This window comes from Adiantum capillus-veneris, chromosome 8 (assembly GCF_014529385.1).
Source record: "Adiantum capillus-veneris isolate H3 chromosome 8, ASM1452938v2, whole genome shotgun sequence".
NCBI classification, from domain to species: domain Eukaryota; kingdom Viridiplantae; phylum Streptophyta; class Polypodiopsida; order Polypodiales; family Pteridaceae; genus Adiantum; species Adiantum capillus-veneris.
Window position 1 is genome coordinate 21692070 of NC_140938.1, and position 144179 is coordinate 21836248.

At 42.9% G+C, this 144179-nt stretch overlaps 3 protein-coding genes across 10 annotated transcripts in view; 1 reads left to right on the forward strand and 2 right to left on the reverse strand.

Moving 5' to 3' along the window:
* The first annotated feature begins 39393 nt into the window (after nucleotides 1–39393).
* On the forward strand, nucleotides 39394–112643 carry LOC147451786 (ribosome biogenesis protein WDR12 homolog). Of its 7 annotated transcripts, none has more exons than XR_015188825.1 (9): nucleotides 39397–39672; nucleotides 41261–41489; nucleotides 97706–97895; nucleotides 110371–110456; nucleotides 110777–110882; nucleotides 111018–111256; nucleotides 111336–111378; nucleotides 111526–111736; nucleotides 111824–111963. XR_015188825.1 is itself a non-coding variant. In XM_086517653.1 (9 exons), the coding sequence occupies exons 2-9, from the start codon at nucleotides 41296–41298 to the stop codon at nucleotides 112209–112211; spliced, it is 1491 nt and encodes a 496-aa protein (XP_086373779.1). In that variant the 5' UTR covers nucleotides 39428–39672; nucleotides 41174–41295; the 3' UTR covers nucleotides 112212–112643. The 7 variants fall into 7 exon arrangements, 6 of the variants coding, with proteins under 6 accessions (XP_086373784.1, XP_086373779.1, XP_086373778.1 ...); XM_086517653.1 differs by having other exon boundaries at nucleotides 39428–39672; nucleotides 41174–41489; nucleotides 111492–111736; nucleotides 111824–112643; XM_086517652.1 differs by having other exon boundaries at nucleotides 39430–39672; nucleotides 111492–111736; nucleotides 111824–112643.
* Nucleotides 112644–123057: 10414 nt separating this feature from the next.
* LOC147451787 (uncharacterized) lies at nucleotides 123058–123548 on the reverse strand. The gene is made up of 2 exons (XM_086519172.1): nucleotides 123109–123548; nucleotides 123058–123061 (listed from the first exon to the last, which is right to left on the reverse strand). Exons 1-2 carry the CDS (start codon nucleotides 123546–123548, stop codon nucleotides 123058–123060), a joined length of 444 nt encoding a protein of 147 aa, XP_086375298.1.
* A 20496-nt stretch (nucleotides 123549–144044) lies between these two features.
* LOC147451788 (uncharacterized) overlaps nucleotides 144045–144179 on the reverse strand; it is a 5859-nt gene continuing 5724 nt past the window's right edge. For both annotated transcript variants that reach the window (XM_086517659.1, XM_086517660.1), the window contains exon 2: nucleotides 144045–144179. This exon is cut by the window's right edge and continues 4420 nt beyond it. The gene's annotated coding sequence lies outside the window, so the exon portion shown is untranslated.

The window sequence follows — 144179 nt, forward strand, 5'->3', positions numbered from 1 at the left end:
CTACCTACCACATACATTGTTCCCTTAGAATCCATGCAAGATTCTCCCTATTTATTGGTTATGACCTCTTGTTCAGATTGGTCATTTATCCTCACACAAGGTTTGTCTTCTGCATCCAAGTAGATATATGCTCCATGATCATTTACCTTCAAAATATTCAAGATGTAGCTATACCTTCATGGTGGCTTTGAACCCCCAACCCCCAAAGATATTCCCGTAGACATCAAAGAAATTTTTGAGCTGGCATTAGAGTACATGTCTTGCACTTCTTCAAAGATAGTAGGCAATATGTCTCCCTAGTTCATGCTCTCTTCCATTGTGGCTCTACTATAGTTTTCACCAAATGTGCCCATATTTCCTAACACTCTACCAAATCTTAGATGTCTACCAATTGTTCCGATTCCTACAAATTAGCACTCCAAGCAATATATGATCCCACAATAGTCTAACTTGCCAAATTTCTCTCTTTTGTACTAGTCTAAAATAGGCGTGCCTAGCAAGGGTCAATTTGGAGGAATTTCCCCCAATTTCTGAATTTGGGTTTCCTTGGACTTGGTTCTTTAGATTGGATCCTATCTCAAATTTTGCAGATTTTAAAGATGTTAAATTGTTTTGGCAGTTTCTCACTATCTATAGCTCAAAATTCTTCCAAACTTGGTCAACACCTTTCATACACATGTATAAGACCTAGGTAACCAAAAACTTGCAAAAATGCACGTCTCTAGGGAATTTGCAAAATAGACGTTCTTATTTTGGATCTCACCAAATTTGGAATTTTTTGCCCTTGTGGAAGGGAATTGTAATTTTGGCAGAAAGAAGAGTGAGCCGTTCATGGTTGTGTTAGTCCGTTAATTGCTTCAAATGAGAGAGAGAGAGAGAGAGAGAGAGAGAGAGAGAGAGAGAGAGAGAGAGAGAGAGAGAGAGAGAGAGAGAGAGAGAGAGAGAGAGAGAGATGGACACTAATTAAAGTGGCAAGCAACTCATAAATAGATTGATATATGAAAATAAGTACAAGGTGGGCTAGAGTAATGGGGTAGTAATAGGATGTAAAGTCGGATATGAATTGGATACAAAGTGTGCAGCAAAGGCTTCCTTAATAGAAGTGGAAAAGAGTTTTCTAATTATCTAAGCAGTGATGCTAAAGTGTAAACTTCCAATTTAGAGAGAGTTCTCACTCGTGGTGGTGCGATTGTGTCAAACACCCCGACAAGCCTTCGTGTAAGTGTCATAGTAGCATACAAAATGTGTCCTTCCCTAGAAATTATCGCCCAGGGTGTAGGAGTCAAAACATCTATCCTAGAGAATTTTATAGTAGGATTAGACCAATGTACCTCCCCTTGAGAGAATGTATGCCAGTCAAGGTGGTCGACCAAATACAATCGGTGTTTTGTATGCCCCCAATGTCAGACGGGCAAAAATGCAACCTACCTCAAATATTTTAATTGCGTTGTTTGTGTTGCCGATTTTAACTACTAAGTGTCATCGTGGTTGATGCTCTTCCCCTCCAAATGTGTCATCAAAACAATCAAAGTGTATGCCAATGGTGGCAAGGCAAGTGTACTAAATTTTGTGCAGATATGTGCAAGTCAGGATGGTCTCACTATTGGACAGTGTATGATCCTTGTTCAAATGTTGCTTTTATGAAGCCAAATAATTGTGCTTTGTATATATGCAAAGGTGGATACAAAGAATTTGTTCAAACGCATGGTTTTAGTGTTAGCAAGGTTATCATACACAAATATTACATACATTTCCTATTTTATGAGCATTAGTGATGCCTCATTGTACTTGAAGGTTTCACTCATTGAATTTCCTAGTATTGAACTTAAACATCATGTGTTCGACGAGGTTCATGTGTCATGAAAGGCATGACACATGAAAGGCATGACATGCATTTCATGTAAAATTCCATCTTCTATACAATCTGCACAAATCCTCCCTAGGTAAAGTGCATGTCCAAGAAAACCCACAAAAATTGTGCTTTTAGGAGCTTGAAGGACTAGCATGTGGGAATTAAAGCTTAGTTTGAAACTTTTGAGCTCGAGATTTTTTGGTGTGGGAACAGGCTCAAATTGAAAAATGAAAAAGAACAGTAAAAATTTTACAAATGTTGTTAAGGTGGAAAACTAGGTAGGACTCAAAAGTATTGATGCAGGTTGTGGATGGGCGAGCACCACAAAGCAAGGTGTTGTATGCTATGATCCAGGCACCAATGATCCGGATTATGGATGAAGGTCAAGCTGATTACAAAGGAGGGACCAATGTGACAACCGAAAAATTTGTGTAATTGACTCTGAGTTGATTGATTTTGCGGGGCCATTTTGAAGCTTTGGAGCTAATTGGAGGTGCCATTGATGGTGCTCAATGAACAGAACCAATTTGGTGCAACACAACAGAGAAAGCTTTTGAATAGAGTAGTCTCGGATGGCATTACTGTTATGGTGTCAAATGGGGTAGGTTTGCACAGTGATGGCAAGATTGGAGACGCACAAAGTATGTGAAAACAATAGGCTGTGGAAAAGTGTTGGGCCCGGTGTCGAGATCCCTGTGTAGAGAGTGGATGATAGTAGCGGAGTATCAATTGTGAGGGGCAATCAGCTGAGGGCTTGAGCAGCTTTATAATGGAGAGCCTTGCCTTGAATAGCTAAATTAATGGTCAAGACTTTGGTGGCAGACTTGTGGATCTGAGGGAGATAGTTCATCCCCAATTGGGAATCACAAGAACTTCTCCATGCAGATGTGGGGAATGCCCATGTTGAGAAGTGCTTGTAGGGTAAAGGGGCCATATTAAGCACCTTTACCATGGGGCTGGGCGGATTTCATCTACGCTACTCCATTTTGAGCAACGAGGGGCACAATTGACAATGGCAAGAAAGGTCTATCTGCAATATAAGCGTCGACACAATCGGCACTTCAGAGAGGAAGATCTATTCCAAACACTTTCGTCGCACGTAACAAAAAGAAGGGCGAGATGCAAAACCAGCCAGGCTCAATTTTACCACTTCGTTGCCAGCGTGAATCGAGCGCGTATATAACGATCATAAACTCTTCCTAGCTGAGCTAACCGTCTAGCATCACGCGTTCACTTGTCTTAGAAGTGGTGCTTATGTGTTTTTAAATTGAGGGTACACAGGTCCATTCACTGGGACCCGTCCTATTATTCTCCAGTGTAACCTAATTCCCAATTGGGAATTATAGACACTTCTCCATGCAGGTGTGGGGAATGCCCATGTTGCGGGTAGCCACTTTTTAGAAGTTTGACCTTTTGAGCTACAAGAACTTGTCCATGCAGGTGTGGGGAATGCCCATGTTGGGGTAGTCACTTTTTAGAAGTTTGACCTTTTGAACTCAAAAGTTATTTTGGCCCAAGTGGGATGCCCACGCCTCTTTGGCATATGTGACAACTTTAAGTAGTTAAAACCTTCCTCCACCAAAAATGCTTTTGAGCAGTAAATGCTCCACACACACACACACACACACACACACACAAAGTGCTTGTAAAGCTACTATTATGCTGAGATCACACAAACTAATGATGCACTAATCAAGAAATTAATTGAACAATTAATTGCACTAATGGAGGTTGTAGTACTTGGAGACTTATGACCCAAGGAAATCCTGAAGTTGTCAAGTTTGATGCATTATGCATGCAAGAGTCACTTTCCACAAAAAAAAAAAGGACTAGACAACGTGCAATTGAACAAGCTTTTATTGCTGCTCAAAGAAAAGGTGGTAACAGTAATGTAACCACTTCTCATGGTTCTTCTACAAGTGGTAAATCACTTGTTTCTAATGCTTCTGCTGGTAGAAATTTGTCTGCGAATTTTGGTGATAAGGGCAAAAAGAAGACGCGTTGCCACTATTGTAAAGCTAATGATCACTTGATCAAGCAGTGTCCTAAGTTCAAGGCCTAAGAGGCTAAGAAGAAAGAGGTTGGTTCCACTACTAATGCTAGTTCCGCTACAAATGCAGCTATTGTTGAGTCTTCTGTGAAAGGAGACTGTGATGTTGATGTCGATGATGAATGGGCTTTTAGTGTAGAGTGTACCTATAATCCTGTTGTCCATGATGGATGCATGTTAGTTGTTGCGATTCCCATGTGTGGTATTTTGACAGTGGTGCGACAAAGCACATTACCTCTTATCATAATTTGTTCACCTCGCTTGAGTCTGTGCCTCATGGGAATTTAGTTACTTGTGCCAACAATTCCACTTATCTAGTTCAAGGAGTCGGAAAGATTGTGCTTACTACTGCAAATGACAGCTCTTTCACACTTGTTGATGCATTGTATGTACTTGGGATCAAGAAGAACCTTTTGTCTATATATGCACTTGCTAGACTTGGTCTTGTTTGTGAATTTGTGGATGACAGATGTACAGCTCATGATCTTAGTTTTGGTGATGAGATTGTTGCATCAGGAATTTTATGTTGTGGTTTGTATAAGTTCAATTTGTATGACAAATGTGGGTAGAATTTTGCAAATGCATTTGTGGATTCTGAGGCTATTTCAGAAGCAAAACTTTGGCATGCACATTTTGGGCATCTGTATTTTGCCAGTTTGCTGCATTTGCAAAAATCTGATTTGGTTGCTTTTTTGCCACCTCTTGAAGCACATGTCAAACATGTTTGTGAAGGCTGTATTTTGGGTAAGATGCAGATTCAAAGTTTCCAAAGGATGGTTCTGTTAGGTCCACGTGCAGATTGCAACTTGTGCATAGTGATGTCTGTGGGCCCATGCAACCTCCGTCCTTGGGCAATTACATGTACTTCGTGACTTTCATTGATGATACTCCAAGCATGCATAGGTATAACCGCTTAAAGCTAAGTCCGAAGTGTTTATGTGCTTCAAACAATTTTTGGCTATGGCTGAAAATGTCTCAAAATGAACTATGGGCACCCTCAGTCTCATGAATTTAATGCATTTCTGGCTAGCCGTGGGATAAAACACCAATGTACAGTGCCTTATACGCCTCAAAAAAATGGTGTTGCTAAGAGGAAAAGCAGGTCACTTACAAAAATGGCACGATGTATGGTCAAAAGTCAAGCTTTGCCACATTCGTTTTGGCTTGAGGCCATCATGTGTGCCACTTATGTACTAAACAGGTGTCCTAAAAAGCTTTGCAGTCTATGACTCCATATGAAGCATGTCATGATAGAAAGCCTTCTATTGATCACATGCGTGTTTTTGGTTGTTTGGAAGATGCTTTGTGCCACAAATGCAGTGCAGGGAATTGGATGATAAGGCTATCAAATGTATTTTTGTTGGTGATAGTGCTAAAAGCAAAGGTTACAGATTGTATCATCCACAAACAAAGTGTTTCTTGGTCTCACGGGATGTTGTTTTTGTGGAAGATTCTGTTCAGCCCTTGTTGTCATGTACTAGAGACAGTAATGTAAGCTCACAAGACATTTATGACACTTTGTTGCCTCTTTTTGGTGGTGGAAGTTCGAATGTAAATTCCAATGAGGCAAATGTAAAGTCTATGGGGGTTTCTAAAAATGTTACGGATCATTTTATTATTGATGCAGATGTATATGGTGTAATTGATGAGGAAAGGACCAAGAATGAGCATGCTCGAGGTATGCCTAAATGGCTGGTGCATACTTTGCATGACAGTAAATTGGATGCACCTTTGTCTAGTCGTGCTCGTTCAGGTTCTCGCCATGCATCTTATGCATCAGATTGTTATGCTTTGGTTGTGTCTAACTTACATGATGTTGAGGAACCTCTGTCTTTTGATGAAGCACATAATTCAAAAAATTGGATGGCTACCATGCAATCAGAATATGATGCACTTCTAGAAAATGACATGGAATTTATGTGATTTTCTCCTAGGAAAAAGGCCATTGGTACAAAGTGGGTTTACAAGTTGAAATGCAAGACGGATGGTGAGATTGATCGTTATAAGGCTTGACTTGTTGTTGCAAAGAGTTATGCACAGCAGAAAGACATAGATTATGAAGAGACTTTTGCTCGCACTTATCGTATGACTATTGCACATTTTCTATGTGAATTGCCTGGTCATTTTGTTGGGATGTACATCAATCAGACATTGTTACTTCTTTCTTGAATGGTGTCATATTTGAGGAAGTTTATGTAACGCAATCTTGCAATTTTGTCAAGAAGGAAAAGAGGATAAGGCGTGCACATGTAAGAAAAGCTTTGTATGGGTTGAAGCAATCTCCTCATGCTTCGTATGAGAAATTTGACAGTCATTTGGTCAAACGAGGCTTTCGTAACAATCCAATAGAAAGCACATTGTATGTAAAGCGTGAGGGTGATGTACTTCTTATTATAGTTCTCTATGTTGATGATTTTCTGATCATTGGACCGAGAGACATATTGCTGAATTTAAGGCTGATTTGAATGCTACTTTTAAGATAAAGGAGCTGTTGCATCATACTTGGGTATACAGTTTAAGTAGTGTGACGGTGGTATTGCCTTGTGTCAGAAAAGTTGCATAGAGACATTGCTATGTAAGTTTGGACTTGAGGATTGCAAACCTATTGCCACTCCCATGGAAACACATTTGAAATTGATTCTTCATGATGCTGGTGAACCTGCCTATGTCACTCTTTACCAAATTGTTGTTGGTTGCCTCATTTATATATGCAACACAAGGCTATATATTCAATTTGAAGCCTCACAGGTTAGTAGATTCATGCATAGTCCAGGGTCTAAGAATTGGAAGGCTTTCAAGAGGGAATTTTGCTACTTGAGTGACACTTTACATCTTGGCTACATACTTTTTCGGACTCGGATTGGACTGGTTCTTTTGACACACGTCCACAAGTGGTTTTTGTTTCATGCTTGGTAGCTCATGCATATCATGGTTGAGCAAGAAGCAACCTACTATGGCCACTTCCAATTGTGAGGCTGAGTACAGGGCAGTCTTCACAACTGCGGTTGAGTGTGTATGGCTCAGATGCCTTATGGCTGATTTGGGTGTTGAACAGGACACTGCCAACACTATCTACACTAACAGTCAAAGTGCATTGGCAATTGCGAGGAGCCCAATTTTTCATGCTTGCACAAAGCACATTGAGGTGCATTACCACTATGTCAGGAAGAAGCTCTCAACAGGAGATATCAACCTGGCTTATGTGCCAACACAGGACAACCTTGCAAATCTTTTCACAAAGGAATTGTCTCGTGAGAAGTTTGAAGCTTTCCACAAAGCTTTGGGCTTACTCCCCTTTGTGGATTGATCATGTCCTCACGGCATGGCACTTCCCTATACTCTATGTGCTAGCTCTCGTTCACCACATCACTCCCAGAGGGGATTTGTTACCATATACATTTTTTCCCTCTCTAGGAGGTTTCCCACCCCATGCATTGTATATACACCCATCACTCTAGGGCTATCTCATATTTCCATTGCACTAAGTAATACACTCTCTGTTGTGTGCCTTGAGCTTCCTTCATCTTCTCCAAGCTATGTGTGTGCTTTCCTGCAACCCTAATTCCAACAGACACCGTATGAAGTTGAAATGAAGACATTCAAGAAGTATTAACTCGAACAAGAAGCTCTGTACCACCTAATTTAGAAGGAGAATGTTGGTCCTAGTCCAAGCGCCCCACAACCATTCAAAACTCTGCACAAACCTCCAAAGAAGAAAGCACCAGACAAGAAAAGGGTCAGATGGATTGATAAAGGATAAAGGTTTAATATTTTTTAAAATTTTGGTCTATACCAAAACTCAAGAAAGAGGGAAGGATGTAGATGGCGGGAATGACCCTTAGTAGGTGGTTGGATAGGCGACTACCACCTAACTTAGAAGGAGAATGTTGGTCCTAGTCCAAGCGCCCCACAACCATTCAAAACTCTACACAAACCTCCAAAGAAGAAAGCACCAGACAATAAAAGGGTCAGATGGATTGATAAAGGATAAAGGTTTAATATTTTTTAAAATTTTGGTCTATACCAAAACTCAAGAAAGGGGGAAGGATGTAGATGGCGGGAATGACCCTTAGTAGGTGGTTGGATAGGCGACTAGACTGGAAGTGTCCAGAGACAGTAATCACGAGCAGTTACCACAGTAAACTGAGACTGTGTGTTGGTAGTTAGAGCCTAGTTAGAAGCCTATAAATAGGGGGCCATTCATCATCTAGTTGACTTTTAGTTTTGGATTGAATTCATTCCTTTGTATCTAACTTCTTGGAGCCACATGCTTTTGTAGTTCAAACACCTTGAGCTTACGTCTCAACATTGTACCTGTTCTCATCTGAATACATAATCCCAATTTTAGTTTCAAGTCTTGGTGTCTATTTCCATTTCCAATTTCAATATCAATTCCAGTTTCAATCTTGTTTGAACTAAAGTCTTGACTTGAGAAGATTATCTATCTCCTCCTTGACTTTCTTCACATAATTGGGGTTCATCATGTACCTCTGTAAATTGACCGGTTTGGCATCTGGCTTGAGTGGTATCCTATCTTGATACACTTATGGATCCACTCCTTCTCAGATTCGTATGTTCCCAGGAAAATACAGCTTTGTACTTCTGGAATAGTGCTTTCACTTTGTCTTTGATCTCTGGCTTTAGATGCTTATTAATTTTAATCATTCACGGGTTTTCTTCTGAGTTGAGGTTGAACTCCTCAACTTCTTGATCATCTGGGAGTAACCAGTTTGGGCCTTCTCCCTTTCGTTTAGCCATGGATTCAGCCTCTTTTTCAATTTGGATACTAGATGCATAGTCATTGAAGGGATTATCCAATCCCAGTGAACTATTCTGAACCTTTGCTTCTTTGATTGTTGGTTCCCCTTCCTCAAAATGTGCTTGACTATCATCCCCTACTAGTTTGAAATTCGTTTTGTCACGTGCTGACTATTCTGGTGATTGACCATCCAAATAAATTGGCCTCTCCCTAGAGTTCAACACCATGAGCTCATCTGGGTATTGTTTCCTTTATCTCTCCGCCTGTTCCTTGTCCATTAGCACAACACTTAGGTCTATCTTTGTGAGTAAGAAGATGTTCATTGAGGCAAGCATCTTTTCTATCTTCTTTGTTCCATACTTCTTGCATAATTCTTCAAGTCTCAAAGCCTTCTTCCAACTTCTAGTGTTGTTAGTTTTTATATGAATCCTCCTGCTGGCTCCTTGAATTGTCAGTGTTTGATTGGCGTAGTTGTGTATTGCACCAACAATCCTAAGCCATGGTCGACCTAAGAGCATCCTATATGCTCCCTGAACATCCAATACCAAGAAGCTAGTTTTGAACTTTTTCTTACCCACCCCGATTTGCATGTTTTCAAATATCCTAGTAGCCTGAACCACCTTGTGGTTAGCCATCTTGATCTTGAATGGTGCTAGTTTTAAGTCAGTGATTCCCAGTTTTTGTCTTAGATGTTCTACCAAAATATTCACGCCAGCTCCTCCATCCAGTGTGACCCCTGACAATATTGGTTCCCATTGCTATCTCAGCTTATAGTCCACCTAAATTATATGAACCTCATCATCTCGAATAACTTCCAGGTCCACTACTTCAGCTTTTCTCTTCACTCTGATGAACTTCACATCCCCTGGTAGCATACGTTTGATGTGATCTAACTCTATCATCAATTTTTGGATGCGTTCAGAGACCTTGTCATATATCTCATCTTGCTCATTCCCAGTACTACAGTCTAAACTGGAAGATTTCTCTTCATGACTATCTTCATAGTTCCATCCAACTAGTTTCTCTTGTCTAGTTGCTAGCTGGATCTGATATGGATCCCTTGATTGGTCTATCATCAGACCAATAATTCCAGCCTCGGTCAAGTCTGATCAAACTTGCCGTACCTAATTTATTAGATCTTCTACTACAATGATTATGGACTCAATTGGTCGAGATGCTATCTTCTCACTCTGGTGTTGTTGCCCTTCTGAAGACCGGGGCAGTAGCTTCTGAATCAAGCGAGCTTCAAAACACTCTAGCTATTCTGGCAGTTTCTTAGCTAGATTTTCAATGATCCTTGCTGCCAACTCACGTTGTTCCTGCCATTCCACCTACTATCTTTTCCTCGCTCTTTGTCTTCCAAATCGCTTTTTGTTTCTCTTGCTTCTTGGTTTCAGCAGTCTGCTTTCCCTCATTATCATATGGCATCTCCTCAATGACGAACCCCTTGCTTCTGGTCACTACCCTAACTGACACTAATTATGGTGCCTTTTGTTCGGGTGCTTTTGGTTTTGGAGCGTTTGGGCACTGGGCTGCAAAGTATCCATACTTTCCACACGTATAGCAATTCAGGCTTTGCTTTGCAAAATCTCCTCTACCTCTGCCTTTCTAGTACTAGTACTTCCAGTACTTATGGTGTCTTCGTTATCCTTGGACCTGTGAGTGCACGAATGCGGTGCGTGTGTGCGGAGAGAGAGAGAGAGAGAGAGAGAGAGAGAGAGAGAGAGAGAGAGAGAGAGAGAGAGAGAGAGAGAACACAGGATGTGGGTGGAGCAGCCTCTGACATGAGCATATCAAAGAACTCCATATTTTCAGCTCTTCCTGTGCCTCTAGGGAGCAGACCTACTCTACCTCTACCTGCACAAACTCTGACAACACCTGATGTGTCTCATTAGAGCATTGTCGCTCTATCTTTGTCTCTATAGAGTCCACTGGCATGTCCTGCACAACAAAATGCTCTATCTCATGAGCATGGTGGAGCTCACCTGCAAAAGAGACACGTCTCATCTCTCACTCAAAGCATGCAAGCAACAAAACCGAGACTACGCCGTCTCGCACCTCACGCATGTGCATAGGATATATCAGGCCGTTGGGGGCTCCTCTGGAAATCACTAGTGAACCACAATGCATCTGGAAAGACTGCGCTCTAACAATATTTGACAACCAAAAGATGTCAATTGTCTCACTAAGATCAAGCTTTGTCTCAGCTGAGGAACGTAGCACAAGTGTTGTAGCGTGTATGACACACCACTGGGCAAAGACAAACAAACATCTCTCGCACCCTCTATGTCAAACGCCAAACCATCGGCCAAGTGCACACAACCAAGTCTCCCACTAGAAAATGTGATAAACCACTCACCACATGGTGTGACAGGGAAAACTGCATCCTATCTAGTAGCCACTGTGGAGAAAGTGTGTTATCCATAGACAAATCTGCAAGAGGTACGCTCGAGGCAAGCGTGACATCATCGTCACTGGCATAGACTGCACTACAACTGCCTCTCTAGTCTGTGTCAAAGCCGTGTCTGCACTACGCATACATCTTCGTTGATGTCTCATACGTCTGAAACAACGACGTCTGATGTGCCCTATGTGACAGCAATGCCAACAATGTAAGTATCAGCAAGAACGAGACCGCCATCTCTCAAAAGTTACCGTAGTGGACTCTACACTGTCACACATATCTGCAACCATAAGTGAATGGCTAAGAACCAAAGTATGGCAAGAAATCTGGGAAAAATTTGGCAGAATCTCCCCTGTAAATTGAGCAACACCTCAAGTACAATTTCAACTATACGCAAGTAGAGAGCAAACTAGCTCAAAACACATCCCACAAACTGCCTGCAAAAATTTGCAAAACCTGTGAAACCTATGGCTACCTGAATGTAGCCACACAAGCATCCGCAAACCCTCACTCCTACGAGAGTGGGTACAAGAACACCAACCTGTGTCCAAGCTGACAAAACCTGTCAAAATGAGAGTAAACACTCGATCACTATCAAAGTGGGAATATATCGTCCAATGTACAAGATGGCATAACACTGCAAAATTAAACTCGACCACTAAACCATCAGAGAGTAAACTATGAATTCGCATAAACCATGGCAAGAATCTAGGAAAAATTTGGTAGTGTTTCCCCTGAAAACTTAACAAAAACTCAAGTACAATCTCTACCATAAACCATAACACTACTCAATGCCAATGAGTAGAAATGTCAAAATGTCTCCACATTTTCACATACAATGGCAATCCGCACAACGTACATCAACGAAGTGACCGCGCATAAGAAAGCGCCAAAAGAGTTGCAATCCAGAAACTTGATCAATGCAAAAACAATGCTCTCAAGAGAGCTCACCGGCAGTTGAAAGTGCTCCCCAAAATGCATGGGCATCAACCATGTGCCATCACCATATGCAAACCATCCGCAAAGACCATGAATCCAAGCACAAAATTACCGCCAAAGTGTCCTATGAAAACCTGTGAAAGAAGCTCCACTTGTGTGCTCCAAAAAAACGCGTCTCTCAAAAGACCACTTCGATGGTGTGTAAATGCCTCCGTGACTCTTCAGCTCAGAATTTATGCACCTAACTTCTAGCACCTGTCATGCTTCCAAAAGTGCATCAAACTCGCACACTATGCAAAATTAGAAAACTTGCAATTTCTGAATACATTCAGTCTGAGCTGAATATGAGCAAAACGATGAGAAATTTGCAAAAAGTTTCTTCTGCAAAGATGTAGAGCACGTCAAAATGGATGGGCGTGTGTAGGCAGAATTCTCAAATCTACATTCTATAAGGAGAAAAGAAAATCTGCAAACAGTGATGTTGCACACACAATTTTAGGACAGCACCTTCACTTACACACAATCTTCCACACTCCTTTCCAAGCTTCCACAAGAGCATACATCACTCTCAACTGTGCTCACAAGCTCCCATTGCATTTTCACAAAGCTTCCAAGATTTCTTGATCTCTCCACCATCAAGAGCAAGCGAGCTATTGCCTTGAAGCTCTCGAAGCCGTTGTGCTCTCCGCAATCACCATGCGCTCTCATACCAATTGTGAGGTGCTTGAGGACAAGTGATTGCAGGTTGCAAGATTCACACCACTGAGAATCCTGCTGGTCTTCTAACAAAGGGCTTACCTTCAGAGTAGTTGCACATTGTCGAGCACTGATGGTCATTGAGTATATGATTATGGTCATTGTCTACCCGTATTGTATGTATAAATACATTGTCACCCCAGCTTAAAGGCACATTGTCCTTTAAGTGGGAGGTTGTTGGGGTGGTAAATCCGAATGTGCCGTGCCTAAGTGTTGGGCGGCCGGAGACTAACTCGTAACTAACAGTAACCATTCATTCTACATAAAACAATAAGGACTCGTAACCCTAACACCGTTGTGTTTGGAGTCCACCCAAACTGTGTCTCCTCTCTTCTTCTCTCTTCTCCATTGTTGCACACACACACATGCTCTTGCACGTGCACTGCAGGACTGACTCGCCCTATCTACCTTGATTGCTTCAAGATTTGTGAGTGCAATTATTGACATATCCTTCCCCTTCTTAAAATGGTGGATTTTGATGCCGTAGTTGTTCCATACATGACCATAGGCTTTATAGTAAGTACATTGTGAACACTCATCTGACATATGATCTCTTGACCTGTACTTTGAGCACCAAATCTCCATCTTCTTTATCGATGGTCTCATCTTGGCAATCTCAGCAATTTGTTTTGTCATCTCCTCCAGTATCCTAGTCGATGATCCTTTTTTATTCCCTTTGCCCTTGTCACCACTGATTCATTTTTAGATGTATTGAAACTAATATTGGAGTCTCATTCTTCACCAGAAAATTCACTTTCATTGGAATGTTTCTTCTTATGTCCTTCCTCGTTCTTGGCATGTTGCTCAAGTTTCAATTCCCTCTACACCAAATCATTAAACTTTTGGGTGGGTGTTGGAACCTCATGTTCCCTTAGCTTTTTAGTTATGAACCCATTCAGGAACTAGACTCTCATTATTTCCTCTGAGAGAGGATCTTGCAATTGTCTAGTTAGTTCTTTGATCTTCTCTATGTAACTCCTAACTGACAACTTGCCCTGTTTAATCTGATCTAGCTTACAAAGGATATCTTCATCGCCTATGTTATCTGAATATTTCAATCTGAACGCCTAGATGAGCTTTTTGTATGGCATGAGCTGGCAGGCTGGGTAATGATTGTACCCTTTCCTTACTACCTCCTTGAGTATCTAAGGAAAGTACTCTCTACCCCCTTGAGTATCTAAGGAAAGTACTCTCCCCATTCATCTTCATCGATATCCTTAAGCTCAGCATGTTGCTCAAATGCTTGGATGTGAACATCAAGATCATCCTTTTTGCCTCCTTTGAATACTGGAAAAGAGAGTTTCAGATTATTGAAATGCTCGTGCCTAGTGGCTAGTGGCTCTGGTTTTGGAGACTAATTTCTTGTCCTTAGATTTTTGCTTGCTGTAATGATCGATATCTGCTTCCTAGTCATTGCCTGTTTCGGTTTTGGTCACTGTATCTTCAACTTTCTTCTTCGCTGGCTTGTGTATTACTAAATGATGTTTTCTCTTGCTGCCATCACTTTCTTCAGCACGTTTCTGGCTACACTGAGATCCATGATTAGTTGTGTTATTCTTCTCTCTCTCTCTCTCTCTCTCTCTCTCTCTCTCTCTCTCTCTCTCTCTCTCTCTCTCTCTCTCTCTCTCTCTAATGGAAATGGCCCATGAAATTTGAGAATAGCATAATTAAGAGAATTAGAGTGGGCATTTTTATGAGACTCCTTTGAGAACATAGATGGTAAACTTAATTAGCGATAGCAATATAACCATTATACTTAATTAACTTGGCATGAACAATAAATTTTGCAAGAGAGAGAGTTTACAGAACTTGACAACAGTTGAGGACCGGATTTATGTGGAGCCGGTCCCCCCTCCAATAGGCTTTTGTATTATAGATTCTCCCATCAAGAGAGACTTGGTATAATACAATCTTAGTGTTCCTTGTGACCTTGGTGTGATGCTATGAAGATGGAAAACTTCATGCATCACGAGCATAACATAGACTTTGTAAAAGGCATTAACCATCCCCGGCCTCAGTCCCAAGGCCTCAAACACCTTCAAAGGTGGAGAGAGCTAGCAGAAAATGAGAGTAGGGAAGAGGAAGAAGAATCATTCATAGGAAAAAGAAATAGTTCCTCGCTTATGATCACTCTTCTTGCTAGCATACATAATAGCATAGTAAGATAGAGAAGATGGCAAGCTTAAGCATTGAAGCATGGCTCTGGGTTGGATTTGCATTCCATAGCCAAGAGTGTTGGTGTAGGCTCTCAACTTCTCAACAATCTTGGAGAAGAAGATGGAGTTCTTGCACTTTCACCAAGTGAGAATGTATGAAAAATGAGTGTGTGAGAGTGTATACCCCCAAGCACACCCCTTGCTTGCTTTGGTCGATCCCTCCTTATAGCTCAATCTTGAAGCTCATTGGACCCCTCTAGACCCAGCCAATCACATGCATAATGCATTTCAAGAAACATGGGTAGCACTAGGACAAGTGTCCTCCTTACCTCTTTGAGAGAGAGAACTTGAAAATATCTAGATATTTGTTGAATTGAACTAGAAGCTCATTGGACCCCTCTTTAGCCAAGCCAATAGGATTCAAGCACACCATGTGGCTAAGCATAGGGAGAGCTTGACATGTGCTCACGTGCCCCTTGAGAAAGGGGGTGCCCTTTGGGTGAGTAGAAGGTTAAGTCAAAAATTCCCCTAACTTTAGGGCTTTCCCCCTCTTTTGTAGGGTCTCTTTTTTACTCAAGCACCTTACCCCCCATGCATGGGAAGCTTCTCAAGCACCTTCCTCATCAAGCATGACAAGCACCTTAGTCAGCAAGCACCTCAAGCACCTTAGTCACCAAGCATGACAAGCACCTCAAGCTTGGGTCGGGTTCCCACCTCAAGCACAGTCCTAGCTTGCCTAGGGTCTAAGGACTTTTAACATTAAACTTTGGAGGTCTTTAATGAAGCTAACCCTAAGGTCTTTTAAGCTCCATTAGATGCATGTTTCTCTTTGATAGACTACCTCCTTTTGAACCCCTATTGAGATGTAACCATCTCTCCTCTTGGTCCCTTGCTGAGATAAGTGTAGAAGCACTTATTGCACATCGCTCTTTGGTAGACCGTCTCCTTTTGGACCCCTATTGAGATGCAACCATTTCTCCTTTTGGTCCCCTGTTGAGATAGGTCTAGAAGCACATATCTATATCATAACTCTTGTTCCCCTTTTATCTTCCCATATTGAATGATCAGTTTAATATGAGAAAATCATTTGGTAAAGTTAGATATAATATTTTATGACACTCTCATGTCTTCGCTTGGAATGAGATGATGAGAATCCCTTTCATTAGTTGTCCCCAGTTGGAGGAACGTCGGTCTCATTCACAGTTCTCTCTTCGTATTAAAGCCCCACTATGACTCTTTTGGTAACTGGTTAACGTTGTCCAGATTCTTCGTGAACCTCATAACTGGTCTTCTGCCTCATGTTGTTCTTTTGGGTGCGTGTGATGGCTCTAACACCAATTGAAGGATAGTTTGACTGTTCAGAGCAAATTAGCTCAAGCCACCATGATCGCCAAAATTGAATGAGCTAGACATTTTCAATTAGCTATTTCAGGTTGGTGGTTAGAGTTAGTTCAGACCTATCAAGACTTCAATTCATACAAGAAACACTGGAAGACAAGAGTGAAACTGGAATTGATACTTAAACTGGAAATGAAAATAGACACTGAGACTGGGAACTGAAACTAGGATTATGTATTCAAATGAGAACAAGTACAATGTTGAGATGTAATCTCAGTGTGTTTGAATTACAAGAGCATGTAGCTCCAAGAAGTAAGATACATAGGAATGAACTCAATTCAAGCTTGAAAGTCCACTAGAAGCCTTAGAAGTCCCGAAGTCCCCAAAATGATGTAATGGCCCCCTATATATAGGCTTTCGATTGGGCTCTGACTGCCTGCACACAGTCTCAGTTATTATGGTAACTACCTGTAATTATTGTCTATAAAAACTTTCAGTCTAGCTGCGTGCTAAGAGTCGTTCCCGTCATCTACAAGGTCATTAAAGACCTCGTGGCTTTTAGTGTTGTGGGGCACTTCATGGAGTTTCCGTGAGGGAATATCCCTAATTCTCTTCTACTTTTGATTTTTCTAAAATGGTGGTCACATACTTACTTCCTATCATAAAATCTAATAACTAACCAACCCAAATGATTTTTCATATTAAACTGATCATTTAATGTGGGAGAATAAACGGGAACAAGGGTTAGGATATAGACATGTGCTTATGGATCTATCTCAACACGGGGCCAAGGTAAAAGGTTCCAAATGAGAGATGGTCTGTCAAAGAGCAATGCTACCTAATGGAGCTTAAATACCTTAGGGTTAGATTCATTAAAGACCTCCAAAGGTTAGTGCTAAAAATTCCTTTGACCTTAGGCAAGCTAGGGCTATGCTTGAGGTGGGAACCCAGCCCAAGCTTGAGGTGCTTGTCGTGGCTAACTAAGGTGCTTGAGGTGCTTGTCAATCTTGTTGACTACGGTGCTTCAGGTGCTTGATGATTAAGGTGCTTGAGGTGCTTGTCGTGCTTGAGATGCTAGGGCTGAGCTTGATGTGGGAATCTTCTTCAGGCTTGAGTTGAGCATGTAGTGAGAACCTTCCCCAAGCTTGACTGGTTCAAGGTGTTCCCCAAAGTCAACATGATCCCTACTCAAGGGGGGAGTGAGCCCTTATTTAGGATCTAGAGAGAGAACACACACACCCTCACACAACTCAAGCATGGTCTAAAGAAGTAGTTAGGGCACTTGTCAAGTTCCTCTTCATGTTGCCCTCATGGTGTGCCTAAAGCCGATTGGTTGGCCTCTCAAGGGGTCCAATGAATTTAGCTAATTTATTTAATTGATTATGCATTTATCAAGTCCTCAAAGGAGAAAAGGGGGACACTTGTCCCAAGGCTAGTATGGTTGCTTGATATGCACCCTGCATGTGATTGGCTAGGCTTGTAGAGGTCCAATCATCTTCTAGCATGAGCTACAAGGGGGGGTTGACCAAGGAAGCTGGGGGCTTGCTTGCAGGGTATACTCTCCCACACACACACACACTCATTATGTGAAGTGTAAAGTGCAAGAGCTCCATCTCCTTCTCCAAGCTTGTTGAGAAGTTGAGAGCCTACACCAACACTCTTGGCTATGGAATGCAAATCCAACCAAGAGCCATGCTTCAATGCTTAATCTTGCCATCTTATCCATCTTCATTACTATGCTATTATGTATGCTAAGCAAGAAGAGTGATGATAAGGGATGAACTATTTCTTTCTCCTATGAATGTTTCTTCTTCCTCTTTCCTACCCTCATTCCCCGCTAGCTCTCTCCACCTTTGAAGGTGTTTGAGGCCTTTGGACTGAGGCCAGGGATGGTTAATGCTTTTACAAAGATTATGTTATGCTAGTGATGCATGAAGCTTTCCGTCTTCATTGCATCACCTAGGTCATAAGGAACACAGAGATTGTAGTGTACCAAGCCTCTCTTGATTCTTGATGAGATAATCTATAATACAAAAGCCTATTGAAGGGGGGACTAGCTCCACATAACATAATGCTTTTACAAAGATTATGTTATGCTAGTGATGCATGAAGCTTTACATCAAAATGCATCACCTAGGTCATAAGGAACGCAAAGATTGTATTTTACCAAGCCTCTCTTGATTCTTGATGGAAGAATCTATAATACAAAAGCCTATTGGGGCTCCACATAAATCCGGTTCTCGATTGTTGTCAAGTACTCTAAACTCTCTCTCTTGCAAAAGTATTATTCATGCCAAGTTAATTATGTATTATGGTTATGTTGCTACCGTCAAAGTTCACCCTCTATGTGTCAAAGTAGTTTCACAAAAATGCTCACTCTAATTCTCTTAATTCTGCTATTCTCAAAGTTCATAGGCTATTTCCATTACATTGGTATGAGAGCTATTTGTCTCTCTTTTCTTGCTTACGAAGAGAGGTCCTTAAGTTCTCCATGAATGGTTGGGCATGTCCATTGCAATAGGGTAAGTGGGAAAGGGATCTATTATGGTTGAGAAGGATTTAGTTTGAGGTACACCATTGGGAACTATAGTCTTAATAATGGAGCCTCTCGGGGCTTGCCTTTGGCTTAACCGTTATTGAGCTATGAGCAAGATCAACACGAACCATAATCAACCAAGAAATGTTAGACACTCTTTGCAATCAACAGTGTCTAAACCATGGGTGTGGCTGCTTGAGAACTAATTTTCAAAGGTAAAGAAGAGTTGTGACTAAGGTTTTTGAGGGTATCAAAGCACAAAGTAATTCTATACATAAGTTTTATTAGCATGGCTGACAATAACCAAGAGAGTAGAATGAACATTGATAACTTTGATTTTTCACATGAAGGTGCTAAGGATGATGCCCCCATGTTTGTTACTTACCTTGTTACTAGGTTGCAGCAAGCTATGGGCAACCCTGCTTTGCAAGACGAAGTTATTCAACAACTTCGTGCTTATGGGATTTCCCTTCCTCTTCAAGAGGAGAGAGAGCTTATGAGGCCTCTTGATGAGACTCCTAAAAGAAGGCTATCTCCCATAAGGGATATGGAATCCAAAGAAGGAGAAAGAATCCCTTAGTTCCTGTGAAGACGTGTCTCCACGTAGACGGCGGTCTAGATGGTCACCAACTCCTCCCAAGAGGAAACGGTCAACCCATAGTCCCTCTCCTCATCACTCTGAAAGGGAAGAGAGGAAACAAAGGAAGACAAGGGCAAGAAAGAGGTTACCCTCTTCTCCTTCTTCTTCACCTCCTCCTCTTTCGATGAAAGCAATAGCTATTCTCCTAGAGAATATAAGAGGAGAGAAGATCACAAATCTTACCCTGCATGCGAAGCCCAAAAGCTCAAGAAGTTCAAAGAGGAGGAAAGAGTATCTCTTTTGTCACCTATGATGGCACCTTTGGTGCCATCAACAAAGTATTGGCCTTCATCTAGCTGTTTGATGCGGCCTTTGGAGACAAGGGCTTCATAGAGCTTCCAAGCCACACCATGTAGCTATGCACTTTCAGAAATCTGCTCGTCAATGGTGGGCTAGCCTTCGTGGCAATGACAAAGCCCCAAAGACATGGAAAAGTCTACGAGTTTTCATCATGAAGCAATTACTTACAAGCGATGCAAAGGACAAAGTGCTTATCGAATGGCGGTGTTTGAAGCTTATCTTCCATGAGTCTATCCGCAAATATGTGGACAAGTTTTGGGATTTACATCTCAAGGAAAGATGGACTTTGTCGAGCAAAAGAAACAATTCTGTGCGGAGTTACCTGAAGAGATGGCCGAGTATGTTAACTCCCAACGACCTGGTTCTATGACCAAAGTAATCCACCACACTATGGTTGCTTTGTGCATCAATTTCCAACAAGGGGCTAAAAAGAATGCGAAGCCCATGGAAAGCAAACACAAAAGTGATGCAAAGGGAAAAAACAATGCCCAAAATTCTTCCCAAGGCAATTCCAACAACAACAACAACAATCTGTCCAAGGAGAAGGGAGTTACAAAGGTAAAATAAACTCTCCTGAAGAGCTTGAAGCTTTTGTAAGGACCACAAATGTTTTAAGTGTGGGGAGCAAGGACATGGCTATCGTTCTTGCTCCAAGAGAATGCCCGCAATGAGACTCCTAGAGCTTCCACGATCGAAGCTCCAAAAGAGGATGCTCATTGCAAAGGATCACCTCTCTCCTATGCTTGGGAAAAGGTAAGGGAGCATGATGCCTTCATCTTGTTTGACCCTGGCTCCACTCACAACTTCATATCGACGAAGTTGGCCACTAAGTTGGGCATTCAAGCTTTCAAGATGAGAGATACTATAACTGCCGATGGAGCTTTTAAGGGATAGCAAGCCTTCATGTCCAAAGCTACATCAACAAAGAAGAATTTTTCATCTCTCCTCTCCAACATGAGGATGCTATCCTAGGGGCACCATGGTTCAATCGCATGGCTGCCAACATGAAGTTTGATGAAAGGAGAATCTACTTCACCTACAGGGAAAAGAGCATGTATATAGATGCTAGTGAGTCCAGTCGTACTATACCACTCGTAAATTCTCCTACTTTTGATAAATCAATGAAAAGCTAAGTATTTGCGTACATGTTTTTTGTCAAAGAGTCCCTAAAAGGTCCTAATGTTTCATCAAATGTAAATGGTAGGAATCAAGAAGAATTAGACTTGTCTAACTTTCTACATGGATTCCATGATGTGTTCATCGATGATATCCCTATGGACTTACCTCCAAAACAAGGGGATGATGACCATCGAATTGAGCTCCTACAGGAAGCTCACCACCTAACAAGCCTCCTTATCGAGTTTCTTAAGCTCAACAAGAGGAGATCATGAGGCAAGTACAAGAATTGATAGACGAAGGGATGGTGAGGCCTAGCTCCTCTCCCTTTCGTTCTCCAATCCTTTTAGTGCAAAAGAAAGATGACACATACCGCATGTGTGTGGACTATTGAGCACTAAACCATATCACTATCAAAAGAAGATCTGTTTGATAAGCTACAAGGCTCTACCTATCTCAATAGGATTGACCTTAAAAGTGGCTATCATCAAATAAGAATAGTGAATGAAGATATCCTAAAGACCGCGTTTTGTACAACGCTTGGTCTTTATGAATATCTAGTCATGCCTTTTGGCTTGACTAATGCACCAACCACATTCAATCGTTTAATGGAAAAAATCTTTAGACCCTATCAAAAATTCACTGGTTCTTTGATGATATCATCATCTACTCCAAGTCCTTGGAGGAACACAAGCAACATCTCCAGGTGATTTTTCAAGCTTTGAGGGAGAACAACCTTTTTATCAATCAAAAGAAGAGCAAATTTTTCCTTCAAGAGATTCAATACTTACGTCATATTATCTCTCAAGATGGTATCCGTATGGATCCATCAAAGTTGGAGGTAATAAAAGCATGGCCTAATCCAAGGAATCTGCATGAGCTAAGAAGCTTTATTGGTATGTGTGCATACTATAGATGCTTCATAGCCAAATTCTCTCAAATAGCGGGACCATTACATGACTTAACAAAGAACAACGTTAAGTACTCATGGACTACTAAGGAGGAAAATGCTTTTGACAAGCTTAAAGAGAAGCTTACCTCCCAACCAGTCCTTATGCTTTCGGATCTCTCAAAGCCATTTGAGGTCCAATGTGATGCTTGTGGTAATTGCCTTGGAGCAGTTTTGCTTCAAGAAGGGCATGCCATAGCATATGAGAGTCTAAGGCTCAATGTCGACGAACGAGTCTTGGACATATATGAAAAAGAACTTTTAGCTGTTCTACATGTCCTAGACACATGGAAGCATTATCTATTGGGGACTCTATTTATTTTGTGAACAGACCACTAAAGTCTCAAGTACTTCATGACACAAACCAAGCTTTTCGGTTGACAAACAAATGAGGTTGGCAAATTTTCTTTTTTCATATTGCTCACATTTTTTGTAAGCATAATCAAGTAGCCGATGCACTTTCACAACGACCAAAAGTCAATGCGGTGTCTATAGCAACTCACAATTATCTATCTGCTATGATACATGAGTATGCTATTGACCCTGACTTTAACGACATAATGTCAGCCCTTGCTTTGGGGAAGAAAGGGGAACCATTCACCTTGCAAGATGGTTGTCTTCTCCATGGCAATAGGCTATGTGTTACCCACTCCCTTCATGAGAAAGTTATGTATGAATCCCATGCTGCTCCCTATGTGGGGCATAGAGGCATTCAACCTACTCTTTGAGGAGTAGAGCCGTACTTCTATTGGCCTACCATGAAAGTAGACATAAAAGAGTATGTTTCAAAATGTGTAGTATGCCAAAAGACCAAGTATGATAGAGGGAAGCAACTTGGATTACTCCAACCATTGCCAATCCCTAATTCACCATGGGAGAGTATATCCATAGATTTTATCTTTGGATTACCTATGTCTATCCTTGGGAATACGGGAATAAGGACAATAGTCGATAGACTTAGCAAGCAAGCACACTTTATTCCTATCAAAAAGACTATTAAGGCACAACAAATGGCAACTCTCTTCATATCTCATTTTCAAACACTGTGGATTGCCAACATCCATCGTGTCAAATAAAGATCCTAGAATGACCAGTAATTTTTGGAAAGGACTCTTTGAAAATCTAGGTACAAGATTGAATTTCTCTTCGGCCTATCACTCACAAATGGATGGCCAAAGTGAGATAGCCAATCTTACTATACTCGATCTACTAAAGACTTATGTTACAAAAGTAGATCAATGCTCACGATGGGAAAAGTACTTACCCCTTGTAGACTATGCGTACAATAATGCTGTCCATACTACTACAAAAAAGGCACCTTTTGAGATCATAGAGGAAAGACCTAAAAGTCCCTTGCTACTTAAAGTACATGGGAAGATCTTCGTTGTTGATGAGTATAACCGTGACCTACAAGAATCTTTCCAAAAGATTAAGGAGTCTATATCCATCTCTCAACAAGGCAAAAAGATGTTGCTGATAAGCACATAAGGGTCTTAACGTTCAAAGAAAATGATTGGGTCTTACTCAAGTTTCCCAAGGCTCGATTAAGGCAAATGACGGCAAAAAATCCTACCGGCCATCAAAAGTATTATGCTAAACTAGAAAAAGATACTATGGTCCTTTTTAATTCTTGAAGACAATCAATGAGATGGCTTATCAACTCAAGTTGTCCAACCATTGGATGAGCCTACTTAAGCCCTACAAAGGAGAGCCGCCAAATGAACCAATTATTGAAGACCCCCCAAAAATCAAAGACCAAGAAGAGGTGCTACAACCTGAAGCTACCCTTCGACATGAAGACAAGGTACTACAACATGGTAAGATTATTTGATGGTATCTTATTAAGTTCAAAAATTATTCTTTTGAAGATGCTAGATGGATGCAAGGCATACAACTTAAGGGTAGTATGAACCTCCAATGCTTATAATGCTACATTAGAGTAAGAAAATGTACATGTTTCTTTTAAATGACCAATGATTTTGTCTTATAAGACTAATTCTCTTTTTATTGTGCACAAATTTAAATAGTATGCATGCTTAGAATCATGTTTGTAATGCCAACGTCTCTCAAACACCGAGTAGAATTTGTCACACTACTTTGGGATAATGAAATGGACTAAAGAACAGACATGCGTGCGGCAGCTACGTCTCCCAAGCACCAAATGGATTAGTCATCCATCTTGGAATGATCTCGTAGGGTAAAAGGGGATCCTCTACCCGCTAAGAAACATAGACTAATGACTAAGACTTTATCTCTTCTACCTCATAGTCGAGGACAACAATGATTTCAAGAGAGAGGTAATGTCATAAAATCTAATATCTAACCAACCCAAATGATTGTAAGGTGTAGCAAAAGTGAATGTTGAACTTTGCTCAAGATGAGTGCTCTGAATTGTGCTCAAGGGTTCCTTTTGCTTATGGAAGGGAGAGCCTTCTGTTCCTTTGGTGACAGAGTGAAAATGATCACAAACAAAGTGAATGACACTGTGAATGAAGGTACTGAGTCTAAGAGATAGAGAGAAGAGAATATGACACCATAATGTTTTCAAACCCTCCTCCAAGGGCCCCACTCTCTCCGACGAGAGAGGTCTATGCTATTGATTTCACGAATCTAGTACAACGATCTAGTTGCAATGGACTTTCCAACGATGTCGACGAGAATGATGGCGACGATGAGATGGGCTAAAATCTGAAAACACTAGGGGCTGAAATTTGCAAATCTGCTATCTGCTGAATTCTGACACTGTGTCGGCAAGGACGGCAATGGCGATGACGTGACGACGATGCACTGAAAATGCAAATGCTGAAATCTATGAATAACGGGCTGAAACTGAAAACACTGGCTGATCTGACCGCACGGCAAGGATCTATTGTGGGAAGGTGAGATCAACAAGGTTTGGGGCTGCTACTGCGGAGTCTAAATGCTAAAAATTGAAAACACTAATGCTAGGGCTGATTTTGTCGTCGGGAATCTGCAAAACACAAGGCTGATCTGCAAATCGCAAAAACTCTAGGCCTTCTGCTACAAGAACGCCAAGGCTGATCTGCAAGAGAAAACGTTGACTGGTGTTGATGGCTGAAAAATGTTAGGTTGTCCTGCCGCGCCGGTCTTGCTGAGAAGGTGCACTTTAAGTGTGGTACTTCTTCTACTTCTTTTGCCAGAAAGTGCTAGCACTAGCTTTCTTTTAAAGAGATTAGCAAATTTGTCCTACTCACTTTCCCAACAAAGTCACTTATAAATAATAAGTGAAAATTGGCGAAAATAGGGAAAATGGGTTCTTTGCATTGTAAAATACTCATGATGGCTACTTACCGCTGATGATCATGCTATGTGCAACCAGAGGATATGCAACTACTCTAAGTGCCTAGACATGCACGGCCTGTGCACAGGCCGTGCACAGGCCTACAAAGGTTCCAGAACACTTCCTAAGCTGACCAGAACCCTTGACATAGGGTTAGATGTGCATGTGAAATCCCCTCCTTTTTAAAGTGAGGTATTGGTACCAATCTGCATGGATAGGCTGCCAACAATTCGGGATAATCTTTGAAAAACTCTTCATCGACCCACATTGCCTCGTGGGTCCCTCGATCCTTGAACTTCAAAAAGTATTGTCTGACTTGCTTCTTTGAGCCATGGAAAAACCGATGCAACAACACTTGCTCCGACTCCATGACTTCTGCTTCATCGCTGATCTCCGGCCCTTCTTCTTCGAAAATGTCCTGCGGAGGTGTTCCCTGAAACACTTTGAACCAAGAAACATGAAAAACGTTGTGCATTGACCATGAGTTAGGCAATTGCAATTTCATTGAAACCTCATTTATCATTTTAATGACAAAAAATGGACCATACATTCTGAAAGACAACTTAGGACATTTCACTCCAACTTGCTTAAGACGTTCCTTCACAATTCTTAAATAAATCCAATCCCATTCCTTGATCGAAACATCTTGACGATGCTTGTTAGCCTGTCGTGAGCAAGACTCCTGAGCCTTGCTTAGCCGAAGCTTCACACTCTCAAAAATCTCATCCAACGACTGACTTTCAGCATTGGAATCAGACATTTGACTAACCGAGCGAGTCAAAAGTGACTGGAATGGACGAGCAAAAGCTGCCTCATGCGGAGTTCGACCAATGGCAAAGGAAAAGAGTCATCCAAAATAGCCTAAACCAATGGGAGATAGAGCTCCCAATGAGACTATTGATCATGCACATATGACTTTAAAACAACTGATTTGTAAATCTCTGTCTGACCATCTGACTATGGATGAAAAGCTGATGAAAAATTCAACTTAATGCCAAAATTTTCAAAGAGTGCATGCCAAAACTTGGACGTGAACTTAACATCCCTATCTGAAACAATCGATTTGGCAAACCCCATAGATGGGGTACCAATGTTTATTGTTTAACCGTGCTACATCTTGTGCGGTGACTGTGGCCCTACAAGGAATCAACGTGCAAAACTTGTTGAAACGATCAACAATTGTCAAACATTGAGTGTTCCTTGAATGCAAACTAGATGGAAGGTTAGTCACAAAATCCATGGGAATATCCTAAAAAGGTCCATCGGGAATAGGCAGTGGAAGCAAGAGGCCTTGCTGCTTACCCCGAGGAGCTTTTACCTTTTGACAAATAGTGCACTGTGTGACATAACGATACACATCCTTTCGCATTTTAGGCCAATAAAATAATCTTTCTATTTTTTCCAGAGTGGTGTTCATTCCCCTATGCCCACCCGTGAGAGAATCGTGTGCATCATGCAATATGGTTTTCCTGAGAGAGGGCAACACACATAGACGGTGACAAAAATACAAGAAACCATAATGAATGAGATAGTTTCTAGGCCCTTGGGAAGCAAGAGCCTATAACCATTGCTTACCAAACTTAGAATGTGCGTACCGGTTCTTCATGCTGTCGAAAGACACACCCTGAAGAGAAACTGTGGATCTTGACTCAAGAGCTAGGATTTGTCCTTTGTGACTTAACGCATCTGAACAGGGTTAGCTTTTCCAGGCATACTCAATCAAACCTCCAAATTGCTCAAAAGATTGTGACCACCGTGCTTGGCGATCACTCCAATGTGCAATAGGCATAGACTGGAGCCACTTGAGGGCTTGGTGATCTGTGTGAACTATGAACTCTCTACCATATAGAAAATGCTTCCAATGTTTAAGAGAGTGAATGACATACAAAAGTTCTTGATCATAAATTGAATAGTTCTTTTTTGCACTATTGAGCTTTCGACTAAGGAAAGCAACTAGACAACCATGCTACTGAAGCGTAGCACCTATGGCGACATTGCTTGCATCTGTACATACCTCAAAGCGATCATCCCAAGAGGCAAGGATAAGACATGACGCTTCTGTCACAGCAACCTTGAGAGCTTCGAAAGCCTCAATGGCTGCCTCAAGCAAATCCACGTGCTGTCAGTGAGTCTTTACCCCTTTCAAAACATCTGTCATGGGAGGGACAATGCGTGCAAAATTCTTTATGTGCGAACAATATGCTTGACATAAACCAAGAAAAGAACGCACATCTTATGCAGTTTTAGGCAAATCCCAATTACGTACCTGTTCCACCTTTGCGGGATCTAGCTTGACGTCTTCTACAAAAATGATATAACCCAGATAAGTAACTTCAATGAGAAAAAACTCAGATTTCTTAGCTGCAATGTACAGCTGACACTCATCCAAATGGGTGAGTACCCTTACTAAACCCTTTTCATGTTGTTCCCACGATGTAGAAAAAATGAGAATATCATCAAGAAAGATGAACACACATACACCAACCATATTGCCAAAACGGCCTACCATGAGACGATTAAATGTACCACGACACTTGTCAATCCAAAAGGCATAACCAAATACTCCCATTGCCCTCGCTTTGTGCAAAAAGCGGTCTTGTAGATGTCGCCTTTGAATACCCTTATCTGACGGTATCCACTTTTGAAATCGATCTTACTGAAGACCTTTGCCCCATTGAGCCTATCGAGGATATACTCAATGCGAGGCATCAAAAACTTATTCTTGACGATCATCTTGCTCAATGCCCTGTAATCAACACACAAACGAGAATCGAACCATCCTTCTTGTGGACAAACAAAATAGGAGAAGCCAAAGGACTTACACTAGGACGTATGAATCCTCTGGCCACCAACTCCGTGAGTTGCCGCTTTAACTCTTCTTCCCGAGTCTTGTTCAAATGATAGGGAGCCTTACTAACTGGCTGTGCCCCTTCCTAAGCTTGATGCGATGGTCCTCCGGCCGCTCAGGTGGGAGACGGGTGGAAGATCATCCTGCAAGAGATGCTTAAACTTGGTAAACAAAGCTGAATACTTGTCTGGAGCCTTAATGCTCTGGGTAACCGGAGAGGCATAGATGAATGCCGCTTGTGTTCCACTTCGTAATTCATGCTTTTTCTGCACATGAGAAATGAGAGGCAAAGAATGTAGACCCTCCTCACCACGAATGATCATGGGAGAGTCACTTTTGGCATTTAGAGTGAGAGTATTGTCCGCCGAATCAATGAGAGGGTTATGCTCAGGAAACCATCTAATGCCAAAAAGCATATCACATCATGAGAGAGGAGACATGACAAATTTTCTACGGAAGGTAGCTTATTGAACTGTAAAACAACACATCAAGGCACTCTTGCGTGATGAGAGAGTCCATACCGGGAACGAAGCCCGACACCTCTAGAGGAGATGCCTGACTAACCTCTAAGTAGGCTCTCTCTACAAGAGAGGCACTAATCACATCATGCATACTGCTTGAATCAAACAATATGATAAAACACCGACCCTTCACATGACCGTAACACTTAAAGAGAGACTCATCAATCTATGTGTTAGAAACATGTGAAGATTCAGATTGATTCATTAAAGTGCTTGTGGTAGATGTGGGTGCCTTGGGTTCTTTAGGTGGGGCTGTCTTAGGACAAGCCGCTTTAATGTGACCCTTGATGTGACATTGATAATGACGACCTTCCTTAGCATAGATGACTTGTTCTTCTGCCGTTATATACCCTCCTATAATTCCTTTTGCGGCTTTTTCATCCAGGGTTAGCTTAGGTTTAGCAGATGTTTTAGCTTTACCCTTAGATTCATTTTGTGAGTTCTTTTCCGAAGGATTAGAGGAAGATTGGCTAGAAGAGTTACCGTTCTTACCATTCTTACCATTCTGGAGGTTATGAGAAGTCTGAGAGGTACTTTGAGACGACTTGTTCTCCTCAGGCTTTCCCTTATTGTACTTCATCTCTTGTGCGAGAGCAATCGCTACCGCCTTGTTGAGTCGATTGGATCGAGTACCTCGACATCATACTTGATATACTCATCCAATCCATAAAGGAATGCCTCCTTGCACTCATCATCCGATCTGTGTAATTGGGTGTCGAGCTGCAAAACACGATTAGAGAAAGACATAATTGGCATACCATTTTGCTTGAGACCGTGCCAATCATCTTTCAACCGTGCTAGGTACTATGGTGGCATAAACCGCGTCTTGAGCTTGTCTTGGAAGTCGGCCCAATTGAAAGAAAGGGGCGCGCCTTCTTTGGCTTCCTCTAGGTGCAACTGTGCCTCTTGCCAAGCGTGGTACCAATTTATGGCATCACCGGCAAGGCACATGGCTACCGTCAAAACCTTGCTATTCCCTGTCTTCTTAGTTGTCGCAAAGTAAGCATTAAATTGATGCAGCCAAGAACGAATAATAGCAGCATCCATCTTATCATCATACTTACTAAATGTCAACTTCTCAGACAGGGTTGTTAAAGTCCGAATCTTTGCTTGAGCTACTTGATGAACTACCAACATCTTTGCCGGGCTCGGGTTTCAAGGTAAGTACCTGTAGGACCAACTCTTGCATGCGTTGGTCTCTCTGCGCCTGACGCTCTAACTCCAAGGCCACTTGTTTGTCTTCGGCCGCCAAGCGAGCTTGTTCACGCTCACGCTCCAAGGCTACCCTTGGATCTTTGGCCGCTAAGCACACTTGCTCACGCTCGTGCTCCAAGGCTAACCGTCTTTCTTCGCGCTCCCGATCCACTTTTGTCTTTCTTTCTTTGCGCCGCTCGTGATCCAATTCTGCCTTTCTTTCTTCGCGTTCGCGATCCAAGATTGTCTTTCTTGCCTGGGCCGCCAAGATTCCTTACTCACGCTCGCGATCCAAGGCTGCCTTTCTTTCTTCACGCTCGCGCTCCAAGGCGGCGCGTTGCACTTCTTGTTGTAACATCATGTCCATCATCGTCTAGACCAAAGCCTCCATAGGATTTGGAGCAACCCTTGGCGTACATGGGGAGGGGGGAGGGTCGAAAAAACCTCCTGGTGGGAAAAATTCTTCTTCGCCACCTCCATGCTCATCACCTTCATGCAAAGTATCCATTCCGCTTCGGGTGATGACCATACACTGATTTCTTGGTACTTAAGTCCACGAGGAACTTGAGTTCTTGAGGTTCTTGGGTTCTTGGGTTCTTGAGTCCTTGAGTTCTTGAGTTCTTGAGGTTTTTGAGGTCTTTCTTTAGCTTGAAATATGTGTTAGAGAAGGATCTTCTCTTACCCGATCTCTACTCTTCCCTGCGGACGCACCCCTTGACGGCCTTGCGCTCACACCAAGGTTTCTTTTTCCCACCTCACGTTGATTGGCCGGCCGCTAAGTGCACGGTCCGCTCTCAATGAGTGAAAAGAGGAACAAGGGGAGGCCGGACAAGCCCTTCTTTCTTGGGTGACTTGTCCCTCTTCAAAAACACGATTAGGAATCAACACGCCAAAGTGGACTTAGGTTACGTGAGACCGCAACAAGCAAAAAAAAAATTGTGGTTCTTTCCTTGAGTGATACAGAAACACTACCAAAGCTCTGATACCAATGTAACGTGCAACGAAAGTGAATGTTAAAATTTGCTCAAGATGAGTGCTCCGGACTCTGCTCAAGGGTTCCTTTTACTTACAGAAGGGAGAGCCTTCCGTTCCTTTAGTGAGAGAGTGAGAATGATCACAAACAAAGTGAATGACACTATGAATGAAGGTACTGAGACTGAGAGATAGAGAGAGAAGAGAATACGACACCAGAATGTTGTCAAACCCTCCTCCAAGGGCCCCGCTCTCTATGGCAAGAGAGGTCTATGCTATTGATTGCACAAATCTGGTACAATATTCTAGATGCAATGGACTTGCCGACGATGTCAACTACAATGATGGCGACGACGAGACGGGCTGAAATCTGTAAATTTGCTATCTGCTGAATTTTGACACTGCGTCGACGAGGATGGCTATGGCGACGACACGACGATGATGCACTAAAAATACAGATGATGAATTCTGCGAATAGCAGGCTGAATTTGAAAACGCTGGCTAATATGACCGCGCGGCGAGGATCTGTTGCGGGAAGGTGAGATCTGCGAGGTTTGGGGCTGCTACTCCGGAGTCTAAATGCTAAAAATTGAAAACGCTGATGATATGGCTGATTCTGTTGCCGAGAATCTGCAGAACGTTGGGCTAATCTGCAAATTGCAAAAACGCTAGGTCTTTTGCTGCAAAAATGGCAAGGCTGATTTGCAAGAGAAAACGTTGACCGGTCTTGATGGTTGAAAAATGCTAGGTTGTCCTTCAAGTCTTGTTGAGAAGGTGCACTGCAAGTGTGGTACTTCTTCTGCCTCTTCTGTCAAAAAGTGCTAGCGCTAGCTTTCTTTTAAAGAGACTAGCAAATTTGCCCTACTCACTTTCCCAACAAAGTCACTTATTAATAATAAGAAGAAAAATGGCTAAAATAGGGAAAATGGGTTCTGTGCATTGTAAAATGCTCATGATGGCTATTGACTGTAATGCTCATGATCATGCTGTGTGCAATCAAAGGATCTGCAACTACTCTAAGTGCCTGGACATGCACGGCCTATGCACAGGCTCACAAAGGTTCCAGAACACTTCCTAAGTTGACCCAAACCTTGGACTTGAAGTAGCTTGTCCACATGCACATAGGGTTAGATGTGCACGTGACAATGATTTTCTCATATTAAACTGATCATTAAATGTGGGAGAATAAATGGGAACAAGGTTTAGGATATAGACATGTGGTTATGGATTTATCTCAACACGAGGCCAAGGTAAAAGGGTCTAAATGAGAGATGTCCGTCAAAGAGCAATTCTACCTAATGGAGCTTAAAGACCTTAGGGTTAGCTTCATTAAAGACCTCCAAAGGTTATTGTTAAAAAGTCCTTTGACCTTAGGCAAGCTAGGGCTGTGCTTGAGGTGGGAATCCGGCCCAAGCTTGAGGTGCTTGTCGTGCTTGCTGACTAAGGTGCTTGTCGTGCTTGAGGTGCTAGGACTGAGCTCGATGTGGGAACCTTCTCCAGGCTTGAGTTGAGCTTGTAGTGAGAACCTTCCCCAAGCTTGAAAGGTTCAAGGGGTTCCCCAAAGTAAACACGATCCCTACTCAAGGGAGGGCGAGCCCTCATTGTAGGAGGTAGAGAGAGAACACACACACCCTCACACAACTCAAGCATGGTCTAAAGAAGTAGTTAGAGCACTTGTCAAGTTCCTCTTCATGTTGCCCTCATGGTGTGCCTAAAGCCTATTGGTTGGCCTCTCAAGGGGTCCAATGAATTTAGCTAATTTATTTAATTGATTATGCATTTATCAAGTCCTCAAAGGAGAAAAGGGGGACACTTGTCCCAAGGCTAGCATGGTTGCTTGATATGCACCCTGCATGTGATTGGCTAGGCTTGTAGAGGTCCAATCATCTTCTAGCATGAGCTACAAGGGGGGGTTGACCAAGGAAGCTGGGGGCTTGCTTGCAGGGTATACTCTCCCACACACACACACACTCATTATGTGAAGTGTAAAGTGCAAGAGCTCCATCTCCTTCTCCAAGCTTGTTGAGAAGTTGAGAGCCTACACCAACACTCTTGGCTATGGAATGCAAATCCAACCAAGAGCCATGCTTCAATGCTTAATCTTGCCATCTTATCCATCTTCATTACTATGCTATTATGTATGCTAAGCAAGAAGAGTGATGATAAGGGATGAACTATTTCTTTCTCCTATGAATGTTTCTTCTTCCTCTTTCCTACCCTCATTCCCCGCTAGCTCTCTCCACCTTTGAAGGTGTTTGAGGCCTTTGGACTGAGGCCAGGGATGGTTAATGCTTTTACAAAGATTATGTTATGCTAGTGATGCATGAAGCTTTCCGTCTTCATTGCATCACCTAGGTCATAAGGAACACAAAGATTGTATTGTACCAAGTCTCTCTCAATGGGAGAATCTATAATACAAAAGCCTATTGGAGGGGGGACCGGCTCCACATTAATCCGGTCCTCAATTGTTGTCAAGTTATCTAAACTCTCTCTCTTGCAAAAGTATTGTTCATGCCAAGTTAATTAAGTATTATGGTTATGTTGCTACCGCTAATTAAGTTCACCCTCTATGTTCTCAAAGTAGTCTCACAAAAATTCTCACTCTAATTATCTTAATTCCACTATTCTCAAAGTTCATAGGCTATTTCCATTACACTTCCTACTGGCTCTATGAAAAGAAAACCCATTACTTCAACGATTCCATTCACTTTGCGACTATTGTTCCCTCATGGCTCTTCCTCCTTTCCTTTGCAACATGACCCTTGCTCCTAGGTCTCGTGGAGCAACAACCCTATCACTCTCTGTATCGGACTCACACCTCCTTCCACCCCTCACACTTGGGCTGCCTCCACTATCATTTCATGCGCACAGGACATGATCCGCTTATCCAAGGGGGAGGCCCCTAGAAGGTCTACCTGGCCACAGGGACAGAGCATCATCCATAAGGTGAAGCAGTTCATGAACTTCCCCTTATGTCTCAAATTCAATTGGCATCTATTGAGCCCAACGGAAAAGGCCCTTGAGTTTGACTTGTGGAGGCATGCTATACACCCTCTAGCTCCCGCCTCAGACCTCCGTTGCTCCTGTCGTCTAGGCTCCTTCTCAATTCTTGTGGTGGACATGCCCTCATGCCTCCACCTTCTAGACCTGCCTACCAAATCAAATATCTAGCAAGTGGCATGACAAAAGTTAGAGAGAGAGAGAGAGAGAGAGAGAGAAGACCATCCATGCCCACAAAACAAAGTGAGCGGGATTCCAAAATAATTAGAAGATCATTGTCCACAAGTTTGGAGGAGAGAAAGAGAGTCCAAAGTTGCTCGCATCTAATCTTTTGTGCAAGGTTATATTAATTATTTGATTTAAAAAGAAGATGCATGAGAGAAAGAATCTTGGAAGACTCCCCAAGGATTTTTTTATGGAAACAGTGGGTAGAACACAAAAAATGGGGAGAGAGAGAGAGAGAGAGAGAGGGGATCCATGCCCACGAAAATAGAGAGAGAGGGATTCCCATAATAAACAAAAGATCATTGTCCATGTGTTTGGAGAAGAGAAAGAGAGTTCAAAGTTGCCCGCATCTGTTTTTGTGCAAGATTATATTAATTTTTGATTTAAGAAGAAGATGCATGCATGCATGTGTGTGTGTGTGTGTGTGTGTGTGTGTGTGTGTGTGTGAGAGAGAGAGAGAGAGAGAGAGAGAGAGAGAGAGAGAGAGAGAGAGAGAGAGAGAGAGAGAGAGAGAGAGAGAGAATCCTGGAAGATTCCCCAAGATGGTAAAAAAAGCCTACTACAAAAAATAAAATACTTACTTAGGGCCAAGATTCTATTGCCCTAAAGCACTTTTAAGGTCCTCTGCTACTCTTCACCTCCCCTGAATCCCCGCTTCTCGGAAAGCACAATGCAAGGAGAAAGTGAGGCCCTAACATCACCTACTCCTATGAGAAAGTGAGTCCCTAACATCACCTACTCCTATTGGGTCATTCCTTATCATATTCAATAAAACACTAGACTCCTCCCAATCTCACCCCTTCCTCCACCATACAAATTAAAAATTTTGGAATTGGTTTTAAATCCAAACGCATAGACGTGAGATTTACCTCGTAAACACAAGAGCTAACTGTAAAGTGTGAGCTTTGTCCTAAAGTGTGAGTCAAGGAGAGGAGAGTGGATTTATCCCACATGCTGTGGAGCAAGGTTGTAGAGCTACTTAAAGCTCATTTCATGAATGAATAAACAACAACTCTATTTTGCACTACATGCTTGTCTATGGTGAGCTTGTGCTAAGCTAAGTCAATACTCAAGATTGTGTTTATGAGTCCAAGCTAATTCTATCTTGGAACCTAATTCACTTGAGTGATACTCTTGCTTACACACACACACACACACACACACACACACACACACACATACACGCATTAACACTATGTTTCTCTTTCATCCACCATAGCTAGCTCGATCCAATTCCTAACAATTGGTATCAGAGCCATGGTGTGCTAGCTAGGATTGTCATTATGCATTACTGTGTGTTAATTATTAGCATCTCCATTATATCGATTAGCATTTCATTGTTACGGTCCATTAACATTTTCATAACTAGTTGCATCTCACTAATTAAGCACTAATCTAGTTATGTGTGGGCATGTCCTTGGCACACACAAGAGGCCACTACCCTCCATGGCTAGATAGGCTTGATTAGGGAGAAGATTAGTATCCAATTTTTGCATACTCTAGTCATTTTTGTGTCCTAGTTTGCACCTCCAATTAATCTCTCCACCTTTGCAATCACCTAACAAAATTGACCTCATCTCGAAGTGCTCGACGCAAGCTTTTTATAGAACCTTCAAGCTCTGCAATCCGAGCCCGAGAACTCCATTAAACCTATCCTCAATGTTGCCTATTATTAGGTGTGTGTGTGTGTGTGTGTGTGTGTGTGTGTGTGTGTGTGTGTGTGTATGGAGCATGCTAACTTGAGCTTAACACTCTATTTTTAGGAGCCCCTTACAAGCAAAGGTCGTGGGCCTTGTTGGCTAGTGCACCACAAATAGAGTGTGGACTCGTGGGGTCCAAGGCTCAAATCGGTTAAGCTATTTTGAGCAAGCTGGGCGGACCCGAAATTTGAATCAACTTCGACTTTTCGAGCGGGTCGGCTCCGCTGGGGATTGTTCCTACCAAGCGGGTGCTCGCGGACGCCAACTTTTGTAGCCTATGCTTTAAGGCAAGGTCGGGTCCGCTAAGGGACTGTTCCTGCCGCCTTTGCCTGCACCACCCGGCCCCTGTAGAGCACGGTCCTGCCCGCTATCTGAATACTGCCCCACCTATCGTGGCCTTGCCCACTTCGCGGGCTTAAGACTAGTTCCCGCGAGACCTTCAGGCAGCCAGTCCCACGGAGCAAAGCTTGAAGCTATTTCCACCTGCAGATAAGCCTTAAGCACCCTCATAAAAGGAGCCATTCCCATAGCTTACACAAAGAGCTCCGAGTGGAAGAGATAAAGCTACCAAAGCGGCCGTTCTCACCGATCGCGGCATTACGGCAAGAAGTATATTACCAAGCTTCAAGGAGTTCTTTCGAGCATCAAAAGCAAAAAAAAAAAGTTATTTTCCCTATTTGTGAAGAGGGGCTTCACCGACGGTGAAGAGGAGCTTCACATTGAAGGGAAATTCCAAAGTACACATTGACCTTACAGCCAAGCACAACAAATTTCTTGCAATGTATGTAATTATATTTGTCTACATGGATGACATTATGTGCTTTTGTAATGGGATAGACATTGTCATTGGAGAGTCTCCAAATTGCTAAAATCTCTCTACGTGTGAAGATTTTGTGACAAAGTGTATGAGAAACACCGCATGCTTGGGCTCTCGGAATATGACCAAGATGGAAGAGAAAGCATTAATTTTTTGCATAAACCTTTTCATAGGACATTTTAGCATATTGTTGCATGTCATTATGACGCATGAAATAAAGCCTAATTGCACAACAAAAAGGGGGACAAAAGCACTCGTTCTAGGGGAGGACACGAAGTCAGACCGTGAAGCAGTTGAAAGCAACAGTAGAAGCAACGAAGGCAAGAGACCTGACAGAGGATCAGCTCACATAGTAGAAGACAAAAAGGATGAAGACGAGAGCAACGTTGTCTTTTATGAAGACCCATTTTGAAGATGCAGACTCTCTACTTGTAGGGGAGGACTTTTTCCTGTGTGGATATCACCATCCTTTGTGGATTTTTCCTGTGTGGATTTTATCATCCTATGTGGATATCACCATCCTATGTGGATTTTGTTAGCCTGTGTGGATAGTACCATCCTGTGTGGATAACAACTTATCATCTTGTGTGGATTACGCATCTTCAGTATCTTGTCATAGTCCAAACCTCAAGGGGAGGATTGTAAAGTGTGAGCTTTGTCCTAAAGTGTGAGTCAAGGAGAGGAGAGTGGATTTATCCCACATGCTCTGGAGCAAGGCTGTAGAGCTACTTAAAGCTCATTTCATGAATGAATAAACAACAACTCTATTTTGCACTACATGCTTGTCTATGGCGAGCTTGTGCTAAGCTAAGTCAATACTCAAGATTGTGTTTATGAGTCCAAGCTAATTCTATCTTAGAACCTAATTCACTTGAGTGATACTCTTGCTTACACACACACACACACACACACACACACACACACACACACACACACACACACACACACACACACACACACACACACACACACATACGCATTGACACTATGTTTCTCTTTCATCCACCATAGCTAGCTCGATCCAATTCCTAACACTAACACGTTAAGCTGCGCATTCCACCTCTCCATAAACTTAAAAAAAAAACCTCCTTTGGGCGTACCAACTCCGAGGTAGGTCCTCGTGATTATTTGACACCCCCTCTGTCAGGTGGGATCAATGGTCCCTATAAATTGGTTTTGCACCGTCTGATAGCCGTTTAATCCCCAAGTGATCACCATGTGATTACAATTAAAGTGAACCCCAAGTAAATTTGATGTGAACATCAAGTAACCGCCAAGTGATCCCTGTGTGAATTCCAATCAACATGTGATCCGCTTGTGACTCCGACCATCCCAAAGTGATTGCAAGTGTGACTCCAATCATCCAAAAGTGATCTCCAAGTGAACACCACGTGATCCCCACCCCGTCATTTTTACTATATGATGCTATGTTCACACCTCCATTGCAAGTGGTGTGTGATAGCTTAATGGGAGGGAGAGTCATGGCCCTCGGTGGGGTAGGTAGTGGGTTCGAGTCGTGACTCGTGAGGGCTTAACCAATCAAAATCTCTTTATTCTTGAGAATAAATGGACGGTCCACATTGTTCAAAGATCGTGGATCCTTGATCCCACTTCCTATTGTTGCCTCGTGTGCGACTCTTGTTGGCCTTCCCTCGAACACCTTCAGGTTGCGCTTACTTCCCTCCTCGAAATTCTCCTTGTTTTTCGATTTAACCTCAGCTGGCCTTGCCTTCGAGTCCAACACAAAAACTCGCTCTCTGAGATAAAGATAATCAGCAACCACGAACGTACATGTACATTGGAGAGAGAGAGAGAGAGAGAGAGAGAGAGAGAGAGAGAGAGAGAGAGAGAGTCGTGCTACTCTAACCTTTTAGTCGCTAACGTGGTGATTTGCAACTCCACCGGAAGTCGCAGATCTCGTCGCATTTTAACTCCAGAATCCTCTTGAACAAGTGATAAAATCACAAGGCCTGCCAGGCATGATAAAAATTTCTTTTTGACATGCAATTTTTCAAGCCCCCTTTCATATGCTTTGTGTAATGCAATCAACTTATATAATTTGCCATATATAACGTTAACTTAAAGATATAAATACAAAAAATGACATGCAATTTTGAGATTGTTTTGATAGGCAAAATAGCCTTGACAAAAAAATAGGCGTCAATTTTACGCCTTGATATGAGGCTAGATCTTTAAAATCACTATATCTCTAAGCTTTAAAAAAAAACACAAGCACATAAAATTGAATTAAAAAAGCACCCTTAAGCTCTACACCCTAAGCTTTTAGATCCCTATATTCTACACCCCACTTTAAAAATTCTACATTTTTAAGCTCTAGAGCTCTTTTCACAAATTTAAAATTGTAGATCCGTGAGTTGTAAATCCCACTTTAAAAGCTTTAAAGTTCTAAGTCCTAAAACTCTAGCGTCTCGGGGTGACCCTCCCCCTACTTGTGGATCCATGTAACATTTTCACTTTCTTTAATTCAAAGCTTTACCTTCTAATAAAAAAAAACTCTAGGTCTTCATTGGATCAATGGAGACCTTACTTTAAAAGTTCTACATCTTTAAGTTCTAAACTTAGCTTTAAAATCTCTAAAAATAAAAATAAAAATCTTTAAAGGTTAAAGCCTTAAATGATAAATTCCTTTCATAAAGTTTTAAGTAACAAAATGACAACTTTAGTCTATTACCTCAAGTTTCAAGAGTAGAACCAAATTCTCAAAATGAAAAGGTGGATAAAAGAACTTCTCATATTTCAAAATGAAAAGGTGACTCTTGAGATTTGTGGAACCTCTAAGGTTTTATCACTTAACATGTAAGGCTCTCGACGTTTCATGCTTCCAAAGACATTGGACAACCCAAAATCTTTTCCATGAGAGTTCATTTCATATTTCAAAACTCAAAACATGTTCATCATTAGATTTACACAATTCATTTCAATGAATGTCCACTATCTTATTTCAACCAATCAACATTTTTGACCTATCAAAAAATACTTAAAAATACAACTCAACTTTTCTCTTATTTTAGTCAGCAAAAAGAGAAACCAACGCTATATATAGCCTTGCCCTTTGGGCAGGCTAGCATCAAGTTTTCAAAATTGAACAGACATAGCCGGTTTGCCTGAACAAAGTTGCATCCTTCGAGCTTCTTCACCAAGCAATCCTTCTTACGCAGGGTTGATGGCCGTTTGAAGGGAATAAGGGCGTCAAATTCTATGGCTGAGTCCAGCGCAGCAAGCAGCTAGTGTCTTCGCAGCTTGTAAATATTCAACCGTGGAACATCTTCTTACCCCAGGTATCCTTCTTACTCCATGCCTAGGAGCTTCTGCGTGTGCGCATGTGTGTGGGGTGGGTGGGGGTTAAGAAATGCAATGCTTGAAACAATGAAATCTTATCAGGTCTTATGCAGTTGTAATTATTTTTTCTTGTAATTCACAAATTAGAGTTTCTTTTGCAAGCGTGATTCGATTCATCGTATTGCTGCATGTTTCTTATTAGCTAAAGTCTCCGTTAGAACTTGAGTGGGTTTTTGAGTTTAAGCAAAACCTTGTTCTAGAGAGAAATGTCATTTATTGTTTTTATGTGTTATTATTTTGCAACGACACCCTTTGAGCATCCTGTATTTGCCAGCTTTCAAAGCTGAATTTTGTGATCAATTCCAGAGGGTGCCTGACTGCCTTCTTTGCTGCAATAGTGTTTGGGAGGTCTATGTTGCATAAAGAGACAAAAGAGCGGTGTTCACATCAGTGCTCGCGTAGTTAACACCATGTGTATTTTGCATGGGTTTCTCAAGCCACAACAGTACCTAGATATTTTTTGGAAATGAGTGAGCTTAATTTGTAAGTGCTGCTGTGTATCCAAATAGTCAACAGACGAACACCAATAACGTACTCAACTATCCAAACTTTAAAGCATGATTGAAATGGTCTTTTATTTACTAAAAAAAGTATGCATTGAGGAAATTCATTGTGATGCTTCACAAAACCCATAAAATTTATGCTGACAATAAATGTGCACATCTACCTAAAGGGGACTAGTTTTTTTGTTGTTTTTTTTTTTGGGGGGGGGGGGGGGGGGGGACGGGGGTGACATCTGCAATTTGAAAACTGGTGCTCACAACAACACTTGTCTGTAGAGACTGGGCTTATGGAATCAGAAACCAAAGGCACGCCTGCTATTTAATGTACATTTGCAAAGAGATACTTAACAGAGATTGATTGGGAGGGTTTCAGACTTAATTTCAGATTATAGCTTGTGCCAGCCCACAGAATTGCAAAAATAGAGCATTTGTAGGAGAATATTGTAGCCTTTTAGCTGACCTTGCCGTGATTGCATGGAGCACAATAGTGCGTGCCACTATTGACTCAATGTGGTCGAGGGTGACGTGTTACAATGACTGTGGTGTGGCTTGCAATTTCCTCATCCATGCCATACTGTTGGTCATGGTGTATAAATTTTTGCAAAGTAAGGGACCTTTTGAAAGAGGAAACTCAAAGAAAAATGTGTACATAATGTGTGCTTGGGCCTCTTTGTCAGTTGGCATGTCATATTTGCCCTGAAAAAATATATGTGGTTGTTCTTTGTCAGTGATAGTGAGATTCAGCCTTCCTTTGAGGTTTGGTTTGTTGAACATGTAAGTTATTTCGTGGCCTCCATTGGGTTCCATGGTCGTATGCACATCCATCTTTCATTTACTTGACACTCACGTCTCACACATACTTCCCTTATGCCTATGCATAGGAATTGTTGCAGCTGTGTCGTATTGGGTGTCTCTTACCTCCTTTGTTATTTTACAGCATTTAAATTACTAGTTACTGGGAATTTTTGTGGAATATTCATATGAAACTATGCTAAAGCAAGAGATGGTGCGATTGGTGCTGCAGAGACAACAATTTATCGCCATCGTTCATTTATTACAATGGCTGCAAGGGCATCAAAAGATGACAACCTAAATGAAAATCCAAGTGGAGCTTGCATTCTGGATTTAAGTATTGACAACATTGTTCAGTGCGCATCTTTTTTATGCCCAAAAGACTTAGTGAGTATGGCCATCACATGCAAACATTTGAGAGATGCACTCTATTGTGATTCTATATGGGAGAATCAATGCAGGTGCACCTTCTACCATTTTACAATGTTTGGGGGTGATTAGTTCTGAATCTCTATATATTGTCGTGGTAAAATGGTATTGTTGATGCTTTTAAAACCTTATTAGAATCTTGAGCTTCGTTAAATAGAGCTTATTGCTCCACAAAACTGGTCAAAAAGCAGTTGAGGCTTCCTATCTTCCCACCGAATCTCTATATAGTGTCGTGGTAAAATGGTATTGTTGATGCTTTTAAAACCTTATTAGAAGCTTGAGCTTTGTTAAATAGAGCTTATTGATCTACAAAACTGGTCAAAAAGCAGTTATGGCTGCCTATCTTCCTGAGCATGCCTGCAATTAAAGCCTCCCCCCCCCCCCCGGCGCCCTTTCCCTTCTCTCCTGTCTTACATCTCGACGTTGTCATGGTTTCTTTTATTTCATTTGCTTGCTATTTCTTTTTAAGACTCTTCTTTCGAGTTCTCTATTTTTTTTGTTTTTACTGGATTTTCCATGTATTTTCTGCTGCTGGTTTTGTGCAGGTGTGTTAGTTTCTTTTAAGTTGCTTTCTTTTTCTTTTTGACTGCTATTGATTTCTCTTATTTTTCATTGTCTTGTTTATTTCTCCTGTTTGTTGGATGCATCGACCTGGAATTGGGTTGTCCGGGTGGTCCGGAGGCTTGGGTGTCAAAGTCGACGATGCGGAAGCGTAGAGACCAAGGGAAGAGAGAGAGAGAGAGAGAGAGAGAGAGAGAGAGAGAGAGAGAGAGAGAGAGAGAGAGAGAGAGAGAGAGAGAGAGAGAGAGAGAGAGAGAGAGAGATGATAATGAAATGAAATGTAATATCAACGTCTTCAAAAGGCCAAAATGACCTATGAGACCAAAAGGTTACATGTGGTGAATCTAATACCAGGTTTGAGAGAGAGAGAGAGAGAGAGAGAGAGAGAGAGAGAGAGAGAGAGAGAGAGAGAGAGAGAGAGAGAGAAGAAGAGAATTTTTAATGTTGTGGGAAACTATCCCAAGAGACCTCAAAGATCTATTCGACGAGAGTTGAACTCAAGACTTGTTATTCAAGAGGGAAATGGCATAACCAATCTACCACACACGCACACACACACACACACACACACAGAGAGAGAGAGAGAGAGAGAGAGAGAGAGAGAGAGAGAGAGAGAGAGAGAGAGAGAGAAGAAGACGAGAATTTTGTAGTGTCGTGGGAAACTATCCCAAGAGACCTCAAAGATCTATTCGACGAGAGTTGAACTCAAGACTTGTTATTCAAGAGGGAAATAGCATAACCAATCTACCACAGAGAGAGAGAGAGAGAGAGAGAGAGAGAGAGAGAGAGAGAGAGAGAGAGAGAGAGAGAGAGAGAGTCTCCTAAACCAATCAACCTTGGCAATGAATAAAATTATAATCGTACAATGGGGGCTAGGTGTGCTTATATAGCCACCTTAGTAAATTGCCCTACCAAGACTTTGACAAATAAGTAAAATAAATACCTAAAAGCCAAAATAAATAATGGGATCACATTGGGAAGTTCAGTTGAGATGCCATAACTTTAACACCCTCTCTACAGCTCATAGTGGACATAAATAGTGAGACCATGTCAGGTGCAACGGAAGCGTTTAATGATTTAGCTCGGATCGAGTACTTCGCACAAACATAAGGTCACTTCACTTCACTTGAAAATAGACACTGAACTGAACACAATGAAAGAGAGAGACAAAGAGAGACGACACGGCATGTCGGGTCCCAACCACCCTCAAGGGCCCCCTTGCTCTGTTGCCAGAGCAAGTACTTGCTTCATTTCTTTCACAATGCTGATACAATGAACCTAAATGCTGAGATGCTAATGGGTACTCGATGCAGATGCTTGGTAGTGCTGAAATATTGACGGGTATTGCGGTAGATGTTTGGTACTGTGGTAGGTGCTTGGTACTTGAGAGGCTAAGTGCTGGTTACTGCGGATACTTGGTGCTTGGTACTGCTGTCACGAGGCTGTGGCAACCACTAACCTTAGTTGTTGGTTTCTTTCCCTTGATTTTTATTTTATTTTTGCGACCCTCTTGTTGAAGTCACAAATGACCGGACATTGTGTGGCCAGTGTGAGACGGCTGACGGCCGAGAGAGTTTCACCCGCAGTCGGGAAGGGCAAGTCGCCACGAGATGGTGGGGCTAGTTGGCACTGAAATCCGGACAGTAAAAGGGTGTCTAGGCTCAGTTCAAAGTCATTTAGGCCCCTGCTACACTTTATAAATCGATGGGTACTAGGAATTAACTCAAAAGAGGCATAAGGGATACATGGCGGCTCTAGGTGGAATTGCCAGTCCAACATGAAGAGGGGGCACCCAATTTGAGAGTAGAGGCTGAATTTTGCTTCATTAAGTGAACACAAGTGTGTGTGAGTAGTGGGTGCAGGTGATTGCAACTTTAATGGAAAGCTTGCCTTCTCCCTTGTTTTATCTAGCGCAATGATTCCGCTCTTGCGCATCTCTCTCCCCCTTTGAATACAAAATCATAATGCCCAACTCAAGGGCTTTCCATTAGTATGCTTTCCATTAGTATGTACAGTTGTGTGGGTTCATGTGTGAATGCGCAGGCAAGAGCCTCTTGTCCAGGTACTGGATTAACTAATTGCTAATCCCCCGCAAGTACAGGTGAATTCGGAGAGATTTCACGCGAGAAATCTCGTCCGATTCAAAGGGCAAGTAGCCCTACAGGTGCGGGAGTACAAGGGCTTGCTACGGATGCGATCGGCACGTGAAGCGGAGCCCAAATTAGTAAAATACAGCCTGCTGTGTATTTTTGTAGGATTAGGGTTTTGACCCTAATTGATCCCTAATACCCCCGAGAGTTGTACGGACGTCCACAATTTGCACTGACATGCTGATGTGGTAGATGTACAGATTTTCGCAAAATGCGTTGGCAGCTTTTGGCGCTAGTGCTTTTGGGACCAATTGAGTTGATTTTGAGTTTGACTGCTCTTCAAAGCCAAGGGCCTTTAAATGGGCTCAATCTCTACTCTTTTGGGTGAAGGTGCAAATAGCGAGTATCGACATTGTACCGAGTTCAAGTAATATAAAGAAATACCGAAAGGGGCGCCAAGGTTTGGGGCCAATACTCTCTGGGGTGGAATTTCGCCACTCCGTGTCGTGTGTGCTCTCTCTCTTTCAATTCAGTTGTCATTGAAGTGCTAAAAGTCTGTTCAGTCTGCTCTTTTCTATTGGCATGTGGTGCCCGTGTGGTGACAGTGGTATCAAAGCTTTAGGCATGTGCTTTTCTGAAAGCATACCGGTCCCACCAAAGAGTAGATAGAGCAAACCGGCGCTTCCACAGTCTATTGGAATTTTAGTTTGAAGGATCTTCGTGTCTGACCCCGGACTTACTATCCACTCCCACCCTTACTTCATCGCGCATCGGGCGCACTCCTGTCTTCACCGCAGGGCATAAGTACTAGATTTGTGCACTCAATAGCATAGACCTCTCTCGCCATAGAGAGGGGGGCCCTTGGAGGAGGGTTTGAGAACTGGCTGGTGTCGTATTCTTCTCTCTCTCTCTCTCTCTCTCTCTCTCTCTCACAGTCTCAGCACCCTCATTCACAGTGTCATTCAGTTTGTTTGTGATCATTGCACCCTCTCACTAAAGGAACGGAAGGCTCTCCCTTCCGTAAGTAAAAGGAACCCTTGAGCACAGTTCGGAGCACTCATCTTGAGCAAAGTTCAACATTCACTTTTGCTGTCACGTGGACGTGGCAACTGTTAACTATGTCACGAGGACGTGGCAATTGCTAACCTTAGTTGTTGGTTTCTTTCCAATGATTTTTGTTTTATTTTTGAGACCCTCTTTTTGAAGTTGCAAATGGTCGGGCATTGTATGGCCAATGTGAACGGTAGTTTCATCCACAGAGGGGAAGTTGGTTGGCATTGGAATTCGTATAGTAAGAGGATGTCTAGGCTCAGTCCAAGATCATGGTCCCTCCGTCGCACTTAGCAAGTTGGTGGATACTAGGAAGTGAACTCAATAAAGGCATAAAGTAAAGGTGGGATCACCAACAGAAAGTATCCGACAGTTGGGCCACATTGCACTTTTGGATGCGATCCCAATGAGGATAGATGGTCAGATGACCAGTGGGAGTCCAACGGAAGCATCCCCTAAAATTTAGGGAACTGCTATTTTGGGCCATGAAACGTGTTTGTGTCATTATGTTAGGTGCAACGGAATGAATGTTTGAACTTTGCTCAAGATGAGTGCTCCGAACTGTGCTCAAGGTTTCTTTTGTTCTTGTGGAAGGGAGAGCCTTCCGTTCTTAATGAGAGAGTGCAATGATTACAAACAAAGTGAATGGACACTGTGCATGCAAGTGTATGAGACTGAGAGATAGAGAGAGAAGAGAGATACGACACCAGAGACGTAGAAGAGAGATACGACACCAGAGACGTAAAACCCTCCTCCGAAGGCCCCACTCTTGTCGGCGAGAGTGGTCTACTTATGATTGCACAAACTGGTACAAACTGAATGCATGGGAATGATGCAAGTCTAGGCTATGTCAGCGATGATGACAGGGATGGCGAAGCCGATCTAAGGGCTGAAATCTGCAAGTGTGTATCTGCTGTCCAAAAACGCTATGGGCTGAAATCTGCTGTTACCGAAAACGCTATGGAAAACGCTGATTTTGCTGGTCTTTAGGATTGAAAATCTGCATCTGCTGTAGGGCTGAAAACTGATGTTCTTTGGGCTGAATTTGCTGGGTTTTTAGGGCTGAATCTGCAGTTATTCATTGTTGAAAATCGCCATGGTTAATGGTGCAAATCTGGAAATGCTAGGTTGGGAAAAACACTAGGTTTGTTGAAGCTTTTGCTGGCGCTGATTTTCTTGCTGAAAATGCTAGGCTGAGGTTGTGGATGGCGATGAGTATCTGATGCAAAAACGCTAGGGAAGGGGTCTTTGGCTTGGAGGAGAAAACTGCCACCAAGGTCTTGCTGAGAAGTTGCCTGTTGAGCACTGCTGCTCCTGCTGCCTCTTCTGCCAATTAGTGCTACTCTAGGTTTGCTTATATACAAACTTACTCAATTTGACCTACCTACTTTCCAACAAAAGTCACTTGACAGTAATAAGTGAAAAATGTCAAAAATAGGAAAAATAGGCTAAATGCACTGGAAAATTCCCCTGAAGGATTCTGATGGGAATGCTTATGATCATGCTGTGTGCAACCAGAGGATATGCATCTACACTAAGTGCCTGGGCATGCAGGGTTTGCGAACAGACTCACAAAAGTGCTAGAACACTCCTAAAAGGTCAAGTTTGACAGGCAAAAGGCACCAGGGTTGTTACAACCATTGCCGATTCCGGATAAGCCATGGGAAAGCATTGCTATGGACTTTCTCTTTGATCTTCCAAGGACGCCAACAGGGAATGATGGTATATGGACCATTATCTGCAGGTTCAGCAAGCAGGCCCATTTTATCCCTGTCAGGAAGAAGATAAAATCTGATCAGATGGCACGCTTGTTCATGTACAATGTGTTTAAGTACCATGGTATGCCACAATCGATTATCAGTGATCGTGATCCTCGCATGGCCAGTTTGTTCTGGAGAGGATTGTTTGAGAACATGGGCACTACGTCCAAGTTTTCGTCTTCGTTTCATCCACGTCCGCCAATTCGAAGTTGCATTTGTTGAAGGGAATTTTAAAGAAAGATCCAAGCTTCGCCATGTTAGTATGTACCCGCCAGCAGTTGGTGGTTAACCCTTATCTTGGAAGATCGCAAACCCCAAGATTGGACTGCTTTCAAGAAGGAGTTCTATGCACAGTTCCTTCCTCCAGACTATGAGGAAGAGGTAAAGAAAGAATGGGATCGACTTTCACAGTCGGAGAACGAAACTGTTCCACGCTATGTGGATAGGTTTTGGGACGTTCTCTTGAAAGTCACTCCATTCAAGAAGATTGACGATTCGGAGAAGATGCGCAAGTTTGAAGTAGGTTTGCATGAAGCCTTGCAAAAGGCTATGAAGCTTTACCCTCGGGGTAACTTGCAAATACTTATGGAATCAGCCCGCATAGCTGATGGAATACATGACAAGGGTACTCCCAGGAAGATGGAGCAAAGCACTTACCATGCCAAGCAGAAGGCTCTCCATGAGCAGCCTACCTCTACTTCTTCTTCGCCAAAGAAGAAAAGAACCGCCTCCGAAGCAGAAGCAAAGCCAAATCAGCCCAAGAAAGGGAGATATCTCTCTCCTGCTGAGTTGCGAACTTACATTAGTGAAGGAAGATGCTTCAAGTGTGGACAAGTTGGTCATATGAAGGGTGACTGTCCTACCAAACCTCCGCAACCACCCTCTTCCAATGCAGTCCCAGATGTACAGGGAAATACAACCAAGGATGGAAAAGAAAGAGCTCTTCTTAAAGCATGGGGTAGTATCAACAACCAACAGGCTCTCATTTTGTTTGACCCTGGCAGTACAGACAACTTCATCTCTACCAAGCTAGCTGATGACCTGAACTTGCAGCCCAATCGTTTTGGAGTTTCTATTCAAGCCCAATCCGCTTTCAAAGGGCAGAACTCAAACTCTACTCCAATCATAGGGAAGTTGAATCTAAAGGTCAACGACTACAAAGATCAAGAGTCTTTCTTACTAGCTTCACTTGAAGGATGCGATGTTATCTTGGGAATGCCTTGGCACTACAAGATGCATCCCATTCTGGACTATGTTCAGAAAACCTTATCCTTTGCTCATAAAGGAAAGGAGTATCTTGTACTTGCAGATGTAGGTGATTGGCATATTTTTATTGCCAATCACATTGCCATCAAGAAAGAAATGAAAAAGTGTGTTTCAGCGTACTTGATTTTTGCAAGAGAGAGAGATGTGTCTGTTTCACAACTTTCTTCCTCTTTAGAGCAAAAAAGACTTAAGTTATTAGAAAGTTATAAAGATTGCTTTGCAGATGAACTTCCAAATGAACTCCCACCTTCGTGACCTGAGGATCATACAATTGATTTGATCCCAGGAAGTTCTTCTCCAAATCAGCCCCCTTATCGAGTTAGTCTAATGCAGCAAGAGGAAATTCTCAAGCAGGTTAACGAACTTTTGGAGAAGGGCTTAATAAGGCCTAGTACTTCTCTATATTGTTCACCTGTCTTGCTAGTAAAGAAAAAGGATGGCACATTCCGTATGTGGATAGACTATAGATCTCTAAACAAGATCACAATCAAGAATCGATTTCCAATCCCTCAGATTGACGACATTCTTGACAAGTTACAAGGAGCAAGTGTCTTTAGTCGTATAGACTTGAAGAGCGGTTATCATCAAATCCGCATAGCTCCTCAGGATGTGCATAAGACTTCATTAAGAACAATCTTTGGGTTGTATGAATTTCTAGTGATGCCTTTTGGACTCACTAATGTACCAGCTACATTCAACAGAATGATGGATAGAATCTTCCACTCATATAGAAGTTTTACAGGCGTTTTCTTTGATGACGTCTTCATCTTCTCAGAGACAAAAGACGAACACTATAAGCATCTCGCCTTAGTGTTTGAAGAATTACGCAAACACAAATTATTTGTGAATGCTAAGAAGAGTGAGTTCTTTCTAAAAGAAATCCACTATTTGGGCCATATAGTATCTCACAATCAGGTGAGAATGGACCCTGATAAGATTCAAGCAGCTGTAGAATGGCCTACGCCAACTACAGTACATGATGTAAGAAGTTTCCTTGGCCTGTGTTCCTATTATCTGCGTTTCATTCGAGCTTTTGCCGCGATAGCAGGTCCCCTCCATGACCTGACAAAGAAGCGGATTCCATTCCATTGGGGGTCTGGACAAAAACAAGCTTTTGAAAAGCTTAAGTATCTACTCAGTTACGGACCTGTTCTCACCATCCCTGATCTTCGCAAACCTTTCGAGGTATACTGCGATGCATCTGGAGATTGTGTAGGAGCAGTTTTGAACCAAGAGGGTCACGCGATAGCCTATGAAAGTCGGTGCCTTAAAGATGCAGAGTTGCATGTCTCCATATACAAGAAAGAGCTAATGGCAGTAATTCATGCTCTTTCCATTTGGAAACACTATCTATTAGGAGCTGATTTTATTATCAAGACAGATCATCAAAGTCTTCGCTACTTTCTCACACAGAGAAAGTTATCAGAAAAGCAGATGAGATGGGCCAACTTTCTTTCAATGTTCCATTTTCAGATTTTACACACTTCTGGAACGAAGAATGCAGTTGCAGATGCTCTCTCCAGACGTCCAAAGATCAGTGCACTAACAAGAATTTATCATGAGGAACTAGAATCTCTCAGCGAGATGTATCCTCAAGATCCAGACTTCGCCACAATTTGGGCAAATCTTCAAGCTGGTCACTCAAGGCCACCTTATTCCATTAGGGATAATACACTCTATTGTCAACAAGCAATATGCATAGCTCAGCCCTTACGACAGAAGGTGATGGATGAAGCACATAATTCTCCTTATGCCGGGCATCGGGGAATTGCTTCCACCACTAGTGCCCTCGAAAGGTATTTCTTTTGGCCAACATTCTGTGCGGACATTGAAAAACATGTACGTGAGTGTTTAGTCTGCCAAAAAGTAAAATATGACAGACATAAAGTTTATGGCAAGCTTCAGCCGCTCCCTGTGCCTAACACGCCATGGGAAAGTATTGCCATGGATTTTATTACGGATCTTCTTAGATCCAAGAATGGAAATGATGCAATCTGGACTATAGTGGACAGACTCAGTAAGCAAGCACATTTTCTTCCAGTAAAGAAGACGATCAAAGCTATCACATGGCTAGAATATTTCTAGCTCAGATTTTTAAACACCATGGATTGCCAAAGACTATTGTCAGCGATAGCGATCCCCGCATGACTAGTCTATTTTGGCAGGCATTGTTTGAAAACTTGGGAACTAAGCTTGACTTTTCATCAGCTTATCATCCTCAAACAGATGGTCAAAGCGAAATCGTTAATGCCACTATTTTAGATCTCCTCAAGTGCTATGTTTCGGAACGACAATCCGAATGGGAACAGTACTTACCAATAGTTGAGTTTGCGTATAATAATACCATACATTCCTCAACTGGTAAAGCTCCCTTCGAAATTATTTATGGGAAGCCACTCTTACTTTCTATTATGGTTACCAAAGAAAACATCTTCGCCGTAGATGAATTTGTGCGCAATATTGATATTGCCCATCAACAAGTAAAGCAAGCGATTTTTCGTACTCAAGAGCAACAGAAGAGAAAAGCAGACAAGCACAGAAGGAATCTCAATCTTGAAAAAGGACAATATGTCCTGCTTCGGTTTGAGAAAGCTAGATTGAAAAAGCGGGTCGGCAAAGGGAAAGTTGTCAAACTTTCCCATAGATTTTACGGCCCTTTCAAAATTACAGCTAAAGTCAATGACGTGACTTTCAGATTGGATTTGCCTTCTCACTGGCGCATCCATAATGCTTTTTATGTCAGTCTCCTCCGACCATATGTTGGAACTCCTCCAGTGGCGCCAGTACAAGAAGATCCTCCAGAAGTCGAAGAGACTGAGGAAATCCTTCAACCTAAACAGATAATACACCACTCGGAGAGACAATGTAACAAACTTGGACACTCCAAGTCAAGAATCAACCGCGACAGCACCAAATAACCACTTCAAAACAAATCACAGATCACAATAGATGTACACTGGCCCGACGGAGTTCCGTGCCTAGAGATATTGGCTCCAAAGATTGGCGCCCCTTTCGGTATTTCTTTTTATATTAATCAAATCAAAGTACCAGCGAGCGGTTAGGGTTTTACTCTCAGACTCTGCGTCCAGATGCTCTGAGAAGTGAGGCCCTCACCACTAATTTAAAGGTTACAAGGGATGCCCAAAAGCAGAGCCCCAAAAGCTTTTAAAATAAAAAGCATCAGTTCTCTCTCTCTCTTAGAGAGTCTTTTTCTCTTTTAAAAAAAAAAAAAAAGCAAAATTCGCGTCACTCATCATTTTCCCAAAAAATAAAAATAAAAATAAATTTTTTTTAGCCTCCGCGATTTCCGGAAATTAGGGTTTCTGGCAGAAATTAGGGTTTGCAGGAATTTTAGGGTTTTTGGCAGAAATAAGGGTTTCTGTTGTCCGCCACGTCATCACTTTGTGACATACCCCCCTCTTGAAAGCATTGTAATCGACCGCGATTACGCCTGCAAAACCGACAAAAGCCACAAACCGTCTTAGCAGACACTGACTCCTAGTACCTACGTACTAGGAACACACATCTAGCACATGTACGCAATCGACAGTCACATCACACGACACCACAGGACATCACGAGACATCACAGGACATCACATGACATTCAACATTCATTCGGATCTTAGACCATGATTTATCGACAATGTAGCTAGCAATCACATCTAGGTCCAATCGGGACCTCATCGATGTCCGATTGACTAACCCCTATTGCAACCATGTCTATTCGAGATCAATCTGACCAAAATGCTGCAGTCATTTTGTCTATCAGTTCTTGCACTCACAAGAAGTCAAGAACAAATCAGTATCATAATCAGGAATTCCATTTCATAAAGTCATCGAGCAGAATACTGTCAGCTCTCAGTATCCCTGAAGCTCAAAGAGACATGAGTGACTTTAGTATCAAAATCAAGGTATCTATTGACAAAGGAGTGGAGTAACTCCCCTCTTGTGCATCCCACTGCACCAGATCTCCGGCCAAGTTGAATTCTGGGTTCCGTTTGGAGTAGACTATGCTAAACCAAAACATCGAGGTAAAGTTTCACAATCCGAGGAGTATCTGCTAGGTCCTCCTCCTCCATCCACTTCGCATCAAATGCAGGAAAGTACTTGAACTAAACCAAGAACCGCCTTCGGACTTTACCTTTCTTCGTATCATTATGTGCCAAAATCTATTCAGGAACAAGGATCTCCTCGTTTTCTTCCACTGCGGGTTGCTCATCAGGCTCCCCATCATGAGGCACATCACCCTTAACAGGGTTCAAGAGACTCACATGCAATGCATTGTGAATCCTCCAAGTATCTGGCAGTTTCAATCGGAAGGAGACATCATTTATCTTTTCAGTAATCTGGAAAGGTCCGTAGTATCACATACTAAGCTTTGGAAAAAGCCTCTCCTTTCCCTTTTTCTTTCTTAGGGGTGCCTTCTCAAAAGTAAGAGCACCCAGGCATCCTCCTTCAGTTTCAAGTTGCGATGATGGCGATCTGCTGCCTTTTTCTTTCGTTCTTGAGACTTCTGCAAAGTCTCACGAACCTTGGCAAAAGCCGTATCCAAATCTCGCGAATATTCATTCGCTTCCAATATCTAATCTTTCGTGCTCAGGAAGGATGGAACCTTCGCAGCACTTTCAACAATCTCACATGGCGTCTTCCCCGTCGAAGAGTGTATCGTGTTACTGTAGGCAAATTCCACCAAAGGTAAGTTCTTTTCCCCTTGAGTCTTCTGATCCGAGATACAAGACTTCAATAAATCTAAAATCACTGAATTGGCAATCTCAAATTGCGCGTCAGTCTGCAAGTGGAACGATGACGAGAACTGCAACCGCGTGCAATGTTCTCCCAAATTGCCTTCCAAAACAAACTCATAAATCTGGGGTCTTTGTCGGAGACAATCGTCTCAGACGTGCCATGTAATCGGAAAATCATCGTGATCTTTCTGTGTTCTCAGGAGATCAAAAATGAAATCCATTGCAATACTTTTTCAGGGGTGGGTGGGTATGGGTAAAGGCTGTAACAATCCCTGTGCCTTATGCTTGTCAAACTTGACCTTCTGGCATACCAAGCAACTGCGCACAAACTCTTCCATATCCTTTTTGAGTCTCGGCCCAAAGAATTATCTCTCTACCCCCTTCATGGTGGTAGCAATGCCGCGGTGACCCGTAAAAGGTGGACAGTGGCATTCAGTCATAACCTTATCCCTCAACGGCTGTGTAACGCACAACATAGCCTTTTTCATCAAGTAGCCTTCCCGAAGGGAGTATCCAGCTACTGTCTCCCCATCCCGTATCCGTGTGAAAATATCTGCAAAATCTGTATCTGTGGCATACTGATCGACCATATCCTCAAAGCTCCTATGATGTATCGTGGAAATAGCCAGAACCAACGGTTTCCGAGGCGAAGCATCTGCCACCACATTCTTCTGTCCCTGCACATGGACAATCTGGAAGTGGAACTGTGACAAGATGGTCGCCCACCGCATCTGCTTTTCCGAAAGCTGCTTCTGTGACAAGAAGTAGCGCAAACTCTGATGGTCTGTAAAGACAGGAAAATCCGCTCCGCGTAGGTACTGCCGCCACTGAGTAAGAGCATGGATAACCGCCAAAAGCTCTTTCTCATAGATCTGTGCTGTCATCTCCGGCCTAGAGAACAAACGGCTCTCGTAAGCTATGAAATGGCCTTCTTGCATCAAGACCGCACCCAGACTACGACCACAAGCATCACAATATACTTCAAATGACTTCTGCAAGTCCGGCAAAGTCAAAATACGTCCCGTAGTCAATTTCTCTTTCAATGTCCGAAAGGCAGTCACCTCTGTGGGTCCCCACGAAAAAGGTACTCCTTTCTGTGTCAAGGTATGCAAAGGGGAAGCAACCTCTCCAAACTTTCGTATGAACCGCCTTTACAGTCCCAAGAAGCTTCTAACTTCATGGACATTCCTCAAATCGGGCCAATCACGAATAGTCTCTATCTTGGCCGGGTCCATTTGCACTCCTGCTGTTGCTGACACAATGTTTCCCAAAAAAGTGTATCTCTGGTAGGAAAAATTCACTTTTCCTTTTGCATTAATCACTAACGTGTGATCTCGTAATGCCTGAAAGACTTGAAGCAGATGATCTCTGTGTTCTGCCTCATTCTTGGAGAAAACAATGATGTCGTCAAAGAAAGTGCCAACAAATAGCCTGTACTCTCGAAAAATCCTGTCCATCATCCGGTTAAATGTCGCAGGAGCATTGGTTAAGCCAAAAGGCATCACCAACACTCAAATAACCCAAAAGTCGTCCGAAAAGCAGTCTTGTAGACATCTCCTGGCGCTATCCTGATCTGATGATATCCACTCTTCAAGTCAATCCTGCTAAAGCACGAGGATCCGTGTAACTTGTCGAGTATATCATGGATCCTAGGAATCGGAAATCTGTTCTTGATGGTGATTTCGTTGAGAGTGCTATAATCGATGCACATTCTCCAAGATCCGTCTTTCTTCAAAACCAACAACACTGGAGAGCAATACGGTGAAGTACTAGGTTGGACAAGACCCTTTTCCAAGAGGTCTTTCACTGGGTTCATCATCTTTTCATTCTGTACTCGGCTCACACGGTAAGGTGGCCGATTCGGTGGCATGCTTCTAGGTATCAGATCAATGATTTGATCTTCAGGCCCTCTGAAAAGCAATCGGCATGAGTGTGGAGAAAAATCTTGGCGTTCTTTTGATCAGGTCAAAACATATTCAACCTTTATCCATCGTTCAGTTCTCTTCCAAAAGAATGAGTAAGAAACGAAGTTCATCAAGTACAATCTCTAAGCCCTTCATTTATCAAAGTCGCTTTCTCGGCCCGGTAGTCAACCACGGCATAGTTCTTGTGGTACCAAGGGATCCTGAGTAGAACGTCACTTGCGTGCCCTGAACACCCTTGTCATTGCAAACGAAGTTTGCCAATGCTCGGTGTAATGGCAACATCCCATCCGGGTGCCAGTCGAACTACCTCCGCCTGTGGCGTCAGTCTGTCGGGCGTAATTCCAAATCGAGCTGCCAATTCGAAGTGAAAAGAAGTTGGCCTTGGCTCCTTCAAAAGAGCTTCCTGATCCATCACTTTGCCCCAAAAAGCGACAAAGTTTGTACTTTCATTCATTTGATTCGGTGCAAGTCCCACGCCATGTGGTACCAGTTCTGCTTCTATCTGCCTTTTCTGCCACATTCCTCAGCTGCTCTCTAACTCTCAGACCTGTGGTCATCTTTATCATTCTGTTCTTTCTGTGCCTTTTTAGGGCACTTCGCGGAGATATGTCCATGTTCCCCGCATCCAAAGCACTTCCCCTCTCTGATGAAGCGAGCTCTCTCCTCAGGAGTAAGCTTGGGTCGTGCATCTTTTTTTCTCTGGGTTGCTCTTTTTCTTTCTACTTTCATTCCTAGAAGTCTGTTCGGCTCGTTGTGTCATGGCCTTATCTGTGGGGTAGGTCAAACTGCCAGAGTGAATGTCAAAGCCCCGCTTCGCATGACTCATCAACTCTTGAATAGAAGCTGACTTCTGTTCCAAGCAGTGATCTCGGATCTCTGTAGGTAGACCCAAGGTAAACCGCTCAATCTGTTCTCTGAACGAGATCTTCTTGAATGAAGAGGCGGGTAGAAAAGAGCTCCAGCATTCACTGTATCGCTCTTGGTCATCCGGAGATGGTTCCAAGCAGCTCGTATATCTCGCTCAAACTCTTGAGTCAACCAAGAAGAAATAAAAAGCCTCTTGAATTTCAACCATGTAACTGGCACAGTCTTGCTTAATAGAAGTGTGGACCACCAAGTACGAGCATTCCCCTTAAAGTAAGAGGCAGCTCTCCGAATCTTGGAGTGCTCTGAATATCGTCCTCCCGCGAAAGCGATGTCAAACTGCTGAAAAAAGACAAAGCCTTTGAAGCATTCGAGTATCCTGAAAAAGTATCAAACTTGATCGAGTGGCCACCTTCCTTAAACTCTCGGACTTTCTTGCTTTCATCTTCGAGAAAGTCATACTGGTTGGCTTTGTAAAAAATTCTTCTTGTTCGCATAAAAGTTTCCATCATCGGAATCTGAGCTGTCTGTAGACGAGTCCTCAGTAGAACTGTCAGTCTCTGGGCGAGATGTAGCCTTCTTTGCCTTTTTTCTTGCCCTTTCCGAAGCTTTGTTTCTTGCTTTGCTTTTTACCTTTTCTGTCTTCTTCGCTCGAATCTGAAGAGCTAGAAGAACTGTCAGAAGAAGAAGAAGAAGAAGAAGAAGTGGGTACTCCTTCAAATCGAACACGCTTCTTCTGTTTCTTTGCCTTGTCAAAAGTCGATTGACGACCCAAATATCCCAGGAAGTCAGCGCTTTTCTTCTGCTTTTTTTTTGCGGTGCTTTTTGGCGTTCTTTTGCGCGGCAAAAAGCTGAGCAATCCGTGCATCAACCACGTTCTCCAGTTACTTCTCCGTATATTTCTTGGAGGCAGAAGGTTTCTTGAGAGCGGGTTTCGGGAGTGGTGTTGTGGTTCTCTGCCACTCCATCTGTACCTCTTCCAAAGAGGTCCGGTTCATATATTTTGCCATCTTCGGGTCCTTGGCAAAATTGAGCATCATCTTTGTTGCATCGCCGATCAACTGGCGACGCTCTATCTCTCGTCGCTCCGCCTAAGTAGGCCAAGGCGGACCATACTCTGTCGGAATCTTCGTTGTGATCCCTGCCCGCATCTCCAGATGCAGAGGGAGTCGACTGATCATTGCCTGAAGCCATAGGTGCCGCGGGAAAAAAATTTCGGGGATCGGATTTCCCGTAGAAGAGAAATCGGCCGTGCTCTGATACCACTGTAACAGACTTGGACACTCCAAGTCAAGAATCAACCGCGACAGCATCAAATAACCACTTCAAAACAAATCACAGATCACAATAGATGTACACGGGCCCGGCGGAGTTCCGTGCCTAGAGATATTGGCCCCAAAGACTGGCGCCCCTTTCGGTATTTCTTTTTATATTAATCAAATCAAAGTACAAGAGAGCGGTTAGGGTTTCACTCTCCGACTTTGCGTCCAGATGCTCTGAGAAGTGAGGCCCTCACCACTAATTTAAAGGTTACAAGGGATGCCCAAAAGCAGAGCCCCAAAAGCTTTTAAAATAAAAAGCATTAGTTCTCTTTCTCTCTTAGAGAGTCTTTTTCTCTTTTTTTAATAAAAAAAAAGCAAAATTCGCGTCGCTCATCATTTTTTCAAAAATAAAATAAAATAATTTATTTATTTTTTTTAGCCTCCGCGATTTTCGGAAATTAGGGTTTCTGGCAGAAATTAGGGTTTGTAGGAATTTTAGGGTTTTTGGCAGAAATTAGGGTTTCTGTTGTCCGCCATGTCATCACTTTGTGACATACAACTCAAGTCGGGGAGTCTACATCGAAAGTATTTAGTCAAGTTCAAGAATTACACTCCTTTAGATGCAAAGTGGATGACTGAGTCCGATCTTAAGGACTACCTAGACATCTTGCACAGTTATGTTGACGCTCTAACAGTTGAGGTCAACTGTTTAGAACCAAGAGGGATGTAACTAAGTCAGACTTTGTAAATAATTAATTTATTTACGAGAAAATAATTATCTAATTAGTTGTGTGCACATCAGAATAGATTTAGCAGTTCTGGGGCCTCAAGTGCGCCCAAGTTTGGGCCAGTGCACCTCAGGGAGACCCTAGCAGAAAATACCCTGAAGCCCTAGCGATTGGGAATCGGGTCTTCAATAAAGGGGTAGATAGTAGCCTCAGATTTCATGCTCAGAAAATTACGCCCGCTAGTGCAAACACAGGAATGAGATGGGGTCCCTAGACTATTAACCCAAAGGCCTGATTATTTTACGGCCTTAGGATAAGTTAGTTAAAAGTATTCTTAAATGATTTGCGCTGGACCAAATGGCCGGACAAGTGTGAACAGGTAATGCCAGAGCATTGCTGGTACGGCAATGCGCTAGGGAGCAGATAAAGTTTTCATTTGTTGCATCTATGTGTGCAGTTGTGCACTTAATTGCACATTTCATTAAACTAGCATAGGATTTTTAAAGTCAAAAGTTGAATGGTTTTTAAATTTTAAAGTAAGTGTGCCACTTGGCACACTTTCCCATGCAATCTCTCTCTCTCTCTCTTCATGCTAGCGCCCCCTCTTCTGGGAGGCTATAAGAGAGTAGTCCCTCCCCCTCTTGCCAGATTGGCAGTGCACTACCCCCCCCCCCCCCCCCCAAGTTGACCATCCTCTACGCAGTGAAGCTCTCCATTGAAGCTTGAGAGCAGCACCTTGTGGTGTATGTGGAGCCTCTGAGCACCCATCACCTAGAACAAGGCCTCTCATGGTTGCTTGCAGCTTTGGGAGAAGTTTCATTGCGTATAGTAGAAAACTCTCTTTCTCCCTTGTCTAGCTGCTGCAAATTCCCTGTTTTCAGCCTTTAATCACTTGTATTAGGGTGAATTTCAACAAAGTCTTAATAGAATCTCATTCCCCACCACCTACTCTACACATACACCAAGTTTGGAGCATTTCCATCGCGAAAAGGACCTCCATTTTAGCATTGGAACGTGCTCAGGTAACAATTTCTGGTTATGTACAGAAAATTACAGCAAGCGTGTGTGTGTGTGTGTGTGTGTGTTTTGCATGTTTCTGTGGTTGGTTAATTGCAGGAATGATTACGGCCAAAGTGGCACAGTTAGCGGAAGATAGACCCTCATTCGTGAGAGCTTCCGATGAGTTTTGTGGAAGGTAGACTCTCCCCTACTAGAGCTTCCTAAAATCTCGCAGAAGAGGATAGATCCTCTCAGTAGCTAGAAAGCAGTTCTTCTACTCTCTCAATCAGAAGCAGAAAAAGGCCAAGAAAGAATAGAGGACGGGCTTGCGCCCCGTTCCTGTGCTTGTGAAGATTCTCCCTTAGTAATAAAGATATTCTCTTTATGGGGGGGGACCAGCCCATCTTCTGGTCCCCAATGAAGTGTCAAGCTTTTTCTCTCTCTCAAATTCTCTTGAGTATTTGAAGTACAATTAAAAGTTAGTTTACGCTTCCGTATTTTTGTGACACAAGAACTATCCACCTATGGATGGAAAGTGGATGGAAGAGCATGAACTATGAGAGTGACCAAATGTATTGCAGCTTTACCTTGAAGCCTTTGGGTTACAACCTACTTATGCCCCAACCCAACGTGTGCAAAGGAGGGGTAATGATAGAGCTACCACATGAAATGTACATATGAATTCAGTGTAATAGATGGAAATGACAAAAGTATGAAGGTCTCATTAAGTCATTTGTATCTATGTGTTATGACCTTTCTTGCGGATACATGCGATGATAAAAGAGTGCTAACAACACAAGATCATCAGTGGCGTGTATTTATGCTATGCAATCGAGGACGTTCGCGATTTCAAGAGGGGGGTATGTCAGGAGGACGTGGTAACTGTTAGCTATGTCACGAGGACGTGGCAACTTCTAACCTTAGTTGTTGGTTTCTTTCCAATGATTTTCGTTTTATTTTTGAGACCCTCTTTTTGAAGTTGCAAATGGTTGGACATTGTATAGCCAATGTGAACGGTAGTTTCACCCGCATACGGGAAGTTGGTCGGCAATGGAATTCGTATAGTAAGAGATGTCTAGGCTTAGTCCAAGATCATGTAGGTCCCTCCGTTGCACTTAGCAAGTTGGTGGATACTAGGAAGTGAACTCAATAAAGGCATAAAGTCAAGGTGGGATCACCAACAGAAAGTATCCGACAGTTGGGCCACATTGCACTTTTGGATGCGGTCCCAATGAGGATAGATGGTCAGATGACCAGTGGGAGTCCAACGGAAGCATCCCCTAAAATTTAGGGAACTGCTATTTTGGACTGTGAAATGTGTTCGCGTCATTACCTTCGGAATGACAAGGGGAACATTTTACAACTCTGCCGCGAAGTCAACTGGGCAACCGGTCGGGAGATTTTTAGGCGACAACCCCGAAATGGGAAAATGCGTGTAATTGTGCCAAGTGGCACATTTTAGTGTACTTTCCTTATGCAATGAAGAGGTGGCGCTGAATATTAAGATGGGAGGCCTCATTTTTCATACTGTCATAGGTTAAGAGCTATGGAGTGCTTTCTTTCCACTCTATGTACAATGTGGTGCTAGGAGTGATGCCCTGCACACTACACACTGCTCTCTCTCCCTCCCCTACGTGCAGTTATGTGATGCCCCACAAGAGGGCTCTTCATTTGACTAATGTACAATTGTGTGGGTTTATGCGCGATTGCCGAGGCAAGAGCCTCTTGCACATGTACTGGATTAGCTAGTTGCTAATATCCCGCAGGTACATGTGAATTTGGAGAGGTTTCACGTGAGAAATCTCGTCCGATTCAAAGGGCAAGTAGCCCTACAGGTGCGGGAGCTAGAGGACTTGCTACAGATGTGACCGGCTTGCGAAACGGAGCCCAAAACAGGGAATTGCAGCCTGCTGTGTATTTTGACAGGTTTAGGGTTTCGGCCCTAAACGGTTCCTAATACCCCCAGGAGGTTCGGCGACGTGAGGGGACCGTTGTAGAGGTGATCTGGCGCATTTTCGGGGCAGAAAACAGAGAATTCAACGTGCTGCAGATTCTTGCTAGGTTTTGCAAAGTGTCCGTATGCGTCGGGGAAGTCATCTATTGCGTGGGGATACTGTCTGTGAAGCGTCCTAGTATAGTTATGTTGCCAAAATCGGGCTAGAGTGGGCCATTTTCAGCTTGGTAAAAGCGGGACAGCTCGTAGGAACTTACAGATTCTCTCCCAAGTTTTATAAGAATAAAGAAATACCAAAAGGGGCGCCAGTCTTTGGGGCCTACTGGTGTCACTGTCTGCTTGCTAGCACTCTAGCTACCAAGCGTGGTTTGTTTGAAGCGTTAATTCCAGCTACAAGTTTATTGGCAAAGTTTCTTTGTGTTATAAAGTTCTCGTAAAATTTTTTCAAGTAAAGAATCGGGTGAAAGCTAAAGTTCCCGAAGAGGGATCTTCCTCACATGGCACAGAGAAAGTTCCTTCAACTCTTCAAGAAGAGGATAGGTTTGTTCAGAGCTCAACTGCGTAGTTGCATGGAAATGTTTCAGCAGTTGGCTAACAACCCAAGGATGCAGGAGTTCTTGTAGGCTCCTACACAGGATTTACAGGCTCCAACACAGGGTTTTCAGGCTCCGACATAGGGCATGACCGAGCCGTTGCAAGAAAAGGAGATTTCCAATGCACAGTCTCGTGGTACTCGAGGAAAAGCCCATGTGATTGAGCAACCAGCGGTGTCCATTGATCCGAAGCAATATGCCTTATTTGGACAAGAACTGTTTGTGAATGGTCAAGGGAGTAATGAACAGGCTATGCGTCAGACCCTCCCGTTATTTTGGAGGGTCTGACGCATAGCCTGTTCATATCCTGGTTATTTTGGAGGTGGTTCAGTGTTTGAAGCTATGGTTGGACCTTCCGCAAGTTATATGCCAGGGAATGTGCTCGGGACAATGCAAACAAACATGAGTAACCCTATGTACAGAAACCTAGGTTTTCAGAGTGTCTATGGTCAGTTTCGAGTGCCTGGAACACAATTTGGTATGGCTGGTTTTTTGCAGCCACATGTCCAGAATGCAGATATGATAGGTAAAACAGGTGATGCGAGTGCTGGAATGGTCAATCCTGGAGCACCACTTTTGCGGGGACCTGTTTATGATAATGTGACTCCCTTGAGTCAACCAAAGGATTACAAGGAAGGTGGGCAGAAAGTGAAGTTTGAAACTTTTAGAGGAACTGAGGATTAACTGAAGGCTTTGACCTTCATACAACAGTTCGATGCAGCTTATGCTGGAGGAGACTTTAGAGAGTCTTCGAAGATACGCAAGGCTGCCACTTTCTTGAAAGGGAACGTGCTTCAATGGTGGACTGCATTGTTGAATCAGAGTCAACCCACCCAACGTGGGGCCAATTTAAACAGCATTTTGCACCTGCATGGCTTACAAACACTTTGGATGTGATGACAGAATGGCACGAGTTGAATGCTAAACATTGTGCGAATCTGGAAGAGTACAATAAGCAGTTCTAGGCCGCACTGTTGCTGGTAACCTCCTATAGGTTTGAACTTTGTGCCATTGTCAAAACAGATTGAGAAGTATTGTTGCGGATTACCCTTGTACATAAAGAAAAGACTTATGTCCTTGATGTAAAGCTTATAGACGATTTTGTTCTTGTTGTTTGTGCATCTGCTATTTCATGTGTAATAAAGAATCATCTTTTTGCGTACTTGATCTTTGCAAAATAAGTACCTGAAGTTGTATCTAGTTACAAAGACAAGTCAACTTTTATGAGTGGTTTCAGTAATTGTTTTTCAGACTCTTTGCCAGGGGAGTTATCACCTGAGAGACCTAAGGAACTACCATAGATCTTGTGCCAGGTTCTGTTAGAGTTACACCACCGTTGCTTCGCCATTTTGTACGGCTAGTGATTGTCCGGGTTGGCCACCCATCGCACATCATGTAGATTGCATGGGCGGACTATAAGGTGCAGCCGAATGAATGTTGTACTTGGTCAAGATGAGTGATCCATATTTGCTCAAGGTTCCTTTTAGTTCTTATGGAAGGGAGAGCCTTCCGTTCTTAATGGAGAGTGCTATGATCACTCACAAAGTGAGTGGACACTGTTCGTGCAAGTGTATGAGAGTGAGAGATAGAGAGAAGAGAGATATGACACCAAAGACGTTGTAAAACCCTCCTCTGAAGGCCCCACTCTCGTTGGCGAGAGTGGTCTACGATTGATTGCACAAACGGGTACAATGATGATGCATAAAACTGATGCAGATCTAGGCTATGTCGACGACGACAACCGGGATGGCGATGACGACAATAGGGCTGAAAACTGAGCGATGCTAACTGCTGTCCAAAAACGCCAACTGCTGAAATCTGCTGCGGATGAAGTGCTGAAATTTGGGGCTGTCTTGGCTGCTGAAAAATGCTGAGATGCTATGATGGAAAACGCTGTTCTGATGCTGTCGTTAGGGCTGAAAACGCTGCGTGACTTGATGTGAATGAAGGCTGAAAAGGCAGCCCTGTTCTGATGCTGAAAAACGTTGGAAATTCAGCCTATAGCGATGATGAAAAACGCTGGAAATTCAGCTTGCTGGCGATGTTGGAAAACGCTGGCTCCAAGGGTGTGAAACTGCGATGGAAGGTGCTGAAAACACCAAGGCAATGGTTGGCGAAGATGCAACAGAAAACGCTAGCCTGAGGGTAAGGGAAAAACGCCAAGGGCAGTGGGTGCTTGATGGTTCTTGCTGAGAGAGGGGAGGACCTGTCGCCAAAGGCCTGCTGTACTCCTAGCTCATCTGCCATTTAGTGCTAACTTTGGTTTGCTTTTATATTTTCTTACCCAAATTGCCCTACCTACTTTTGTTGGAAAGTCACTTAAACTAATAAGTGAAAAATGCCAAAAATAGGTAAAATAGGCTAAATGAACTGGAAAATTCCCCTAACTGATTCTAATGGATTCTGATGGAAATGCTTATGATCATGCTGTGTGCAACCAGAGGATATGCATCTATACTAAGTGACTGGGCATGCACGGTCTACGAATAGACTCACAAAAAGTGCCAGATCATTTCTAATCTAGACTGACTGGACTTGACAAAAATCCTGTTATGGTGTAGCTTGTCCACGGACACATAGGGTTGGATGTGTCACGTGACATCCCCTCCTTTTTAAAGTGAGGTACTAGTACCGAGCTGCATGGCTTTGTTGTAGTCTGCCAACAACTCTAGATAATCCTTGAAGAACTCTTCGTCTACCCACACCGCTTCGTGGGTTCCTCGATCCTTGAACTTCAAAAAGTATTGTCGCACTTGCTTTTTCGAACCATGGCGAAACCGATGCAACAACACTTGCTTCGGCTCCATGACTTCAGCTTCATCGACGATCTCCGGTTCTTCTTCTTCCGAAATGTCCTTTGGAGGTATTCCCTGAAACACTTTCAACCAAGAAACATGGAAAACGTTGTGCATTGACCATGAGTTAGGCAACTGCAATTTCATTGAAACCTCATTTATCTTTTTAATGACTGAAAATGGACCATACATACGAAAAGACAACTTTGGACACGTCTTTCCCACTTGCTTAAGAGGTTGCTTCATGATTCTCAAATACACCCAATCTCCTTCCTTGATCGAAACATCCTGACGATGCTTATTAGCCTGCCGTGAATAAGATTCCTGAGCCTTGCTTAGCCGAAGCTTCACACTCTCAGAAATCTCATCCAATGACTGACTTTCAGCATTGACATCAGGCATTTGACTGACCGAGCGAGTCAAAAGTGACTGGAACAGACGAACGGCCAAAAGTTGCCTCATATGGAGTTCGACCAATAGCGGAAGAAAAAGAGTCATTCAAAAGAGCCTGTACCAATGGAAGATAGAGCTCCCACTGAGACTGTTGATCATGCACATATGACTTTAAAACATCAAAAGCCAATTGATTGTAAATTTCTGTTTGACCACTGGACTGTGGATGAAAAGTTGATGAAAAATTCAACTTAGTGCCAAAATTTTCAAAGAGTGCGTGCCAAAAATTGGACGTGAACTTAACATCCCCTATCTGAAACAATTGATTTTGGCAAACCACAGAGGTGGTACCAATGCTTAATGAACAACCGTGCTACATCTTGTGCAGTAACTGTGGCTTTACAAGGAATCAACATGCAAAATTTGTTGAAACGATCAACAATTGTCAAACATTGAGTGTTCCTTGAATGCAAACTTGGTGGTAGGTTAGTCACAAAATCCATGGAAATATCCTGAAAAGGTCCATCCGGAATAGGCATTGGAAGCAAGAAGCCTTGCTGCTTACCCCGAGGAGCTTTTACTTTTTGACATATAGTGCATTGTGTGACATAACGAAGCACATCTTTTTGCATTTTAGGCCAATAAAAGAATCTTTCAATTTTTTCCAATGTGGTGTTCGTTCCCCTGTGCCCACCTGTGAGAGAATCATATGCATCATGCAATATGGTTGGCCCAAGAGAGGGCAACACACATAAACGTTGACGAAAAAACAACAATCCATCACGAATGAGATAGTTGCTTGGCCCTTGTGAAGCAAGAGCCTGCAAGCAATGCTTACCAAACTCGGAATCCGCATACTGATTCTTCATGCTGTCAAAAGACTCACCCTGAATAGAAAATGTGGTTCTTGGCTCAAGAGCCAAAATCTGTCCTTTGCGACTCAACGCATCTGCAACAGGGTTAGCTTTTCTAGACACATACTCAATCAAAACTCCAAATTGCTCACAAAATTGTGACCACCGTGCTTGGCGATCACTCCAATGTGCACTAGGCATAGACTGAAGCCACTTGAGGGCTTGATGATCTGTGCGCACTGTAAACTGAAACCGGCCCGTAGGGCGGTAGGCGTTGGCTTTCACCCGAAATTCTTTACTTTAAACACACACAGAGAGAACGTGCAAAGGAAACTTGCGACGGGAATTAACACTTGAGGACACACACGGCTCGGAAGCTAGAATGCTCCGAGCAGACGTCGACAATGTGTAGGCCCCAAAATTGGCGCCCCTTTCGGTATTTCTTTATTCTTTAGGAGGGTAAATTACAAAGTAAGGTCCTGGGAATCCTTCACGTGTATCTACCTGGATACCATCTGATTTGGCCAAATTTCGGCAGCATAACAGTCCCAAAACTTGCGCGAAACCAATTCCCCTGCTAGAACTCACTTGCATTGGCGTATACCCTCTGATTCCTGCCCAAAAACAGTAAATTCAGCACGCTGTATTTACTGGTTTTTGCCCTGTTTTCAGCCCCAAACAGTCCCCTAACTGTCCTCTGCCAGTGGGGCACGATTCCCAAAGGTTCTGGCGTCCGTATGGCTGAAAAACAGTAAAATTACAGCGCATACACAGCGCTGATTTTGCACCTGTATGGTGAGGTTATGACCCTCACCAGTGCCTGCATTGGAGTAGCAGCTAGCTATCCTTGTTCCTGCTCAAGGAGGCTCTTGCCTCAGCACAAAAGCATGAACCCACACAGTTGTACATCAGTCAAATGAGGAGCCCTCTTCTGGGGCATCACATAACTGCACGTAGGGGAGAGAGAGCAGTGTAGTGTGCAGGGCATCACTCCTAGCACCACACTGTACATGAGAGGGAAAGGAAGCACTCCATAGCTCTTAACCTGTGACAAAAGCTGAAATGAGGCCTCTCCCAGCTTCAAAATCAGCGCCCATTTTTCTGCAAGGGGAAAGTTCATGAAAAATCGACACTTGGCGCATTTACAAGCATTTGCCCGTTTCGGGTTCGCCGCTTAAAAATATCATGACCGGTTGCCCAGTTGACTTCGCGGCAGAGTTGTAAAATGTTCCCCTAGTCATACCGGAGGTAATGACGCGAACACATTTCACGGCCCAAAATAGCAGTTCCCTAAATTTTAGGAGATGCTTCCGTTGGGCTCTCAGTGGTCTTCTGACCATCTATCCTCATTGGGACTGCATCCAAAAGTGCAATGTGGCTTTCGGATACTTTTTGTTGGTAGTCCCACCTTGACTTTACGCCTTAATTGAGTTCACTTCCTAGTATCCACCAACTTGCTAAGTGTGACTGGGGGACCTATATGATCTTGCTCTGAGCCTAGACATCCTCTTACCATACGAATTCCAGTGTCGACCACTTCCCGTCTGCGGGTGAAACTACCGTTCACATTGGCCATACAATGTCCGACCGTTTGCTACTTCAAAAAGAGGGTCTCAAAACAAATAAAATAAACCCCATTGGAAAGAAACCAACAACCAAGGTTAGCAGTTGCCACATCTTTGTGACATGGTTAATAATTGCCACGTCCTCGTGACATACCCCCCTCTTGAAATCGCAAACGTCGTGGATTGCATACCATAAATACACGTCACTGATGATCTTGTGCTATTAACACTCTTTTATCATCGCATGTATCCGCAAGAAAGGTCGTAACATACATAGATACAAATGACTTAATGAGACCTTCATACTTTTGTCATTTCCATCTATTACACTGAATTCATATGTACATTTGATGTACTAGCTCTATCATTACCCCTCCTTTGCACACGTTGGGTTGCGGCATAAGTAGGCTGTAACCCAAAGGCTTCAAGGTAAAGCTGCAATACATTTGGTGACTCTCACAGTTCATGCTCTTCCATCCACTTTGCATCCATAGGCGGATAGTTCTTGAACTTCACCAAATAGCGTCTTGCAACTTGTCCTTTAACTTTTCTATCTTTATGTGCCAAAACTTGCTCAGGTACCAGGATCTCATCAAGTTCCTCAACTTCTGGCTGATCCTCATCTGGTTAGAAGACTCACGTGAAACGCATTATGAATCTTCCACGCATCAGGCAATTTCAGCATGTAAGCCACATCGCTGATCTTGTCAAGCACTTGAAAAGGCCCATAGTAACGCATGTTGAGCTTAGGACACAGCCGTTCCTTGCCCTTCATCTTTTTTAACCTTGCCTTAAGAGAACCCAATCACCAGGTGATAGTAGCAATTCACGACGGTGACGATCAGCAGCCTTTTTCTGCTTTACCTGAGTCTTCTCCAAGGCAACTTTAATCTTCTTATACATCTCATCCATGTTCTCAACATATCGATCTGCCTCAAAGATCTTGTCCTTTGTATGTAAAATGGGAGGAGCCTTTTTGCCGCCTTCAACAATCTCAAAAGGTGCTTTGCCAGTAGACGAATGCACCGTAGACGAATGCATCGTATTATTGTACGCATACTCAAGCATAGGCAAATACTGTTCCCACTTGCCCTTATTATTTGATACATAGCATTTCAACAGATCTAAGACAATAGAATTAGCCTCTTCTGACTGTCCATCAGTTTGTGGATGAAACGAAGACGAAAACTTGAGCGTAGTGCCCATGTTCTCAAACAATCCTCTCCAGAACAAATAGGGCATGCGAGGATCACGATCACTGATAATCGATTGTGGCATACCATGGTACTTAAACACATTGTACATGAACAAGTGTGCCATCTGATCAGATTTTATCTTCTTCCTGACAGGGATAAAATGGGCCTGCTTGCTGAACTTGCAGATAATGGTCCATATACCATCATTCCCTGTTGGCGTCCTTGGAAGATCAAAGATAAAGTCCATAGCAATGCTTTCCCATGGCTTATCCGGAATCGGCAGTGGTTGTAGCAACCTTGGTGCCTTTTGCCTGTCAAACTTGACCTGTTGGCAATTTACGCATGCTCGCACAAAGGCATCCACATCTCTCCTCAAGGTAGGCCAATAGAAGAATGTCTCTACCGCTTTAACTGTTGCATCAATGCCACGATGCCCTGCATACGGTGGGACATGACTCTTCCATGACCTTATGTCACAGTGGCCTAGTGACACAAAGTCTGCCATGCATCATAAAACCATCTCTGAGGAGGTAGTGCTCGTGATGTTGCCCCTCTTGTAACTGTTCAAAGATCCTTGCAAAATCTTCATCAGCAGTATACTGTTCCTTCATGTTATCTAACTCATGATGATAAGGAATTGACACAACTGAAATTTGTGGCTTTCTTGATAACGCATCAGCCACAACATTCTTCTTGCCTTCCACATGCATAATTTGGAAGTGGAACATGGAAAGAATGTTTGCCCATCGCATATGCTTTTCGGATAACTTTGACTGTGTCAAGAAGTATCGCAAGGTCTGATGATCTGTTTGGACAACAAAATCAGCACCTAAGAGGTAGTGCTTCCAGCTAGAAAGCGCATGAATCACGGCCAAGAGCTCTTTCTCATAGACTTGCATAGTCCTCTCTGGCCCTTGCAAATTCGGCTTTCATAAGCTACTACCCGTCCATCTTGCATTAGCACTGCTCCGATGCTACTGCCACACGCGTCACACTGGACCACAAATGACTTCCTGAGATCTGGTAAAACAATAACTGGATCTGAAGTAGACTAAAAGCTGAAATCTCTTTTTGGGTCCATCTGAAAGTGACCTCTTTCTTCTGCAATGTGTGAAGAGGCAATGCTATCTCTGCAAAATTTCTGATAAACCTTCTATAGTAGGAACACAATCCCAAGAAGCTTCTGACATCGTGCACAGTTTTCGAGTCTGGCCATGTCTTGATAGCTTCGATCTTTGCGGGATCCATTCTAACACCATTCTTTGAGACTATGTGGCCCAGAAAGTGGATCTCTTCGAGGAAGAATTCACTTTTCTTAGGATTGACAAGTAACTTGTGACAGCGCAGCTCTTCAAACACAATGGTCAAGTGACGCCTATGCTCCTCTTCATTCTTCGAATACACTATCATGTCATCGAAGAACGTTCCAACAAACTGTTGATGCGAGCGGAAAATCCGGTCCATCATTCTGTTGAACGTGGCAGGAGCATTTGTTTGTCCAAACGGCATCACTAGAAACTCATAAAGACCAAATGTCGTTCTAAACGCAGTCTTGTGCACATCCTCTAGCCTTATACGAATCTGATGGTACCCACTCTTAAGGTCTATCCTGCTGAAAATTGCAGCACCCTCTAAACGATCGAGAATATCATCAATTCTAGGAATAGGGAACCTATTCTTGATGGTATTCTTATTCAACGCACGGTAATCAATACACATGTGCCATGAGCCAGCCTTCTTCTGCACTAGGAGCAATGGGGAGCAAAAGGGTGAAGAACTAGGCTGAATCAGCCCCTTCTCCAATAACTCCTCAACCTGGCCCATAATCTCTTTCTGTTGCGCCGCACTAACCCTGTAGGGAGGTCTATTTGGTGGGCTACACCCTGACACCAAATCTATCCGATCGTCCTCAGGTCTCTCTGGCGGCAATTGCGACGGTAATGAATCAGAAAAATAGTCACTAAACTTTTGCAAAAATGCTGACCTTTCTTTATCTAACACAGATAAATTTGACTGATCACTATCTGAGACATCACGTGCAAAAATCAAGTACATAGAAAGATGATTCTTTATTACAGAAGTGATAGCAGAAGCAGATACAATAGGGACTGACTCTCCTTTAAGCTTTACATCCAAGATGTGAGTTTTGCCCCTATGCTGTACAGTGATCTTTTTGTTGTAGGCATCCAAGACTCCATGCACTCGGAACATCCACGCGATCCCCAACAAGGCGTCGCAACCTTCCAGCGGCATGATGTAAAACTCTTTTGTGTCCACATACGACCGAATATGCAGACGCAGCTTTCCAATGATGGAAGTAACACACTCTGAGTGGCCAGGACATGCCAACCCTGCCTATGCTGTGTACCCCATCTCTTCAGCTCTGATGCCCAGCTTCATAGCTAACTCTGGTGAGATAAAGTTAGCTTTGGCACCTGGATCAAAGAAGATGAGTGCCGTCTGATCCCTAACTTTACCCCATGCCCTGCATAACTCACTGGCATCTGTGCTGGGCTTGTCACCCAGCATGTCTGGCACTAAACTTGCCGTGGGTTTTGGCTTCTTGCCTTTCTGGTCTTCTTTATCCTTTGAGTCAGCTGGCCTTTTCCTTTGTGGACAATTGATAGAAAAGTTACCAGGCTGCTCGCATATAAAGCATTTGTTCTCAGCCATTAGGACCTTCTTTTCCTTGAGCGACTTGCGCACAAAAGGCTTCCTTTTCTGTTTCTTTGCCTGCGCTCTAGAAGTCCCGGTTGAATCCTTGTCTTTGGTGGCCTTTTCTGACCCCTATGATGCATCAGGAGCCGTTTTCGCAAAGGGCTTCTTCGCTGAATTTTTCTTTTGCTGCCCTCCTTTGTCACTGCTTGGAAATCCACTGTCCTCTCCTTTCAACAAGGCAAGATCAGTGTTCGCAACTTCCATAAGCTGAGTAAGGGTAGCCACTCTATTCTTTGTACAGTAATCGCGAAGCCCTTTAGGCAGCCCACAACAATACTTCTCTATCTGCTCTGTCAGTGGCACAAATCTGTAGGAGGTCACTGAGAGTAACGCTTCACAAAACCTCCTATTGTACTCCAGCAAGCTCTTGCACAAAGCTGAAGTAAGCTGGTGCCAATCTGTCATGACATCGGCTTCAGATTCATTTGATAGCCAAGCAGATGCAAACATTTGCTTGAAGTAAATCCAAGTGGCGGGTGCCTGTCCTTGCATTAACAATGTTGTCCACCATGTAAGCGCATTGTCCTTTAAGAAAGTGGCAGCTTTCCTGACCTTCAAGGCCTCTGTAAAATTCCCTCCCGCATAAGCTGTATCAAACTGCTAGAGGAAAGTGAGGGCCTTTGTCTTATCCTCGAAACCACTGAAGGTACTGAACTTTACCGCTGCACCACCTTCTTTGTAAGCCTTCGGCTTCTCTAGTGCCCCCAAGTTGTCATACGGAATGGTTTGCAACATGGGCATTGTAGTAGGCATGATCGGCACGTGCTGGCCATTCACATTTTGCGTCAGAGGTGCGATATCTGGCTGTTGTCCAGAAAAACCAGCCATGCGAAAATGACCCTGTGGCACCCCAAACTGGCCTTGGTTGCAGTGGAAACCTTGCTGCATGTCGACACAACCATACATGGGGTTTGGCATGATGCCTTGCATACCCCCGAACACTGTTCCTGGCATGTACGGCTGACTTCCAGGCGCATAACCAGCCATACTTTGAAACACCGATCCACCCCCGAAATACCTAGGATGTACCGTGGGTGGTGGGAAAACTGAGTGCATAGCCTGGTATCCAGCTCCCTGTCCATTCAAGACAGCATGTTGGCTCTGAAAGGTGGCGGGCTGAACTGGCATAACCTGTGGAATAAGCGTTCTAGCCACTTGTTCAAGCACGGGAGGAACCTGCTTTGGAGCCCCCGACTCCGCAACATGCGAGTGTTCCCTTTCCTCCTGCGCCACATGAAGTACCTGGGCTTGAGCATCAACAAGCTCCGTACGCGGCGTAGGTTGCCTATTTTGCTGTTGCACTGGTGGCGCTTGCAAGAATTCCATAAACCTCGGATTCTGCACCAGCTGCGAAAAGACATTCACTGTGGCAACTAACTGAATCTTGAACGCATCATCCTCAAGTTGCCCAGTCATAAAGCCTTGTACTACTGGAGGGACATTCACGTTGACAGGAGGTACAGACTGACGTGGCCGTGAGCTCTCGTCAATCTCAAAAACCATAGGAATCTCCTACCTGTCCTTTGAAGAGGAATCCTCTTCCATAATTCCCTTCCCCTTGTCGGCCATAGTGTAATCCCCGTGATCCCGCACTTTGTGTCTTTACCCTAAACAATCCAGGCTCACTCTTTAAGGAAAAAGTGATTGATATCCCGGCGATGGAACCATGAAACCGGCCCGTAGGGCGGTAGGCGTTGGCTTTCACCCGAAATTCTTTACTTTAAACACACACGGAGAGAACGTGCAAAGGAAACATGCGACGGGAATTAACACTTGAGGACACACACGGCTCGGAAGCTAGAATGCTCCGAGCAGACACCGACAACCTGTAGGCCCCAAAATTGGCGCCCCTTTCCGTATTTCTTTATTCTTTAGGAGGGTAAATTACAAAGTAAGGTCCTGGGAATCCTTCACGTGTATCCACCTAGATACCATCTGATTTGGCCAAATTTCGGCAGCATAACAGCCCCAAAACTTGCGCGAAACCAATTCCCCTGCTAAAACTCACTTGCACTAGCGTATACCCTCTGATTCCTGCCCAAAAACAGTAAATTCAGCACGCTGTATTTACTGGTTTTTGCCCTGTTTTTAGTCCCAAAGAGTCTCCTAACTGTCCTCTGCCAGTGGGGCACGATTCCCAACGGTTCTGGCGTCCGTATGGCTGAAAAACAGCAAAATTACAGCGCATACACAGCGCTGATTTTGCACCTGTATGGTGAGGTTATGACCCTCACCAGCGCCTGCTTTGGAGTAGCAGCTAGCTACCCCTGTTCCTGCTCAAGGAGGCTCTTGCCTCAGCACAAAAGCATGAACCCACACAGCTGTACATCAGTCAAATGAGGAGCCCTCTTGTGGGGCATCACATAACTGCACGTAGGGGAGAGAGAGTAGTGTGTAGTGTGCAGGGCATCACTCCTAGCACCACACTGTACATGAGAGGGAAAGGAAGCACTCCATAGCTCTTAACCTGTGACAAAAGATGAAATGAGGCCTCTCCCAGCTTAAAAATCAGCACCCATTTTTCTGCAAGGGGAAAGTTCATGAAAAATCGACACTTGGCGCATTTACAAACATTTGCCCGTTTCGGGTTCGCCGCTTAAAAATATCATGACCGGTTGCCCAGTTGACTTCGCGGCAGAGTTGTAAAATGTTCCCCTAGTCATACCGGAGGTAATGACGCGAACACATTTCACGGCCCAAAATAGCAGTTCCCTAAATTTTAGGAGATGCTTCTGTTGGGCTCCCACTGGTCTTCTGACCATCTATCCTCATTGGGACCGCATCCAAAAGTGCAATGTGGCCCAACTGTTGGATACTTTTTGTTGGTAGTCCCACCTTGACTTTACGCCTTAATTGAGCTCACCTCCTAGTATCCACCAACTTGCTAAGTGCGACGGGGGGACCTATATGATCTTGCTTTGAGCCTAGACATCCTCTTACCATACGAATTCCAGTGCCGACCACTTCCCGTCTGCCGGTGAAACTACCGTTCACATTGGCCATACAATGTCTGACCGTTTGCTACTTCAAAAAGAGGATCTCAAAACAAATAAAATAAACCCCATTGGAAAGAAACCAACAACCAAGGTTAGCAGTTGCCAAATCTTTGTGACATGGTTAATAACTGCCACGTCCTCGTGACAGTAAACTCTCTACCATAAAGAAAATGCTTCCAATGCTTAAGAGAGTGAATGACAGACAAAAGTTCTTTATCATAAACTGAATAATTCTTTTTCGCACTATTGAGCTTCCAGCTAAAGAAAGCTACAGAACGACCATGCTACTGAAGCACAGCGCCTATGGCGACATTGCTCGCATCCGTCCATACCTCAAAGGGATCATCCCAAGAGGCAAGGATAAGACACGGTGCTTCTGTCACCGTAACCTTGAGAGCTACAAAAGCCTCAATGGCTGCCTCGAGCAAGTCTATGCGCTGACGGTGAGTCTTTACCCCTTTCAAAACATCAGTCATAGGTGCAACAATGCGTGCAAAATTCTCTATGTGTGAACTATATGCTTGACATAAACAAAGAAAAGAACGTACATCATATGCAGTTATGGGCAAATCTCAATTACGAACCCGTTCCACCTTCGCGGGATCTAGCTTGACGCCTTCTGTAGAAATGATATAGCCCAGATAAGTGACTTCAATAAGAAAAAATTCAGACTTCTTAGCTGCAATGTACATCCAAACGAGTTAGTACCCTTTCGACATCTCTTTCATGTTGTTTCAACGATGCAGAAAAAATGAGAATATCATCTAAAAAGATGAACACACATACACTGACTATATCGCCGAAATGACCTACCATGAGACGATTGAATCATAGTCACATGGGGACGGGGACGTGGCGGGTCCCGGGGACGGGGACGTGGCAAAACAGGGGACGGGGGACGCGACAGGGGACGCACTTTAAAAAACACTAATTCTTTGCAAATTTAATACCGAGACAATAGTGAACACTTAGAGCACAAGATTGCAAAGAAAAATTGGTTTTTGCATTCATATTACATAACACCAAAATATAACAAAGGGCGTGCGGCGTGCGCGACACGGTACACCATTGGTGTGGTGATCAAGCATCAATCATCCTCGCCAAGGGGCAAAACATAATGATATAGAAGTGAAGAGTGGTTAAGTACAGTTTAGCATACAAAGGAGGGCTCAGAGAAGCTTGGGATCCATCTTGAGATGCCATTGATGATAGATATTAGAGAAGGGTTGAAGAGAAGGAAAGAGGAGTAGGAGAAAGCTTGATGAGAGAGAGAGAGAGAGAGAGAGAGAGAGAGAGAGAGAGAGAGAGAGAGAGAGAGTATAACCGGCCTGTACAACGTAGAGGGCGGTACTATTTCAATACCTGTTAACTTTACACAGAGCACTGAGAAGGGAAGAGAACACAGTTGCGTCCAGCGACTAGAATGTCACTGCGCACATGAGACCGACATCCTGTAGGCCCCAAAGATTGGCGCCCCTTTCGGTATTTCTTTATTCAAATTAAGGTAGACGATCCGACCACTTCGCACAAGCTTTCACAAAGCTGTCCAAACCTTGCGAGGGCTGAAAACGCAGGTTTTCGACCTGATTTTGGCAACATAACGGCGCAAAAACCCATGTAGGTCAAAAGCACCTGTCTAGGACGGATTCCCTCGCTATCTAGAAGCTTTCTGGTGAGCTGTCACAGAATTTCAGCGGGCTGTAATTCCCTGTTTTTCACTGCCGGGTGCCCAAAAGCGTGTACACGCATCCCAAGGCTCTCACGAGGCTCTCCCGATGTTCCCCTGCAGTTTAGGTGCGAAACCCTAAACCTGCAGAAAAACACAGCAGGCTGTAATTCGCTGTTTCGGATCGTTTTTAGCGGAGCGAACACGCCTACGCGTGTCCCAAGGGCTCCCGCACGCAATGGGACAATTCCCCTGTGAATTGGACGAGTTTTCACGCGAGAAAACTCTCCGAACTCGCAATCTTTCGCGATGGAACTGTGCGTACCTGTGGGGGATTAGCAATTAGCTAATCCGGTTCCTGTTCAGAAGGCTCTTGCCTCAGCAAACGAGCATAAACCCCCAGAACTGTACATGTTCAACTGAGTAGCCCAACTAGTGGGGCATTACCATATGTGCCAAAGGGGAGAGAGAGATGCACGAGAGCAAATCATCGCGCTACATGAGACAGAGGAGAAGGCAAGCTTTCCATTAAAGCTGTAAACCTGCACCCGCTACTCACACACACACTGTAGCTCACTTTTGTTCAAAAATCAGCCTCCTCTCTCAAATTGGGCGCCCCCTCTTCATGCTGGAAGTGGCAAAACTGCCTGGAGCCGCCATGTGTCCAGTTTGCCCCTTTTGAGTTAATTCTCTAGTTCCCACTGACTTATAAAGTTATAAGTGACTTTCCGAGTGGCCCAGACTTCATTTGGCGCACACAGGCTTCCATACTCATCAGAATTCAGTGCTAACTGGCCCGACCAGCCCCAGACTGACCGACCCAGACTCCCGCTGTGAGAAACCTATTCGGCCGCAGCCGTTTCACACTGGCCATGCAATGTCCACTTGCACCTTTTCAAGGGTTCTGGGGAAAACAAGTAAAAATAAAGTAAATAAAAATATCTAGTACTTATTTACGGAAGGCAACAGGAAAAATACACCTCCTGGTGTGTGTGTGAGAGAGAGAGAGAGAGAGAGAGAGAGAGAGAGAGAGAGAGAGAGAGAGAGAGAGAGAGAGAGAGAGAGAGAGAGAGAGAGAGAGGAACTTCAATGGGAACTTCAGGTCTTCAAGGAAGTGTCCTTGAGCCTTGAGGCTTGGGTATGATAGTAGATACTATGAGGCTATGAGCCTTGAGGCTTGGAAGTGGGTGCTCTTAAGTAGAAAGAGCTCCCCCCAAAATAGGGGTTTGAACTTTGAATTTGAAATTTGAAAGGCCCCCCAAAAGTGGGATTTTGAAATTTGAAATTCCCCCCAAAAGGGTGCTTTTGAATTTGAACCCCCCCCCCCCCCCTCAAAAAGTGGGTACTTAAAAACTTTTTTGAAATTTGAATGGCTGCAGCCTTGTCCCCTGCTCGCGTCCCATCCGAGTTGGTCACCGGGGATCTGCGTCCCGGGACCCGTCCCCTGTGAGGGACGTCCCCGCGTCCCAAAATCGGGTCTCCGTCTGCGTCCCGGCATCCCCCGTCCCGTCCCCGCATAAAAGGGCCGCGTTCCCCCGTTCCCTGTTTCTATGGATTGAATGTATCCATGGCACCTGTCAATCCAAAAGGCATAACAATATACTCCCATTGCCCTCGCTCGGTGCGAAAAGCGGTCTTGAAAATGTCGCCTTTGAATACCCGTACCTGATGGTATCCACTTTTGAGATCGACTTTGCTGAAAACCTTTGCCCCATTGAGCCTATCGAGGATATACTCAATGCGAGGCATCGGAAACTTGTTCTTGACGGTCATCTTGTTTAATGCCCTGTAATCAACACACAAACGAGACGAACCATCCTTCTTGCGAACAAACAAAATAGGGGCAGCAAAAGAACTTACACTAGGGCGTATGAATCCTCTAGCCACCAACTCCGTGAGTATTCGCTCTAACTTTTCCTCCTGTGTCTTGTTCAATCGATAGGGAGCTTTACTGACAAGCTGTATCCCCTCCATAAGCTCGATGCGATGGTCCTCCGGCCACTCGGGTGGGAGACGAGATGGAAGATCATCCTGCAAAAAGAGATGTTTAAACTTCGTAAACAGCTTTGAATACTTAGCTGGAGCCTGAATGCTCTGGGAAACTGGAGCATCATAGATGAATGCCGCTTGTGCTCCTCGTTGTAATTCACGCTTTACCTGCACATGAGAGATGATAGGCAAAGAATGCAAGCTCTCCTCAGCATGAATGATGAGGGGGGAATCAGTTTTGGCATGTAAAGTGAGAGTGTTAGCCTCCCAATCAATGAGAGGGTTGAGTTCACGAAACCATCTTATGCCCAAAATCATATCACATCTTGAGAGAGGAGACACAAGAAATTTCCTACTGAAAGAAGCTTGTTGAGCGGTAAACATCACATCAAGGCACTCCTTCGTGATGAGAGAGTCCATACCAGGAGCGAAGCTAGAAACCTCGAGAGGAGATTTCTGACTAACCTCTAGGCGGGCTCTCTCAATAAGATAGGGACTAATCACATCATGCATACTGCCTGGATCAAACAATATGATAAAATGCTAACCCTTGACATGACCATAACACTTCATGAGGGACTCATCAATGTGTATGTCAGAGTCATGAGAAGATGTAGGTTGGTGTCTGATAGTGCTTGTGGTTGCTGTGGGTGCCTTTTGTTCTTTAGGTGGGACTGTCTCAGGACATGCCTTCTTAATGTGACCCTTGACGTGACATTGGAAACATCTACCTTCTTTAGCATAAATCACTTGTTCTTCAGCCGTGATGTATCCTCCTACAATTCCTTGTGCAGCTTTTTCATATGGGGTTAGCTTAGGTTTTGCAGGTGCTTTAGCTTTACCCTTAGGTTCATTGTTAGAGTTCTTTTCCGAGGAATTAGAGGAAGAAGGGCTAGAAGAATTACCATTCTTACCATTCTGCGTGTTCTGAGAATTCTGTGGGGTTCCTTGAGAAGTCTTGTTTTCCTTAGGCTTTCCTTTGTTGTGCTTCATCTCGTGTGCGAGAGCAATCGCTACCGCCTTGTTGAGATCGATTGGATCAAGTACCTCGACATCATACTTGATATACTCGTCCAATCCGTAAAGAAATGCCTCCTTGCGCTCCGAATCCGATTTGCGTAATTGAGTGCTGAGCTGCAAAACACGATTAGAGAAAGACATAACTGGCATACCATTTTTCTTGAGAGCGCGCCAATCGTCCTTCAATCGTACGAGGTACTGAGGTGGCATAAACCGCGCCTTGAGCTTGTCTTGGAAATCAGCCCAACTGAAGGAGAGGGACGTGAGTTCGTCGGCTTCCTCTAGGTGTGCGGCTAGCTGTGCCTCTTGCCATGCGTGGTACCAATTGATGGCATCACTGGCAAGGTACATTGCTGCCGTCAATACCTTGCTATTCCCTGTCTTCAACTTCTCTGTGACTGGGTTGTTGGAATCCGCATCGTGGTTCGTGCCACTTGAGGAACCCCCACGATCTTTGGTTGGTTCGGACTTCGAGGCAAGTACTTGTCGAACCAACCCTTGAGTGCGTAGTTCTCTTTGAGCCTCATGCTCGGCCTCCCAGATGGCGCGTCTTGTTGCCGCTTCTTCTTTTCTTAGGTCTTTTCGTTCTTTTCGTTCGTCGCGTTCGCGTTCCAAGGCAATGCGAGTCTCTTCTTGTTTGGCCATCATGTCCATTATCTGCTTGACCATTGCCTCCATAGGGTTTGGTACACTTTGTGGCGTAGATGGCGAAGGGGGAGGATCGGAAAAATCTCTTGGTGGGAAAAATTCTTCGTTGCCTCTCTCATGCTCATCACCTGTATGCGAAGTATCCATTCCGCTTCGGATGACGACCATGCACTATGATCTTGGGTTCTTAAGTTCATGAGGAACTTGGGTTCTTGAGGGTCTTGAGGTTCTTGAGGTTTTCTTTCGCTTGCAAACCGTGTTTGAGAAGGATCTTCTCTTCACCCGAGTTCTACTCCTTTCCGCGGGCGCACCCCTTGGCGGCCTTGCGCTCACACCAAGGTTGCTTTTTCCCACCTCATGTCGATTGGCCGGCCGCTAAGTGCACGGTCCGCTCTCAATGAGTGAAAAGAGACACAAGGGGAGGTTGGACAAGCCCTTCTTTCTTGGGATTCCTGTCACTCTTCAAAAAACACAATTAGGAATCGACACGCCCAAGCGAACTTGGGTTCGTGCGACCGCAACAAGCAAAAAAAATTCTTGTGATTCTTGTCATTCTTTCCTTGAGTGATACAGAACGCTGCCAAAGCTCTGATACCAATGTAAGGTGCAGCGGAATGAATGTTCTGCTTTCTCAAGATGAGTGATCCATATTTGCTCAAGGTTCCTTTTAGTTCTTATGGAAGGGAGAGCCTTGCGTTCTTAATGGAGAGTGCTATGATCACGAACAAAGTGAGTGGACACTGTGCGTGCAAGTGTATGAGAGTGAGATAGAGAGAAGAGAGATACGACACCAGAGACGTAAAACCCTCCTCCGAAGGTCCCACTCTCGTTGGCGAGAGTGGTCTACGATTGATTGCACAAACGGGTACAATGATGATGCATAAACTGATGCAGATCTAGGCTATGTCGACGACGACAACCGGGATGGCGATGACGACAATAGGGTGAAAACTGAGCGATGCTAACTGCTGTCCAAAAACGCTAATTGCTGAAATCTGCTGCGGATGAAGTGCTGAAATTCGGGGCTGTTTTGGCTGCTGAAAAACGCTGAGATGCTATGATGGAAAACGCTGTTCTGTTGTTGTCGTTAGCTCTGAAAACGCTGCCTGACTTGATGCGAATGAAGGCTGAAAACGCAGCCCTGTTCTGATGCTGAAAACACTGGAAATTCAGCCTGTAGCGATGATGAAAAACACTGGAAATTCAGCTTGTTGGCGATGTTGGAAAACGCTGGCTCCAAGGGTGTGAACTGTTATGGAAGGTGCTGAAAACGCCAAGGCAATGGTTGGCGAGGATGCAACAGAAAACGCTAGCCTGAGGGTAAGGGAAAAACGCCAAGGGCAGTGGGTGCTTGATGGTTCTTGCTGAGAGAGGGGAGGACCTGTTGCCAAAGGCTTGCTGTACTCTTGGCTCATCTGCCATTTTTTAGTGCTAACTTTGGTTTGCTTATATATGTTCTTACCCAAATTGCCCTACCTACTTTTCTTGGACAGTCACTTAAATTAATAAGTGAAAAATGCCAAAAATAGGTAAAATAGGCTAAATGCACTGGAAAATTCCTTTAACTGATTCTAATGGATTCTGATGGGAATGCTTATTATCATGCTGTGTGCAACCAGAGGATATGCATCTATACTAAGTGACTCGGCATGCACGGTCTACGAATACTCACAAAAAGTGCCAGATCACTTCTAATCTAGACTAATTGGACTTGACGAAAACCCTGTTATGGTGTAGCTTGTCCACGGACACATAGGGTTGGATGTGTCACGTGACATCCCCTCCTTTTTAAAGTGAGGTACTAGTACCGAGTTGCATGGCTTTGTTGTAGTCTGCCAAGAACTCTAGATAATCCTTGAAGAACTCTTCGTCTACCCACATTGCTTCGTGGGTTCCTCGATCCTTGAACTTCAAAAAGTATTGTCGCACTTGCTTCTTCGAACGATGGCGAAACCGATGCAACAACACTTGCTTCGGTTCCATGACTTCAGCTTCATCAATGATCTCCGGTTCTTCTTCTTCCGAAATGTCCTTTGGAGGTATTCCCTGAAACACTTTCAACCAAGAAACATGGAAAACGTTGTGCATTGACTATGAGTTAAGCAACTGCAATTTCATTGAAACCTCATTTATCTTTTTAATGACTGGAAATGGACCATACATACGAAAAGACAACTTTGGACACTTCTTTCCCACTTGCTTAGGACGTTGCTTCATGATTCTTGAATACACCCAATCTCCTTCCTTGATCGAAACATCCTGACGATGCTTATTAGCCTGCCGTGGATAAGATTCCTGAGCCTTGCTTAGCCGAAGCTTCACACTCTCAGAAATCTCATCCAATGACTGACTTTCAGCATTGGCATCAGGCATTTGACTGACCGAGCGAGTCAAAAGTGATTGGAACAGACGGCCAAAAGCTGCCTCATATGGAGTTCGACCAATAGCAGAAGAAAAAGAGTCATTCAAAATAGCGTGTACCAATGGAAGAGTTTCGGCACCACTTGCACTAGTTCACATGATGCTCATAACCTTGGAGGCCCAGTGTGATTGCTATAGCTTTGGGCTACTATCACCACCATAGGAACATTGTCTATCGAGGATTTTTTCGACTATTCAAGAGCTTATAGAACATGCTACGGCCTGCTACAACTTTATGGAAGAAATCTAACCCTAATTTTGGTGCATGTTTGAGAACGGAAGCCCAATCAACTTTCGAGTGCGACTGATGTCGAGAATGCTTTTTCAACAATTCTGTGAGTTTTGTTTGAGAACTTGTTTGGTGATCCTGTTGGAATTTGTTTGAAATGGATGGAATTTGATTTGAACCTGTCTAGGTGCTGATTTGAATTGTTTGGCTCTGGTTTTAATGTTGGTTTCAGTGATTGGTGATTTTACTCCCAGGTGGAGTAGTGAGAAATAATGTTTGATACTAATGGCCCGGACCCTTGTGGTTATTTATGTAAGGTGCAACGGAAGTTAATGTTGAACTTTGCTCAAGATGAGTGCTCCGACCTGTGCTCAAGGTTCCTTTTACTTACGGAAGGGAGAGCCTTCCGTTCCTTTACTCAGAGAGTGCAATCGACACAAACAAAGTGGTGAAACACTGTGAATGAAGGTGTTGAGATTGAGAGATAGAGAGAGAAGAATACGACACCAGAATGTTGTCAAAACCCTCCTTCGAAGGCCCCACTCTCTATGGCGAGAGCGGTCTACTTATAATTGCACAAATCTCTACAATGCTTGGACTTGCCGACGATGTCGACGACGACGAGACGGCTGAAATCTGAGAATTGCTAAGGGTTGAAATCTGCAAATCTTTATCTGCTGAATTTTGACTCTTATGTCGATGACGACGGCACGACGATGACTCACTGAAAAAGCAGCTGCTGAAATCTGCGTTTTCCAGGCTGAATCTGCAAACTTCGTGGGATTTGACCGTGCGGTGAGGATCTGCTGCGGGTAGGTGAGATCTGCGAGCATCGGGACTTGTTCTACGATGTCTAAGTGTTGAAAACTGAAGACGTTGGTGCTTCTGCTGCTTCTGTCGCGAAGATCTGCAAAAACGCTAGGCTGATTTGGGGTTTTGCGGTGGGAATCTGCTAATGCTAGGGCTGATCTGCTGTTGTGGTGGGAATCTGCTAATGCTAGGGCTGATCTGCTGTTGTGGGGGGGCTGCTAACGCTAGGGCTGATTGCTGTCTACTGTCATCGTGAATCTGCAAGTGCAAAAACGCTGGCTGATCTGATGCAAAAATGTTAGGCCTTCTGCAATGTTGAAAACGCTAGAGTTATCGCGGGGTTGGTCTTGCTGAGAAGTTGCCTGTTGAGTAAGGTGCTCCTGCTGCCTCTTCTGCCAGAAAGTGCTAGCGCTAGGTTTTCTTATATACAAACTTAGCAAAATTGCCCTACCCAGTTTCCAACAAAAGTCACTTAAAAATAATAAGTGAAAAATGTCAAAAATAGGAAAAATAGGTCTATGCAATGTAAAAATGCTAGTGATGTTTTCTGACTGGAATCTGATGGTCATGTTGTGTGCAACCAGAGGATATGCATCTATTCTAAGTGTTTGGACATGCACGGTCTGCGAATAGACTCACAAAAGTGCCAGATCACTTCCTACTCTAGACTGACTTGACTGCACTGAACCCTGGTCATGTTGTAGCTTCTCCACTGACACATAGGGTTGGATGTGTCACGTGACATCCCCTCCTTTTCAAAGTGAGGTACTGGTACCGAACTGTATGGCGTCGAGGGAGATCGCCAATAGCGTGTAGAATCCTGGAAAGGACTCTTCGCCGGTCCACTCTGATACGTGGGTCATGCGATACTTGAACTTCATAAAGGTCTGCAATGCCTTCTTCTTTGGGCCGCGCCGAAAGCGATGCAAAGTCATCTGTGGCTCCTTCAATACTTCAACTTCGTCTACATTCATGCGTCTACCTTCTTCAAGAATCTCCGAGGTTGAAAATTCCTGAAACCACTTTCAACACAAAAGCATGAACATACCCATTCCATGTAAAGTGACTGGAAAAAATGTAATCTTCTTAAAAGACTGTGCATGCAATGTAGATGAACAAATAGATGGAGTGCCAAACCATTCATCAAACACACGTAAACAATGAAATCCTATAAAGAACCCTATAAAGCCTAGATTTATAGCTGCTTCTTGTAACACCGCTTTGACCGAGGTTTCCAAATGGCTTAGTTATTGTTTCAAAGCCATTTTACCTAGCGTAAATGAATTGTTGAAAAATATGCTAAAGGAAGCAGACGTACCTATCGATTCAAGTTGGATTTTAAATGATTCAGGAGGGGTGATTCCTGTTTTAAAGTTTTTGAACTCTTCAAGAAGCCTTAAGGAGAAATCTTCTCGTTTATGTCTCCAAACTTTTGACTTTACAACGCTATACACAAAGCTAAATTTGGAGGACCTTAAATTTAGAGTCAAGTCTCTTATCGCAAAAGTTTTTGCGTACAAGCTTGAGAAGGATAGGTACAAGGCATTGCTAGTAGAAAAGTCAGCCTTGAACTTTGACTTCTTATGGCTGAAAAATAAGAATGTAGATGTAGACAAAGGAAGAAAGAGATTCACCAGGATTGTAGATGACATTGACATCATATCTTGGTTAGATTTTCTTTTGGACAATTTATATATAACCATCAGTGACTCTCTTTTCAAGCAAACAATTGGTATCCCTATGGGCACCAATTGTGCTGTTTTTCTTGCTAATTTCTATCTTTTTACTTATGAGTTTGATTTTATGGAGCGTCTTGTTCTTGCTAACACTTGCCCAATATTTTTGCACAAGTTATGCAATGTAAGACGCTTTGTAGATGATCTTTTTGTCCCTGACGTTCCTTCTTTTCAAGATTTTATGTACTTGAATTCGAGTTCTGTAGGCGGAGGAATTTATCCCAAGGAGTTTTGTGAACTTAACTATACCGATTGTTGTGCTTTTTTAGACCTTAAGATTTTTCAGACTCCCTTGGGATTAGAAGTAGATATCTATGATAAGCGCCTTGAACCAGAATATGCCAATCTTAAAATCATCCGTATGCCTCACATTTCTTCGAACATTTCTCTTTTAGCTAAGTACGGTGTCATTTGCTCTCAACTATTTAGATTTTCTCGTCTTTGTTCTAGTAGATCTACTTTTGTTGTTCAATCTTGCCATCTTATTTCTTTACTAGTTGAAAAAGGATACTCATTCAAGAGAATCATGAAAAACGTTCATTCATTTTTGCATCGTAGTAAGTTTATTTTTAATGTTTCTTCCTTTGGAATGTTCAAGATAATCAGTAGTAAATTCAATAGAAGTGGGGAGCTAAAAAGCCCACTTATTGTTTGACTCAATATCACCTTATGTTGTTGTTGTAATCTTTAGCGCGTCTAGTATTTTTACTATAGCTTGACAAATGCTAGCCTTTATCATGGCTGAGTATGCCCATCACCTCCGGAGGGTGATAGAAACTTAGCTCGTTGGTTTTGTAGAGTACGTTCAAAGCATGAATGACCTCTATACAAAGCTGCACCTACTTCTTGGGCACTGACGACGTGAGTAGGGATGTCATAGATGTTGTCCAAGCTATGCATGATAAAGGTGATAATCTTATTCTTCCTGTTTGGACAAGCAGCGAAGTTGAGATCACATATTGTCAAGTTTGGTTCTTTGCTCTTCGTAGGTTTGTAGAGTATTCATTTTTCGATTTCGTATTTAGCCTACCCGAGGACTTAAGAATGTCTTCCGTTAGAAGTTGTTGTGTGAAGTTTGATTTCTAGGATTAAGTTTTTTAGATGTCTTATCCTTCTTTTGCTTAAAGTTGAGTACTTGTTTTAAGCCAAGTAAGTTGCGTCATCTTATTTTACACATGCCTTTTCTAAGAACATTTTTAGTTAATAATGTTTTGTTTTATTTAGTTTTGTTTCATAGCAAACTAAGTGAGTTAGTTAGTTTGTTTGTTTGTTTGTTTTTGTTTTTCTTTTCTTTTCTTGTGTCCCTTGCTTTTATTGTTTAATGAGTGCTTTATGCCCTCTTATAATTCGTGAGTTCAGAATATTTTGAACTTATGAAAGTATATATAAATGAAATTGAAGCTTCTCTTTTTGATCTAAATCAATCAACTGTGGCAAATCACAATGGAAATGCCTATGCTTGATGCTCAATCTTTCTTGTGCTCTTTCTACGACTGTGTCATGCCAAGGAAGAGACATGAAATGTGAATTCCTTAAATGCAAACTTTTTATCTTTTCATGAGTAATCCGCATACATCCGTGCTCATTCATGAGTGATTCGTGCTCAATGTACAATATGGCATGCCCATGACAAGGGATCACATAAAGACGCTGACTAAAATGCAAGAAACGATCACGAATGGAACACTCGAACAATGCGTGCTGGCTAATCATTCGAACACATAGTACTTCCTATGAGGGTTCTTTGGACCTAGGCTCAAGAGTCCAGATCGGTTCTTCCTGAGGGGTTTCTGTGGACCTCGACTCGAGAGCCAAGATCGGTTCTTTGTGATTGAACGAATCTGCAATGAGGTTAGCTTCACAAGAAAAAGTATCAACTAACACATCATCCTTGTGAACAATCCAATCTTCATGCAAATCATCATGCGTGTCATTGTCATGCAAATCATCATGCTTATCATTATCAGGCAATTCATCATGCTTATCATTTGGCAAATCATGTGTGTCTTGCTTTGGAGAAGTAGAGACTGAGAGAGTCTCGTTTTTCTGATTCTGTGCAAAATGCGCCTGCACCTGAGAAAAGAGTCGCAACATCTCTTGCATTCTTGCTCTGTTCTCGCGATCAAATCTTGCTTGTCTTTCTTTGTTCTCGCGCGCGTGCTCTCGCTCGATGGCTTCCATTCTTGCGTCGTATTCATGATCTATGGCTGCCCTTGTCACAAAGTGATGATGTGGCGGACAGCAGAAACCCTAATTTCTGCCAGAAACCCTTTAGCAACCTGCAAACCCTAATTTCTGCCACAAACCCTAATTTCCGAAAATCGCGGAGGCTAAGATTTTTTTTTTCTTTTGAATGATGAGCGACGCGAATCTTGCTTTTTCTCCACGCCATGAGAAAGAGAGAGAACTTGCTTTTTTTTTATAAAAAAAAGAGAGAACGGATGCTTTTTATTTTAAAAGCTTTTGGGGCTCTGCTTTTGGGCATCCCTTGTACCTTTAAATACATGGTGAGGGCTTCACTTCTCAGAGCATCTGGACGCAGAGTCTGAGAGTGAATCCCGACCCACTCTCTTGTACTTTGATATGATTAATATAAAAAGAAATACCGAAAGCGGCGCCAGTCTTTGGGGCCAATATCTCTAGGCACGGAACTCCGCCGGGCCAGTGTACATCTATTGTGATCTGTGACTTGTTTTGAAGTGGTTATTTGGTGCTGTCGTGGTTGATTCTTGACTTGGAGTGTCCAAGTCTGTTACAGTGGTATCAGAGTACGACCGATTTCTCTTCTACGGGAAATCCGATCCCCAATTTTTTTTCCACAGCACCTATGGCTTCAAGCAATGATCAGTCGACTCCCTCTGCATTTGGAGATGCTCACAACGAAGATTCCGACACGGAGTATGGCCCGCCTAGGCCTACTCAGGCGGAGCAGCAAGAGATGGAGCGTCGTCAATTGATTGGCGATGCAACAAAGATGATGCTCAATTTTGCCAAGGACCCGAAGATGGCAAAATATATGAACCAGACCTCTTTGGAAGAGGTACAGACGGAGTGGCAGAGAACCACAACACCACTCCCGAAACCTGCTCTCAAGAAACCTTCTGCCTCCAAGAAATATACGGAGAAGGAACTGGAGAACGTGGTTGATGCACGGATTGCTCAGCTTTTCGACGCGCAAAAGAAAGACAAAAAAGCACGGCAAAAAGCAGAAGAAAGTCACTGACTTCCCGGGATATTTGGGTCGTCGGTCGACATTCGACAAGGCAAAGAAACAGAAGAAGCGTGTCAAGTTTGAAGACTTATCTAGTTCTTCTTCTTCTTCTTCTGACAGTTCTTCAAGCTCTTCAGACTCGAGCGAAGAAGACAGGAAAAGCAAAAAGCGAAGCAAGAAACAACGCTTTGGAAAGGGCAAGAAAAAGGCAAGGAAGTCTAAGTCTTGCCCAGTGAGTGACACTTCTACAGAGGACTCGTCTACGGACAGTTCAGACTCTGACAACGGAAACTTTTATGCGAACAAGAAGAATTTTTTACAAAGCTAACCAGTATGACTTTCTCGAAGATAAAAGCAAGAAAGTCCGAGAGTTTAAGGAAGGTGGCCACTCGATCAAGTTTGATACTTTCTCAAAATACTCAGATGCTTCGAAGGCTTTGTCGTTTATACAACAGTTTGACATGGCTTTCGCAGGAGGACGCTATTCAGAGCACTCCAAGATTCGGAGAGCTGCCTCTTACTTTAAGGGGAATGCTCGTACTTGGTGGTCCACTCTTCTTTTAAACAAGACTGCGCCAGTTAAATGGCTGAAATTTAAGAAGCTTTTTATTTCTTCTTGGTTGACGCAAGAATATGAACGAGATGTACGAGCTGCTTGGAACCATCTTCGGATGACCAAGAAAGATACAATCAATGCTTATTGTGAAAGATTCTGGAGCTCTTTTCTACCCGCCTCTTTATTCAAGAAGATCTCATTCAGAGAACAGATTGAGCGGTTTACCTTGGGTCTACCTACAGAGATCCGAGATCACTGCTTGGAACAGAAGTCAGCTTCTATTCAGGAGTTGATGAGTCATGCGAAGCGGGGCTTTGCCATTCACTCTGGCAGTCTGACCTACCCCACGGATGAGGCCATGACACAACGAGCCGAACAGACTTCTGGGAATGAAAGTAGAAAGAAAAAGAGCAACCCAGAGAAAAAGGATGTATGACCCAAGCTTACTCTTGAGGAGAGAGCTCGCTTCATCAGAGAGGGGAAGTGCTTTGGATGTGGGGAACATGGACATATCTCCACGAAGTGCCCTAAAAAGGCACAGAAAGAACAACATGATAAAGACGACGACATGCCTGAGAGTTCGAGAGCAGCTGAGGAACGTGGCAGAAAAGGCAGATAGAAAAACAGAACTGGTACCACATGGCGTGGGACCTGCACTGAATCTAATGAATGAAAGTACAAACTTTACCATTTTTGGGGCAAAGTGAAGGATCAAGAAGCTCTTTTGAAGGAGCCAAGGCCAACTTCTTTTCACTTGGAATTGGCGGCTCGATTTGAAATTACGCCCGACAGACTAACGCCACAGGCGGAGGTAGTTCGACTTGCACCCGGATGGGATGTTGCCATTACACCGAGCATTGGCAAACTTCGTTTGCAATGACAGGGGTGTTCAAGGCACGCGAGTGACGTTCTACTCGGAATCCCGTGGTACCACCAGAACTACGCCGTGGTTGACTACCGGGCCAAGAAAGCGACTTTGATAAATGAAGGGCTTAGAGATTGTACTTGATGAACTTCAGTTTCTTACTCATTCTTTTGGGAGAGAACTGAATGATGGATAAAGGTTGAATATGTTTTGACTTGATCAAAAGAACGCCAAGATTTTTCTCCACACTCATGCCGATTGCTTTTCAGAGGGCCTGAAGTTCAAACCATTGATCTGATACCTGGAAGCACGCCACCGAATCGGCCACCTTACCGTGTGAGCCGAGTACAGAATGAAAAGATGATGAACCCAGTGAAAGACCTCTTGGAAAAGGGTCTTGTCAAGCCTAGTACTTCACCGTATTGCTCTCCAGTGTTGTTGGTTTTGAAGAAAGACGGATCTTGGAGAATGTGCATCGATTATAGCACTCTCAACGAAATCACCATCAAGAACAGATTTCCGATTCCTAGGATCGATGATATACTCCACATGTTATAGGGATCCTTGTGCTTTAGCAGGATTGACTTAAAGAGTGGATATCATCAGATCAGGATAGTGCCAGGAGATGTATACAAGACAGCTTTTCGGACGACTTTCGGGTTATTTGAGTTTTTGGTGATGCCTTTTGGCTTAACCAATGCTCCTGCAACATTTAACCGGATGATGGACAGGATTTTTCGAGAGTACAAGCTATTTGTTGGCACTTTCTTTGACGACATGATTGTTTTCTCCAAGAATGAGGCAGAACACAGAGATCATCTGCTTCAAGTCTTTCAGGCATTACGAGATCACACGTTAGTGATTAATGCAAAGAAAAGTGATTTTTTCCTACCAGAGATACACTTTTTGGGGCACATTGTGTCAGCAGCAGGAGTGCAAATGGACTCGGCCAAGAAAGAGACTATCCGTGATTGGCCCGATTTGAGGAATGTCCATGAAGTTAGAAGCTTCTTGGGACTGTGTTTGTACTACAAACGGTTCATACGAAAGTTTGCAGAGGTGGCTTCCCCTTTGCATATCTTGACACAGAAAGTAGTACCTTTCTCGTGGGGATCCACAGAGGTCACTGCCTTTCAGACCTTGAAAGAGAAATTGACTACAGGACCAGATTGACTTGCCGGACTTGCAGAAGTCATTTGAAGTATTTTGTGATGCTTATGGTCGTAGTCTGGGTACGGTGCTGATGCAAGAAGGCCATGTCATTGCTTATGAGATCCGATTGTTCTCTAGGCCGGAGATGACAGCACAGATATATGAGAAAGAGCTTTTGGTAGTGTTCCATGCTCTTACTCAGTGGCGGTACTACCTACTCGGAGCGGATTTTACTGTCTTTACAGACCATCACAGCTGACGCTACTTCTTGTCGCGCAGAAGCAGCTTTCGGAAAAGCAGATGCGGTGGGCGACCATCTTGTCATAGTTTCACTTCCAGATTGTCCATGAGCAGGGACAGAAGAATGTGGTGGCAAATGCTTCGTCTCGGAAGCCGTTGGTTCTGGCTATTTCCGCGATACATCATAGGAGCTTCGAGGATATGGTCGATCAGTATGCCACAGATACAGATTTTGCAGATATTTTCACACGGATACGGGATGGGGAGACAGTAGCTGGATACTCCCTTCAGGAAGGCTACTTGATGAAAAAGACTATGTTGTGCGTTACACAGTCGTTGAGGGAAAAGGTTATGACTGAATGCCACTGTCCACCTTTTACGGGTCACCGCGGCATTGCTACCACCATGAAAGAGGTAGAGAGATACTTCTTTTGGCCGAGACTCAAGAAAGATGTGGAAGAGTTTGTGCGCAGTTGCTTGGTATGCCAGAAGGTCAAGTTTGACAGGCATAAGGCACAGGGATTGTTAAAGCCTTTACCCATACCCACCCGCCCCTGGAAAGGTATTGAAATGGATTTCATTTTTGATCTCCCGAGAACACACAAAGATCACGATGATTTCCGATTACATGGCACGTCTGAGACGATTGTCTCCGACAGAGACCCCAGATTTATGAGTTTGTTTTGGAAGGCAATTTGGGAGAACATCGGCACGCAGTTGCAGTTCTCGTCATCGTTCCACTTGCAGACTGACGGGCAATTTGAGATTGCCAATTCAGTGATTTTAGTTTTATTGAAGTCTTGTATCTCGGATCAGAAGACTCAATGGGAGAAGAACTTACCTTTGGTGGAATTTGCCTACAATAACATGATACACTCTTCGACGGGGAAGACGCCATGTGAGATTGTTGAAAGTGCTGCGAAGGTTCTATCCTTCCTAAGCACGAAAGATTAGATATTTGAAGCGGATGAATATTCGCGAGATTTGGATACGGCTTTTGCCAAGGTTCGCGAGACTTTGCAGGAGTCTCAAGAACGACAGAAAAAGGCAGCAGATCGCCATCGTCGCGACTTGAAACTGAAGGAGGATGATTGGGTGCTCTTACTGTTGAGAAGGCACGCCTAAGAAAGAAAAAGGAAAAGGAGAGGCTTTTTCCAAAGCTTAGTATGCGATACTACGGACCTTTCCAGATAACTGAAAAGATAAATGATGTCTCCTTCCGATTGAAACTGCCAGATACGTGGAGTATTCACAATGCATTGCATGTGAGTCTCTTGAAACCTGTTAAGGGTGATGTGCCTGATGATGGGGAGCCTGATGAGCAACCCGCAGTGGAAGAAAACGAGGAGACCCTTGTTCCTGAACATATTTTGGCACATACGGATACGAAGAAAGGTAAAGTCCGAAGGCGGTTCTTGGCTAAGTTCAAGAACTTTCCTGCATTTGATGCGACGTGGATGGAGGAGAAGGACCTAGCAGATACTCCTCGGATGTGAAACTGTACCTCGATGTTTTTGTTTAGCATAGTCTACTCCAAACGGAACCCAGAAATTCAGCTTGGCCGAAGATCTGGTGCAGTGGGATGCACAAGAGGGGAGTTACTCCACTCCTTTGTCAACAGATGCCTTGATTTTGATACTAAAGTCACTGATGTCTCTTTGAGCTTTAGGGATACTGAGAGCTGACAGTATTCTGCTGGATGACTTTATGAAATGGAATTCTTGATTATGATACTGATTTGTTCTTGACTTCTTGTGAGTGCAGGAACTGATAGACGAAATGATTGCAGCATTTTGGTCTACTTGATCTCGAATAGACATGGTTGCAATAGGGGTTAGTCAATCGGACATCGATGAGGTCCCGATTGGACCTAGATGTGATTGCTAGCTACATTGTCGATAAATCATGGTCTAAGATCCGAATGAATGTTGAATGTCATGTGATGTCCTGTGATGTCTGGTGATGTCCTGTGATGTCGTGTGATGTGACTGTCGATTTTGTACATGTGCTAGATGTGTGCTCCTAGTACGTAGGTACTAACAGTCAGTGTCTGCTAAGACGGTTTATGGCTTTTGTCGGTTTTGCATTTGTCGGTTTTGCAGGCGTAATCGCGGTCGATTACAATGCTTTCAAGAGGGGGGTATGTCACAAAGTGATGACGTGGCGGACAACAGAAACCCTAATTTCTGCCAAAAACCCTTAAAAAACCTGCAAACCCTAATTTCTGCCACAAATCCTAATTTCCGGAAATCGCGGAGGCTAAGATTTTTATTTTTTTTTTTGAATGATGAGCGACGCGAATCTTGCTTTTTCTCCACGCCATGAGAAAGAGAGAGAACTTGCTTTTTTTTTTATAGAAAAAAGACTCTCTAAGAGAGAAAGAGAACTGATGATTTTTATTTTAAAAGCTTTTGGGGCTCTGCTTTTGGGTATCCCTTGTACCTTTAAATACGTGGTGAGGGCTTCACTTCTCAGAGCATCTGGACGCAGATTCTGAGAGTGAATCCCGACCCACTCTCTTGTACTTTGATATGATTAATATAAAAACAAATACCAAAAGCGACGCCAGTCTTTGGGGCCAATATCTCTAGGCACGGACCTCCGCCGGGCCAGTGTACATCTATTGTGATCTGTGACTAGTTTTGAAGTGGTTATTTGGTGCTGTCGCGGTTGATTCTTGACTTGGAGTGTCCAAGTCTGTTACAGTCCTTCTTTCTTCGTGTTCTAACTTCTTGTGCATAAACAACTGCGGCAACTCCTTCATAGGAGTTAGTGCAATCCTTGGCGTAGATGGGGAAGGGGGAGGGTCGAAAAAACCTCGTGGTGGGGAAAATTCTTCTTTGCCTCTCTCATGCTCATCACCTCCAAGCAAAGTATCCATTCCGCTTCGAGTGATGACCATCCACTGAAGTCGTGCGTTCTTGTGGTCTTGGGTTCTTAAGTTCACAAGGAACTTGGGTTCTTGGGGGTCTGGGTTCTTGGGGTTCTTGAGTTCTTGAGGTTCTTGTGGGTCTTGAGGTTCTTGAGGTTCTTCTTTAGCTTGCAATCTGTGCTAGAGAAGGATCTTCTCTTGACCCGAGTTCTGCTCTTTTTCGCGGGCGCACCCCTTGGCGGCCTTGCGCTCACACCAAGGTTGCTTTTTCCCACCTCACGTCGATTGGCCGGCCGCTAAGTGCACGGTCCGCTCTCAATGAGTGAAAAGAGGCACAAGGGGAGGTTGGACAAGCACTTCTTTCTGGGTTTCCTGTGACTCTTCAAAAACACGATTAGGAATCGACACGCCAAGTGAACTTGGGTTCGTGCGACCGCAACAAGCAAAAAAAGTCTGTGGTTGTGATACAGAACACTGCCAAAGCTTTGATACCAATGTAAGGTGCAGCGGAAGTGAATGTTGAACTTTGCTCAAGATGAGTGCTCCGACCTGTGCTCAATGATCATTTTACTTACGGAAGGGAGAGCCTTCCGTTCCTTTAGTGAGAGAGTGCAATGGACACAAACAAAGTGGTGAACACTGTGAATGAAGGTGCTGAGACTGAGAATAGAGAGAGAAGAATACGACACCAGAATGTTGTCAAAATCCTCCTTCGAAGGCCCCACTCTCTGCTCTACTTATGATTGCACAAATCTCTACAATGCTTGGGCTTGACGAGGATGTCGATGACGATGATGGACGCCGACGAGACGGCTGAAATCTGAGAATGCTAAGGGCTGAAATCTGCAAATCTTTATCTGCTGAATTTTGACTCTTATGTCGATGACGATGGTACGAGGATGACGCGATAAAAACACAGGTGCGGAAATCTGCATTTTCCGGGCTGAATCTGTAAACTTCGCGGGATTTGACCGTGCGGGGAGGATCCGTTGCGGGAAGGTGAGATCTACGAGGATCGGGACTTGTTCTACGATGTCTAAGTGCTGAAAACTGAAAACGTTGGTGCTACTGCTGCTTCTGTCGCGAAGATCTGCAAAAACGCTAGTTCTCTGGCTGATCCAAAAACGATAGGCTGATTTGGGGTTCTGCGGTGGAAATCTGCTAACGGTAGGGCTGATCTGCCGTTGTGGGGGAACTGCTAACGCTAGGGCTGATCTGCTGTCTACTGTCGTCGCGAATCTGCAAGTGCAAAAACGCTGGCTGATCTGATGCAAAAACGGTAGGCCTTTTGCAATGTTGAAAATGCTAGAGTTGTCAAGGGGTCGGTCTTGTTGAGAAGTTGTCTGTTGAGCAAGGTGCTCCTGCTACCTCTTTTGCCAAAAAGTGCAAGCGCTAGGTTTTCTTATATACAAACTTAGCAAAATTGCCCTACCCAGTTTCCAACAAAAGTCACTACAAAATAATAAGCGAAAAATGTCAAAAATAGGAAAAATAGGTCTATGCAATGTAAAAATGCTAGTGATGTTTTTTGACTGGAATCTGATGGTCATGTTGTGTGCAACCAGAGGATATGTATCTATTCTAAGTGTCTGGACATGCCCGGTCTTCGAACAGACTCACAAAAGTGCCAGATCACTTCCTATTCTAGACTGACTTGACTGAACCGAATCCTGGTCATGCTGTAGCTTGTCCACGGACACATAGGGTTGGATGTGTCACGTGACATCTCCTCCTTTTCAAAGCGAGGTACTTGTACCAAACTGTATGGCGTCGAGGGAGATCGCCAACAACGTCTAGAATCCTGGAAAGGACTCTTCGCCGGCCCACTCTGATACGTGGGTCATGCGATACTTGAACTTCATAAAGGTCTGCAATGCCTTCTTCTTTGGGCCGCGTCGAAAGCGACACAAAGTCATCTGTGGCTCCTTCATTGCTTCAACTTCGTCTACAATCATGCGTCTACCTTCTTCAAGAATCTCCGAGGTTGAAAATTCCTGAAACCACCTTCAACACAGAAACATGAACATACCCATTCCATGTAAAGTGACTGGAAAAAATTGAATCTTCTTAAAAGACCGTGCATGCAATGTAGATGAACAAATAGACGGAGTGCCAAACTGTTCATCAAACACACGTAAACAATGAAGTCGAAACTTGTCTTTTTGATCTAAATCAATCAACTGTGGCAAATCACAATGGAAATGCCTATGCTTGATGCTCAATCTTTCTTGTGCTCTCTCTACGACTGTGTCATGCCAAGGAAGAGACATGAAATGTGAATTCCTTAAATGCAAAATTTTTATCTTTTCATGAGTAATCCGCATACAAGTGAATCGTGCTCAACGTACAATGTGGCATGCCTATGACAAGGATCACATAAAGACGTTGACTAAAATATAGGAAATGATCACGAATGGAACACTTGAAGAATGGGTGTTGACTAATCATTCGAACACATAGTACTTCCTGTGAGGTTTCTTTGGACCTAGGCTCGAGAGCCAAGATCGGTTCTTCTTGAGGGGGTTCTTTCTGAGGGGTTTCTGTGGACCTCGACTCGAGAGACAAGATCGGATCTTTGTGATTGAACGAATCTGCAATGAGGTTAGCTTCACTAGAAAAAGGATCAACTAACACATCATCCTTGTGAACAATCACATCATCTTCATGCAAATCATCATGCGTGTCATTGTCATGCAAATCATCATGCTTATCATTATCAGGCAATTCATCATGCTTATCATTTGGCAAATCATGTGTGTCTTGCTTTGGAGAAGTAGAGACTGAGAGTTTCCTTTTCCTGATTGTGTGCAAAGTGCGCATGCACTTGAGAAAAGAGTCGCAACATCTCTTGCATTCTTGCTCTGTTCTCGCAATCAAATCTTGCTTGTCTTTCTTTGTTCTCGCGCGCGTGCTCACGCTCGATGGCTTCCATTCTTGCGTCGTATTCACGATCTATGGCTGCTCTTCTTTCTTCGTAGTCACGATCTATGGCTGCCCTTCTTTCTTCGTGTTCTAACTTCTTGTCCATAGACAACTGCGACAACTTCTTCATAGGAGTTAGTGCAATCCTTGGCGTAGATGGGAAAGGGGGAGGGTCGTAAAAACCTCGTGGTGGGGAAAATTCTTCTTCGCCTCTCTCATGCTCATCACCTCCAATCGAAGTACCCATTCCGCTTCGAGTGATGACCATCCACAGAAGTCGTGGGTTCTTGTGGTCTTGGGTTCTTAAGTTTACAAGGAACTTGGGTTCTTGGGGGTCTGGGTTCTTGGGGTTCTTGAGTTCTTGAGGTTCTTGTGGGTCTTGAGGTTCTTCTTTAGCTTGCAATCTGTGTTAGAGAAGGATCTTCTCTTCACCCGAGTTCTGCTCTTTTTCGCGGGCGCACCCCTAGGCGGCCTTGCGCTCACACCAAGGTCGCTTTTTCCCTCCTCACGTCGATTGGCCGGTCGCTAAGTGCACGCTCCGCTCTCAATGAGTGAAAAGAGGCAGTGCTTTATCTTAAGGTTTGTAGGTCACTTGGGCCCCATCGGACGGGGTCCCATAAGTTGGTGGAAACTCTTCTTAGAAAATAGGCCACTCGGCAAGACTTTGCAAGTTGGTAAAACTTCTTCTGCCTGCTGCTTCTTCTTTTGCTACTTCTGCTTTTGCTTCTTCTAGGGTTTAGGCCCCTCGGCCGGGATTTGCAGGTTGGCTTCGTTCTTCAGTGGCTTGACATGTCAACAGCTTGTGACAGGACCCTTGGGAGTTGTACCTGGTTGTGATCAATAATAAAGAAATACCGAAAGGGGCGCCAGTCTTTGGGGCCACTGCTCCTAGGCACAGAACTCGCCGTGCCGTGTCGACTCTCTCTCTCTCTCTCTATATATATATATATATATATATATATATATATATATATATATATATATATATAGATATAGATTAAAGTTCAATGATTTTGAAGTTTCTGTTCGTGTGTTGCTATTGAATTCTCGCTTGGAGTGTTCAAGTTTGTAACACACATGCTAATTGATGCACTGCTCCTGAGGTCTTTGACTTGCCCTTGCATCATTGCCCGTACTTGCTCATCACCATTACCTTGATTTGCTGCCACATCCATCATCTCCTACAACATATTAATAGAAGATAACACACACACACACACACACACACACCCCTCGTTCGCCTGCTTTGCAATCCACGTGTGTATGTGTATCCGTATGCACATGTGTAGGTTTTTTGTGTATGCATGTGCATGCGTGTTTGTATACAAGTATTTACTTTGTTATGTGTGTATTTATGTCCTCATGTATCAAAACGTGTTGTTTACCAGTGCATACAATAGCATTGCAAAAGTATATGTTTTTTAAAATGAGAATGTCTAGAATCATTGAGGGTTAAGGTAACTTGGGAGCACTTCATATTGTACTAGCTTCTTGGTCATTGATGACTGTGATAATTGCTCCATGAATGCATAATGCATTGCAGTCAATGTTTTGGTTACAAAGTCTACAATTGTGTCATGCCTTCGTATATGCAGGAGGAGGTGGCCCTGCAAAGAAGTATATGGGATAAATTTTCAGATTTTCGGAGGAAAGAAGGCATATGAGGAAAGAGTTAGAGCTTCTCAAAAGTTCGAGTTCTTAGATCCATATTATTTTAAGATCACGATTTCAGGAACAAGAGTAAATCACATGCTATTAGAGGATAATTCACTTTACGTAACTCAGGTTCGTGCCAATAGATTTGTTATTGTACTCCTTTTCTCTATTTTTTATGCATCATAATTCATTGATTTTAAACAGACACAATGATTTGTGTTCTTTTATAGATTCTAGGATTGTGTAATAGATATGGGCAGACATACGAACGAGGTCAAAGAATCTAAAAGGGATAGTCATTTGTTCTTTTACAGATGGGTATGGGGATTATTAAGTAAAATCTTTCAGTAGATGGAGGAGTGGAAGGGCCTTAAATTAGTTGTGAGTTTCACTCACTAATGCTGCAATCAGATAATGGTATCAACTGGTCTTGAGTTATGTTGTATTTTTGACCTCATAGTAAAATTAACTCTCTATATTGATCAATGGTTAGCCTATGTCTAGGGTTTCTATTACTAATACCTATGAGAAAAAGATATTTGAAGATTGTGAGAATTGGCTCTATTTTAAAGAGAGGAAATATGTCCTAGCGAGAAAAAATTGCGTTGAAAACAGGGTATAGAAATGAAATGTTATATTAACGTCTTCAAAAGGCCAAAATGACTTATGAGATCAAAAGGTTATATCCATGTGTGACTCTAGTACAGTGTTTGGGGAACATAAAGATAAGAATAAATGAGGGTCCCTAGGGTGGGTAGGTATGTAAGCCTAACCTACATCCTCATCATCATCAACACCCTCATCACATAATACATCAACTCAAAACATATGGGGAGGGGTACAATCCACATGAGGGCTAATGAGGTGCACAATGGAGAAAGTAGACAATAGTGATCATCCCATGGACTCTCTCATGGGTCTCTGCAGTATGGCCTCTCTTTTTTGGGGGAGGGACGGGTGCTCAATGTCGCTCAATGATTCTCCGATGTAGACCTTGTCTACGATGTGAAGATCCTCACATCCTCGGGTGTTGCGAGCAGCCAAGCTGGATGGCTCGATCAAGGAGGATGCCCCAATGAGGGTGTGACTAGGGCCATCCCAAGTAGTCACTTTGTAAAAAGTAGTGATCTGCCTCTGTATGGATCCTCTATGTGTAGGTCCTCTGCTCTTAAGGGTAGTCTCTTTGAGTCTATGGATCTCCAACAAGAAGAGACCTAGGCACCTATGATCATAGTAATCCATGATGCAAGATAAGGGGCCAAAGCTTTCTTTGAATAAGCAAGGAAAATGTCTGTTGTAGTATGTTGTGCATTGGTAGTTATGATGCTCCTCTGTCTGTGGCTCTCTCTGGCAAACCTGACATAATCTCTCCTCTGGGGGTATACCTCTGTATCGGCTAGTTTCTATCTCCAATTGGTGAGATGAGGTGTGTAGCTGACCAATAGCACATCTAATGCCATGAGATAGGTGGGTGTCCATATACCTGGGCCGTGAGATAAACCCATCATCTGTTGTGGGGAGAAGATGGTAGCCATCTTCGTCCCCAGCTCGTGTGACGGAGACAGCCACGTCTTCCTACTATCCAGCTGAATGAGATCATGTCTGAGAATCCTGCTAATGATGATCTATCCATGCAACAAACTTAGAGCCATACAAGTAGTGCCGCCATTTTCTCAAGGCGTGGACTACGGCGTAAAGCTCTTTCTCATACGTTGGATAACGCATCTCGGTTCGATAACGCATCTCGGCACCAGAAAGTTTCTTACTTTCAAACGCAACAGGACGTCCATCCTGGTATAATGCCGCACCAATAGCATAATCACTAGCATCCGTTTCAACCACAAACGGTTTGCTAGGATCCACAATGTGTAATATTGGCGCAGTAGTCACCAAGTGCTTTAGTGTCCGAAAGCTCTCGTCGAGACGCTCATTCGAGACAACAGGGGGATTACCTTTACGACGAGGACCCGAAGTCTTCGGCCCTTTTACCCCTCCCTTTAAAAGTTGGGTAAGCGGAGCAGCAACTTTAGAGTAATCCTTGATAAACTTGCGAAAGAATCCAATAAAGCCTAAAAAGGACTTTACTTGGCGTACATTCTTCAGAATGGGCCAATTTCGCACTTTATCTAATTTTTCAGGGTCGACGCGAATTCCATCGCGAGTAATGATGTGACCCAAGTACAGAAGCTCTTTCTTAAAGAATTCACACTTCGAAGCCTTAGCATAAAGCTTCTCAGTTCTCAGTACTTCGAGAACAGTGCGTGTATGCACTAGGTGCTCAGACAAACTTCGGCTATAGATCAAGATATCATCGAGAAATACAACAACGAAGTTGCCCAAAAATGGTCTCAGCAGATCATTCATCATCTGTTGGAATGTAGCTGGAGCATTGGTCAAACCAAAAGGCAAGACTAAAAACTCGTAGTGACCATAACGCGTATGGAAGCCTGTCTTAGGAATATCTTCCAGTTTGATCCGTCTCTGATGATAGCCTAATCGCAGGTCTATCTTCGTAAAATACAACGCTCCATGGAGCCGATCTATCAGATCGTCCATACGCTGGAGCGGGTACTTGTTCTTGACAGTGAGTTTATTCAACCCCTTGTAATCCACGCAGAAGCGCATAGTGTTATCCTTCTTTCGAGAAAGTAGCACTGGCGCTTCCCACGGGGATTTGCTAGGCCGAACAAAGCCCCTGTCGAGATAATCCTTCAGCTGTCGCTGAATCTCGTCCTCCTCGGTTTTACTAAACCGATAGGGTTGCTTTGAGAAGGGCTGACTACCAGCCACCAACTCAATGCCATGATCTACTCCTCTCGAAGGCGGCAAGCCAAGAGGTATATCATCAGGAAAAACATCCTTGAAATCAGTCATGATTTCTCGGATAAGGTTGGATTCGTCGGAATCCCCAAGTTCAACAGAAGAACATGAAACATTTTTACGAAATTCAGTGACAGAAGTACCAAGCACTAATGAATCAAACCAAGCAGACGGTACACATTGATAAAAGTCAACATCAGAAGACTTTATTTCTTTATACATTTCCAAAGCAGTAACAACTGGTATTGCAAAACCATTATTTACAGACTTCTGATTACAAAGCGACACAGATACATGAGGCATGTTCTGCTTAACAAAAACAAGAGAGTGATGTACATAGTCTATATACAATGAGTCTTGTTTATCATAAAACCATGGAATTCCCAAAATAACATTTGCTTTGTCTAGGCGCATGATGTGGAAGTCCAGGTTCTCTTTGTAATCAGCCAGCTCGAGGGACAAGTCTGGAACCATTTGATTCCATACATCCGTATCCACGCCACGAGCCATCTTCACGCGATACTCCTGCGTTCGCAGGTTCAGTTTCTGCACCAATTTTGCATCCACAAAATTGTGTGAGCTTCCATTATCAAGGAGTACGGTCACGTCGTGACCATTGATCTTCCCGGGAAAACGGAGAAGATCGTGCTTACCAAACACTTTGGTGCTAAAAGTACAATTTGTGCATGAACTGTGCGCTAAATGATGGATTTCAACTTGAACAACATCAGAGTTACCTGAGATCTCGTGAATCTGAACCGAAGGACGGCCTTGCGGTTTTTGCGTCTTCTTCTTTTTAGGGCAATCCTTGATTTGGTGACCCGTCTGGCCACATCCGAAGCAAGCCCCCTTCTTCACTGCATCAACAACTGAAGCGTTTCTAGATTTCTTCTTTTCCTGAGAAGATCTTGGCGGTGATTTTGACTTATGCTGGAATCGGGGTCGCTTCCTCGAAGCACCCTCACCGGATTGATGGTCTGCAGTTCTTTTCTTCTCATAATTTGCTCCATTTATCAAATGGAACGTTCTGGCCTTTGCCACTGCATCCTCGACATCAGTTGGGGCTTTGTCCTTGATTAAGGCCCAACGGTAATCTTCATGTAACCCCAATAAGTACATGTGCACGGCGTGTGTGGAATCCACCTTACAGAAGGTGAGCGCCTCTTTGAAAGCTGTCGTATATTTATCAAGAGACAGAGTTTTCATCGAAAGACTCTGCAGTTTAGCATACGCTTTCAAAGGGTCCATTTTTGCGAAATCCTTCTTGAATTTCACGCAAAACTCAGCCCACGTCGTAGGCTTTTCTGTCATATCACGCCACCAGGTAAGCGCCTTACTGCGCAGATAAAGAGGAATCGTCTGAATCCTCCGTTCATCATGCTCCCCATGGAGATCAGTAGGTGGTCCACTGGTGCAGCCAGTTATTTACAGCCAATTCCGTACACTCCTCTTCACCTGAGAAATTTGTAGTTTTATACGGAATTGTGGCAGTCGGGCCACCTTGCGAACACCCAAAAGCAGCAATCTGCGTCCGCAAATGCTGGAGATGGGTTTCGCCCTCGAAAATACGCGCAGTCGTCGACTGAGCCATATTTTCGAGAGTAGAAAGTCGGGAACTGAGCCCCTGTACGACCCCTTCGAGAGAGGCCAAGCGAAGGTTCGTCTGAACATTCGCGTTTTCTAGAGCAGTAACACGTTGGTCGAAGCTCCTTGTAATCCATGTGTAGAGAGCATGTGTGAATGGAATTTGAATGTTACTTGGCGCGTCATCATGCTGCACATCCAAGTTGGAGGAATCCATGGCGAAGTGCGTGAAAAACTGGAAAATTCACGCAAAACTGAGCCTTTTCTGCACTTTTCGATCGCGAAAAGTTGAAGTTGCGAAGAGCTCCACGTGTCGGCGTGAGCGCCTGAAGGTGAGCAGGTGATGGCGGGAGCGTGGGAGCGTGAGCGGGTGAGAGAGAGCAGCAGCAGAAAGAAGTGGAGAGCTCAAAAAATGAGTTTCCCTGCAAAGTTTGCAGTCTCTGTAAATGAGTTTTTTAATAACTCAGGTTTCAGACCATAGCTTAAAAAAACTCAAAAGGTCCTGGCCATATTTTAAAATATAAGGCCACTTAAATAATCCTCTTAAGGGCTAGCGTTTTAAACTTCTAAGTGGCAGCGTAAAAAAAAAGAAAACCACCAGCGTGGATTTTTTTCGAAGGCAACACTGGCCAAAGCACTGACGCGTGGAGAAGAGGGGGCGCCTCGGGACTTGTGCCCGCTTGTGGGTAACACATGAAAGAGGCGAGCCTGCTGGTGCAACCCACGCGAGAGAGGCCACGCTGGCCCTCTCTCTCTCCTTGCGCAAATTCTCTCTCTCCCTCTCCTGCAACGTTTCCTTCAATCTGCAAGAAACCAATACAGAGAGGTATTCCCCTCTCTCTCTCTCTCTCTCTCTCTCTCTCTCTCTCTCTCTCTCTCTCTCTCTCTGTGCTTCGCACAATGAGAGTTACAGAGGGAGAGAGGAATTAACAGATAGATGCCAAAGTATACCATACGCTGAAATTTAATGCAAAAAAGCAAATTAAAGGTAATTCACTGCTTTTCGTCGAAAACCAGTAAATTCATCGGAAATCTTTTAATTTCCTGCACTCCCATCTGTCAATTTGCTGATTTTTATCAAAAATCAGCAGTCGAACTATATTATTTACCTGCAAACATGCTTCCGAGAAGAAAAGTAAACAATTTCAGCAATTTAATTACTAAAAACTATGCAAACGCAAGGTTTTCCGACCCAAATCGTTCCGTAGGTGTGCACTCATGCAGCCAAGCCGGCTCTGATACCATGAAACGAACGAGGAGAAAGGATCTCCCGGCCACACGGACCGCCTACAGATGCTCGTCGGACGAACCTCCCGACCATAGCCACCATCCGGCAGCTCTCCCGTACTGGGGCCAGCGTCCGAGGACGTAGGCGTGCACCAGTAAGACCGAGCGTCCCATACCACCCGGCCTCACCTCCTCGAGGTGACCTCGTGCACTCCTAGCCTCGCGGGCTAACCACTGGCACTCTGCCAGTGGGGTCGATAACTGTAAATGAGGCCTTGGCCTCCCTTTTATAATAATGGCCGGCCACACTGGCCGGGTTCACACTACGTCCGCCTGGACACTGGACGCCCATCCCGACGGCATATGGGCTAGATCCCCTCTACTGTGAGCGGGACATAACAGCAGCCGAGATGTAGTGTTCAATGAGGCTAAATTGCTGAAAAATGCTACATCTTTTGAAATTGACAAGAAATTGGTCAAATTTCAGCCTCTCTTGCCACCTATTGATGTTGAAAAAGAGCCTCAGGATGCATTACCGCAAGCTGAAATTGATAATCAGCCGGTTAACCTTGAGCCAGAAGAGGTAGGACATGATTTAGATGCTCCAAATGAGGATGGACAGCCACCTGTCATGGCTGAAAATGATTTTCAGCAGCATGAGCATGCTGAAAATGAGTTGCCTCTTGTTGTAGAACCTGTGCCTGAGAATGTAGATCATTGGGTACGTAGGTCTACTCCTGTCAGAAGGTTGATACAGCGCTTTGACCCCTCTTTGCATCATGTTATGTTGACAAATGAGGGAGAGCCTTTTACATATAAAGAGGCAAAATCATGTGAGTTAAGCAGTAAGTGGGAGTTTGCGATGCAAGAGGAAATCAAATCTTTGCATGCAAACAATACTTGGGATCTTGTGCCATTGCCTAAAGGAAGAAAGGCTCTTCCTAACAAATGGGTTTACAAGGTCAAATGTGTTGATGGAAAGCCCAAGTATAAAGCAAGGTTAGTTGCCAAAGGGTATGCACAGAAAGAGGGGATTGACTTTCAAGAGATCTTTTCTCCTGTTGTAAAGCTTATGACATTGCGTGTCCTTTTTGCTCTCGTTGCAGTGCTTGACTTAGAATTGAATCAAATGGATGTAAAAACAGCTTTTCTTCATGGTGACATTGATGAAGATATCTACATGAAGCAACTTGAGGGTTTTGTAGTTCCTGATAGAAAGGAACTTGTATGCAAACTAAGAAGGGCACTGTATGGTTTGAGGCAGTCATCACGTCAGTGGTACAAAAAGTTTGATACTTTTATGCTGTCTCAAGGCTTTAAACGCAGCCATTTAGACCATTGTTTGTATACAAAGAAGGATAATGATGGAAGTCCTATAATCCTTGTGCTATATGTAGATGATATGTTGATTGTTGTGAAGCATAAGTCTACCATTGATACTCTTAAACGTCAGCTGAATTCAGCTTTTGCAATGAAGGATTTAGGTGATGCTGAGCACATCTTGGGCATGAAAATCAAGAGAGATAGAAAGTTGAAATTGCTCTTCTTATCTCAAGAAAAGTACATTGCTAAAGTACTTGACAGGTTTAACATGGCTGAAGCTAAGTCACTTGGAGTACCTTTACGTCCACACACAAAACTTAGCAAAGCCGATTGCCCAAAGGATGACGTGGCAATGAATGCTATGAAGGGAATCCCTTATGCATCAGCTTGTGGTTCTCTTATGTATGCTATGGTTGCCACTCGTCCTGACATTGCCCATGCGGTGGGAGTTGTTAGTAGATACATGTCCAATCCCGGCAAAGCACATTGGGAAGCTGTGAAATGCATTATGAGATACTTGTCAGGTACACAATCTAGGTGTATATGCTATGGCAAAAGTGACCTGAAGTTGCAGGGCTATTGTGATGCAGATATGGCAGGTGACTTGGATACCAGGAAGTCCACTAGTGGCTATGTGTTTGCCCTATTGCTGGTGGTGCTGTCTCTTGGTGTTCACGACTGCAGAAAATTGTGGCATTGAGTACTACTGAGGCTGAATATATTTCAGCCACTGAGGCTTCTAAAGAGGCCATATGGTTGGGCAGACTTGTCAAAGAGCTTGGTATGCCTGCTAGTACTCCTGTCTTGGGATGTGATAGCCAAAGTGCTGTCTATTTGGCCAAGAATGCCATGTTTCATGCACGGACAAAGCACATTGATGTGCGATACCACTTCATACGACAGGTATTGGAGGATGGTCTAGTCACCTTGACTAAGATTCACACACAGGATAACCCTGCAGATGTTCTCACCAAGAGTCTTGCTAAGGCTCAACATGAGCATTGCATACAACTGATGGGAGTTGGTTAACTTAAAGGCGTCATTTATGCCTTTAAGTGGGAGGTTGTTGGGTTAAAGGCCTAAATAACCCCTTTTTGTACATTTTTATACTTTGTCCAGGTTCATATTGAACCTGGACACATTTTTTTAAGGTCACTTATAATAAAAGTGGGAAAACCCAAAAATCAATTATTGAGTTTTCCCTAAAAACGTGAGCCCTCTCTCTCTCCCTCATCGTTCTGCTAGCGCTTCCTCTCCTGCTTGCTTTCGCCACCCCTCTCTGCACACACACTGCACTTCCTCGCGTGCTCTTTTACTTGCACACACCGCCGCGCGCTCAACAGGGAAAACTCTTATTCACCTTCTTCATGCCCATCACCTTCATGCAAAGTATCCATTCCGCTTCAGGTGATGACTATCCACTGAAGTCTTGGGTTCTTAAGTTCACGAGGAACTTGGGTGTCTTGGGTTCTTGAGGTTCTTGAGTTCTCGAGGTTCTTCTTTCGCTTGCAATCTGTGTCAGAGAAGGATGTCTCTTCGCCCGAGTTCTTCTCTTTTCCGCGGGCGCACCCCTTGGCGGCCTTGCGCTCACACCAAGGTTGCTTTTTCCCACCTCACGTCGATTGGCCGGCCGCTAAGTGCACGGTCCGCTCTCAATGAGTGAAAAGAGGCACAAGGGGAGGCTGGACAAGCCCTTCTTTCTTGGGTTTCCTCTCACTCTTCAAAAAAATGATTAGGAATCGACACGCCCAAGTGGACTTGGGTTACGTGCGACCGCAACAAGCAAAAAAATTTCTGTGGTTCTTTCCTTGAGTGATACAAGACACTGTCAAAGCTCTGATACCAATGTAAGGTGCAGCGGGAGTGAATGTTGAACTTTGCTCAAGATGAGTGCTCCGAACTGTGCTCAAGGTTCCTTTACTTAGGGAAGGGAGAGCCTTCCATTCTTTATGAGAGAGTGCAAGTGATCACAAACAAAGTGGATAAACACTGCGAATGAAGGTGCTAAGACTGAGAGATAGAGAGAGAAGAATACGACACCAGAAAGTTGTCAAACCCTCCTCCGAAGGCCCCACTCTCTATGGCGAGAGCGGTCTACTTATGATTGCACAAATCTCTACAATGCTTGGACTTGCCAACGATGTCGACGACGTCGAGACGGGCTGAAATATGAAAATGCTAAGGGCTGAAATCTGCAAATCTTTATCTGCTGAATTCCGACTCTATGTCGGTGACGATGTCGATGACGACGATGCAACGATGACGCGCTGAAAACGCAGATGCTGAAATCTGCATTTTCTGGGCTGAAACTGCAAACTTCGTGGGATCTGACCGTGCGGCGAGGATCTGCTGCGGAAAGCTGAGATCTATGAGGTTCGGGGGTTCTGCTGCAGAGACTGACCGCTGAAAACTGAAAACGCTGAGTCTAGGGTTGATTCCGTCGCGAAGATCTGCAAATACGTTGAGGTGGATCTGCAAACCAAAAACGCTAGGAGCTGAATTCTTGTCCTTGTTGCAAAAACGCTAGGGATCTGCTATACTGGTGTTGCCGGGCTGCTCTGCAATGCAAAAACGCCAGGGCTGATTTGGGTACTGCTATCGCCAGGAAACTGCAAGTGCAAAACGCTGGCTGAATTGGCTTCTACTGAAAACGCTAGGCCTTGCCCGTTGCAAAACGCTAGGGTTTCTTTGTTGGGGGTCCTGCTGAGAAGGTGCCTGTTGAGCAAGTGCTCCTGTTGCCTCTTTTGCCAGAAAGTGCTAGCGTTAGCTTTACTTATATACTTGTTTGCTAAGTTTGCCCTACCTAGTTTGAAAGTTTCCAACAAAAGTCACTTAAAAATAATAAGTGAAAAATGTCAAAAATAGGGAAAATAAGTCTATGCACTGTAAAAATGCTCCGGATGGGTTCTGATGGAAATCTGATGATCATACTGTGTGTAACTAGAGAATATGGATCTAATCTAATTGTTTGGACATGCACGGTCTGCGAACAGACTCACAAAAGTGCCAGATCACTTCCTATTCTAGACTGATTGAACTGAACTGAACCCATGTCATGAAGTAGCTTGTCCACGTACACATAGGGTTAGATGTGCACGTGACAGTGGCTCTCAAAACTGCAACTGTGAACATATCCTCTCTAGTCCTCCTAATGCTTCACATCCCCTTGTGAATCTCGCCTCTGCAGCACCTCTCATAGAAAAAGTAGGTCCACTGAATACAACACTATAACAGACTTTGACACCTGTCATGTGTGCACTTCACTTGCACCATGTGGACAAGCTTCTGCTACAGTCTAGCGTCAGTCTTAGCTTAGGACCTAGCCTGGCACTTTGTGAGCCTCTAGTAGGACGTGCATGTCCAAGCCAGTCATAGTTGCATACCCTCTCTTGCATAGTACCGCATTTCAGCATATATGCATTTTACCGTATGTGAATCGCCTCTTAAATTGCATTTATTAATAAGTGACTTTTCATCTTTCAAATCGTGGGCCGATTTATGAGGCTGCCCGACCCAGCATTTGGCACCTGTAAATGCAGTCTTGTGGGCGCAGTAGAAACTAGAGGAGCAGTGACAGAGCCTCTCCAGAAGCACCAACAGGACCAGCGTTTTGGCACCAGCAAGGCCAGCATTTTTCCCATCAGCCATCAGCGTTTTCAGCATCCAGCCCATAACCTCGTCGCGATTGCAGTCCTTGTCGCAGTTTCTTCAACGTTTTCAGTTTTCAGCCCATAACCTCTTCAGCGATTCAGTTTTCAGCCCATCGCCGACCTCGGCGATAACAGATCAGCCCACATCCTCGTCGTCATCGTCGTAGTACGAAGCATCTTCAGCAGTACACATTAGCACCTTAACAACACTGCAATACAAGTACCCCTCCTCGTCGTCGTCGTCATCGTCGTTGCATTATCCTAAAATCTAGCACCCCTTGCGTTTTGGCTTGGCTCTTGCCTAGCTCAGCGTAGGGATCATCAGGACCTCCGTGTCCTTAGCACCTAAGTACCTTTAGTACCCAAAGTCCCCCCAATATCAAGTACCAAGAACCCGCAGTACCCCTCAACACCTACCACAGTAACCCTTCAGCAATTTTAGCAGTACCCAGCAGTACCCATTACAGTATCAGAGCTCTATGTGTGCTTCGGCTTCGCAAACTCAAGGGAAGAACAAGCAGAACCAAGAACCCAAAGAACCTCTCTCAGTTTTTTTTCCTCAAAGAGTCTTCGTGTCCCGATCCGAACTTATTAGCCACTCCCACCCTTAGTCCATCGCACATCGGGCGTGCTCTCGTCTTCATCGCTATGTCTTTGAACGAAGATCGAGATCGGATACACGAAAACCCAGATCCTGAGTACCAAGATCTACTTGCCTTGTATGCGGATATGGAAGGAGTTGGAGAAAGGATCCCTAACCCTCTTCTGCATTCGCATTCTCATGTAGCGTTCGTCCACTTCTGTCGACACGGAACCATAAGAAATACCTCCAAGCACCCTTATCTTTCATCTTCACCCGCAATGTTTTCACGGCAGGACTATTCGAGTGGTAGTACTTGCTCGCAAGGCACAGTCAGCACCAAGGCTAGTATTCTGCGATAGTAGTAAGTCTACCTAGTAACTCGTATGGTTGGTGGTTACATCGTAGCAGTACCTACATCCGCAATATCCACAAGCTTGGAGGAGTTTTCATTGGCTTATGCATCCACAAGCACTCAGCATCAGAAGTTTAGATAGAAGCACGATAGTTGTGCCTCACCTATATCGGGGGGGATGTGACGTGCGCACTTCACTTGCGCCACATGGACAAGCTTTTGCTACAGTCTAGCGTCAGTCTTAGCTTAGGACCTACGCACTCTGTGAGCCTCTAGTAGGACGTGCATGTCCAGGCTGGTCATAGTTGCATACCCTCTCTTGCATAGTACCGCATTTCAACATATATGCATTTTACCGTGTGTGAACCACCAGGGCGGTAAACTTTAGCTTTCACCCGAAACAGCTCTCGTTACCCAATTTGGAAGAGCAATGGACAGAATTATTTGTCATGCCATTGACTGTCTTCTTTAGTTGATGAGCTCCACGCTTTTATGAGGCAAGCTTGATCCTCAACATCTTTGGTGTTCACGTGGCCGATGTCCAAGCTTGGGGGAAAATCTGTAAAAGACTCCACTTCTATCCGCTAAGAGCAGGCTCTTGCCTAGTTTGGATTCTGGAAGTTGGGTAGAAAGTTATGTGCCTTGTCATTGAGTGATTTCTTTAGTTGGCAAGCTCCATGTCTTTAGTTGATTGTGTATAAAAAGATATTTGTGTCTTGCATTTGGAATGTAAATAGTAACCAACCGTTTAGACATTTTAATCTGTTTTGTTTTCCAAGTTTCAGTTGTGTGGATTGGCATATCCATTTTTAGACTTGAAAAACCCATGAAATTATTACAGACACAAGGTCACAAGCATGATGGTGGAACATGCCATTGTCTTATTGAAAAACATATCTAGGAGCACGGAGCAAACTTCTTGTGGTTGTCAGTGGGATCAACTGTCAGTAAAAACAGAGGCCGTGCTGTAAAGCTCATATTCCCTTTTTGTCATATGAAATGACTTGCAATAATGAAACCGTCTTTTCTGACAATGATGTTAGTTATGTGGTAATTTCACTGCAGGGTCCTAGTGTATCAGTCCATGATGTGGAATCACCAGGGAAGTATCAATGTCTAGATGGTCATAATGCACAAATTACATGCATGAGGTAAGTGGCTGGAAAAGCGTGTCCTTGTTGCCACATTTATGTTCACATTTCATGCCGCTTGTTGGCGTTGCAAATCTAACTGTCTGAATAACGCAGGTTTTAATTAAAACCTTTATGTACACATAAATTCAATGTGCTCGTGCACACATAGATCCCTTCCTGCATGCTCACCTAAAATGCATGTATCTATGCTAACCGTTGAGCCTCCACGACATGTTTTAACAGATAGAAAGGAGAAATGTCTTTCTTTGTTATTGACAAATTCTTAGAGAAAGAGGCCTCTTTATGCTGCTGAATGTCGCTGATGTGACTTTGAGTAGGTTGATGCCTTCAACTGGGCTCCTCTCTTTGCGAAATAGTGGTACTGATACAGATCCTGTGGTCATTACATCAAGCATGGATCATACTATACGACTATGGAGAAAAGTGAGTAGCTGCACCGCGTACGAAAACATGTACCAGAAAAGCTAATTGAGAGTTTGGTGGTAGTTGTGCTCGACTTCTAGTGTCAGCACTTTGAGGATTCTCATGAGATCAATATTTGATTTGTGATTATGACAGATGGGTTCTAACCGCAGGGTTATGGCTTTACGTACTCTTCGTGGTCATTTGGGTCCAGTAGCAACGCTCTCTAACAACTTGCTAGGAGGCCAATATGGAAAGCCCACTCTCGCCAGTGGTGGTATGGATGGTACTATACGGCTTTGGAATCTTTCTTCGGGCCAAAAGCGTGGAAGCTCACCTCTCGTGAAGACATTTCACGGGCATGAATTTGCAGTCAAACAACTTGTAGTGGCAGAGTAAGGATAGGAGGCTTTTTTGCCTAAAATTGAAAGCTTCAACAAAAAGCTTGATGTTAACTTGTTTTGTGAATCTCAGGTACAATCCTTCCTTGTTACTTAGTGCAGGAAAAGATTCAAAGGTATTTCCTTTTTGGAGACCTTAATGGCTTAGACATGCACATGAAACGCACATGCTGCACCCTTGACATCGCATGTATTACTGATTTGCAATCAATATCTTTCCTATTGACAGCTGAGAGTGTGGGATGTTACTTCAACATCTACAGGTGCCCTGGTTGGTTCTATTAAGAGACCAGGAATACCTGTTGGCCTTGCTTGCAAAGGGTCGATGTGTTTTGTTGCGGGTGGATCAAGTTTGATGCTGGTAGATATTCGGTCAATGCTGAACATTACAACTATTGGAGCCCATGAATGTGGGATTCTCAACTTTTGTATGCCTGCCTCAGGCAACCTAGTCTGCACGGGAGGGGCAGAGAAGTAATTAGTGCTCTTGTTTCTAGGTTTTGGCAGGTGCTAGGAGGGTCGTGCACTTATCAAAGGGCAATGTTCATGTGTTTTCTGCAGGTCCGCTAAGCTCTGGGATTTGAGAAACGTAGAAGAGCCATATGCCACCTTGGGAGGCCATGAGGGAGACGTCAGCTTTGTACACATGGACTATTATAAAGTGGTGACAGGAGGATCAGGTGATGCCGAAGTTTATGTGTGGGAGTCTCAAACTGGTGATCAGCTTAATGCACTAGACCTTCCGAATGGAGGATTAACTGGCTTGACAGTGCAAGGGGTGCACATTGCAACAGGGTCGGCTGCTGGGGCCATTCAATATAGGGACTACTCAAATTGTACTGTTCCCATCAGGCAGGATGTCTTGGGTGATTTTCAAGAAGAAAGCTCAAAGTTTTGGGAGACTAGTTTCCTGGATGCAGGCACTGCTACAAATGGTGTTGAAGATTGACATGAAGCTAGAGAAAATTCCATTGTGATTGTGGCTCGACTCAATGCAGCGGTAAAGCTTTTTCTCTCTCCAACAAACTGGAACTGGTTCATACTTTGTCTAGATTAGCAGCAACATGTGGAAAGAGGATCTTTTAGATTTCCAAAGAAAGAAAAGATGCTGCGGAGTCTCTATTTGCTGTAAATGTTCGGATACTCATGAAGTCATTGGCCTGTTAAGAGATATGCCCCTGACTGCTTACATGTTTGTAACTTCGTATTGACTACAATTCATGGCCTTGTAACCTTCTCTTCAAATATCGACAGTAAGGAGATTGATGCACCCACAACAATGATCACCCACGGCTCTCATTTGCTATGCCTTGGCTGTTGTAACTAATTTTTCATGACAACTCATATATCTTAACCCATGGCAGAATGTTTTTTTGGGATTTGCTCGCCTGAACGTCAATAATCTTTCTGAAAGAGATTAATCATGTAGTGCTTGAGGATAAACCTTTGGATGTTTTAAGTAGGATCTAGTGATATGAAGTCCACGTATGGAACTTCAAAATTGGTAATTATCTTGCTCGCTCCTGTGGTTGCTTTCTCAACTTGTACTGGCCCCATGCTCTCTACAACCAGATGTGTGACATTTTGAGCATACATTCTTTGGTTTCTACCCGGAGACACATCAATGCATTGTGCGCCACCTTTTGAGAGTGCATGGATATACATGAAAATGGTCTGAGTCATGCACAAAGACAAGGCACAATATATGTGGATGTGAATTTGCATAAAGAGACCTCGAGACATTTACATTGCAGTATGCTACTTTTCTCTAAGCTTACACTAGATATGTGTCACAGGGTGAGTCACCTTATAAGCCACTATGTGCTTCTCCAACATGGAAGGTATCTTACCTCGCTGCTTGCACGAGTAACATATCATGTATATATATGCTTTACTAGAGCATGTAGGGATTATAAACAAAGTCTTGGCCTGGCCCTTCCTACTCTAGATATCAGTTTAGACGTGAGACCTATGAGGTATAGTGTGATGCAGCCTTTGATGGTTTGATCACCCTCACTTCGCCCCCATACCTACATTGAAAGCATGATGCTTAAGACAATTGATGGAAAACACAATGGGAGGGCCCGAGAACATGATGGCTTTGCATCTGAATGTTTTCTTTTTGCAAGACACTTGCATCAATTTTGAGGAGAGCAAGGTGAGTATATATGTATACTTGGGAGTTACTTTGAAAGGCCATTTCATAATAAAAAAAGAAGCAGAGGCCTTTTGCACGGGTTTTTGAGAGATAATGTGCACATGTACGATTTTAGGAGCCGCATACTAAACTAGAGCAGTTTGATATGTTTGTTACTCCAACTCTCTTCTATGGCATGGAAATGTAGGGGCCCAATCTCTATCACAAAAGGAGGGACCCATTGGCTTGTTGCAATGGACCTAAGGGAGATTACTATGACAGGTGAAAACATATAGACATGTTGCTTTGTGCATGATTCAATGTAATGCATCAATACCACATGCGATTGTGAGGTTAAGGATGGGAGCCATTGTAGTGCTCACTAAAGTACGACTTGGAGGAATTAATTTTCTTTCTCGGATATTCTTGTGGCAATATCTAATATTAGCCCTCACATGCCAATGAGGGGGACACATTGTTGGTTTGCATAGATGCACACATGGATGGCTTTACATGGCCTCAATATCAATGCTCTTCCTCCTTTTTGATTACATGTTTGGAAGGACATTACACTAAAGTGGTATAGCTAGGGCTATTTTCCTTTCCTTGATCTTTATTCACATAGATGAGAATCAAGTCAATTCATTTGGATATTGTGAATGTAGATACAGAGAAAGCATTGACAAGCCTTGATGACAACTCATCGCAAAAAAATGGTGCAGTGCTAGAGGTATTTTCTATACACCTCTCTGGACGGATTTATCATACTTGCCGCATACCTGACACAAATCTATTAGATGGGACTAGAGGAGATATTGGCTAGATGTACCTCCTCACACACTCTTAGATTGGAGACATGTAATATGAGGGTATCACATGAACGCCACCTATATTGGATGTATAATCAAGAGGTAGAGTTAGAAGAGAAATTTATAAGCGGTTGTATCATCTATTATGAGATTTAAGGAAGGTACCATGGCCGACTGCTTTGAATCATTGTGTCACATCTTATGTTTTGTGTATATAAAAGGTTTTTTGAACTATTTTCATTAGAGTTTAGGCATCATACAGAGAATCTCTTGAGGAAAAAGATAGCAAGGAGGCTCATGCTGCAAACACAAAGTGCTTATAGACTTTGTTAGTGCTAGTACTATGTGTCCAACAAGTTCTACATCCATTGGTTATCAAACAAGGTAGAACAAGTGCAAGGCTGTTGAAGTTCTTTCCAAGCATGGAGGTGCATGCAAAAGGTAGGTTTGTGTAGCTAGGTATCCAATGTTCAATATGATCCTATGCCATAGAAGCATCTAACTTTGTGGTGGATGCCACAATTTTCCTTTATGTCTTAGGAAATTGAGAAAGCAATTATAGGGTTCAATGACACTAGCAATAACATGCCACTGATGGAAAAGAAATGATAAAGATTATATACTATCACTCTAAAGAAATGATAAATATTATATACAATTGCTCAATATTCTTTTTTGCAGCATTTGCTAAAGGACATAAAGGACATTGTCAATCCAAGGAAGATGCTCATTGTATGCAATTCAAAAAGTATCACTTAAAGAGAATACATGGCCCTGTATCGATTAGTAACTTTAGCATTGCGTGCAAAGAGTTTTGTACGATCCTTATTTCCAACTCATCCAACATCAATATGGAAAGGAAATATGGGAATCAAGAAATTGAGATCATGTTTGGTTGATTTCAAGTACCAAAAGGGACTATGCCTCATCTTCTTTCCACAACAAAAAGTTCCAAAAAAGTGTAGATCAATTGTGGAGACGCTTCAAAATGGCATGATCCAATTCTATGCCCTCACCATCATGGAGATACAGGAAGAAAAAACAATTGTCCTCAAATAATACGAGACTCATGTGGTCAAGGGTTAAGGGTGGAGAAACAGAGCACAATGAGGGCGATCGATAGAAAAAACAATTATACAAATGAGTAAGTGTGCGAGCGGTCAAAGAAGAGCATTTATTGGTGGCTAGCAACCTCCTCCCACATGATGACCATGATGCTTAGGTGGTCCTTCTCTTGTTCAAGAATCCAAGAAATTGTGGCCCATCAAGGGAGTCATCAACATTTGGCAGTGCCAAGAGCAAGGGTATTTGACATTGAATAGCACTTGATACCTAGTGCACCCTTGAGATCTAGAGTTGCAATATAGTTGTTGCATAACGACTTTTATATGTATTGTTTGGAAAAATATGTATATTTTTGAATAAAATGTGTATATCAATAGAAAAACTTTTACAATCAAAAACCTCTTTGATGAAAAAAAAGGTTCTATAAAGATGGTCAAATTTGCATTTGAACAAAAAGAATTTGGAGATTTTGGGGCTTTGAGAGCACATTCAAAGGCTTTTTTCCATCATCTTGTGCTTGCTTGCATCATTTACTTTGCTATTATCAAGGTACAATTCCTACATGCTAGGCTTTTCTTAAGTAACGTGTTTGTGTTTCGGTGACGAGTGGAGGCTTGCTTCGCTCTTCACAAATAGTTTGCAGGAATGTAGGTAAAGTCCCTTGGTCTAGCGGGAGAGCTTTACGAAGTGGAACTACTATCTTGTGGTTAAGTTTTCCAGTATCCAAAGATAACTAGGAAGGCATTAGTACTCTATCTTTGGTTAGGAGGGAGGTATGCCTCCCTCTATCTAGGGGGAGTTTATGATTACATGTACATAGATAGATAAATATATATACAAATACACAATGATTTCTTCTATTTTGTAGACCATTGGTTGCTCACTAGAAAAAAATGTGTATTTTTCTATATACACAACACAATCTCGTGGATTACCTTTGGATGACTACTTGTACATAGAGACATGCATATCCCCAGGTAGTCCTGTGGGTAGTTAGTTGGACCATTGGTCACTATCTATTTATGTGTATGTATATATGTATTTTGCTATATACACAACACAATCTTGTGGATTGTTAACCGTTGGTCACATTCAATTGTATATAGAGACATGCATATACCAAGGTAGTCTTGTGGGTAGTTAGTTGGACCATTGGTCACTATCTATTTATGTGTACTATATATGTATTTTTTTATATACACAACACACTCTCGTGGATCGTTAACCGTTGGTCACATTCAATGTATGACTATTTGCGAGTGTTTTTTTGTGACTGTTGAAAAAGAGAAAGTGTGAATTGGTGTTTTTGCATGAACTCCATGACATGGTTAATATCCAATAATGTTTGCTTTACAAAAGAAGATGAACTATCTTTTAGTAGTTGATTGAGGATATTGGTGGCACAAGGGATCCATGTAAGCTGAGGATATTGCTCCTTGATGGCATGCCATTTCCTCTCAAGTTTGCTACATTTTTGTTCACTATGGCAGTGACACCCCCCCCCGCCGGATGCTTTAGCTATGGCACACTCATGTAACTTTGTCAAGAAAACGATTGTCTTGTCCTTCTGTGATGTCTTAATGGCTTCCAAAAAGCTAGATTTCCTTAGACATCTTATAATTATGTTGATGAATTAAAAAAAAAAAGCAATTGGTCCAACATCCAAAGCTATAGTACATCTAATTTTGAGGACAAAATTAAGGATAATTTGGCTAAGAATTCCCTCAATTATATTCTTGAATTCATCTAAATGCTATGTTTGCATGTTGTTGTGATATGGAAACACATATCCATTAAGTTAGTGCTCATTAATGCTCCCTGAAAGAAAGGGTTTCGAATCACATTAAAGGAGCTACACCTATAGCCATGTGTCCAATTCACATGGGGTGCACCTTGTAGGTATGTAGCTGTATCACGTGCACTTAACATGAGGGTATATTGTAATTCAGATCATTTATAGATTTATGCTTACAGGAGGGGCATTTTTAACCAATTTATGTCCATAAAATGTCCAACGGGGGTTAATCGCACGTGATATTGAGAATGTTTCAAGGTGCGCCCTCGAAGGTCCACTTTAGGTGTAGCTCATTCAAGGATGCTCGTTGAATGTGGAACGCACTGCTTGCACCCTTGATTGGCTTGCATCTGTATTTATGTTGCAAGTGGGTTTATGTTGCAACATAAAAACACTGGCAAAACCATTAGAAATCATCCATTCAAATTATCAATGTAAGCCCAATTGCTCCAACCCAGCCATTTTGGTAGATAGCAAGGGGCATGAGTATATGTATGTGTACATGGCAGACATAGAAAAGATCTCCTATTGGGGAGAACCCTTTTCTATCATCTACTTAAATCAAATGGCCCTCAAATAGCTCATTGAAAAGGAGGTAAACTATGAGCCGAGTCACTAAAATTCCACCCCATGTAGAGAGTACTTGTAAGATAGGATTGGGAAAACTAGAAGTTCTAGATCCTTGGATGAGAAGGAGTCACTTGTCACAACCAAATCTTATCAGAGGTGGCTATACAATCATTACGGGGTCATCCATGCCACACCCTACTGAAAGGACAAGGCTATATGTAACTATAGAGAAGTACCGAGTTCTACGTTGAGAATGTCAGCATCTCCATACGAGGAAGCTTTCACAAGAGCTCCAAGAATGGTGAGATATGTCACTAAGCCAAGGCCCATGCGTTCGTCTCAAGTTGCAAAATGCATGGCTTTGAAGTACAATGGATCAAGTGATCCCCATGCACATTCATCATCTTTCAAAAAGGCATTGAGAGCTGAATACATCACATATTTTCAAATCTAGTTTGAAGGCTTTGGATTGAGCCTGGAAAGCATAGCCCTTACTTGGTTCTAGGTATGGCGACCAGGGTTCAAAAAAATCAGAGGATAGTAGAGAGGAAATCTTTAGGGAGTTGCCCTCTTACTTGGGTCCTTATGAAGTAAAGTCTAATGTTATGATCCTACCATCACAACAAGAAACCTTCAATCCCATCATAGACCTCATGTCAACACCAATGAAGATGCACATTAATAGTGGTTGAACTATTGAAAATCAGACCACACATGTGGAAAGATATTGGGAAATGCCTTGAGAAAACAAGAATCAAAAACCCAGTTGAAACTCTAAACCAAAAAATGAAAGATTGGAACCAACCCAAAAAGAATGCAAAACTAGTTCCAATGAGCAAAGTTGGTGATTGCTGCAAAGGCGAAGAGGGGTACACCACACTTCTCATAGAGCATCAAGGAGTACAACATTCCAATCCTGGATAGTGGAGAGATGTGGAAAAATTGACCTTGGAAGAATAAGGATGAAATTGGAGCTAGCTGATGGCTATATTGCAAAGCCTATTGGAATCCTGGAACAGGTGGTAATGACTTCTTGTGGAATTGAGTATGAACATACATTTGCAATAGTAGACTTTTGTAATGAGAATAACTATGATGTTATTCTAGGAAGGCCGTTCATGCGCCAATTAATGATGGTTCAAGACTGCGGTTATATTATACATACTTGCCCCACATGGAGACCACTACTCGCATCACTTTAAGTGACCAGAGCTATAGGGATGTACGAAGAACACCCGTAGAGAACTTTGATTCAGAAACTGCTACAGAGTCTAAGGTACCTGCGTGGTTGAACTCTAAAGATCACATGTGGATGTGTGCTAAGGCTTGTTGGGTGAAGAAGGGAGTGAGGGAAGCTATAGATGCGCACACACACACCCGTAGATACACAAACACATAGCAAGAAGCTTGATAGCTTGAAGCTCCCTCACTTTGTTATGAAAAGTTCAAGTGTGAGTACGAGAGAAAGATACGAGTCTCCCTAAGTACAACGTACCACCACACATGCGTATAGTGTGTATATGTGGTTACACGTGGAAAAAACCTCTAGCCAACACTAGAGTAAAAAGTGTCCGTGTATAGGGAAACGGTTCACATCAAAACTACCCGAGAGACACGTGAGTGTAGCAAAACCCCTTGGAGTGAATGATGTGAACATGTACAGGGAGGTGACAGATCAGCCCCCACATGGTAACAAGCCTAAAGCTTTGCGAAAAGCTTCAAACTTTTCCCTTGGAAGAGCTTTGGTGAACAAGTCTGCCACATTATCTTGTGTAGGTACATACGCCAAATCAATATCTCCTGCATGTAGCCGCTCTCTGACAAAGTGATAATGCACCTCAATGTGTTTTGGGCGAGCATGAAACACTGGATTCCTCACAACTGCCAATGCACTCTGACTCTCAGTGAAAATGGTCATAGACTCATGTGGCTTCATGCATAGATCCATCAAGAGACGTCTGAGCCATACACACTACTCCGTAGCCGTGAATGTTGTCCTGTACTCAGCCTCACACTAGGTGTGGCCAGAGTTGGCTGCTTCTTACTCAACCATGATATGCATGATTTTCCAAGAAGAAAGCAATTGCCACTAGTGGACACTCGTGTATCATAACAACCAGCCCAATCACTATCTGTAAATGCATGCAAGCATGGCTGATTATCTCTACCATAGAAGAGACCAAAGTTCATAGTGCCTTTGAGGTATCTAAAGACACGCTTCACAGCTTGCCAATGGTTAGTGCCGGGGCTATGCATAAATAAACCTGCTCAATTGGGAAACAACATGTTCTATGTCTGGCCGAGTGTTGCATACATAAATTAAGCATCCCACATCTTGTTGGTAGAGAGAAGTGTCAAATGGATCATCACAATCTTCAATTGAGAACCTGAATCCTGTCTCAACAGGAGTTGAAATGGACTTGCAATCCTCAAAACCAAAACGATGAAGCAGCTTCTCAATGTATTTTTCTTGATGCATGATAATACCCCCCTCAACGAAAACAAACTGGATATCAAGATAATAGCTCAAATTTCCAAGAAATTTGATCTCGAAAGTTTTTTGCAAATCAGCCTTTAGTTCCTCAACTTTCAGCTCACATGACCCAGTCAAAAGCATATCATCAACATAAGGAACAAGCACAATCAAGTCATTGCCATCTTTGCGTACATAAAGTGTGTTCTCAATCGAACTACATTGGAAACCAAGAGCAATCAGGTGCCGATGCATCTTCTCATACCATGCACGTGATGCTTGCTTAAGTCCATACAAAGCCTTTCGCAAGCGACATACTTTATGCTCTTGACCTTTAATGGAAAAACCAGGAGGTTGTTTGACAAAAACCACTTCATGTAAGTCACCATTCAAAAATGCAGTTATGACATCCGATTGATGCACTTTCCAACCACGATGAGTAGCCAATGCAACCACAGTACGAATGGTAGTCATGCATGAAGTAGGCGCAAAAGTCTCCTCATAGTCAATACCATATTGTTGCGCATAACCTTTTGCAACAAGTCTCGTTTTGTAGCGTTTAATACTACCATTAGACTTTCGCTTAACTTTGTAAACCCTGTTTTAGTACCGATTGCATGCTTACTTTTAGGTAAGTCACATAACTCCCAAGTACCATTCTTGGAAATCGAATCCAATTCGGATTGCATAGCAGCCATCCACTCCTCATTTTCAGATGCATCTTCAAAAGATAGTGGTTCTTCATTACATGATGTTGCAATGGGAGCTACATCCACAAAATCACTCGATACATGGCGAGTAGATGATCTTGTTCTACCACGCACAGGAGCACTCAACTTACTATTTTGTAAAGTTTGCTTCAACTATCTTGGCATTGCTTGTGCATCCCTGATAGAAGTGCGTTCCTTATGTAATTCATGATCAACTTGTACATCATCAATGGGCTGAACTTCATGCTGATTTTCAGCCATGTTTGGATGCAAATTTTCAGCTCTTTGAACCTCATTTAGGTGCTCTACATGGTCATTATGAAATGTACCACTTTGAAACAAAGGCATAAAGTGTATCAAACATATCTTGTGACCCAATAGTTGGTTGCGTTTTACATTCAAGCAAGGGATGGGCTGAATTTTAGCAAATACCATATCACGACTTACAAAAATCTTGTCCGTTAATAGATGATACAAATGATAACCTTTACTTTCAACACTATAGCCCACAAAGATACATTTTATAGCCTTGTCTTGCAGTTTGTGACGTTGTTGTGAAGGCACAAGAGCATATGCCAAACAACCAAAACACACGCATATGGCTCACCATTGGCTTTCAACCATTCCAAGCCTCATAAGGTGTAACAACTCTCAAAGCTTTAGTAGGACATCTATTCAAAACATACTTTGCACACATGAGCACTTCCATCCAAAACTTATCCGGAAGATGCTTTCCTTTAACCATACAACGTGCCATTTCTAAGAGAGTACGATTCTTACGCTCGGCAACACCATTTTGCTGAGGTGTATATGGCACAGTACATTGATGCATAATCCCTTTGTCACGAAGAAAAACATTAAACTCATGCGACATATATTCCCCACCACGATCTGTGCGAAGAGTAATAAGTTTGTTGCCACTGAAATTTTCAGCCATAGTCACAAAGCTTTTAAAGCATGCAAAAACTTCATTCTTGGCTTTCAATGGATACACCGAAGTATGGTGAGGAGCATCATCTATGAAAGTAATAAAATATACATACTTTCCAAAAGATGGAGTCTTCACAGGACCACATACATCACTGTGTACAAGCTGTAATTTTTTTGTAGCATGAATAGAACCATCCTTCGGAAAAGAGGCACGATGCATTTTGCCAAGTATACAACCTTCACAAGCATGCTTCTCAATGGATCCAAGTGTGGGCAAACCAACAACCATATCATGCTTTTGTAAATAGAGCAAGCCATTGAAGTTTAAATGACCACAACGTTCATGCCATAACTCCATTTCAGCCATAGAAGGAGTACGAACAAGCAAGGCATTTGATGCATGTCTCTCATAAGTATCCATGCGATACAAGCCATTGCATAACGTCCCAAACATAACAATAACATCACCATTGCTGAAGTCATGAACCATACATTTGGCATCCAAAAAATGTACATGAAGACCCGAAGATACAATGGTAGGAACCGAAAGCAAGTTCTTCTTTATGCTTGGCACATACAAGGCATTCTTGAGAGTCACAACACCCCCATTTGCAGCCGTAAGCTTTATGTTCCCAACTCCAATGATAGGGTAAGAGACATTATTTGTGCAAACAACATGCCCCCCCTTTGGTGCATCTTGCAAGGACACAAAAAACTTCTTACATGATGTTATGTGCTTGGAAGCACCGCTATCAAAGTACCAATCAAGATCAGCCTCACGCACTGTCATACATGTAGAATGTAATGAAGAATCATATGTGCATGTAACAACACAAGCCCAAATATCTTGGGCAAGATTAGCTTCATCATCCTTTGCATTACTCATGCTCTCAATGATAGACATGCCCGATTGCTTCTTCTTATCATTATGCTTTGCAAGCTTTCTACATTCCTCAATGGTATGTCCCGACTTCTGACAATACTTGCATCTCTTCTTTTTTTGTGAATCACCATCACTAGAAGAATTAGTGGAAGAGGGAGTTTGGGGATTTGGTTTTGATGTGCCCAAAGCTGGTCCGGACTTTCTTTTACCTCTTTGAGAGATAGTAAGTGCTTGAGTTCCCTCAATCAAACCACTTCTATTCATTCTAGATTGCTCTTCTTGCAAGAGAAGTGACACAACCTCATCAAAAGTATACATGTTGGGATTTCCTTTTGCAACCAAACAAAGAGTAGTAGCAAAGCTTTGAAAAGAATCTGGCAACCCTTAAGCAAAGTGGAGATGAGAGAATTGTCCGAGATAATCTCATCTATGTTTGCCAATTGCTCTTTCAAATCCTTAACCTTTGTAATATACACATCAACGGGCTCACCTTCAGCCATATGCATTTCCTCAAGTTGCTTCTTCAAGTAAGCCACACGGGCTTCATTGCGCCCGGCATACAAAGAAGCAAGTACATCCCAAGCTTGCTTGGATGAAGTGCAAGACCGAATGTGCGGAACAATATGACGCTTCACGGAAAGAGAAATCAAAGCATGTGCTTGGGCATCCTTTCCATCCCATCTAAGATGATCATGTGTAGGTGGAGAAGATGAAGAAACAACTGTTGAAGAGCTACTTGCATCTGTAACAGTAGAAGTAGAACCGCCAGGTCTCTTGTCTACATCCGTCACAATGTTCCATAGTTGCTTTGCAACAAGCACATGTTTCATCATGTAAGACCACATCGGATAATTGGTCCCATCAAGCTTATCCTCAGCTTGAAGCATGACAAACAAGTCATTGTTGCTTGCCATAGCACCCACAAACAATAAATTGGCAAGAAATGCACTCTCGACAAGACTTGCAAAAAATCTACAGACCTGTAAATGCTGTTACAGAAAAGCCTTAATGTGTCCAAAAATGCTAATTCGTGATATCATTGCATAGTACTCGTTCTTAGCTTCGTTTTGAGTCCTAGGTTGAGCAAAACGGACACCAAGAGCACCCGTGGCGAGCAAAACGGTGACTAGCTGTCCAGAGGCTGCACCTCTTACAAAACCTAATATGTGGTATGTAGGAAGGAGAATGCTTGTGGGAGCTAAAGAGCCTGCTCTGATACCATTTTTGGGTGAAGAAGTGAGTGAGGGAAGCTATAGACACGCACACACACACACACACACACACATAGATACACACTCACACACACACACACACACACACACACACAACAAGAAGCTTGATAGCTTGAAGCTCCCTCACTTTGTTATGAAAAGTTCAAGTGTGAGTATGAGAGAAAGATACGAGTCTCCCTAAGTACAACGTACCACCACACATGCGTATAGTGTGTATATGTGATTACATGGGGAAAAAACCTCTACCCAACACTAGAGTAAAAAGTGCCCGTGTATAGGGAAACGGTTCACATCAAAACTACCCGAGGGACACGTGAGTGTAACAAGGATATTGCTGCGATGCTCCTCAATTCTTCCATCAAAACTAATAAGGTGGTTGTTAGTGCTCCAACTATAGAGGCAAGCCATGCTAATAATGGTGACTAGTCTAAAGAGGAGAATTTGGACCCTAACATGAAAGTCACCCTGCACTTTGTTGCAATAGAGATGTGGAAGTATAGGAAAAGGTAGGTGAAGGATGGTGGGCCCCAATATCCCAAAAAAGTACTAACACACCTCCCCCTACACCCGAGCAAGCTTCTTGAAAATTTGTATTTCTTTGTCACGTTTTTGTACTTTTTGCCAATACTATAATATATGTCTTTTGTCTTTTTTTATTGTGTCTTAATATTTTGTATTTTGACCATCTTATGTGTTGTGTAGTTAGAGTTGAAGTGGTTGGCTCAAAAGCACAACCACCGAGTGATGATGTAGAGATCCCTTTGAATGCAATGATAAACCGTAGCAATACGGATGCTTCATTGGCCTTCATGCCCTGACAATCGTTATTGAATCTAACAATTTCCTTGCTTGCATGCATGATAAGTGCATGACAATGCTACATATGTTCCCATGCTCTACTTTTAAAAAATACTTCAAGATGAAAACGTCACATACTACTAGTGGTAGGACATAGAGGTGTTCTTGCTTGCTTTGAGTTAGGTGGTTGACGTGTACATGTGGACTTCCCATAGTGGCTCAAATTTAGAAAAGTACATTGAAAAGTGCCTAACTCAATCCAAGAGGTGCTTGAGTGGCTGACATGCACAAGGTACATGCCACGTCAACACCTTGGCATTTTGAGAATCCCCTAAAGAAATTGGAGACATTTTGGCATCTTTTTCCCCATATTCAATAAGTCTAACACATTGATATTGAATGACTCTTGGTATAAAATGTACTTCAATGGTATTGCATGCTACACAATACTGCTTGAGGTAGAGGAACAAGATGAGAGTCAATGGGAGAACTTTCTAAAGGAGGATGTTGCTAAGTTTGTGTGCTAGTGTGCAGATCTATTGACATAGTCAACATTGTAGAAGACTACCCATTTAATGCCAGAGAAGAATTGCTTGCAGAATGGAACTGGGATATAGTGTATAATAGCATGAAATAGAGGAGTGAATCTCCCAACTTACTGAAGGTGCCCCTCAAACATGCTCCAAAAGGTGGCCAATACAAGTGACCAAGTGTGAGTAGATGGCCATATTCAAAATGCAAAGCTTGCCTTGATTGACTCCCTTTACTAGCATTCCATAAATATGTGAAACAACGAATTAGGTTAATACCTTGACTCCACCTTCAAAATAGTTGTAGTAGGAAAAATTCACTTTTCTTTTGATTAATGAAAAGCTTATTCTCTCTCACAACTTGAAAGATTACCTAGAGATGTCTCTTGTACTCCTCAAGAGAATTTGAATGGCCTGAAGATTTTTTTTCATCATGAGTTTGAATGCGCCTGGAGCATTTGTCATGCCAAAACTTGTAACTTATCAAATAGATCTTCGACCTGTGGCATGGGAAATCTATTTTTGATAATGATCTTATTTAGTGATCTATAGTCAACACACATGTGAGATGTGTCGTCTTTCTTTTGCACTAAAAGTAATGGTGAACAAAATGGAGAGGAGATAGACCTCACCATCCCTTTTTCCACCAATTCATGCACTTGCCTCATGATCTCCTCTTGTTGAGCTTGTGAAACTCAATAAGAAGGCTTGTTAGGTGGTGAGCTTCTTGGTAGGAGCTCAATTGCATGGTCATCCTCCCTTATTTTAGAGGTAGCTCACTAGGGATGTCATTATGAAAACATATTGGAATCCATTTAGGAAATTAGACAACTCTAATTCCTCTTGATTCCCTTTATTGCAGGGATATGGTGTTCCCCATTAGTATCTATGCACATGATCTTTTCCCTATAGGTGAAGTAGATTCTCCTTTCAAGGAACTTCATGTTGAAAGCCATGCAGTTAAACCATGGTGCCCCAACGATAACATCCTCGTGTTTGAGAGGGGAGATGAAGAAATCCTTTTGGTCCACATAGCTTTGGACATGAAGCCTTAATTTTCCAACTAAGGAAGTAACTGAGACGTCTTGTCCCTTGATAGCTCCATTGGCTTTCAATACATCTCCCATCTCGTGGGCTTGTATGCCTAGCTTAGTGGTCAACTCCATGAATATGAAGTTATGAGTTGAACCAGGTCAACTCCCAAGCATAGGAAAGGAAAAATCCTTGGCAATGAGCATCCTCTTTTGGAGCTTCAAACATGGAGGCTCTAGGAGTCTCATTGGGGCAATTCTCTTGGGGCAAGGACGATAATCATGGCCTTGCTCCCCACACTTAAAACATTTGTGGTCCTTACGAAAAGCTTCTAGCTCTTTAGGAGAGAGTTTATATTTAGCTTTGTAAACTCCCTTCTCCTTGGACCGATTGTTGTTGTTGTTGTTGGAATAGCCCTCGTAAGAATTTTGGGCATTGGTTTTCCTCTTGGCATCACTTTTGTCTTTATTTTCCATGGGCTTGACATTTCGTCTAGACCCTTGTTGGAAATTGATGCACGAAGCAACCATGGTGTGGTGGATTACTTTGGTGATAGAACAGGCCGTTGAGAGTTGACATACATGGCCATTTCTTTGGGTAATCCCGCACAGAATTGTTGCTTTTGCTCGGTGAAGTCTATCTTTTGAAAGACAATAGCCTTGAGATATAAATCCCAAAACTTGTCCACATATTTGTGGATAGACTCATGAGAGCGTAGCCTCAAACTCCGCCATTCGTGAGCACTTTGTCCTTTGCATCGCTTGTAAGGAATTGCTTCATGATGGAAACTCGTAGAGTTTTCCATGTCTTTGGGGCTTTCCCGTTGCCCCAAAGGCTATCCCACCATTGACGAGCCAATTTTTGAAAGCGCATAGCTACATGGCGTTGCTTGGAGTACTCCGTGAAGCCCTTGTCTCCAAAGGTTGCATCAAATTGTTGGATGAAGGCCAATACTTTGTCGGCAGCACCAAAGGTGACATCATAGGTGAGAAAAGAGATACTCTTTCCTCCCTCTTTGAACTTCTTTATCTTTTGTGACCTTCACCATGCAGGGTAAGAGTTGCGATGTCCTCCCCCCTTGTATTCTCTAGGAGAATAGCCATAGATTTTATTGGTAGAGGAGGAAGGTGAAGAAGAAGGAGAAGAGGGTGGCCTATTTCTTGCCCTTTTCTTCCTTTGTTTCCTCTCTTCCCTTTTGTAGTGACAAGGAGAAGGACTATGGGTTAACCGTTTCCTCTTGGGAGGAGTTGGTGATCGTTTAGTCCGCCGTCTTTGTGGATCCACATCTTCGGAGGAACTTAGGGATTCATTACTTTCTTGATCTTTGGATTCCTCCTCTCGTATGGGAGAGAGTCTTCTTTTGGGAGTCTCATCAAGAGGCCTCCTAAGCTCTCTCTCCTCTTGGAGAGGAAAGGAAATCCCATAAGCACAAAGTTGTTATGTAACATTTAATGGTCTAGTAACTTGTGTGTAGCAGAAAATAACATGAACATAGTGAGCATTTCATTAGAATAGCTTCCTAATGAGAATAACAAGAGTGCTTGGGTGGAGACAACAACAAAAAGTATAACACCTAGCTCGATAGGCATGAACAATACTTCAAAAGAGAGAGAAATTAAGCAATTGACAATGGTTGAGAACCGGATTTGCATGGAGCCGGTCCCCCCTCCAAAAGGATTTGTATTATGGTTTCTCCCATCAAGAGAGACATTTTACAATACAATTTTCGTGTTCCTTCAATACTAGCTAGTGCAATGAAAATGGAAACTTCATGCACTAAGAAAAACACTTATCAAACACAACATCAATTCCCCTCACGGTCTCGGACCCAAGACCTCACACACCTTCGAAGATGGTGAGAGCTAGCGGGGTATGACAGTAGATTGAGAAAAGAAGGAGTATTCTTATGAGAAAGATGTACATCTTCTCACATAATCACTCATACTATCATAGCTTAGCTTAGTAATTAGCATGATAGAGGAGATGAGCATGCATTGAAGCTTGGATCTTGGTTGGATTTGCATCACAAAGCCAAGAGTTGTTGGTGTAGGCTTCCCTTCTCACAAGCTTGGAGTAGGTGGTAAGCTTTCCATTAAAGCTTGAGAAAGAGAGAGAGAGAGAGTCTTATTGCTTCACACATAGATTGTGTGAGTGTGTAAGTGAATAATGCCTTTGAAAAATCAGCCCCCTCTCTCTCTTGGTCGACCCCCCTTGCTAATTGCTCATGCTACAACCCTATTGGACCTCCCCAGGCCTAGCCAATGGAAATTAAGCAGCAGAAGTGATAGCCTTTTGACATGTGTCCCCTTTCCCTTTTGTGAGAGATTTTGCTAATTAATTAATGCAACTAAACTCTCATTGGACCCCTTTGTCTCCTGGCCAATAGGAATCAGGCAAGCCATTGGGCTGTTGAATGCTCATTGGACGCCTAGGGAGATTGTCCAATAGTCTTCTAGAGAGCTTAATTCTTATTAATTCTTTTATTAAGTGTTTTTAAATTAATTAAACTAGAATTACTCTAGCCTAATTCTCATTGGTCCACCTCCAAGGCCATCCAATAGGATTTGAGTACACCTTGTGGGCATCTGGGCTAGGGAGCTGACATGTGACCCTCTTTCCCCTTGTGTACAAAGGAAGCTTGTGTGTGTGTGTGTGTGTGTGTGTGTGTGTGTGTGTGTGTGTGTGTGTGTGAGTTTCTCCTCATCCCCTACTTCTTGGGCTCGCCCCCTCCTTTGTAGGCTTTGAGAAAGACTTTTGGGACACACACACAATAACATGCATACTACTTCAATTTTGTGCACAATAAAGAAAAAGAGAGTCTTATAAGACAAAAACTTTGTTCATTTTAAACATTTGTACATTTGCTTACTCTTGGGAAGCATTGACAAGGTTTAGGTTATCCTTTTATTATATGCCTTGCATCCATCTAGCATCTTCAAAAGGATAATTCTTAAACTTGATAAGATATCGTCGGATAGTCTTACCGCCTCTTAGTACCTTGTCTTCATGTCGGAGAATGGACTCGGGTTGTAGCACCTCTTCTTGGTCCTCGATCTCAGGTGGGTATTCTATAGTTGGTTCTTGAGGTGGCTCTCCTTTATAAGGCTTTAGTAGGCTCACATTGAAAGCATTGTCTATGAGCCAATGGTTGGGCAACTTGAGTTGATAAGCCATCTCATTGATTGGCCTAAGAATCTGGAAGGGACCATAGTACCTTTTTGCTAACTTAGCATAGTACTTTTGGTATCCCGTAGGATTCTTGACCGTCGTATGCCCTAATCGAGCCTTGGGAAATTTGGGTAAGACCCAATCATTTTCTTTGGCTTGGGCTCTTTTGTGCTTGTCAGCAGCAACCTTTTGCCTTTGTTGTGAGATAGAGGTAGCATCCTTAATCTTTTGGAAAGATTCTTCTAGGTCTCGGCTATACTCGTCTACAACGAAGATCTTCCCGTGTACCTTAAGTAGCAAGGAACTTTTTGATCTTCCCTCAATTACCTCAAAAGGTGCTTTTTTCGTGGAAGTATGTACAGTGTTATTGTAGGCATACTCCACTAAGGGTAAGTACTTCTCCCATTGGGATCTTTGATCTACTTCCATTACATAGGATTTTAGTAGATCGAGAATTGTTAGGTTAGCTATTTCACTGTGGCTGTAAGGTCCTTCTCTTAGCCCTTACTCTTGCTGAAATATCTAAGCCGTCGACTTTCTGAATACGACAAGTAAAGCACCCTAGCTACCCACGAGACGCTTTTGGTTTTAACCATGGGAACATGGATATAATCAAAGCTATCCATGAGACACTTTCAGTTTTCACTATGGGAACACGGATATAACCAATGCATGGAATATTAGTTTTATCTCAAAAAAGAAAAAAAAAATTGCATAAGAAAAACAAAGAAAGAATAGGGTAAGGTGAAAAAGTAACTTATTGAAAAAAAAGAAAAAAAAATACTTGTTGAAAATAGCTTGTTGAATTGAAAAAGTAGCCACTTGTTGAATTGAAAAGTAGCCACTTATTGGAAAGTAGCTTCATGCATAAGCCACTTGTAGGAAAAGAAGCTTCTTGCATAAGTAGCTTGTTGGAGAAGCTTTGAAAAGAAAGACAGCATATCAAAGATATGTAAAGTAACCTATCACGATAAGTTAAGGGACTTATAAAAAATAAGCTTAAAAGGAGGCCTTCCCTACTCATTGAACATTTCGCTACACTTTGCTACGCTTCACTTCACTTCATTTCTCTACAGATTTTGAAATTGCAAGCTTAATAGTGAGCTATGAAAGCCATAGATAATTCTCCTTCTTCATACACACACTTCTCTCCTCAATAGAAGCCATAACCATGATCCAAACTACCATTACCCTCTTCACCTTCTCTCTCTTAACCTACAAGCTTTCCATAGCTTGAATTTTCTTAATCTCTTTCTATTTCCATAGCCAAATTGGTGGTTTTCAAGCAAAGGGAAGCGGAAAAGATCCGGCCACGTCAATACACTTGCTGTTACTCTTCCAAAGCAAGGAGAAGACCCTACTATCTACACATTAAGGTTCCGAAACCTTACGCCTCTTTAAGCCACTTGATTAATCCTCTCCACGGTAGTAAAGGTACGCCTATATCCCTTCCTAAAGAAGAATTTGTTAATCATTCATACACTATTACATGCATATTTTACGATACACTAGCAAATCCACTCTTAGAAACTTTGCCATTTTACACTACCATGCATAGAAGAGTTTTACTCTTGCATAAGCACTTAAAGGAAGTTTTGATTAGTTGCACAAGGTTGTAAGCAGGTGCTTTTCGAATGTTTTGTGTGTACCACGCATAGATCACACCAAAGCAAAAAAAAAAAAAAACTCATTATAGAAAGCATATGCATTGTTCATTTCAAGTTTGTCTGCTTTCATGTTTGTTTTGCAAATTCGAAGGGGGGAGTAAGGGGATAGCTTCACGGATGTCATGACCGTGTTGCTTGAACATAAAACTCTCATTGCTTCCATGGAGATGCCCCATGGATTGCAAATGATGAAAAGGGACCAAAATGGGATTCATCGAAGTCGGGGATAACTTGAAACTTACGTAGAGACAAAATTTTTAACTTCCATGAGATTCATTGTTTTCTTAATTAAGGTCTTGTTTGAATAGAAAATTAAAAGGAATTAGGAATTAAGGGTTTATAACTCAAGGAGCTTAATCTAAAATTTAAACTAGGATTACAAACTTTACCGAGAAGAATGACGTGGATATCCCTAGCATAACATAGCGATTTAAGTGTGAACTTGTCTTCGTGTTTGGAAAAAGGCCGGTGCAGGTGTTTACCTGTGGGATACAACGGAGGATGGTCCTTTTCGGCTAGGACTGATAATCGTTGGTCTATGTTTGAGCTCAGGGTTCATTCATTGCCCTCGAAAATGGGATTGAATGGGAGTGTGTCCCGATCGGGTGGATGTGACCCGCGGATGCGTTTGGAAATTGGCTTAGTCCGGGTAGGCCTGATGCCGATGGGAAAAGGAGGGAGGAAAATAAAGATCCATGGAGGGATCGCGATAAGGGAGGAGGATGTGATTTAATTAAGGAACTCTTCAAATTGTTTGGGAAAAAGGAACCTTGGAAAGGCTAGGAACCTAAATGGGCTAATCCGCAATTGTCCTCATCAGCCGGACCTTTGCTCTTCTTCTTGGGCTAATTGATTTAAAAGGAACCTAAAGTAGATTATTTTTGAAGCCTTTCCCACACAAGATAAAGAAAAATAAGAATTGGAATCTGTATAAAGGTGCCGCCTTCTCACGTGGCGGAGGAGACAGAATACCCGAGTCCTGGGACGAGGATCGGGATATGCCTGGAGAAGTATATGTGATAGCTTGAAAGATAACTAGATAATCTTACTAATATTAAAAGAAAAAGGAAGTAAAAGTATTCTGTAAAGGAAAAGGTGGGAACAACCTGATAAATGCACATTTGCAAGGGTATGCAATAGTTTGCATGCTGCTTTCAAATGCTTGAAATGTATTCTTGGTTCGCCATGATTAGAATATTGTTTTCTTGTATCATAGTACTACCTTGTGAAGGTACATTTATCAAACGGTTCGGTGGGTGGATGGATTCCGGAGGGTTAATTGTTGGCCGGAAAATTGAACCTAATTTTATGTTGTCTTAACAATTAAGTCCAGAGCAGGGAAAAAGGGATTCCGATCTACGGAGCGAGAAACAACTTGGGATCGAGGGATTTGTGTAGACTATAATACACGCACCTTAGGGGAACGCAGTGACGGTTGTGCTCGGTCCTAACCGGGAAAAAAGCGTCAATGACCTTGAACCAAGGGTGAATTAGAGAACTCCCACCAGTTGACCCTGGAAGGTTGAGTTCCAAGTTAGTCTGATGACTTCGATTGGTAAGTTTGATCGGTAAGCAAGGTTCTTCGGGGCTAAGGGATCCATATGAGATAAATTGAATGTTATCACCCCCTTGAGTTGGCATCGAAGAGCAGGAGGAGTCCTGTCTTGGTGTCGGTCTCAAGCGGGAGGGATGTCGGAGATCACGGTGTATCCATGTGGAGAAGGTAGAGCCGGTGGTCCCCGGGCATGGCCCTCACAGTGGCCATCCATTTGCGGGTCATAGGCCGAAGAGAAGTTTAGCCTTGTTCGTAAATTCTCAAAGAGACCCTTCCAAAATTACTGGTCATTCTAGGATCTCTATCCGACACTATGGACATTGGCAAGCCGTGGTACTTGAAGATTTGTGAAATGAAGAGGGTTGCCATTTGATGGGCTTTGATAGTCTTTTTGACAAGTATAAAATGAGCTTGTTTATTGAACCTGTCTACTATCGTTTATATTCCCGTATTCCCATAGATAGACTTAGGCAATCCAAAGATAAAATCCATGGATATGCTCTCCCATGGTGAATTAGGGATTGGCAAAGGTTGAAGCAATCCAAGTTGCTTCCCTCTATCAAACTTTATCTTTTGGCATACCACACATTTAGAAACATACTCTTGTATGTTTGCTTTCATGGTAGGCCAATAGAAATATGTTTCAATCCCCTTTAGGGTAGATTGAATCCCTCTATGCCCTGCATAAGGAGGAGCATGAGATTTATACATTACTTTCTCACGTAGTGATCTAGTAACGCATAGTCTATTGCCATAGAGAAGATAACCATCTTGTAAAGTAAATGGTTCCTCTTTCTTCCTTAGTGCAAGGGCTGAAATCACATCTCTAAAATCGGGATCAATAGCATACTCATCTATCATAGAAGATAGATCATTGTGAGTTGCTATGGAAACCGCATTCACTCTCGGCCATCTTGAGAGTGCATCGGCTACTTGATTATGCTTGCCAACAATGTGATCAATAGGAAAATGAAATTGCGAAAGAAAGTTTGCCCACCTCATTTGTTTGTCGAGTCCCCAATAAATAGTGCTTCCATGAGTCTAAGGCATGTAGAACTGCAAGGAGTTCCTTTTCATATATCCTAGAGCTTGCTCAACAGGGTCGAGCCTTCGACTTTCATAGCCTATGTCAAGCCCTTCTTGGAGCAAAACAGCTCCACGGCAATCACCACAAGCATCACATTGAACCTCAAATGGCTTTGAGAGATCTGGTAGTGTAAGCATAGATTTTGGTGATCCGTTTGGATGAAAGGAGTCCCCAATAAATAGTGCTTCCATGAGTCTAAGGCATGTAGAACTGCAAGGAGTTCCTTTTCATATATTCCTAGAGCTTGCTCAACAGGGTCGAGCCTTCGACTTTCATAGCCTATGTCAAGCCCTTCTTGGAGCAAAACAGCTCCACGACAATCACCACAAGCATCACATTGAACCTCAAATGGCTTTGAGAGATCTGGTAGTGTAAGCACAAGTTGAGAGATAAGCTTTTCTTTAACGTTTTCGAAAGCATTGTTCTCCTTGGCAGACCATGTGTACCTAACGTTTTCCTTTGTTAGGTCATGTAATGGTCCTACTATTAGTGAGAACTTTTCTATGAAGCGTCTATAGTATGCACACATACCTATAAAGCTTCATAACTCATGAAGATTCCTTGGTTTAGGCCATCCTTTTATTACCTCTAACTTTGATGGATCCATTTGGATGCCATCTTGAGAGAATGTGACCTAAATACTCAATCTCTTGTAAGAAAAAATCACTTGTCTTTCGATTAACATAAAGTTTATTCTCTCTTAGAACTTGAAATATTACCTGGAGGTGTTGCTTGTGTTCGTCTAATGAATTAGAGTAGATGATGAAATCATCAAAGAACACTCCAGTAAAAGGCTCGGTGAGGTCTGAATAGCTTCTCCATCAAGCGGTTGAATGTGGCTGGTGCATTGGTCAATCCAAAAGGCATGACAATGTATTCGTAAAGACCAAATGTAGTGCAAAATGCGGTCTTTACAATGTCTTGATCAACTATCCTTATTTGATGATAGCCACTTTTTAGGTCAATCCTATTGAAGTAGGTGGACCCTTGTAGCTTATTAAATAGGTCTTCTACTCGTGGAACGGGAAACCTATTCTTGATAGTGAACCTATTTAGTGCTCTATAGTTGACACACATATTATATGTTCCGTCTTTCTTTTGCACTAGTAGCATAGGAGAACAAAATGGAGATGAGCTAGGCCTAACCATGCCCTTCACAACTAACTCATGCACTTGCTGCATAATCTCCTCTTGTTGAGCTTGACAAACTCTATAAGGAGGTTTGTTAGGCGGTGAAGTTCCTGGAAAAAGTTCAATTGCATGGTCATCATTGCCTCGTTTAGGAGGTAGCTCACAAGGGATGTCGTCAATAAAGAAATCTTGAAACCCCTTGAGAAAATCGGATAACTCTAATTCCTTTTGGTTGTGTATATTTTCTTTTGCTAAAACATTAGGTTCATTTTGAGAGTCTTTACAAAAATCATGTACACGGAAATAGAGCTCTTTATTGACTTATTGAAAGCTTGCATATGTACAATGGGTATGGTGTTACCCATTTCCTTAGCATATATGTACATATCGTTTTCCCTGAACCTAAAGGAGATTCTCCTTTCAAGAAATTTAACATTGGCAGCCATGCGATCAAACCATGGTGCCCCTAGGATTACATCCTCATGCTTGAGAGGAGAGATAAAGAAGTCCTCTTTGTCCACATAGCTTTGGACATGGAGCCTCAATTTCCCGATTAAGGGAGTGACTGAATCTTTTTGCCCCTTGAAAGCACCGTCTACGGGTAGGACATCTCCCATCTCGTAAGTTTGTATACCTAGCTTGGTGGCCAACTCTATGGATATAGTAGAACCAGGGTCAAAGAGAATAAAAGCATCATTTTCTCTTACCTTTCCCCAAGCATAGCATAGAGGAGATCCTTTGTGGTGAGGTTCCTCCTCTTGGATTTGACCAAGGTAGCTTTGGGAGGCTCATGGCGGTTGTTCTTTTGGGGACAAATGCGGTATGCATGCCCTTGCTCGTCGCACTTGAAACAATAGTTATCCTTGCGATAACGCTCAAGCTCTTTAGGAGAGAGTTTATTTTTGCCTTTGTAAACTCCCTTCACTTTAGCTTTGTTGGAGTTTCCCGTAGGAGACTTTTGGACATTGTCCTTCCTCTTAGGTTCATTGGAACCCTTGTTTTCTGTGGGATTATGATTTCTTTTAGCCCCCGTTTGGAAATTGATTCGAGAGGCCACCATAGTATGGTGTATAACCGCCGATATGGTGTGTGGCCTTTGGGAGTTGACATACTCCGCTATTTCTTCAGTTAAGCTTCCACAAAATTGTTTCTTTTTCTCTCCAAAATCCAACTTTTTGAATACAATGGCTTGTAGGTCCCAAAACTTGTCTACATATTTGTGAATGGATTCATAGGGAGAGAGCTTCAAGCTTCGCCATTCAGTGAGTACTTTGTCTTTGGCATCGGTGGCCAAAAACTGCTTCATAATGGAAGCTCTTAAAGCTTTCCATGTTTGTGGAGCTTCACCGTTGGCCCGTAGGCTAGACCACCATTGTATGGCGGACTTTTGAAGGTGCATAGCTGCATGGCGTAGCTTAGAGAACTCCGTGAAGCCCTCATCTCCAAATGCTGCATCGAATTGTTGGATAAAGGCCAAGACTTTGTCCATGGCACCAAAAGTGCCATCGTAGGTAAGGAAAGAGATACTCTTCTCTCCCTCTTTGAATTTCTTGAGCTTGGATGACCTCTTCCACGCGGCATAGGATTTCCTATGGACTCTTCTTTTTGATGGTTCAAAGGTTGCACCATCACTTTCTTCAAAAGGTGAAGAATTTGAAGAAGATGGAGAAGAGGGTGACCTCTTTCTTGCCTTTTTCTTGCCTTGATCTATGTTGTCTTCACCATCACTTTCATAAGAGGAAGAGGATGAAGAAGATGGAGAAGAGGGTGTCCTCTTTCTCGCCTTTTTCTTCTCTTGATTTTTGTCATCCCTCTTTGAAGTATGGTGAGGAGAAGTATGCGATGGTCTCTCCGTTTTGGAGGTGATGAAGAGTGTTTAGCCCGCCGTCTTCGCGGAGCCATCTCGGCCGAGGTGCCATGAGACTCACTTCTTTCTCGTTCCTTCGGTGGAGGCTCTTGAATTCTCCTTTGAGAAGGAGATGCGTCATCAAGGAGCAAATTTTTGAGCCCTCCATATGGATCCTCTTCTTCTTCCCGAATCGGAGAGAGACCTCTTTTAGAAGTCTCGCAAGGAGGCTTCCTAGGTGTTCTCTTGTCATGGTGGGGCGCTTGGAGAATCCCATGAGCACGAAGCTATCGTTGCACTTCACTTTGGAGGGATGGATTACCCATGGCTTGTTGAAGCCTAGAAACAAGATAGTTAACAAGCATCGGGGCATCATTAGTAGCCTGCTCATTAGCAAAATCAAAGTTATTCACATTAATTTCACTCTCTTTACTATTGTCAGCCATTCTAAACCAACTTTTAGGTGTAAACTTTTAAGTGTACTTTGGCACTTCAACCCCTAGTTGCTACTCCTCTTTACCCCTTTAGAAAAAGCACTCAAGCTAATGTACCCATGGCTCGAATACCATTAATTGCAAGGAATAGAAGAGAGGGTCATTCAACACCAAAACATCACCGGCTCCTGTCAAGCTTCTAATAGCTCAATAGTGGTTAAGCCGTAGGCAAGCCCCGTAGGACTCCACTATTAAGACCATAGCTCTCGACGGTGATGCCGCATTAACTGCACAAAGGCAGGCGCACTTCAAGGCTGAAAAATCCCTATTCTACTTACTCACATGCAATTAATAATACCAACCATTTTATAGCTAGCTTGAGGACCTCCCTTCTTGAGCAAGAAAATAGAAACCTTGTGCTCTGATACCAATGTAACATTTAATGGTCTAGTAACTTGTGTGTAGCGGAAAATAACGTGAACATAGTGACCATTTCATTAGAATAGCTTCCTAATGAGAATAACAAGAGTGCTTGGGTGGAGAGAGCAACAAAAAGTATAATACCTAGTTAGATAGACATGAACGATACTTCAAAAGAGAGAGAAATTAAGCAATTGACAACAGTTGAGGACCGAAAACAAAACATCAATTCCCTCACAGTCTCAGACCCAAGACCTCACACACCTTTGAAGATGGTGAGAGCTAGTGGGGTATGAGAGTAGACTGAGAGGAAGAAGGAGTATTCTTACGAGAAAGATGTACATCTTCTCACATAATCACTCATATTAGCATAGATTAGCTTAGTAATTAGCATGGTAGAGGAGATGATCATGCATTGAAGCTTGGATCTTGGTTGGATTTGCATCACAAAGCCAAGAGTTGTTGTTGTAGGCCTCTCTCTCACAAGTTTGGAGTAGGTGGTAAGCTTTCCATTAAAGCTTGAGAAGGAGAGAGAGAGAGTCTTCTTGCTTCCCACATAGATTTTGTGAGTGTATGTGAATAATGCCTTTGAAAAATCAGCCCCCTCTCTCTCTTGTTCGACCCCCCTTGCTAATTGCTCATGATACAGCCCTATTGGACCTCCCTGAGCCTAGCCAATGGAAATTAAGCAGCATAAGTGATAGCCTTTTGACATGTGTCCCCTTTCCTTTTTGTGAGAGCTTTTGATAATTAATTAATGCAACTAAAATCTCATTGGACCCCTTTGTCTCCTGGCCAATAGGAATCAGGCAAGCCATTGGGCTGCTGAATGCTCATTGGACCCCTAGGGAGACTGTCCAATAGTCTTCTCAGGAGAGCTTAGTTCTTATTGGTTCTTTTATTAAGTGTTTTTAAATTAATTAAACTAGAATTACTCTAGCCTAATTATCATTGGTCCACCTCCAAGGCCATCCAATAGGATTTGAGTACACTTTGTGGGTATTCTGGCTAGGGAGGTGACATGTGTCCCTCTTTCGCCTTGTGTACAAAGGAAGCTTGTGTGTGTGTGTGTGTGTGTGTGTTTCTCTCTCATCCCCTACTTCTTGGGATCGCCCCCTCCTTTGTAGGCTTTGAGAAAGACTTTTGGGACACACACAAAGCATCCAAATTTCCTAATCTTTGATCTTTGGACACAACCTTTGAATCTTGGAACCTTAGCATTTTTTAAGTCTTAATGGGCTGAACCGCCCATTGTTGCACATAGCTCTTTTGCAGATGGCCTCCCCTTTGGATCCCTATTTTCCCTCCTTTGGATCCCTACTATGGCCGGTCTGCCAGCTTAACCAATATTCTAGCTTTTTCTCCCCCGGAACTTCCGCATATTAAATGATCAGTTTAACATGAGAAAATCATTTAGGAGAATTAGATATTGGTTATTATGACATGTTAACTTTGGCTTGCAAAGCGGGGTTGCCCATAGCTTGTTGCAACCTAGTAACAAGATAATTAACAAACATGGGGGCATCATCATTAGAACCTTCATATTCAAAATCAACTCTCTTGGTTATTGTCAACTATGTTAATTAAACTTATGTGTTTACTTAGTGTATGCTTTGGCAATTCAAAACCTTAATTGCTACTCCTCTTCGCCTTTTCAAAATAGGCACTTAAGTATCTACACCCACGGCTCGAATTGGTTAATTATAGAGAGTAGTGGAGTGAGTCTAACATAGCAAAGTTGTCGAGGGATAGCTCCTTTCGGAATTTATATGGCTCAATAATGGTAAAGCTGTAGGCAAGTCTAAAAAGAATCCATTATTAAAACCAAAGCTCCCGAGGTGTGCACCATATCCCACATAGTCGGCTCAACAAAACCAATAATAGATTCCAGTTCTACTTACCCTAATATAATTAACAAAAACAACCATTAATAGGCTACTTAAGGACCTCTCTTCTTAAGCGAGAAAAGGGAAACCAAATGCTGTGATACCAATGTAATGGAAATGGCCTATGAACTTTGAGAGTAGCAGAATTAGGAAATTAGACGAAGCACTTTTGTGAGATTAGTTTGTGAGCATAGCGGGTGAACTTAATTGATGGTAGCAACATAAACATGGTACTTATTTAACTTGGCATGGACAATACTTTTGCAAGAGAGAGAGAGTTTAGAGAACATGACAATAGTTGAGGACCAAATTCATACGGAGCCGGTCCCCCCTCCAATAGGCATTTGTATTATAGTTTCTCCCATCAAGAGAGACTTGGTACAATACAATCTTTGTGTTCCTTGTGATCTAGACGATGCAATGAAGATGGAAAGCTTCATGCATCACAAGCATAACATAAACTTTGTAGAAAGCATTAACTATCCCAAGCCTCAGTCCCAAGGCCTCAAACACCTTCAAAGGTGGAGAGAGCTAGCGGGGAATGAGGATAGGGAAGAGGAAGAAGAAACATTCCATAGGAGAAAGAAATAGTTCCTCACTTATCATCACTCTTCTTGCTAGCATACATAATAGCATAGTAATGAAGATGGAGAAGTTGGCAAGCTTAAGCATTGAAACATGGCTCTTGGTTGGATTAACATTCTATAGCCAAGAGTGTTGGTGTAGGCTCTCACTTCTTACAAGCTTGGAGAAGGAGGTGGAGTTTCTCAACTTTCACCAAGTGAGAATGCTCCACAAAATGAGTGTGTGTGTGGTGTATATCCCCCCAGCACCCCCCTTGCTTTCTTGGGGCGAGTTGTAGCTTTTCCACATGCTTCAAGCTCATTGGACCCCTCTCCCCCCTAGCCAATCACATGCAACATACATTCAAGTACATGGGTAGTCTTTGGGCAAGTGTCCTCCTTACCCCTTAGAGAGAGAGAGCTTGAAAATATATAGATATTTGTTGTATGGAACTAGAAGCTCATTGGACCCCTCTTTAGCGCAACCAATAGCATTTAAGCACACCATGTGGTTAAGCATAGGGAGAGTCTGACATGTGTCCCATGTGCCCTTTGAGAAAAGGGATGCCCTTTGGGTGAGTGGGAGGTTAAGTCAAAGATTCCCCTAACTTTGGAACTTTCATGCATGGGAAGCTTCTCAAACACCTTCCTCATTAAGTTTGTAGGGTCTCTTTTTGACTCAAGCACCTTACCTCCCATGCATGGAAGCTTCTCAAGCACCTTCCTCATTAAGTTTGCAGGGTCTCTTTTTTACTCAAGCACCTTACCCTCCATGCATGGGAAGCTTCTCAAGCACCTTCCTCATTGAGTATGACAAGCACCTCAAGTACCTTAGTCATCAAGCATGACAAGCATTTCAAGCACCTTAGTCATCAAGCACGACAAGCATCTCAAGCACCTTAGTCATCAAGCACGCACCTTAGTCATCAAGCACGACAATCACCTCAAGCTTAGGTCGGGTTCCCACCTCAAGCTCAGCCCTAGCTTGCCTAAGGTCAAAGGACTGTTAACACTAACTATTGGAGGTCTTTAATGAAGCTAACCCTAAGGTCTTTTAAGCCCCATTAGATGCACGTTGCTCTTTGATAGACTACCTCCTTTTGGACCCGCATTGAGATGCAACCATCTCTCCTTTTGGTCCCCTGCTGAGATAAGTTTAAAAGCACTTAATGCACATTGCTCTTTGGTAGACCATCTCCTTTTGGACCCGTATTGAGATGCAACCATCTCTCCTTTTGGTCCCATACTGAGATAGGTCTAGGAGCACATGTCTCTATTCTAAGTCTTGTTCCCATTTATTCTCCCACATTAAATGATCAGCTTAATATGAGAAAATCATTTAGATAAGCTAGATATTATATTTTATGAGATAGCATGTATTTTGTCACAAATTACCTCGCAAAAAAAGGAAATGATATTTAAAAATAATGAAGCAATTCATCTAGATTCTAGTTTTAGCATCTTGTATTGCTAGACAATCAGTCTTCTTATGAAAAGCTACATTTTTTTAAATCTTTGGAAATATTAAATTTCACAACCAAGGGTATTTTGGGAATTTTGAAAAATTTGAATGGTATTTTGAAAATTTATGAAAAAATGTTGGGGGCATTTTAGGATATTTTGAAATTTAAGAAGAAAATTTCCACAAATTAGAGAGATATTTTGGTAAACCATTTGTGATTATGTATGTATAATGGATAATATAATTTTATATTAAAACATAACAAAATTCTATGTCATTTTAGGCACTCATTAAAACTTACTCTCCATAAATCTCATCCTCCCCTTAACTTAGCAGGCCTTCGTGCTTTCTCGCGTTCTTATACTAAGCAACAAGCATTGTCTTTGTAATGTGCACCTCATTTAGGCTTTTTAGTGGAATCATGGATAGATGGAGTTATTCTACTAGTAAGCATCAAGTGATGTCCTTGTAATTTGCACCTCATGTTTTTATAAGCGTCTTTGCTCCTTTGCATGAGAACTACCAATACACAATAGATAACTTGTGCTCAATTTTAAGTATTGTTATATTTCTTTGGTTTTTCATCTTGCCAAAAAAGATGGAACTTTTAAAAGAAATCCATCTTGGTATGTCCAATATAATGATGTGGTTTCATGGTTGTTAAATTTAGCTCCTCGGTTGAGTGGATTGTTTTTTAAAACTTCCTTTTGGATTGGGAAGTTTAAGTGATCCCCCTCTCTCTCTCTCTCTCTCTCTTTACAAGAAATGGACAACGAAAGAGTCAATATCTCTATATATGTATGATGGAAGTGTGTTTGATGAGTATTGTTTGGCTTTGACGGTTTTATACACATCAATTTTGGACAAACACAACACTACACTGTCAACGTACTGTGACTTTTGTTAATCATTGGAAGGCAAATAAGCTATTAATTTAATGAGGTATTGGTAAAAATTATTATTACAAAGCAGCGCAAAGGCGTTTTAGGATTATAGAGAAGAGATAATAAAAAAAGTGAAAAAAATATCAGCTCCATTTTATAGGCAAGCATGGATTGTTCTAAGAGCTTAAATTAAAAAACTCTCATGTGACCTATTTTTGTTGGATGGATAGTGCTTCAAGAGTACAATGCAAATTTACCAAGTTTAAGCCCTTATAAACAATCAAAATCTCAAAAAAACCCAAGTATAGCCACGTGGCATTGTGAAAGTCACCATGCATAAATTCATAATTTGTAACAATTTTACAAGTTTAGATTAGAAGAAGTATAAATGTGATAAAAGAAATTCAGTAATTTAATTGCCAAAATCTAATATTTCTTTCAATTTACATAATTAAGATATTAATTAGAGGGCTTACCAAAGTTTGAGTCTATGAATATTGTGTCATGGCATTCATTTACAGAATAAACAAGTGTGTTTGGAAAAGATTTGAGAAAAAACGGACTCTTTATCTTCAAAGATGTGCAGACATAGAAGCTTGGAATTATGCCCACCTTCAAGATTGGAAGAGAGAAGTGGAGGAAGATAACCACAAAAATTTCCACCTCTCTCTCTCCCCCCGTCCCAGTTGTCGTCGTCAGCACTACCCTCACGCCCCTGCCGCAGTTCGGAGGATGGGTCTCACACTCATACTGTAAATCAACACGCGCCGGGGGTTGGGGTTTTGGGGGGGGTGGGGGGGCTCCGCTTCTAGAAGTTTAGTGTGCTGTAGGGAAAAATTTCCTAAAGGATAGGAGTCAATGTTAGGATTTGAAGGGCAACCTATTCTTTCAAAAGATGGGTTGTAGAAAAATGCACCCTTCCCTATAAAAGCGTCTATTTTCAGTTTGCCCTTCCAATGAGAAAATTTCACATAATTTACAAGGAAAGATACTATATTCTGTCAATGAGTATAACCAATATACATATAGATATTGTAAATGAGCATTAATATATATAAAATGTTTTTTAATTAGCCCTTCCATTGTCATGTATTCTATTTTTTCACCCTTCTCTATAGAAGGATAATTTTTGAACAAGCCCTTCCAATGACAGACTCAAAAAAACTTTGGCCTTCATACGACCGGCAAAATGCCTTAAGAAGGGCAGATGGGCGTCAAATCCTATCGCTGATAGGAGTGCTATAATATTGAACATTTTCTTTGTATTAGGAGAAGGCAAATTTGTCAAAACTCGTGTCCCTAAATTTTAGGTGAAGCTGCATGTGCATGTTCAATTTCTCCTTGAAAGTTTTTAACCCAAATGTCAAAGTGCTTTTCACCTGCATCATAACTTTTTATTTCCCTAATAGTTGAAGAGAGTAAGGTTAAGATTACTACACTTAAAAAAAAAACGTTTCTAAATTCAGCTTCAATGAACTGAATTGAATTAAGTCAAAAATAGGCCTATATTAGAGTATGGATTCTTTGGTATCTCAAATTTGTAAGTTCCTGTCATTGCAAGCTAGTGTTCTTCATAGCTGAGTGTTCGTGTTCGACCCTCGAGGACCTCCCATAATTATTATCATGATGCCAATTGAGGAATGTGAAAATATTTACTTGCAATCTCTCAGAAACTGTGATACATAATATAAATGGCTCTCACTTGAAGCGGTAGATTGGTTGAACACTCTCATTATATGCTACATGACTTGCAGCAAAAGGACAATATGGCCCTTAGGCATATCACAAATGCCAGTCGAGAGCATGTCTATAAACAGAGGTACTCTGCAGACTATCAGAAATCCCACGAA

What these genes read in the sequence shown, in the direction of transcription:
- LOC147451786 (XM_086517653.1), top strand. Translation starts at nt 41,296, where the DNA reads ATGGCTGCAAGGGCATCAAAAGATGACAACCTAAATGAAAATCCAAGT. An exon ending in ATTCACTTTACGTAACTCAG is followed by an intron (nt 97,896 to 110,370) that starts GTTCGTGCCAAT and finishes ATTTCACTGCAG; the next exon opens with GGTCCTAGTGTATCAGTCCA. An exon ending in AAACAACTTGTAGTGGCAGA is followed by an intron (nt 111,257 to 111,335) that starts GTAAGGATAGGA and finishes TGTGAATCTCAG; the next exon opens with GTACAATCCTTCCTTGTTAC.
- LOC147451787 (XM_086519172.1), bottom strand. Translation starts at nt 123,548, where the DNA reads ATGGCAAGCAACAATGACTTGTTTGTCATGCTTCAAGCTGAGGATAAG.